Source organism: Miniopterus schreibersii (assembly GCF_964146895.1).
Source record: "Miniopterus schreibersii genome assembly, chromosome: 14".
NCBI lineage: Eukaryota > Metazoa > Chordata > Mammalia > Chiroptera > Miniopteridae > Miniopterus > Miniopterus schreibersii.
In genome coordinates, this window is record NC_138114.1 from 8,741,302 (window position 1) to 8,877,109 (window position 135,808).

At 47.2% G+C, this 135,808-nt stretch overlaps 2 protein-coding genes across 8 annotated transcripts; one reads left to right on the forward strand and one right to left on the reverse strand.

Moving 5' to 3' along the window:
- Positions 1-26,914: 26,914 nt before the first annotated feature.
- RASGEF1A (RasGEF domain family member 1A) lies at positions 26,915-83,431 on the forward strand. Of its 6 annotated transcripts, none has more exons than XM_081157703.1 (13): positions 26,915-27,021; positions 71,964-72,164; positions 73,573-73,695; positions 76,057-76,194; positions 77,024-77,245; positions 77,925-77,999; positions 78,371-78,463; positions 78,879-78,981; positions 79,059-79,138; positions 79,639-79,830; positions 80,675-80,798; positions 81,257-81,329; positions 81,631-83,430. In XM_081157703.1, the coding sequence occupies exons 2-13, from the start codon at positions 71,970-71,972 to the stop codon at positions 81,653-81,655; spliced, it is 1,443 nt and encodes a 480-aa protein (XP_081013829.1). In that variant the 5' UTR covers positions 26,915-27,021; positions 71,964-71,969; the 3' UTR covers positions 81,656-83,430. The 6 variants fall into 6 exon arrangements, with proteins under 6 accessions (XP_081013829.1, XP_081013831.1, XP_081013828.1 ...); XM_081157705.1 differs by having other exon boundaries at positions 26,916-27,021; positions 76,135-76,194; positions 81,631-83,429; XM_081157702.1 differs by lacking the exon at positions 26,915-27,021 and adding an exon at positions 54,652-54,822.
- Positions 83,432-92,333: 8,902 nt separating this feature from the next.
- CSGALNACT2 (chondroitin sulfate N-acetylgalactosaminyltransferase 2) lies at positions 92,334-108,849 on the reverse strand. 2 transcript variants are annotated; one of them, XM_081157715.1, is made up of 7 exons: positions 107,983-108,849; positions 105,639-105,855; positions 104,215-104,316; positions 100,922-101,100; positions 99,233-99,327; positions 96,626-96,707; positions 92,334-94,667 (listed from the first exon to the last, which is right to left on the reverse strand). In XM_081157715.1, exons 1-7 carry the CDS (start codon positions 108,641-108,643, stop codon positions 94,375-94,377), a joined length of 1,629 nt encoding a protein of 542 aa, XP_081013841.1. In that variant the 5' UTR covers positions 108,644-108,849; the 3' UTR covers positions 92,334-94,374. The 2 variants fall into 2 exon arrangements, with proteins under 2 accessions (XP_081013841.1, XP_081013842.1); XM_081157716.1 differs by lacking the exon at positions 99,233-99,327 and having other exon boundaries at positions 92,341-94,667.
- Positions 108,850-135,808: the final 26,959 nt, after the last annotated feature.

Consider the following 135,808-nt stretch of genomic DNA (forward strand, 5'->3'; position numbering starts at 1 on the left):
CAGCACTAGCGGGCAGAGTGTAGCGGGACATGGAGCAGCTCCACCGTCCACACCCCCTTCACCTGCCCTCCAGGCCACCATTTCCACCAAAGGCATGAGAGACCGCAGCAATGTTTATACGGCTCGCAAAGCTGCGATCTGAGCAGGCTTGGTGGGCACGTCTCATCTCTGTCTACTCTGCATTAGCTGGGGTAGCTTGAAGACCAAGGCTGGAATTACCTAATGGCTCTACGTCTTCTCTCCTCCCATCCTCACTCGAGAATCTGGCAGTTGTTGCCTAGGAGATCCAAACAGCTGGTGGTCTGGACACTGGGCATCCTCAGGCATTTCTATCTCTGAGTGGCCTCTCCATGTGGCCTTCCCTGCATAGCAGCCCCAGGAGAGCCAGTCTTCTGTCAGCTCAGACTTTCAAGGCTCATGTCCCAGGAGAGGCCAGGACAAGGCTGTGTTGCCTTGTAGGACCCAATCTCAGAGTCGCACACTGTTGGTCTAGGCAATCACTGAGTTCTGCCCAGGTTCAGGGTGAGGAGACTTGGGCCCCACCTCTGGATGGAGGCAAGTCCATGTAACACTGAAAAAAGAGCATGTGTGGCCGCCTTTGGGAAATACTGCTGCAAGAGTTCCTAAATTATTGTGCAACCTAAATCACAGTCCATTTAAGTTCTTCCTGTATCTTTCCAAAATGCCTCTTTCTCTAATACCATTCCCCTGTCTATCTTGATTGTCGAGGAAATGCTGAATTATCCTCACTTCCAAAGGCAGATTGCAACCTTTGGGTCCCAGAGGGCTGAGTTCTCATTCCAGTTCTGCCATCTGTGTGGCCTTGGGCAAGTCTCCTAATCGAACGAGCCTCAGTTTCATTATTTTTAAAGTAGGTGGTAATGACATTTATAAAGATAAAAAACAAATATTTATTGAGCTCCTAATATGTGCCAGGGCTTATTCTAGGTACTTGGATGCAGTGGTAAACGAGCGCCACCCTCATGGAGCTCCCACTCCAGGTGGCCGTGCCTGCCTCATGGGCTGTTGAGAGAATCCAACAAAACAGTGCGTGGAATGCAGGCACTCAGCCCAGCCTGGCCATGAGGACGGCCTGGAGATGCAGGTAACATTCTCTTCTTCTTCCCTTCCCCTTCATCATCATCATCATCATCATCATCACTATATTCTCCTCGACGCCCTCCCTCTTACACAGGCAAGAATAGACACGTTCCAAATGATGGTGCCCAGAAAAACCCTATGGCTGGGAAGTTGCACTTCAAGTCAAGAGTTTGAATCTTTTAGGACAAAGAAGGAGAACTGGATGGAAAAAAAAGTAAGAGCCCTTCAAGCACACCATCACTCTATATATTTACTTAAGCACAGTTAAGTCAACCATGAAATTAACAAGGAGCAGAAATCTGTGTTCCTTCCACTCAGACCTCTGTGGCTGGGCTGCAAGTTCACCACATAAACGTCTTTCATGATCACCGTGTGGTGCTAAGGGGAGTGTCCTTTCCTGGAGATAATATCTCATTAATCCTGGACAAACACTGCAGGCTTCTGCAGGAGTCCCAGTCCCAGCAATCTCTGACCTGGGAGAGTCTCCCTCCCCAGGAGAAGCCTGGGCTGGAGGCAAGCACAGCGGTAGTTTCCATGTGGCTCTGCCCCACATCCAGCTCACCCCACCCACCCGGGCTAATGCACCTGTGTTCCGCCTCTAGCCCCTGATCTCTGGGTCCACACCATCCCACCTCCACCATGTCCCTGGGACCTGCCTGAAGCCTGTCACCTGTGCATCCTGGGATAACTGGCATGGCTTCCACCTGGACACCTGAAATGGGATACGCGACACCTCCTCCAAAACAAGGCACTCACAAAATTTCATCATCACTGAAAGGCTTGGAAGGTGAGTAATGATACTGTTTTTACACTGGAACATAGACAAGAATGCAACACCACATGGTCCCTCTAGGTCTTCAGCCCATAACCCCAACACCTCAATGTGTATCGATGAAGTCACTCTCCTGCCAGGACCCGAGCTTACTGGATAAAATCATGGCTCCCAGCCCGACACTCAAGGGCCCTCCACTTGCCCATTCCTTCCCCCACATCACTTCCAGCAGCTGTACTTTAGCCACTGTCCTCGGCCCCTGCTGTTCCCAAACAGGCCTTGGCCTTTCCTGCCTCTGAAACTCGGAGCACTGATCTCCCTAACTCATTATACTAAGCATAACGGATTCCTCATCCTTAAAGGGAGACAGTCAGGAACCAACATATACCCCTGGCCCTCTGTGTGCTTAGGCCGGTCAGTACAGGTTCTTAGGGTGTGGCTGTAATAAATGGTCCCAAATCTCAGTGGTGCATGACAGCAAAGAATCGTTTCTCACTCACATCTAAAGTCCACCGCGGGCGGGCCTCGGCTGTGCTCAGCCAGGGCCTCAGAATGAAGCGGCAGAGGCGTGTGGGACCTGCAGGGCTCCCAGACGAGGGAGAAGAGCAACGGGACAGCAACACAACGGCTCCTTAGTTATGCTTGGAAGGGGCACGTGCCACTTCCACTCAGATTTCTTTGACCGTCAAGGCTGCTGTCAATGGGCGGGAAGCGTAATCTTAATAGGGAGGGGCTGTGGAAGGGACGTCAGACACTGAGCCAATCTAGCCACCTACCACAGGGCCACTCGCTGGGCGGGGCTCCTCTCATGCTAACACCTTCAGGCCTCTGCAAGGAACAGTGGGAGAGGATAGAGGTGACTGTTTTACAGATGTAGGTGGAGGTTCTGGGGTCAGGTGAGCAGCGACTCTGCGACGTCTGCAGTTCTCTGTGATGAGTCCTTGGTGTTTGCAACACCAGTTTGGAGCCCGAGTGACCTAGAGAGTCCACAGGGATTCCCAGCTCTAACCAGGTTGGGCAGAGAAACGTGCAATAACTCGGGGAGACAGCACACAGAGCGAGTAGAGGTCTCCTGGAGCCTAGTCAGACTGCTCAGGAAGGGGCAGAGATGTCCTTAGGAGGTGGCAAGAAGCCCCACAGCTGGCAATGGGGGTGGCCCAGGAGCATTTGTACAACTGGATTGGAACTGCCTCCATTTCATTGACCTTATGTGGGGGGTAACAGGTGACGAGAAGACTGCACTGCCTTTTCCTGCTTTCTTTCCCCAGATTCCCTATAGACTAAGGACTTCACTAGGCATTTGGGTTTGATGGGAGAGAAGTAGTTCATTTCATCAGTTTTGAAATACATACTTTTTAAAAAATATATTTTTATTGATTTTAGAGAGAGGAAGGGAGAGGGAGAGAGAGAGATAGAAACATCAATGATGAGAGTCATTGATGGGCTCCCTCCTGTAGGCCCCTGACTGGGGATCGAGCCCACAACTTGGGCATGAGCCCTGACCGGGAAATCAAACCTCGATCTCCTGGATCCTAGGTCTAGGCTCAACCGCTGAGCCACGCCTGTACACTTTTATATCTTAGCATTCTGGAAATCAGGGCACACCTCTCATCGGCAATCCAACTTCCTGTTGGCCAGGTGGCAGCTCTGAGGTTAACATCACTTCCTGCACAGACACTCCTGGTAGCTGACCTCTGCCCCTCAGTCTTTCTATCAACAAACCATTGAGAGACCACTGGAGGAAGTAGTGAGTCCTGTGTGGTGTCCAAAACAGTCTGCTGACACCTTCTGGTGAGATCAGGAAAATTCCAGCGTCAAACCTTGCGGAGTGGGGATCAGCAGCATGGAAGAGAATCCAGGAAAAAAAAAAATAGTGGGGTGTTGTGTTAAAAAATGTCACAGCATTTATGCTTCTGCCAGCACAGAGGATAGAATCGTGTGGAAAAACCTGGGCATCAATATCTCAGAGTCACAAAATGACACCTCTCTGTCTCTCTGTCTCTCTGTCTCTCTGTCTCTCTGTCTCTGTCTCTGTCTCTGTCTCTGTCTCTGTCTCTGTCTCTCTCTCTCTCACACACACACACACACACACACACACACACACTCATCCTCTGCCCCAGGACAAGGTATCTCCCATCCCCAGGCAGAGACTCGAGTTCTCTCCTCTTCTTCCTGCCCTGGGAGGACGTTCACGCTGGGAAGCAGCCCAGGAACCCATGTAAGCATCACCCAGACCCAGCAGCTTCACACGTATGTCTGTTCTTTGCGTCAAACTAAATCACAGCCTTTATAGTTATAATTTGTTATTTTCTAATCATACAAATAATACATGAACATGTTCTGTTATTTAGAACGATGAACCTGTTCTCTCCCATGGCCACAAACTCCCTGCTGCCAAGCCCGAGGCCCTCCCCACCGGTGGAGTGGTAACGGTTTGCAGTGTGTATTCTTCTAGACAGTTTTTTGCTTAATTTGCTTTTGCATGGTTTGGGTTTCATCTGTGAGTTAACACAAGTGGTTAAAATAAACAGTATCCTATGTTTCTGTCACATGCTTTCTCCACTTAATGCAGTCTTGGGAGAACGGGCCATATCAATGCGTGTAGGATGACCTCACTACTAAACTGCTGAACAGTGATCATTCCTTCACACTTTTCCATTTTGATAAACATTCGGGCTCTTTATTTTACTTTTTTTATAGTTGTGTTGATATTATAAACAATGCTAAATAAACATTCTTGCATAGCCTGTTTATGCGTATGTGTAAAAAGTGGATTTTTGGGGGTGTAAGGAATTATACATTTTTATTTTAGAAGATATGGCCAAATTGTCCTCCAAAACTGCTGTACCTATTTGCACTCCTATCAGCCCTAAATAGGATCAGTATTTACCGTTTTTGCCAAACTGATGAGTGAAAAAATGCATCTTGTATCTTGAGGTTGCATGTTTTCTTCATGCCTCTTGCCGGTTTGTATTCCCTTCTCTTTCATCATCATCCTCAGTCCTCTCACTGAATTTTAAATACTGATGGGTCAGGGACTCTTTGGCCTCTATCCACTGTCTCCTGTTATAGATGTGACATGTGCTGTCTCCATGCTATAACTTGTCTTTTACATTTGCATTTACTGTTCTTCATTATAGAAAAAATTTTTGTTTTTAAATCGAAGTAGTCAAACTTGTTAATCATTTATTTTACAGATTTTTTAATTTGTGTCTTAAGAATGACTTTTCTACCTCAATATATGTACTTTCACATTTTCTTCAATTATAAATGTATTTTAAAATATTTTCTTTTTAAAAAATTTATTTACCTTTACACCAACAATACACAACGGTTCGCTTTTCTCCACATCAGTGCCAACCCTTGTAATATCTTGTCATTTTTGTTTTAGTTTTAGAATTTTTATTTATTTTTTTCCTTTTTACTGAGTTTAGTAAGGTGACATTGATTAATTAAATTATATAGGTTTCAGGTGTACAATTCTATAATACATCATCTGTATACTGTATTGTGTATTCACCACCCCAAGTCAAGTCTCTGTCTATTACCATTTATCCCCCTATATGCTATTCCACCCCCCCCCTCCACTGGTAATCACCACACTGTTGTCTCTGAGGTTTCTTTGTTGTTGCTTAATCCCTTAACTTTTTTCACCCACCCCAGCAACCCCTCTCCCCCACGACAGCAGTCAGTCATTTCTCTATGAGTCTTTTTCTTTTTTGTTAGTTAGTTTCTTTTGTTCCTTAAATTCCAAAAAATGAATAAAATCCTATAGTACTTGTCTTCTTCTGACCGGCTTATTTCACTTAGCACGATGCTCATGAGGCCCATCCATGCTGCAGCAAAGGGTAAGAGTTCCTTCTTTTTACAGCTGAGTCGTATTCCACTATGTTAATGTACCACAGCTTTTTTAAATCCACTCACCTACTGGTGGGTACTTGGGCTGCTTTCAAATCTTGGCTATTGTAAATAATACTGCAGTGAACATAGGGGTGTGTATATTTTTTCAAATTAGGGTTTCAGGGTTCTTTGGATATATTTCCAGAAGTGGAATTGCTGGGTCATAAGGCAGTTCCACTTTTAATTAAAAAAAAAAAAAATCTTTATCGATTTCAGATAGAGGAAAGGAGAGGGAGAGAGAGAGAGATAGAAACACCTCTGAAATATGATTGTCTGTTGCATGCGTTAATGTCTCTGGATCTATTTAGTTTGTCAGATTGTTTTGTTCATTAGCTTCTTCTTAAAGAATACCCTTCAACTTTTCCTGTAGTGCTGGTTTGGGGTGATGAACTCCTTTAGCTTTTTCTTATCTGTGAAGCTCTTTATCTGACCTTCAGTTCTAAATGATAGCTTTGCTGGGTAGAGCAATCTTGGTTGTAGTTCCATGTTTTTCATCACTTTGAATATTTCTCGCCACTCCCTTCTGGCCTGCAAGGTTTCTGTTGAGAAATCAGCTGACAGTCATATGAGTGCTCCCCTGTAGGTAACGAACTGCTTTTCTCTTGCTGCTTTTAAGATTCTCTCTTTGTCTTTAACCTTTGGCATTTTAATTATGATGTGTCTCGCTGTGGGCCTCTTTGGGTTCCTCTTGTTTGGGACCCTGTGTGCTTCCTGGACTTGTAAGTCTATTTCTTTCCCCAGGTAGGGGAAGTTTTCTGTCATTATTTTTTCAAATAGGTTTTCAATTTCTTGCTTTCTTTCTTCTCCTTCTGTTACCCCAATAATATGAATGTTGGGCCTCTTGAAGTTGTCCCAGAGACTCCTTACACTATCTTCAAGTTTCTGGATTCTTTTTTCTTTTTGCTCTTCTGGTTGGGTGTTTTTTGTTTCCTCATGTTCCAAATTGATGATTTGATTCCCAGCATCCTCTACTCTACTGTTGATTCCTTGTAAGTTATTCTTCATTTCAGTTCGTGTAGCCTTCCTTTCAAATTGGTACTTTATTAGGTCATTGATTTTCTTGGTTATTTTCGTCATACTCTTACTAATATGGTTGAGCATCCTTATAACCATAATTCTGAACTCTGTATCTGTTAGCTTGCTTGGATCTATTTCATTTAGTTCCTCTTCTAGAGATTTCTTCTGTTCTTTCCTTTGTGACATGTTTCTTTGCCTTCTCATTTTGGCTGCTTCCCCGTGTTTGTTTCTATGTAGTAGGTAGAGCTGCTATGTCTCCTGCAATTTGTAGAGTGGCTTTGTGTAGTAGGTGTCCTGTAGGGTCCAGTGGCTCAGCCTCCCCAGTCACCTGAGCTGGGCCTTCTAGGTGCTTCTAGGTGTGGGCTGTGTGCACTGTCCTGTTGTAGTTGAGCCTTGGTTGCTGTTGGCATCACTGGGAGGAATTGACCCCCAGGCCAATCAGCTGTGAGGACCAGCTGCAGCTACAGCCAAAGAGTTGCTGTGCTGGAGATACCCCTATGTAGCAGGATTTACTTCAGTGGAGCTTTGGTGTTCACCAAGTACACCCCTTGAGTGTGTCACTCGTGGATGTTGTAGGGTTGTAATCTAGCGTTGCACTGTCTCTGGGGCCTCCCGGGAGGTGTAAAGTCAGCCTCTGCCAGTGCCTTGTCCAGGGCCACCCAGCATGAGCTACTCAGCAAACTGTAGTTGGCTGCTACTTGTGCTGGGCTTAGAGGTGTACAGGAGAGGCCAAGCCATGAACCAATGCAGGCGGCCGCTAGTGCCAGGCCTGGGGCTGCTTATCAAGCAGTATGGGGCACACTGCTGCTTGTTTGAGGAGATTTTAGGAAAGTCTTAAGCATAAGGCTGGACAGGCCACTTCCACAGAAAAGCCACTGGAAATGTCTTGGATGAGCTTGCAGGCAGGGAGGGGAAGGGCCTCAGGGAATCTAGGGGCATGGCCAAAGGTGTGAGTCAGGTGCTGGAGATTCAAATATGGCTCCTTCCTGCCGGCTGTGTGCAGGGAGGGCTCACCAAAGGAGCAATGGCCTCTGCCAGCTCTTCTGTCTGGGAGAAAGCTGCCCCTCCACCTCCTGCTCCAATCTCAGGCAAGTTAGTTCCTCCCCAAGTGTCCCAGGTTCCTTTCAAGCTGCTGCCCAGCACTGGGGCTCAGAGGGAGTGCATTTGAGTGAATCCGTGCACAGGCCTTTTAAGGGGAAAGCCTGGGACTCTCGCAGCCTCTGTGTCCCGCAGCAACAGTCCCCCGCTGGTTTTCATAGCCCGAAGTTGTGGGGACTTCCTTTCCTGGCCCTGGAACCCTGGGCTGGGGCACCTTATGTGGGGCTGGGACCCCTCACTCCTCCAGGAAACCTCCACTGCCAAGATTCCCTCCAAGTTTAACCCACAGCACCAGGTGTGGGCCTGCAGCCACTTCTCTGAGATTCAGCCTCTATCCATCTGCGTCTCCACCCCTCCTACTGGACTTGGTGCTTCTTCAGTTCCCTGGTTGTAGGGCTTCTGTTCAGCTAGATTTCAGGAGGTTCTGAGTGATGGTTGTTTTGTACTTTAGCTGTAATTTTGATGTGGTTGTGGGAGGTGGCGGGTACAGTTGCTACCTACGTTGCCATCTTGTTTCCTCCCCCCCATTTTGAGTTTATTCTTGTGAATGGTGTTAGAAGGTGGTGTAGTTGCATTTTTTGCATGTATCTCTCCAATTTTCCCCAACATCATTTACTGAATAGACTGTCTTTACCACATTGTATGTTTTTGTCTCCTTGGTTAAATATTAATTGACCATAAAGGTGTGGGGTTTTTTTGGGCTCTCTATTCGGTTCCATTGATCTTTATGTCTGTTTTTATGCCAGTACTTTGCTGTTTTGATTACTATGGACTGGCAGTATATTTTAATATCAGGTAGTGTAATAGCTCCAACATTGTTCTTTTTTCTCAAGATTGCTGAGGCTATTTGGAATCTTTTGTGGTTCCATATAAAAGTTTGAAATATGTGTTGTAGTTCTGTGAAATATGCCATTGGTCTTGAAAGGAATTGTGTTTAATCTATACATTGCTTTGGGGAATATGGACATTTTAATGATGTTAATTCTTTCTATCCATGAACATGGCATATGCTTCCATTTATTTGTATCTTCCTTAATTTCTTTTTTCAGTGCCATATAATTTTCTAAGTACAGGTCTTTTATATACTTGGTTAAATTTATTCCTAAGTATTTTATTTTTTTTGAAGCAACTGTGAATGGGATTTTTTTGTTTCCCTTTCTGATAGTTCATTATTGGTGTATAATAACAATATACAGCTGATCAGCCTGGGGGTAAAAATGCAACTGAATTCTGGATATTTATTTTGTATCCTGGCCTTTATTACATTGAGGTATGTTCCCACTTTGCTGAGAGTTTTTGTCATAAATGGCTGCTGGATTTTTCAAGTGCTTTTTCTGCATCTATTGATATGATCATGTGGTTATGTGATGTATCATGTTTATTGATTTGCAGATATTGTACCAAATTTACATCCCTGGAATAAATCCCACTTGGTTATGGTGTATGATCTTTTTAATGTATTGCTGAATCCAGTTTGCTAATATTTTGTTGAGGATTTTAGCATCTATGTTTATCAGGGATATTGGCCTATAACTTTCTTTCTCTGTAGTGTCTTTATCTGGATTTGGAATTAAGGTAATGCTGGCCTCATAAAATGAGCTTGGGAATAGTTTGAGAAGAATAAGCATTAGTTCTTCTTTGGATGTTCAGGAAAATTCACCTGTGAATCCGTCTGGCCTAGGACTTTTGTTTGCTGGGAGTGTTTTGATTTACTGCTTCAATTTTATTATTTGTAATTGGTTTGTTCAGATTTTTTGATTCTTCCTGATTCAGTATTAGAAGGTTGTATGTTTCTACAAATTTATCCATTTTGTCCAGATTGTCCAATTTGTTAGCATACAGTTGTTCATAATATTTTCTTACAATCTTTTGTATCTCTTTGATGTCAGTTGTTGCTTCTCTTTTATTTTTGATTTTGTTTGTTTGAGTCCTCCCACTTTTCTTAAATCTTGTTTATCTTTTCAAAGGACCAGCTCTTTATTTAATTGATTTTTGTATTTTTTTAGACTCTATTTCATTTATTTCTGCTCTGATCTTTATTATTGTCTTTCTTCCACTCACTTTGGGCTTTGTTTGTTGTTTGTTTTCAAGTACCTTTAAGTGTAAAGTTTGATAGTTGATTCTGGTCAAGATGGTGGAGTATTTAAATGTGGTACTCACATCCTTCCACAGCCACACCAAAAATACAACTAAACTTCAGAACAACCATCATTCAGAACCACCTGAATTCTAGCTGAGTGGAAGTCCTAAAACTAAGAATATAAAGAAGAAGACACATCAAGACTTGTAGGAGGGGAGGAGCTGGTTCCACACCCATATGTGGCAGATAAAAATCAGGCGGGATATCTCAGAGCGAAGGCTCCCAGCTTCACACCAGGCCCCCAAGCCCAGGGTTACAGTGCCAGGAAGAGAAGTCCCCATAACTTCTGGCTGTAAAAACTAGTGGGGATTGTGGCTGAGACAGAGGACTCCTGGAATCCCAAGGAGTTCCTCTTAAAGGGCCCACACAGACTTACTTGGACTTGTTCCCTCTGAGCTCCAGTGCTGTCGCAGTAGCTCAAAAGGCACCAGGGACATATAGGGAGGAACTGAACTGTCTGGGATCAGGGTAAGAGATGGAGGGGCAGCTTTAACCCAGAAAGAAGTCCTGGCAGATGCCATTGTTTATTTTCTGAGCCTTTCCCCACAGACACTGCAGGTGGTTGCCATAGCTGAATCTCCATCAACCTGGCTATCACTGTTCACCCCACTTGGTGTTTTCTTGAGACCCTTCCCCACCACCTGTGGGCTCTCCCAAGCTGTTTCCAGTGGCTTTTCCATAGAAAGAGCCTCTTTTGGCTCATACTTCAGACTTTCCAAAATCTCTCAAACAAGCAGCATTTGGCTTCAATGTGCCCATACCTCTTGCTAAGCAGCCTCAGTCCTGGGCCTGGTGGCAGCTGGCCTTTGTTCACAGCTTGGATTCTCCTGGGCACCTCCAAGCCCAGCACAAGTAGCTGCCATCTGCAGATCACTTTGTAGCTCATGCCAGGTGGCCCCAGGCACTGAACACATGCAGTAGCTGACCTTGGCCTGCACCTCCTGGGAGGTCTGAGGGCGAGTGCACCCAGTAGACAGCTTCAGACCAAGCCAAAGCACCACGCAGCCACCTCCACAAGTGACACACTCAAGGAGCAAACTCAGCAGACACCAGAATTCTGCTGAAGTAAGTACTGCTCTGTGGACTGGGCCCTTGCACATTTGATTCTCTATGGTCGTGGTCGTCACAGCCAGTCCTTGCAGCTGATCAGCCTGGTGGTAAATTCCTTTCCACTGACGTGGCAACAGCAATCAAGATTCAACTACAACTGGAGGGTGTACATGGTTTACACAGAAAGTGAGGAGGGATACACCTAGAGTGCCCAGCTCAGGTGAACAAGGAGGCTGTGCCACTGGACCCCACAGGACACCTATTACTTAGCCCCAGGAGATGTAACAGTTCTACCTAATACATAGAAACACAGGGAGGCAGCCAAAATGAGGAGACAAAGAAACATGGTCTAATAATAGAATAGAACAAAACTCCAGAAAAAGAGCTAAAGAAGATGGAGACAAGCAATCTACCAGATGCAGAGTTCAAAACACTGGTTAGCCCAGCAGTTGAGCATCGACCCAGGATCCGGGATATCACGGTTTGATTCCTGGTCAAGGCACATTCCTGGATTGAGGGCTCAATCCTCAGTCGGGGCGTGCAGGAGGCAGCCGACCAATGACCCTCTCATCATTGATGTTTCTCTCTCTTTCTCTCCCTCTTCCTTCCTCTCTCTGAAATAAATAAAGATATAATTAAAACAAACACACAAACAAACAAAACACTGGCTATAAGGATGTCCAATGAACTTAGTGGAAGAGCAGGTAAACTTAGCATGAACTTCAACAGCATAAAAAAGGACATGGAAACCATAAAAATGAACCCCTCTTTTTTCTAGAAGCATTTAGCTCTGGGTCCACCCAACCCAGGGCCCATTGTCTGCTTCTTTGAAACTAATATTTAAAAGCAAATAAATCAGAAAGATGGAGAAAACTTTCTAATCATTTGTGATCTGTTTAGATTAAAAACACTGTTGCCCTGGCTGGTGTGGCTCAGTTGGCTGAGTGTCGTTTCACGCACCAATGGTCTCCAGTTTGATTCCCGGTCAGGGCATATGCCCAGGTTGAGGGCTAGATCCCTGGTTGGGGTTCCTATGGGAGGCAGCTGATCCATATTTCTCTCTCTCTCTAAAAAAAATCAATAAAACATAATAAAAAATAAGAAGACTCTATAAAAAAGAAAAAAGGTTGTGAAGAGCAGCACCCACGTAGGAGCTTTCTTTCTATCAACATTAGAGCTTTTGAGCCAGATAAGAAATGAGTCATTTAGGGTTTAGGGGTTGGGTGAAAAAGGTGATGGGATTAAGCAAAAAAACCCAAAACACCCCACAAAGACAACAGTGTGGTGATTACTAGAGGAAGAGGAGAGTGGGGGGAGGTAGAGAGGGTCAAGGGGGGATAAATGGTGACGAAAGACTTGCCGTGGGGTGATGAACACACAATACAATCTACAGATGATGCATTATAGACTTGTATACCTGAAACTTATACAATTTTATTAACCAATGTCACCCCAATAAATTCAATAACCAAAAAAAAATTCAGTCATTTAATCTGTGAGGAGGGGCAGAAGTTGGATTTTGACAAACACATCAACCTCCAGTTGGTGGGGACACAGCTCCCTGTGTGTGGCTCTTCTCTTTTCAGTGGAGAAAGGAGTGGGGAAGGGGAGCTAGGAGGTGGGCACCAACTCTGACTGGTGCCAGGCCAGGACTTCGGGAGATAAAGGGAGCAGCCAGCACGGCTCATGCGGCCCCATGACCTTCCTCTGCAAGGACCAACCAGGCCCTTCTCCCAGGAAGGCCCAACAAGTGGCAGAGCATCAACCACACTTTCTGAGAAACGTTATTTGAGAGGCATTTAGCACTCTCAAATGAATGTTCCCATGATTCAAACTCACTCTTGGAGAGTTTTCCTGCTGCACTAGTTAAGCATGTTTTGGGAGCGGTGTGGGTGAGTGAGTATGTGCGTGTGTGTGTGTGTGTGTGTGTGATCAACTTCTCTTGGTCACTGCCACATGCTGAGCACTTTCCTTGTGTCTTCCATGTGTCACCTCCTACTTTATCTGAAGAGGGGGCCTCAGTTTACTCCACTTTACTGATGTGAAAACTGCTGCTTGCAGGGTACAAGAGATTTGCCAGTTAAAGTGACAGAGCTGGGATAGGAATCAGCTATGACCACCTCTAAGTCTTCTGGGGCCACAGTCCTCTCTGCCTCCAGTGTGGGTATCCTTAGTGCCCTCCCTCACCTCTCTGTTCAGGACACCAGCCTCTCCCTCCAAACTTTCACACTCTGTGGGCTCCAAACAGTCACCTCAACGAGAGACACCTTGGGCTTTCACAGAAGAGAATCATGTGCCCATGGAGGTCTCCATACTGACCTTCAGCAGCATAGGAGTGAAGGAAAGGGAAGTGACCATGGAGTGGCCAGGGGACGATTCCACCCCCGCCCCCAGGAGAGCAGATCCACCAGGCAGTGGCTGCTCAGTCTGCACAGTCCCCAGCTGGACATCTACTTACTGACTTAGTGTTCAGAAGGAACAGGCTCAATTCACAGGTCCCCGAGATGCAGTTGGGCAGAAGGTCATATTTATTGAACATGTTCCCTGGGCTAGACACCTTTTAGTGAGGTTCCTCCCTGGAAAGTGTTGTGAGAAAGACATGGTCATCATGCCCTCATTGAACAGACAAGTAACGGAGGCTGGGAGGTTAGCATGGTATAATTATTTGTGCATTACTGTTGGCCTTCTCGCTGGACCCTTGGCTTCAGGAGAAGAGACAATGTAAGCCCTGCACTGAGCAGTGCCATTTGTTTTCTGACTCCAAATCTACATGGCCTCTGACTATCCAGAGAAAGAGGGTTATGGGGCTTGACTGCAGTATGTTCTTTACCCAGAATCATTGCCCCAGGAATCCTCTGCCCTCGGAGCCATGCAGTACAGAGCAGAGACGCTGGCGGGGGGCAGGGTTACAGTTCTAGCTCACCACTCACTGGCCGCGACTTCCCTGCTTGTGAAATGGAGCAGCAGCAGTGCCCAGCCCGCAGGGTTGCTGTCATCACAGGTAAGGGATTAGTGTACGTGGGGTACAGGAAGTGGTGAGGCGAGCGTAGCCACTCAGGGGCAAGGAAGGAACAGTGCTGCACCCCTCAGTAATTCTGGGAACAGGGCGTTTTGATTCAGATGGAGCTTTGTCCCAACCTAACTGCTGTGTTGGAAACTGCAGCAGGAGCATGGGCGGCCTCGCCCCAGTGGGACCTTCTCCCTCTTGCAGTGGCTCCTACTGCTCTCAGGATTTTTCCATATAAAACTGAACCCATAAAGGCACTTCCATTTCCATGTCAAGGGCCCCTGGAAAGCAAAGCACCCCAGGGTCAGCAGGGTGAGCACTCAAACTAGAGAGAGAAAGCATATTCTGGCTGGGGTCAGAGCCATGAGGCAGTCTTGTTGGTCAGGCAGAACTTGCATTTAAACAAAATTTTAAAAAATTTTTTATTTCAGAGAGAGGAAGGGACATGAATAGAGAGATAGAAACATCAATGATGAGAAAGAATCATTGATTGATTGCCTCCTGCATGCCCCCTACTGGGGGTTGAGCCTGCAACCCGAGACTGTGCCCTGAGTGGGAATTAAACTGTGATCTCCTGGCTCATGGGTTGACACTCAACTACAGAGCTATGCCAGCTGGGTCGGAACTTGCATTTTTGAAGAACACATAGCATATCTCTGTCCAGGAAGATCGTTCAGCCTCCAATCCTCTCATGGCATCAGTTCACACCAAAGCTTGGCCTCTCAGCTCCTAAGTGAGTCGGTGCCTCATACGTTAGAAGGGGCAGTTAGATTATTCTGGTTGTGATGACAAGAAGGGGGTTGTCAGCTGTCTGTGGCATTTACAGGATACCTGGGCACAATCTTGCTCTCAGCCTGACCCTTCCTGGTGTTGGTAAGGGGGCCCTCCTATCCCTGCAGCCTCCTGACAGCCAGGATTTCACTGTCACACCCTGGGCGCTGTCCTTGGTACTGACCAGCACTGCACCTCCGAGCAGCCCACTGCCAAGGACCCCGAAAATCTTTGTATAAAGCTGGAATCGCCTGCAGAGTAGCAAGTTCCTGAGTCTTCATGGTACCCGAAGTCACCTGGATGTCCTCAGTCCAAGAAGCAGGTGCTGAGGCCCTGTTTGGCCTCTGAAACAGAACAGCACCCACAGCCTGCTGCTTGTATGGCAAGGGTCAGAGGCCATGGTGGCTAAGCAGACGAGATGCAGCGGAGGCACGCTCCCATTAGAGGCAGGCTTCACAGGAAGCATTGCCAAGTGAAAAATAACACTGAGCCTTCTTTATGTTGTATTTGTCTAAGTACCTGTTATAAGTGTTCCAGAAATATATGTGAAACTGCTGGAAATCTGAGAGGTCCTGACATCAGATGTCTGTCATCAAAATAGAGGGACACACTAAAACAAGTGACCCTGAGTATCCAGTGTGGCACATGTGGATAAAGTTCATTCTGTTTCTGCACAAATGACTGCTCATTGCCAGGCTTTTGCCATCCTGATGTCCTCATAACATGGCAACTTGCTCCTGAATCAGAGAAATTAAGACGGGTAAACAATGTCTGTAAATTAAACGAATATTTGGGGCTCTGGGAAACCCAAGACAGCCCCTTGGTTCTCCCCAGCTCCCTGGAATTTTTTCAGCTTTTGCATTCTTCATCCACTGTAGTACATTCAGCCTGGGCTTCATTCAACTGCCACTAGTTTAGGTATCAACATGTTCTTGTTTTTGTGCGTAGGTTTTCCGGATGAGTTGACGCTTTCTTATCACAAGGCTGACGCCCTCACAGTGGCAAAGAACTGTTAGAAAATGTTTCCCACTTGGGGTGTACCTTCCAAAATCTCTAGCAGTCGGGCACTCATTTCACTGAGCAAATCATATGAATCTTGACAGACAGCTTTGCAAACTTCTTGTAATGATCACTGACACGATTGTCCTCAATTATCAGGCAATGTTAAGAGAATTACTGGAAAAACTGGATCAGGAAAAACAAGTTTAACTTCACAGGACTAAATGAACTGATAGAAATGGTAAATTATGATGATTTTTTGTTCGAAATTGCTGATTTTTTAATCCTTTGTTTTTTAGTTAAGAGGACACTTGTCTTTCTTAAACTACCTATGACTTAGCAATTTGGTCAACTATACCTTTGTGAGCAGTATTGAAACATTTCTATTTTTCTCCCTACCCGAGTCTCCCAGAATTTGGAAACTCTTAGTAATTTTATTTTCATGCCAATATGTTTGTTTGCATAAGTTCTGTTCCCTTGCCCTGGCTGGTGTGGCTCAGTCGGTTGAGCGCCCACCCATGCACTGAGAGGTGTCCAGTTCAATTCCCGGGCAAGGCTCATGCCCAGGTTGCGGGCTTGATCCTTGGTAGGGTGTGTGCCAGAGGCAGCCGATCCATGTTTCTCTCTCTCCCTCTCTAACTTCCTCTCTCTCTAAAATCAATAAAAACTTGTGTTTTCTTTTTTTAAAGAATTTGCTCTCTTTATAACAGGACTTAATTAGAAGCTGGCTTTATTATTAAGGCTTTGACTGGAATGTCATATTTGAGAGAGACATGCATAGGCTCAGATATGATCAGAAAGCTTTAAAGAATCAAGGTTATCTTTGGAAGCCAATGAAAGCGCCTTGGGAAAACAGCCTGGTATCTCGCTAATTTGCTCACAGTGGTCTTTCCAGGTAAGGAACAAAGGTTGCTTCCTGGGAGATGCAAAGAAAGAGCTTCAGATACGTTGGGAAACTTGAGAAGAGAGGAATTAACCCCAAATCTATAGGTATTGCAGACGAAGTCCAATGCAAGTATGTGGCTTGGCTTTTTTGCCTTGAGAGGCCTTTTTAAGTTCAAGCAAAGACTCCTTATGAAGAATTCCAGCAAAGCAGATTTAAAAGAGCCTATGTAGTTAATTAATATCCTTGCTGGACTTATAAAAACAATCAGGCCCAGTTTATTGAAATGACTTATTTTGCAAATAAATTAGTCTTAAAAAATTGTTTATCTTTGGTAAAGACGGGCAATTTTAGAGAGAAAAGCTGTTTCAATAAAAACTATAATATACCTTTGTGGGTATTAGATTCTAGTGCTGTTCACTGTCCTTTGGGTTTTTAAATTTTTCTACCTATAAACTGGACTGGATGCTGAATTTTTCTAGTTTTCTTACATATTTGTCTGCAACTCTCCAAACCAACATTTCATTCTCCCATCTTTGACTTGGAGTCTTAGAGAACTAAAACTGCCCTTTTAAGGCGATTCAAGAAAAAGTTGGGCAGCGTGGTATAGATTTCAGAGAAATCACCGCAACAGCTCCTCTGTGGATAATCTTTGTGCCTATTGCAGAAAGATCACCAGAGACAAACTACTGGCCAGGAGAATCTATCCGGCTGTTGTCATTGCCTGTCTCCACTCCGCCTGAAGGTGACAGACATCCAGAAATCTACTTGACTGCCTGCGTCCAAAACTCAGAAACTGAGATTACAGTCTGCTCCAGTGATTAACCTTTGTGTTTCTTTTGTTTTCACAGAGCTGCCTCTGATGAAATACCTGATTGCTTGCACCATAGGTTTAACTTTGGGAGCCCACCGGCATCATCGCCTCCTGAAGTGAGACACGACTGTTTAACTGAACCAACCTTTTCTTGAAGACTGAGACTAATTTAATAAGACATAGAACAGTCTACCAACCCAACTTCTGGACTGTGAAACTTCCTGGCAAGTTCCAGAGGAGGAAACTGTGGGTCTAGAACAATTCACCCCAGTAGGTGCCTCTGTGGTATGCAGATTGTTTTCAGCTAAAGGCAACTTTAGCCTCAGGCTCAAGAGAAACTTCTGCCCCACACCCCTTAACTACCTAGAATAATTTGAATTAGAGGCCTTGCCCATAAAAGATAATCAGTGATAACCTTTTTGACCCACCTACATGGCAAGGCAAACTTTTATTTACTTAAAATCTGCTCTTCTTACAATCTTGCAATGACCGTTTGAAGCCCCAAGCACCTTACCCCATCCCTAGCTCAAGATGTCTTATATACACATGTTCTCTTTCTATCTCTGAACCTTTCCTGCATGTGGTGTCTCCACACATATGCGGGGTTTCCACACATATGTATGCATTAAATTTGGTTATTTTCTCTTGCTAACCTGTCTCATGTGTATTTGATTACTCGACCAGCCAGAAGAACCTGGAGGGTAAAGAAAAATTTATTTTTCACCCACACCTTCTAGGACTCTGACCCTCCTGCCTCCCTCTTATAAGGGCCCTTGTGATTATATTTACCACTCCCCCCCACAAAAAAACACCTCCCTATGTCAAATGCTCAACTAATCACATATGCAAAGCCCCTTTTATTGATTTAAAGAAATATATTCACAGACTTCAGAGATTAGGTAGGACATGGATTTTGGGGTGTGGGGGTGACATTATTCTGCCTACCACAAATCGGAACACCGCTGTTAGGAGTATGTGTTGGTATAACCACTGTAGAAAACAACTGGATATTTCCTGGTAGAGCTGAACGTATGCATTTCATGTAACCAGCAGGGGCACTTCCAGCCTAGATCTGAGAGAACTCTTGCATTTGGGCTCCAGAGCACAGGTAGTAAAACAACCAAAGGGATCTAGTCTCTGATCTCTCTGAATCTCCTTTCTGTTCCTGGTCATGCTAACTCTTGTTCTGACACACCTGGCTAATTTTTGTCCTCTGGTTCCTGGGAGGGAGCCTATAAACTCTTGGAATTCCCAAGTGACAGGAGTACCTTTGATATTTCTTCTTGACCCTCAGACCACACGAGTTTAAGCTAATGAGGTGACTCAGGATAGAGGCTAGTTATGCCAGAAAGACCAACCATGTGACTAGAGGGTTGGGGCTTTGAGTCAGATGACATTCGTCCAACTTCAGGGAGGGGAAGGGGGCTGAAGATTGAACCAGTCAGACATGGATGATTCTATCATGTCTATGTAAAGGTAAAACTCTGGACACAGAAGCTCAAGTGAACTTCCCTGTTAACAATACACTGTGCTGGGAGGGTGGTGCATCCTGACGCTGTGGGGAGGGGACATGTAAGCTTCTTGCTTAGGGCTCTCCTGGATCTTGCCCTATGAGACTTCTTGGCTGGTCCTGATTTGAGTCCTTTTTGTTATTGTAAGAGTATAGTCATGAGTACAATGCTTACCTGAGTTGAGTTGTTCTAATGAATTATCAAACTTGAGTGGGTAATGGAAATCTCCAAATTTGTAACCAGTTTTTCAGAAGCTTGGGTGGCCTGAGGACCCCTGAGCTTTGGGTTGGTGTCTGAAATAAGAGCAGTCTTGTGGGGACTGTGTCCTTAACCAATAAACTTTGTCCTAACTGTGGGTAGTTAGCACCAGAACTGCACTGCACAGACCCTTCTGTATCAGTCCTGCCTCGAGCCTGCTGCACTGACTCTTTCCTCTGCTAGGACACCTTGCCCGGATGGCACATGGCACCCCCTTCACCCCCTTCGGGTCTCAGCTTACATGTCAACTCAGTGGGCAATACCATAGAAATGCATCCTCCCACCATGGTACTTTTCATCTCTTTCTCTGATTTTGTTCCTAATTAATATTTTCACCTTTTAACATCCAATATAATGGACCCATTTTTTCCTGTGTATTGTTGTCATCCACTCCTAGGATCCCCACATGGACGGGAATTTTACCTGTTCTGATCGCTGGTCCATGCCAATGCCTAAAGTAGTGTCTGGCAAATAGTTGGTGCTCAAAAAATAATTGTTCAGCGAATAAATGAATAATAGCAAAAATATGTCAGCTCCCCAAATGTCTACTTGAAATATCGAAACACAATGGGTCTGGGCTGCCGGTGACCCCTTCAGCCAATTAAGCAGGGACAGGGTTGAATCATATATGAGCGTTTATTCCAATAATGCCGGCAGTATGGGAGAGCAGTAGGACTTGTCCACATAAAATCTGTTCTCCTTACCTCTTATAGCAGGCTGATTATATAGGAATAAGGAAGGGAGGCTGCACGCAAGGGGGAAGAGAGGGATGGCTGCAAGGTCTGTAGTCCATGTGTCTCCTTCCAGGATCTTAAAGTCCAATAGCAAGGTAGTTAATTTTCAATGGTGTTAAAACCCAGCTCCACCAGTTCCTGGGACCAGAGAACAGTCAGCGTTCCTGAGGCAATCTCCCGTAGGGGGTCAGGGTCCAGGCACAGCAACCAAATCAAAGCACACCCTGTCCTTTGTCTGTTCTCAAAATGCATTTTCTTTTCTGAGCAATGGACCCATCCAGGCCCCAAGGTGTCTCTTTTCTTTTTACAGCTCTGTTTTGTTTTGTTTTTTCCCTTGCAACACATCCTCCAGGTTCCCGGGTCTGTAAGAAAACTTCTTATCTATAGTTAGTAAGGTGAATAATTATTAAACAACTGTGGCTCTTTCCTTATTACGTGCCCTCCCCACTATCATCTGATGGTAGGCCAAGTAAACATATAGTAATACCAAACAGTCAACAAGAATAAACTACATTCATCCATATGGGTGAATCTCACATAATATTGATGATACAGGCAAGGGACAGTAGAAAGTACAGAATATGATTCTGTAGGGGTTTAAAAAACAACTTTTCCTCCCACCTTCTACCTTTTTCTAGCTGGGCTAATAATTGAAACAACATACAGTGGATTAACAGGAAGAAAATCAAATTTTAATACATGCACACGGGGAATTCACATAAGCCTGAAAATTCCAAAGACAGTGAGGCAAAATTGGGTCTAGATGACAGTTGGGACAAAGTAGAAAAGAGGGTGATAGGGTCTTAGATTTTGAAAGTGAAAATGGGCAATCCACAGGCTTTTGCTAGGCAACTCGGAAACAATGGGACATAGGTGGTGCTCTTGTTAACAGGCCCTTGCTTGGAGTCTTCCTGCCTACGCTAAGGTGATTATGCTAAGGTTCCCATCCTGAAGCAGGTTTCTCCATCTGAATCTCTTAGGCAGTAAAGGGGGAGGGTCAAAGGTTCCTTCTGGGTCTTTTGTTTATTAATAACCAGCTTAAAATCAATTTCCCAAAAGGCAGTTTTTGGGTGGCAAAGCTTTGGTCCCCTTCAATTCCATTTTAAAAAGTTTTAAAACAGGCATATATCTAGGAAGGAAAGTTTAAGTTAGAGGCATGGGAATAAATATTAGTGTAACCAACTCCACTGTTCTTTTAACGTTGATTCTGTAAATGATGAGTTGTAAGTTCACATGTAACTATGGATAAACAGCCTGTTTGCTTACAGGATTCTATGAGCTAACCTCAAAGGAAGCCAAGTCCATCCTTCAGGCATTTGGGCTTCAGGGGATTTGCTCACCTTCGACTCATGAAGACAGCACCCAGCACCCTCAAAACAGAGTCCACAACCCCCTGCAGTTTCCTTTGTTCTGCCTTTCCCTTCCTCACTCATAAAAACCCCTGCCTGCGCTGAAAACGTGTGGACAAAAAAGGGGCCACATACGAAAACTGACAGCTCAGGGGAGGCCTGCATGGTCGGCCTTATGAACTCAGGGACCAAAAGTAACCACATAGGATGGTCTGAAATGAAAACGTTCTAGCTAAAAGTGGCTATGGTGGGTAGTCACGTCCTAGGCCAGTATCTTCCCTGACAAAGGTCAATCTTTAGCTTAACTGAGCCTGTCTATTGTCTTTTTGCATCTATGATAACATACCTTCGGAATGTCAGAGTAATTTCCTTTTTTCCAGACCCCTCACTGCACCAGAGCAGAGACCTTGAAATCCCTCATAGTTATTGTTATTGTATTAATTGTTAGCTGCTAACTATCCTGTACCCACCTATGTAAAAGAAGTGTGTGTCTCTTTGTTTTACGTTTTATCCAATCCCAGAGATTTCCCCACTTTGCTTTCTCTCGCCTCCCTAATCTATCACCAGTGGATTTCATGTAACCCACTTACGTCTCCCCCTTTGATTCTGATGTATAAAATAAGTGGTAAAACTGCTATTTTCCGGAGCATTTTCTCAACCCATTGAGATTTTGCTTCCCAGTAATTGTCATCTGTTTGGCTCAAATAAACTCATAAAAATTCTTACAGGTTTGTGCGTTTATTACGTCGACAGATGTTAAAATGAGCTCTGTGATGACATGCTGCTGCTGTTTGAATAAACTGAATTTTCCTTCCATTGGCTTCTGTCTCTTGATTATTGGCTTTCAAGAGGCAGCAGCCGAACCTGGCTTTGGCATCTTCAGGATAATGGTTACCTCTGTGAGGGAGGTGGTAGGGAGAGGGTACACCGGGCACGCCGTTGGAGAACACCAGGGGGCTTCTCACGTGTGTCAGCGCCCTATTCCTTAAGCTCAGTCCTGGCTCCATGGGGATTCTCGATGTGATTATTCTTGAAACTGCACATACTTCACACACTCTTCTGTATGTGTGACTTATCTCACAGTTTAAGAAAAGGGGCAAGAGAACCATCAGAGAATGACTGAGTAGTGTTGAGTTCTCAGTTCCACTGGTAAGTTTATTGAGAGTTTACAGATGGATAGCAGGGCTGTAAGACCCCCCAGCGGCACTTAGATACCCGAGGGCATATCTGTAGAAGGCAGAGTTGAGTTGGGTTTGTCTGTCACTGGAGTTTCCAGGTGGGGACACAACGGTAAGAGAAGCAAGGAAATCTAGGGTATTGGCAAGGGAACAACTGAAAACCTGTTCTATGGAAACAAGGCTAAAAGGGGAGGCAAGTGGAGGCAGGAGGGAGAAAGCTGAAATCCTGGGCGACCTGGTTTAGGCAGGAATCAGATCCGAGTATCTAGTGCAGTCTAAACTGGACTCCATGGGAGGAAAACGCTGTAAGCCGGTGCAATTGTTGTGATGAAAGGTCTTTTTATTTTTTCAAGTGTTTGAAATACATTTTTATTCTGATTCTAAATGAAAAGAATGGGAACCATAGTAACCCAAGATTTCACTGCTGAATATTGTGATGTGACTGCAGGAGTCTTATATCTGAAATGCAATAAGGAAACAGAGGTCTTAAGGAGGGGGGGGCATTTGAGGCAAAGCAATGTCTGGGTGTGACAGGAACAGCGAGTGGCTGAATTGTCATGGACATACAAGTTTTAGTTCTCATGGCCTGCAGAACTCCCTCTACCCCAAAGCCAGGCCAAATAAAGGAACACACACAGCACTGCCAGCGTCCTGCTAGGCAGATGCCCTCAGGAGGCACTCTTCAACATGGGTAAGGTGGATGGCAGGAGTGCTTGGGGCAAAAGGGTTGTGCACTCCTCCCTCTCCTCTGACCCAAGCACGTTTGGCTCCATCGGCAGCACATGTCCAGTTGCAAACACTTCTTATCACCATGAGCATGACCATCCTGGTCTAAGCCACCATCATCCATCATCTCACTATTGCAACAGGCCTTTAACTGCCCCCTGCACGTCCGCTGAGCACCGTGGGGACTTCATCTTCCTGGAAACAGTGGCAATGCTATATCACTGGCAGTAATGAATCAATCCTGATTCTGTCCCTCACCCCCAAAAACAGATATAGCAAAAAAGAGGGAAAAGCAAAAACCTGTGGACAACAGCTGAACAGAAAGAGATGACAAGGTAGCCACAGACACCCCTTAGTTATACTGGAGATTAAAAATTATTTTAAAATTTACGTACAGTAAAATTCACTCTTTTTGGTATACAGCTACTTTAAGTTTTGAGAACTGCATAGGATTATGTGACCATCTCCACAAATCAAGACACAGATACATTTTCACAGCCCCTAAAATGTCCCCCATGCAAGAACTAACTGTTCCCTCCCCCCACCCCACCAACCCCTGGGCACCGCTGGTCTGTTCTCCATCTCTACGGTTCTGCCTTTTCTAGAATGTCATATAAATGGAATCATACAGTTTTGATCATTTTGACGGCTTCTTTCACTTTACATAATGCTTTTGAGAGTCATCCATGTTGTTGCCGAGTAGGGTTCAACTGTCTGGATGCACCACAGTCTATTAATTCACTCAATGACGGACTTTTGGGTTGTTTCTGGTTTGTCTCAGGAACTGACAGAATATGAGATACAATTCAGTACAACGGAGACTTGGACTTGATTAACCAATCTGACCTAACTGATACATACATAGTACTCACTGTTTTCAAGGGCACACTCGACATTTACCAAAACAGAACATATTCTGGGCTATAAAGAATGTGTGAGCAGGCTTCAGAGAATTGAAATCAGTCACAGTGTATATCCCCTGACTGTTGTATAATTAAATTGGAATCAATAACAGGATCATAACTAGAAGACCCTCTAATATTTGGAAACTAAGGAACACCCTTCCATATAACCCACAGGCCAAAAGAGAAGTCAAAATGGAAATTTAAAAATATTTTGAGCTAAATGAGAAAAATGCACTTTAAATTTGAGAGACAGTAAAATAGTGCTTAAAAGGAAATTTATAGCTTTAAATGTACATAGAAGGTTGAAAGCCAGTGAGTGTAGCTTCCAATTTAAGAAACTGAAAAAAAGCCCTGGACGGCTTTGCTCAGTGGTTAGAGCGTCGGCCTGTGGACTGAAGGGCCCAGGGTTCAATCCTGGCCAATGGCACGTACTTCCGTTGCAGGCTCGATCCCTGGTCCTGGTTGGGGCTTGTGCGGGAGGCAAGCAGTTGATGTGTTCCTCTCACATCGATGTTTCTCTTTCTCTCTCTCCCCCCCTTCCACTCTCTAGAGGAAAAGCAATGAAAAAATATCCTCAGGTGAGAATTAAAAAAAAGAAACTGAAAAACAATAATAATAAATATCCCCCCAAAGTAGAAACAATAAAACTAAGGGCAGATATCAATGAAATTGAAGAGACAATAGTAAAAACTCAGCATAGTTGAAAGTTGCTTCTTGGACAAGAATTCTCAAAATTGACAAAACCCTGGCAAGATTGATGAAGTGCAGAAAGAGGAAACACAAGATCCCCAATATCAGAGTGAAAGGTGGGACATCACTACAGATTCTACAGACGTCTGAGGGATCACACAAGCATGTTATGGACAACTTGTCAGGAAATAGAAAATTTAGACAAAAAGGAAAATAGCTAAAAATCACAATTTACCAAAAGTGACATAGGAAGAAGTGGATAATCTCATGGTCCTGTATCTAGTAAACACTAGGAGTCTGTAATCTAAGACCCTCCCACGGTGAGATCAAGCTGCAGATGGTTACTCATATTCTCACTGAAAATCAATCACGCACACATGTTTGACTTGTGTTCTATCACCTATGCATATTATACTTATAAAAACTTACACAGCTTGGCTTAAATAATATAGGGAGAGGTGGGCGGGGTATAGATGAAACAAAATTGGCCATATATTGGCAACTGTTGAAGTGGGGCCATTGGGTTTATTACATCTTCTTAGATGCTCCTTTTGTAAATGTTCAAAATTTTCCATAATCAAATGTTTCTGTTAAAAAAAAAAAGTCAGACCCTAACATTACTCCGTAAAACCCTCCCCCAGCTTTGCAACACCCTCTGAATCAGAGCGCAGTGGGCCAATGGCCCGCCGGGCTCCTCTTGATCTGCTCCCCTGGCAGCTCCTGGAGTCTCACTCTCTATCACACTCTCGCTCATTTCCACACCACTCTGGCCTCCCCCCTATTGCTTGCACATGCCCAAGGCATGCTCCCATCGCAGGGCCTTTGCATTTGCTGTTCCCTTTGCCTCAAATATTCACGCTTCAAATTCAGTGTGGCCTGCCTCAGTCACCCTTTCAGCAAAGGCTTTCCTGACCACCCAAAATGAAATTAATTCCACCAGCGGCGCTCTCTATCCCCTCTCCCTGCTTTTCTGTAGAGCATCTGCATCATTTGACATATGAAATATTTTCTTGTGCTTTTATTGCCAGCTTCCCACAAGAACGCCAACTTCGTTCGGCCAGACAGGGACATTCACACCAGTGTCCCAGCGCCCAGACCTGGCACCGGCGGGTGTGTGTATATATATATAGTAGGTGTTCAGTAAACACGTACCGAGGGAATGAATGAATAAGAAAGGTCCTCAGCCTCTCCAGGGGGCGCTGTGGGGCACCTCCCCGTCTTCCACCCAGACACCCCCACCCTGTAGGCTTCCTGGCCCCGGACCCGTTTCACACCCGTCTGAGTCTGGGCTGCCTGCAAGGGTCGCTCCTGACCCCTGGGGCTGTTGCCGGAGGACAGGGACGTCCTTCAGAAACACAGGAGGCTCCACTGGGGCCAGAAGACCTGGATCCTCCTCTTAGTCTTTTTGGAAAATGGGGATTATGGGATCTCTCTCGGTGGCTTTGGACCCTTGCTCTTTGGACCAGCTCTGAGATGCTGCAGGGTCACCTCACCTCCCTGCCCACCTGTTTTCTCACCTGTCCAGTGGGTACAAAACCAACACCTAACTTACAGGGCGGCTGGATGGTCAAAAGGAAGAACCGAAGGGACCAGGGTTTGCCTACGGAAGCGCGTTCGCCCGGTCTGAGGCCACTGATAGAAATTTAGGCTGCTCGCGGGGGTCCCCAGAAGACCTTCTACATCAGGTGGCCGCGTCACCGCCGGGTTGCTCGCTGCCGAGTACTTTAAACACGAAAGCCTGGCGGCCCCCTCCGGCCCTCCCTCTGCGACCCCGCCCCGCCGCCGCGCGTCCCGGCCCCGCGCTCCGCTTCCCGCGGCCCTCGGTCCCGCACTTCCTCCCCGCCGCGCCGCCCGCGCCCTCCCCCCCGCCGCAGCCACCCACCCACGCTCCTTGCCCGCCGGGGCCGGCGCCGTGACCCCCTCCGCGCTCGCTCGCTCCCCCGCGCTCCCCGCGCCAGCTGCGGAGGGAGCCGATCTGCCCGCAGCTGGCGCAGCGCGGGGGCGGCGGGTGGGCGGGAGCCCGGGCGCGGAGCATGAGCCGCCGGCGCCGGCCGCGCGCCGCTCGGGGCCCGACTGCGGCGCGGGGGCTGCGCGGGAGCTACGCCGGCCCGGACCCAGGTAGGCAGCGGCCGCGGGCCTCCGCCTCTCCCTCCGGCGGGCCGTCCCCTCCGGGCGCGGGCCCAGGGTTCCGCCTGGCGCGGCCGTCGTGGGGCCGGGGCGTGGGCTGCGGCGCGGTTTTGGGGACGCGGGTGGAGAAGGGCGGGCTGGAGCTCAGCGCGGGATTGCCGAGAACTCCACCCCCGGGTGGCTGCGCCGGGATCCCAGCCCCGCGACCCTGCCAGGCGCCGGCGGTCCGACCTGGGCGTGGCGGAGCGCACGCGGCCGGCGGGCGCGGGCACCGGTGGCAGGTCCGCTGTCCCGGCCCCGCGAGGAGGAGGGGGCTGGGGAATCTGTGGAGCTCTGCGCTGCGCAGTTGGAAGTTTCCATTTGCTTGTCCGCCTTCTGGGCCCCCGCGATGTCATCTCACTCCCTTGCTGTTTGGCGAGGAATTGGGGGTGAGCTCAGCATTTGAGGGGAGCCGGCCCGGGCCAGGGCGGGATGGCCCTCTGCGCCGTGGGCAGGGTCATTTGAAGGACCGTGCTCTCTTTGCTCCAGGCCTTGCTGGGAGCAGGGCCTGGGCCAGGTGCAGCTTGTTCTGGTTGCTTGTGTGATTGGGGAGGGGGCTCCTGCAGTCCAGCGAGTGACACTCAGCAGGCCCTTGCCCCTTGCATCTCGGGCAACTTCTGAGGGGAGGGCAGAAGCTGGTGGACATTCATGGGGATGCGTCCTGTCCCCTGGGAGCGGCGTGGGTGCTGAGATGTGGTGGTTGCAGGGCTCACTGCTTCTCTGCTTAGAGCTGGGAGTCCCCTCTGGTCCACCCTCCCTCCCTGAGCCTTGTCATTCTTTTCTCACCCTCTGGAGCAAGGGAAGGGCCCAGATAGCCACTTGTCCCAGGAGCACAAGACATAGAGTCAGGTTGGCATGCAGGAGAACCTCACAGAGGCAGTAGCCTGTTCTGCCCCTCAGGGTCTCCCACCTCCCTCTGGACAGCCTTGCCCAGCCCAGCCCAGCCCAGCCCCCTGGGTCCAGGCTCTCTTCCTGCCTGGAAAGGAGGCCAAGAGAGCAAGCACAGCTCCTGTCACAAGCAGGGAACTAGGGAGTCAGAAGGCACAGGTCTTGACACTGCAGGCCCCTCTGAGACTCAGTTTCCCCATCTGTAGAATGACACCATGATTTCAGTGACAGGAGGGAAGTCCCCTCTCTGACATACAGGGACACTGCAGTGGGACTTCAGGACCCCAGCGCAGAACAGGAGGAGAGGATCCTGAGCAGAGGAAGCGAGGACTTTGACTTGGGGCACTAGATGGGTTCTCTGTCCCTCCAGCCCTTTTCTGTTCTTTGAGATGTGGGTTATAATGACCTAGCAGCCTGGGCCTGGGTGGCGGTAGAACCCGAAGCCTTCTGAGAAGGGTGGAGCAGTTCAAACCGCTTGCTGACGCTCTCCCAGGGCAGTTGTGTACCCCTGCAAATGGCCACAGGGTTTGGGAGCACAAGCAGGTGTCCTCACGGATGCCCTGGTGCCTGAAAGCTAGCCAGCAAGTTTGTTTTTCTGGAATTGCCAGCCTCATGGCTTCCTTCCACCTGGAAAATCATAGAAATGAACAGTTCACAGAGAGCAGAGGATTTCTTTGGTGTAACTTAGCAACTGCAATCGAGGAGGGGGGAGAAAAGCCGGGACCACCAGCAATATGTTGGGCAGGCCTGAGTGGGGAGGGTGGCTCTAGCACAAGTGGCCCCCAGGCAGGTGAGGAACAGACCTACTGCTCTGTCCCCTGGCCCTCCGGAGGAGAGTGCGCTGCAGCCAGATGCTCAGGCGTGGTCTGGGATCCCCTGGGCACACCTGTCTCCCCTGTAGAGTAATGAGCAGGATGAACAGGATTGTGACAGCTTTGGGTTACTGTCGGTTTTGAGCCACAGAACCCCATTCTCGAGCCACATGTGTCACAGAAGCCAAAGTTATCAAATAGATCAATGGAGGGGCAGGGCTAGAAGCTGGGCCTTTACAGTCCAACCATTGCCCTGGGGTGGGGGTGTGGCTGGTGTAGGATGCACATCTCTCCCCCAGAAGAGGGCCCCTGGCCCTCCCCACAGGGCCTGCTGGGGGTGGGTCCCAGGGCCTCGTGGAAGGGACAGAGATGCAGATCAGGGCCTGTCCAGGTGGTCGTGACTCAGTTTGGCTGCCAGTCCTGGCCCATCCTCCCGGGCCCCTGCTGGGACTCCTCCTCCCTCCCCCTTCCCTCCTGGGCCATCTGCTGCAGCCCTGGTCGCTAGGGCTGGTTTTCTTAGCGCTGAGATCTGCCTCCGGTGCCTCCTACCCACTCCAGGCTGCCGTTTGTTCCTTTGCCCCCCGGTGCCCACCTCCATCTGATGAGTGTGTACTTAGCAACGTGTTGCAGGCAGTCTGAGGAGGGGAGGGGAGGGGAGGGGAGGGCTGGGGAGGGAGGCCATCATCATGAGGGCTCAGGTGGCACCGGCAGGGAAACTGCCATGGCGGGGTGGGTTCTGATACCCACCAGTCACATGTCGCGGGGGCCTCTGACCCGAGGGGGTCTGAGGAAGACCTTCTGCTCTCTTTCCGTAGTGCATGCCCTTCTTGCCTCCTTCTGGGCACAGAGGGCTGTGTAAACACATGTATGTGTCAGGGAGTGAAAGCAAAGGATGCCCTGGCCTGGCCCAGAGGAGGCTGCCTCTGTGGATCCATTCAGAATGTCCCTGCACTGGGGACACAGGAAGTGCCAGTCTAACAAAGCTGGAACCAGATTTGGGAAGGTCAGCAGAGGTCAGCCTGGCAGTGGCGTGGCAGGAACCACGGAAGGGAGACCCCCACAGTGACCTGGCCACTCAGCGCAGGAGGGCCAGGGTCAGGGTGGACGATAAGGCTCCAGGGGCAGGGAGGGCCATGGGAATGGGTTTCCTGGGATGAGCCTCAGGCCCTGAAAAGAGGCTTGTGAGAGGTGTCACCAAGAGTGTGCAAGTGTCAGCATCCATCTGATGCCGGCCAGGGCCAGGGTGGGGCAGGGGTGTGAGTGCCGCCTGTCCCCTTGCTGTCCCTGCTGGGGGTAGGCAGTGTGATGACCTCAGGCGTCTGAAGGCTCTAAAGACCCGTATTTCCTGAGAACCACACAGGTGCCAGTGGTCCTGCCCTGGGAAGCTCCTCCTCACCGTGCTTGTTCGGCGGGGGCTCGCCGGGGCAGTGCAGTGGTGCCGGATGTGGCCAGCACACGAGAGAAGAGCCTCTCGTCTCCCCACCGTGAGCACCTGCACTGGGCCAGGGCCAGGCGGAGCCTGTGCTGCCAGGGTGGCGGCAGGAGTTCCCATCCTGCGTGTCCCTTCTGAGCGGCTGTGGGGTTCTATGGGTGTAGGGTGAGTTCAGGGAGCAGTGGGCTCCCTGACCAGCTCAAGGAGGAGGGGCCCAAGGCTGGGCCTCTGTGAGTCTCCCTGACTCTTTAGAGGAGAGCACCCATTTCTCCTGTGGGACACACATGGTGAGCCCCTGAGTCAGGAGCCACCATGGGGCACAGTGTGGGGCCCTCAGGGGGCACTTTGTTCCATTTGTCCAGCTCTTGCATCACCCAGGGTGTTGCTGCCCTAGTTGACAGGTGGTTACTTGTGTAAAGCTTCCCCCAGCTTGAACACAACAAGCGCTTCTCAGCTGTCCCCCTCTCCAGCTATTTTCCACCCTCCTGTCTTCCCCTGCGCAGTGGACGTGGAAGCCAAGTTCTCTCCTTGCTCACTCCACATCCTCGCTTCCCACTCCAAGCTGGGTGGCCCCCTTCACTCCAGGGAGGTGGTCTTTAGAGGCTTGGGGATATCTGCAGGCGTTCACTGCCCCTGCTCCCAGGTATGCGTCACCTGGGCCTCGGTGTCCCCTGGCCTCCCTGCAGCAGGTTCTGCAGGCTCCCTCTCCTCTCCTAGGGCACTCTGTTCCCATTCCCCAGGAACTGGACCTGTACCCTCCCCTTCACAGCTTCTGTTCCTTCCTTGATACTGATCCCTTTCCAACTCATATCAGCCCTCCTGACCTCTGGGTTCTGTCAACACTGAAGCTAGTGCCTGCTGGGTGCCTCCCAGGTGACCACAGGCAGCCTGTCCACTGTCATCATTCCCTGAACCTCTCCTGCCCGCTGCTCCCCATCTGAGCAGGTGGGACAGCTGGGGTCTCCCTGTGCCTGTGCCAGGCCCCCCTCGCATGAACTGTTATCAGCCAGTCTGGCCCGCCACCGCAGACCTCTCCTCTACCTCCTCTGCCTGTCCCTGCCCACAGCCACCTCCACAGGTCGGGGTGCCCTGCCCTGGCCTGGGCAGGTGCAGCAGCCGCCTTCCCCTGCAGCCCTTTCACACCACAGCCAGTAACCTTTTTAACCTTCTCGCTCTGAAGATGCTCGGCCCTTCTGCTTCCATGCAGGTCCCCTCCCCCCACCTAGTTGGCTCCCAGCCTTCCTGGGTGCCTTTCTGCATGGGCATGTGTGCCAGGCGCCTGGGGCCTCTGCTGTGTGCTGCCCCGTGTAGTTGTCAGTCTGTGACCCCTTGCAGTCATGTCTACACCTGGCTTGTTATCCCCAATTGGACCCTGAGCTCAGAAATGGTGGCTGCCCTGCAGACTCAGCAGACATTTGTGGAATGTGTGTGAAAGTCTGCGAGCAGTTGTGTGTAGTGGGGCAGAGAGGTGCAGAGTTGTGCCTGGGAGCCTGTGGGGAGGGTGGGGGCCAGGAGGTGAGGGCTGGTGGGGTGCCGGGCCTGGGCCACACTGCTATCCCCATTCTGGGAGAGGAGAGGGGGAGTAGACCCACAAACTCTGGGACAAGCAAGGGGGAGGTTTCTGGGGACCTAGACCTGTTCAGGAAGGCGTCTGGGGGTGGGGCTGGGAGGCCAGGCTCCTGCCTGTTGTCACCACCACTTCCATCTATCCTAGTGTCACCCTCAGATGCTACCTTGAAGAGAGTTCTCCCTAGATCCGGTTGCCATAGCAACTCTGTTAACAAAGAGGAGCTGGTGGTGGAGGAGCCTGTCTCTCCCAGAAGCTGAGGGGGCTGGGCGAGGCTGCGTCCTGGCGGTTATTAGCCCAGCCTGCTTGCCCACCCCCGCCAAAGCTGCTCACCGCCTCGGCCCTTCTCCTGACCCGGTTTGCCAGTGAGGCTGAGACTCTGGTACCAGACTCTCCTGACGTGACTGTCAGGAAGCCTCAATTCCATCTGGGTATGGCCTGGATCCCAGCCACAGCTGGGTCACCAGGAGGGCCCAGGGCGGCCCCCAACTTGGGGTGTGGGGGTGTGTGCTCATCTATGGCACTGGGCACTTCCTACGGTGAGGAGCCCCCTCTTGTCACTGTAGAAACCCAGCTCAGAGGCCCAGACTTCTCCTGCCTGAAACTTCCCCTGTGCCCAAGCCCCTCCTGCTGTGAACTCTGAACCAGCCCTCTCGGGGCCCGGCCTCCTCTGAGCCTGTGGTCCTGATGAAATGGGGTGACACGCAGGGCTGTGGGAGAGTGAGGAACTGGGCAGCCCCACGGCCAGCCGTGCTGACTGCGGAGGGTGGGCCCTGGTTGCTAGGACCCAGGTTTCTGCCCTTCAGCTGAGGGTTGGGGAAGAAGGGTGGGAGGCTGGGTGTGCGGACCAGGGGAGGCTAGGGGATTAGGGCTGGATGGATTAGGGCTGGATGTTTAGGGCTGCATGGGGTTGGAGGCTCACATAGGAGAAGCTTGTGGAGTTCCTGGTGGAGTCTCCACAGTTCTCAGGAGTTAATCGTGCAGAGCAGCCTGTGTCAGTGATTCATTTTATTATTGTTATTAGTAGTGGGTAGCCCCTGCTGGCCGGATGAGGCCGTTAGCAGGAGAACATTCAGTCTGGCCATGGGGAGAGCCCATGTCCTATCTACGCTGCCCATCCAAGGCCAGGGCCCTTCCTGCTAGGCCCCTCCATTCTCTGGTCCAATGGCCTGGAGCCCAGCTCATCCCCACTAAGGTGATATGGCTGGTGTCCCTGGGAGTGCTTGCTGCTGAGGGTGACCTTCGGCACCGGACCCTGGGTCACTGCTGGCTCAGCACAGTGGGCGTTCTCAAGGACCTAGGAGGGAGGGTTGACCGTGAGCAGGATCGTGCAGGTGCGAGCTGTTCCTCTGGGAAGGGCCAGGGCAGCTAGAACCAGTTTCACAAGTGGGCCTCCTGCAGAGGGCGGGGCCTGGAGGGGAACTGCCCACAACACGTGCCTCGCCCCCAGTGGCTAAGGAGCTCAGGCGAACAAGCAGAACACTGCAGTCAGTGAGGGAACTTTGGTGAAAATTGCCTGCAGACGAGCTGGGAAAACACCTGAAGGTTTGTCACAGAAACACTGCGATTCAGGCCATGTTTTCTGCCCATAATGCAGTTATGATAGAAATTAATTACAAAACATAGTTTTAAAACATCTAATATTTGGAAAATTTAAAACACGTATAAATATTTATTGGATCAAAGGACAAATCATAATGGGTATTAGATGACACTGGAATAAAACAAAACTATAATGAGGGACACTGGTAGGACACAGCCATAGCGGCTCTGCAGATGTGTTGCTGGGTGGTTCTGTCTGGACAGCCCAGTTCTTTGAGAAGTTTATGTCCAGGTGCCTCCTCCTTAGCCCTGGCAGTGGGAAAGGGGCCGGGAATCAGGCACCTTGGAAAGAGGTTAGAGGCAAGGAATGGTGGGCAAGACTCCTGAGGACTGCAGGGGGTCCTTAGGGGTGTGTGGAATCCCCTGGCTTCTCCTTGCGGTCAGCCAGGCCAAGTCTGAGGGAGCTGCCCTGCCCATGATCTTGCAGAGACCAGGGGTTTTAAAGCATGCTCCCTGGCCAAGGTGGCCACCAGGATGTGGCCCCAGGTCACAGCCATTCACAGCCCCGGAGGGAAGGACTCCAGGCATGTCCAGAGTTTGGGCCTGAAGAGCTGCTGTTAAATGAGGAGACAGGATACTGTTAGAGGAAGAAAAGAGGAGGGATTTCCATCAAATGACTCGTGCCAGGAAAGGCTCAAGATTGCAGAGTGGAGTGAGGAAAGAGCAGCAGGCAGTGTGGCGGTGGCCAGAGCCCTTGGACCACCTTGTCCATGCTCAGGATATTGGCATGCTGTGCGTTTGTGTGTGTGTGTGTGTACGTTCACACACAAGCACCCGGGAGGGGTCCCTGAACAGCCCTCTGCCCCAAAGTTTCTGCTGTACGATTCAATAAAACGTGACTTAATTTAATGCCCCAAATGTATGTTTTTTATGCTGGCATCATTATACCAATTTTGCTGATGAGCCTCCTGGGTCTGAAGGGAAGGGTAGAGGTAGAATTTTTCCTCTGTGCCAAGGAGCACTTTGGAGAGTGGGTAACATGCTTCTTTGGTGCCCCCCTTGATCTTCCTGTGTCCTTCTTGTTGCCTGGACCCTGCCCATATCCAGGACCTGGGCTGACTCTCACCATGGCCTTTCCTGCCTTTGACCGTGACCTCCCCTGTCCCCTGTGCCTCCCGGAACTCACCCCTCCCCTGAGATGGACTCAGGCAAAGCCATTGAAGAACCAGAAGCACCTGGAGAGATGTCTGATCATCCATTCTCTGAGGTGCAGGTGGAACCTGCGTGCCAGGCCCAGAGCGATCAGGGCAGGAGGGAGTGTGTGTGTGTGTGGGGCTTCAGTGTAGAACAGTGATCAGGGCAGGAGGAGGGAGTGGGGGGCTTTGGTTTAGAACAGTGATCAGGGCAGGAGGAGGGAGTGGGGGGCTTTGGTTTAGAACAGTGATCAGGGCAGGAGGAGGGAGTGGGGGGCTTTGGTTTAGAACAGTGATCAGGGCAGGAGGAGGGAGTGGGGGACTTTGGTTTAGAACAGTGATTAGAGCAGAGCTGGAAGGCAGAGCTTGAGTGAGGCCCGAAGGAAGGAGGGAGCAAGAAACCACAGTGAGATATGGCGGCAGGGGGCTCCCTGCAGAAGGAACAGCGAGCCCCATGCCCTGGGAGGGACAATGCTGGCGTGTCTGGGAATGCCAAGAGGGCCGGGGCCAGGGTGGGCAACAACGGTGGGCCGCTGCTGATGTGTCACCCTGGGGCGGGCCACCGGACTGTGACTGGCTGGGGTCTCACAGCACCTCACGGCTCATCCCTGTCCACGTGTGGACGGCTCCGACAGGTGCACCTCACCTACCACACAGCTGTGCCCTGGGGCTGCTGCCTGGGAGGAGGGTTGAGATGGGAGGAATGGCACTGGGTTTGGGGCGCCCTGGAAGGCACGAGAGGCGTGGCCTGTGCGTGGCCATGCGGGAAGGCCACTCGGGGTGCTCCACTCACCTTAACATTTTTTCTCATCCCCCCTCTCTCCCCCTCCCCCTCCTTAATTTACAAACCCTGGTGTATTTATTTTAATAGCATTCAGAAAGTAGAAGGGGTCCACGTAGAGCATTCCTCCCCATCCCCGTGTCTCCTCCCGGCCCCTCCCCGTGCAGCCCTGCGGCTGTGCCTGATGCCCCCTCACGGCTCCGGCCCACACGCCCGAGCGGTGCGTTAGTCCCATTCTGCACGTGCAGTGTGTCGCGGGCTGCGCACCTGGCTGTGGTCCCCTTCACAGCACCCCTTGGCGCCCAGTCTCCCTGTACGTGGAGCAGCCTTGCTGTTTTTGACACCTGCGTGGTCCCCCACTGGTGAATGTTTCTTAATCCATTCATCCAGACACCGAAAGCTGGCCATTCAGACCCTCTTTTTATCGGCAGTGCTTCAGTGAGCATCCTTGCACATGTGTCATTTTGCACACGTGTGAGCATATTGACAGGATAAAGCCTTAGGAATAGAATCGCAGGGTGAACTGGAGGTGCATTTTTCATTTTGATAGCCTTTGCCTAACTGTCCTCCATAGCCATGTTAACTTACTCCTGTTGTCGAAGTGTGTGAGCACCTGTTTCTCCACCCCCTTGTCTTGGCCTAATTGATGGGTGAGAAATGGTCTTTCCTTGCAGTTTTGTTAGCATTTTTCTTACTAAGAATGAGATCGAGTGCATTTCCATATGCATAAGAGCCACCTGTATTTTCTTTTCTGTGAACTGGCGTTAGTATTATCAACACTCTTTCTGTTGGGTTTGTGGTATTTTTCTTACTGATTCACAGAAGTGCTCTATAAATTAAGGAAACTGATACTTTGGAGTATGAGTAGCACATTTCCCCACCTAATTTATTGTGTGTTCATTTTGTTTGTTGTGGGTTTTGCATAAAGAATTTTAAAAATTTATGTAGCCAGAACCATGATTCTTTTTATGGTTTTGTAATATACTAGGTTTGAACCTTGCGAAATTACTGTCTCTGTAGGTCAGAAATGATTGCCTTCCAGTAACTTCATGGGGTTTTTCTGCTCAGGAGCTATAAGGAAATCCTCCTGTTTGTTCTCATAGGCTTCTGGTTTCATTTTTCAGATGTGAACATTTGATCCATCTGGTAGGGCTCCAGCTTCATTTTTTCCAGATGGCCGCCCATTTGTCCAACACCACTCATTAAATAACTACCATTTTCTCCACTGGTTTGAAATATTACCTTACCCGGTACTGAGCCCCCATGTGTTGGAGGTGGTTTCTAGATTTTCTTATTTGCTTCCTTGCGCTGACTGTATATTCATGTGCTGATGCCCTGTTTTAAATTTAATTGTTATTTTGAACATGTTCAACTAGAGACTGTAATAACGGGCCCCGTATCTCACTCTGCGGGTTCAGCAGCTCAGACGTCGCCCGCTTGCTTCACTGGATCATTTCTCTCCCTCCCTCCCTCCCTCTTTCCTTCCTTTTCCTTTGCTCTTGTTCTCCTTTTGGCTGAAGTATTGACACCAAATCCGTGACCTCTGTAGCTTGCGCCCGCGTCCCCGGCGTGGATCTCTAAAACAAACAGGCCGCTTTCTAACAAAACCACACCATCATTACCACCCGTTACAAAGTTAGCAGCCATTCCTCGCTATCACCTGACACCCGGTACATCCTCGGTTTTCCTTGTCTTGAAAACACCTTTTTACAGTTGGTTTGTAAAGTTGGTAACCAAATTAAGTCCATATGCGGCATCTGGTTTTTATTTTCCTCAAGCCTCTTTAACCTGAAGCAGCCCCTCCCTCTCCCACTACCGTTTTTTAGGCCATCGGCTGTTGAAGACCCTTGGCGAGTTGTCCGTAGAAAGTCCTGTTTTCGAGACTTGTGTGTCTGCTTCCTCACGATGTCATTGAACTAGTTCCTCCACTCCCAGGGTTTCCTCTAAATCAGTGCTGCCCTGTGCGTGGCGTGGCCGCAGGCGCCTGCCCGTCAGGTCTGGTGCAGCGGGTGGGAACGTGGGGGATAGACCCTCACTCCCTGGCATCATTCATTCCTCCTCCTGACAGTTCCAACCTTTGATAACCACTGTCCAAGTCAAGTGTGGCATCAAGGGTTTTCTTCCTACTTTTGTCATTTCTTCCACATGCATCTGAGGAATTCTTCTGTAAAGAATGCTTCCTCACCCACCAGGGCTGTTTGCTTCCCTGAAATCATTTTATTAAACAAAGCAGGATAAGTACTTACTTCTTCCCTTTGCCAACATGTGGCTCCCTCTGATCTTTGTCATTTGTACTTGTCTCCATAACTCGGCAGCTGTCCCCAACCACACGCCTTTTCACCAGGTGGCCTTTACCATTTTCCCAGGGACAGCTCCACATGTGCTGCAGCGTTCCCTTATCTGCTGGGACATTGAGGCCTTGCTAACTGTGCTAGTATTTACTGTGGTTATTATGGCCACTGACCAGTTCCTGGTCATGACATCACATCCATGGGGGTGGCCAGCCCAACCTGGCTTTCCCACCTACCCTAACCTGTTGGGGAAGCACCTTCCAGCAGCTGAGGCTTCCCCCAGAACCCTGGGTCTTATAGCAAAAATACCTGTGCACCTGGGAGGCTGGTGAAGAAGATGCATGGCGGGACCTGCCTGGGGTGTGGGGGGCAGTGCATTCCAGCTGTCTGTCCTTTCTCCCCCATGGATGTCATGGGTGTGAGCCATCTGTGCATTAGGAAGGACAGAAGGGAGGGAATTGAGGCTCCAATAGGCCCGTGATTGATTGAAACCAAAGAGGTGCATGGTTGAGAGCATTAGGGGTGTCAGACAGGTGGCACCTCCATGAGGTGGCAGATTCACAGCTGTAGGAGACGTTGGACTCAGAACACTGGGGAGGCAGGGCACACATGGGGTGCAGACAGGAGCTGGGTATTCACAGTAAAGGGCCCAAGGAGGTGGAAACCTGTGATGAAGGGTCTGGGCACTGGTCTAATGCAGCCTCTCCAGACACAGGCGGAGGCCTGTGGGGGACAGGGCAATGAGGGAGGGTCAGCCTGGCAGGGCCCTGGGCTCTGGACCCCAGTTCAGCACCCTGCCCCATCCATGCTGACTTTTGAGAGTATGAGCTCTGCCCCTGTCCTGCTGTGCCTCCTTCAGGGTGTGATGAAGTCCCTTGTGGGTGGGTTGATGCTGGGGTGGGTCTCGGACTCATTGACCAGAAGAACCCACTAGGGGCAGAATGCACACCTAGAAGGGGAGGCCCTTTGCAGCCCAGCCTCGACTGCACCGTCTGCTCCAGCGAAGTGCCTGGCTCAGAGTGGGGGCACTGTCAGCGATGGTTTAGTGGTGCCTGAGCGAGGGGTTCCAAGTGTTCAGGCAGCCTCCTCCCCCTGCCCTCCCCTGCCCTCCCCTGCCCTCCCCTGCCCTCCCCTGCCCTCCCCTCCCCTCCCCTCCCCCAGGCACCCACGGAGTCTGTTGAATGCGTGAACCGGCAGATGCTACCTGCTTCACAATGCGTGTGTTGAGGCCACAAATGTTGCCAAACAAGTGGCTGCCTGGCGTGCTACATGTGTGATTCTACACTGTGGGGGGAGGGGTCTGGAGGTGTGGGACCAATGACTGGGGTTCTGCTTGGTGGGGGGCCCGGGAGTGTCCCCTTAGGTGAAATGTTGAGGAGAGCAGCAGAGTGATGGATGAGGCCCCAGAGGCAGGAGGAAGTGCGTTTCTTGAAGCTCCCAGGACCTGTCCGAGTGCGTGTGGCGGTGTTGGAGGGGTGCAGCCAGCCAAGGCTTCCTGAAGGCCGGTGTTCCTCCCAGCGGCGTGGCCGTCCCCTTGAGCCACCTGTTTCCTAGCCCTGACCCCGAGGCAGCCTTGGCTGGTCAGGAAGGGCTCTGGGCTGTGCACAGTGCCTTCGTTCTCGTGCTTCCTGTGATTTTACATCAGTGAACCTCAGAGTGGGATCCCAGGACCAGCAGCATCAGCACCCCTGGGGCCTTGTTAGAAATGCAGATTCTCAGGCCCCACCACAGACCTCCTGAATCAGAAACTCTGGGGAGGAGCCACAGTGTGTTTTAATACACCCTCCAGGGGATTCTATTGCCCCATAGTCTGAGAACCACTTCTCAAGACCAAGCAGCCCAGCCCAGGGGTTCAGGACTGGACAAGAATAAGGCCCGTTCTTTTGGTTCTGGAACCTTCCTAGACCACAGCCTGCATTTCTGAGCCCACTGAGCCCTGCTGAGTGCCAAGCCTGCTCCCAGATGCTGATCCACCAGGGTCGGCCAGAACGTTGAGTCGAGCTGGGACTTGGATGCTTACTACGCTTGGCCTGGGTATCTGACCACCAGTGGGGCCACAGTGCAGGGACCTTTGAGTTCAACATAAAGCAGGAGCTTTTCTTTTCATCACATTTACTTTGGTTCCTGGAGAGCTGCCCAGTGGCTTTCAGCGACTCTCAGCATCAGTCACAGAATTATGGGGCAGAAATCTCCCCCAGACTGGGTGACTGCACCCTTGGGATGGCCCCTAGGGGCTGTGGTCCCTGCCTTTACCTCAAACCCTCTAGGGGAGGTTGGTGGCTGGCCTAGGGCCAGGAATGGGGAGCTCACTTCCCGGACCACACACACTTACTCAGACAATCACTCGGGTGTCACCGAACCCAGTTAGTCAGAGCATAGATGAGTTAGAGTTCCCGTAATTGGCACTCGGGCTGGGACCTCGGAAGGGTTTCCAGGGCACTGGGGGCCGACTCTCTTGCTGCCATCTCTCTCCCTGCCTGGAGCAGAACATGAGTGGCTGCGTTAGAGGGAGACTGCAGCTGGGAGGCCTTTGAAGGGACCCTCTGACAGAGGATCTGACGTTGAGTGGGATGAGAGGTGAGCGCTTCAGAGGGGCTTTCATGTGAGGTCTTTTCATTCCCACAGAGCCCCTGAGAAAAGGCTCTCCTCCAGTCCACAGGAGCACAGAGTGGGCTCAGAGAGGTGAGAAACCCGACGAGTTGTGCAGCAGTGAGGGTCAGAACCAGGACTCCGACCCTGTCTGGTGTCCCCAGGGTCTGACACTGAAGTCCTGGCAAAGCGCCATGTCCCTGGGCCAAGGCCTGCCTGGTCCTTAATGAACCTTGGCCCAGACTGGCCCTGCCCTGTGGCTGCCCTGACTGGAGCTGGGCGCAGCCTCTGTCCTGCTCTACCTGCCCCGCCCCCACCGCCTGTAACTGTGCCCCATCCAGCCCATACCTCCCACAAGTCACCACACCCTGGACTATGCCTCTTGACCCCCCCTTCCTCCCCACAGCTGGGCCACTCGCCTTCACCGTGCCCCTCCCGTCGGGGAGCATAATGCCACAGAGTCTAATGGGAGGAAGCTCAAACCCAGACCAGCAGTGACCTTTGGGGCCTTTTCCATGAGCCAGAGGAAGAGGGACAGGAAGCCTCTGCAGGGCCCCTGCAGGCCCTCCTCCCTCCCTCAGCCCTGCACATGGCTGGGGGACCCCGGAGACAAGCTGGTAGGCTTGCCCTCTTGCCACCTAGGTGCCAACATGGCTGTGGGCATGGAGCTCATCCAGGGCAGCCAGCAATGCCCCATGGGGTCAGGTGCTTGGGGGTGTGGGTAGAGGACGTTGTGATGGTGATGCCCAGGATTACATGGGCTTGCTCCATGTGGGGCATGGCGGGCACCCCTCCTGCACTCACTCATCCAGCCTCTTCATAACCCTACGAGGCAGGGCTGCTCCATCCCCATTTTACAGATGAGGAAACTGGAGGGGTTAAGGTGCTGGCCAGGAGGTGCAGAGGAGAAAGCGGTGCTGAGCCAGAGGCTCACCCCGCCCCACTTACAGCACCAGGCTCCAGGTGCCCCTGAGGTAGGAGTCTGGGCATTGCTTTTGACTTTGATCCTGACCAGTGTCCTGTGTCTTGGACAGACTGCTTTATATCTCAGACCTCAGTTTGCACTCCTGTGAAATGGGCAAGCAGCACTCCTCCCAGGAGTTACTGTGACAAGTAAATGACAAAGTTGTGATGTTTTAATCCTGGACATTCAGTCCTCAAGGGCACACTGAGCACCCACGAGTGGGATTGCAGGACTCAGGAGGCTCCATGAGGAGCAGCCCCGGCGCCCAGGAGCTTATAGTCTAAGAGAAGATGAGGAAGACAGGTCCTCCCAAACTTTCCTTGGCCTTTGGGCAAATTGGACAAAGGTTCAGCCGGGGACTGCAGCGGCTCTGGAGCCAGCTGTCCCCCCTCAGCCTGCACTGCTGTCCAGGACATCCCTGGAGGGGTCCAGGCTCAGGGTGGTGAGGAAAGGGTGGTGGCAGTGGGCAAGGGCAGGTGGGTAACTGGGGAAGTAAGGACATCAAAATGAGCCAAAGCGGGAGGGGTGGCCCTGGCCGGTGTGGCTCAGTTGGTTGAGCGCCGTCCCAGGCACCGTGGTCGCTGGTTCGATTTCCGGATTCCGGGTCCGGGCACATGCCCGGGGTTGTACAGCTGATCGAGGTTTCTCTCTCTCTCCCCCTCTCCCTTCCCCTCTCTCTAAAGTCGGTAAAAACACATTAAAAAAAGCGAGAGGGGTGGTGGTGCAGGCAGGGGTGGGCTCCTGGGAGGGGCCTGTGGCAGGTCAGTGACATTGGGAGGGTTTCCTGCGTTCCCATTTACTTCCCTCTGTGTCATTCCCACCTCAGCCAAGCCAGAGGGCCAGGGCTGGGCTGGGCAGGGCAGGGCTTTCCTCTGCCTGGGACTTCCCAGGAGGGCGCTGGAAACCCCAGTGACCTCTTGGTTTCCTCTCCAAATGCCTGGGAATTTGGCAGTCTGTGCCCAGGAGGAAAGTCCCCAACTTTCCCTGCTGTGCTTTATGGCCAGGGCTGCTGGGTCACAGCAGCCTCTGGTGGCACTGGGAATGGCCATGGGGGTCAGAGGCTCACTCTCCCATCTGTATGGGGCAGTGCTACCAGCCTCACCAGGGGGTCTCATGTGGTCAGACCCCAAAGGGGACATGCCAGGTGTCACTCGTATCCTTGCTTCTAGGCACGAAGAGGCTGCCTCTTGTGGTCCCTTCCTTTAGCCATGATTTTGGGGTTTCTAGGGAGAACCTCCACTTGAAGCTCACCCCATAGTGCCCTTGAGCTACAGTAATGGTTCCAGACTTGCTTTACCAAAAAACACTCTGCTTAGTAAACACAGCCTTATGGAGGGGCAATGCCAGGCTGCCCACTGAGCAGGGTCACCTGCTGGACCTCCAAGCACCACATCCACTCCTGCCGCTTAGGCTCAAGGGACTCCTTGTTGTGGCAATGGTGTGATTGGGCATGAAGGCGTCAGTCTGAGGCCCTCTGAGAAGCAGAAGCCAGTGAGACTAGACTAGAGGTACAAGAGAGAGAGGGAGCTGGACCGCTGCAGTGAGCCCTTAGATGGAGGGGATGGCGAGCCCGGATTCCAGACTGCAGCCTGAGGAAGTCCGGGCTGGGCCCTGAGCCCAAAGGAAAGGGGCCTCTTAGGGCTGTCTACCCTGGGCAGGAGCGGCAGGAGGCTGGGAGAGCCCCAGCGCTCTCCATGGGAGCAGCCTAAGGAAGTGTGGCCTCAGCATGCACCATGGCAGATCCATGGAGGGAGCTGCTGGGGACCATGAGCATGCAGGGTGTCTAGGACCCTTCACAACTATCTGGGTGCCATTGCTGTGGTTGAGAACACCAACACCGGGGTTTGCAATAAGTTTGCATTGCTCTGCATGACACCCAGGCACTACCAACTGAGAGTGAAGGGCCCACCCGGGAAGTGCCACAGAGAGAAGGCTCCAGGTCTGTGCATCCTGGCAGGGAATGGGGCCAGGGAGCAGCCACTGCGGGGGCTGTTCGGGGGGAGGGCTCAGAGCCACTGGCCGAAATGGGGAATCCCATCCAGGTGAGTCTGGGCCTTTACAGCCAAGTCACCATGTTTCCTTCTCCTTGAAGCAGTGGAAACCATTGAAATGTTTTAAGAAGTTGGGGCAGGCCCCCATCTATAGAGTGGTTAGCAGATGGGAGGGGCTGGGGGGTGGCAGTAAACCTGGCCTTGGGGATGTCAGTGCCACTCCCTGGGGGAGAGGGGATGGCTACTTGGACTAGGGCATATCCGTGGGGATGGACAGACAGACATGGTCAGATATGGGAAATGCAGAGCAGGCTAAACTGCCTGGGCAGGGCAGTGAGGGCCCGAGTGTCAGGGAGGGGTCTTTGCAGCTCTTCTAGGCCCTCAGCTGTAGTGTCCTGCTCATTACATGGATGCAGCTTCTCAAGTCTGTCTCTCTCTCTTACAATTGCTTCTTTTAAGATTCTTTTGTTGACTCATGGACACAGACAGCATTATGGTGATCACCAGAGGGAAGGGGGTGGGGGAGGTAGAAGACGGTAAAGGGGATAAATGGTGATGGAAGGGGACTGTACGTCGGGTGCTGAACACACAACACACAATACAATATACAAGATGATATGTTGTAGAACTGTATACCTGAAACCTGTGTAATTTGATTAACCAATGTCACCCCAATACATTCAATAAAAAGAGATTTCTTTGTTGCTTCAAGTATCTCCTTCCTCTGGGGTTGGTTCTTCCCTTGGCCATGTGGCCGGTTTCTTTCCTGCTGTCCATTCTTCTCTCGCCTGTTCCTGCCTCCTGTCCATTTTAAGGAGGGGTTCTGGGGGCCGGGTGAGTGCCCCTCTACCCTACAGACTACCCCGCAGCGTCTCTTCCCTGCCTGGAATTCCCAGGCAGACCGTGGGCAGGGAGCTGGGATGCATCGGCACTTGGCTGTAAGGCAGATTTTGGTGGAGGGGCCTGGCCGCCAGCTGCGCCATCCCTCCCCTTAGTGCTGGGACTCAGTGGGCTTTACCCCGGGCACCTGGCTGCACACCGGAGGCTTACTTAGAGGGGTGCCCTCTACGGGGTGTCTGCCCTGCCTCCCAGCCCAGTAATGACCTGCACTTGTCCTGTGTTGGGAGGACAGGTGAGCCCTCCGGGGGGGGGGGGACCTCCACATGGTCTTTTCTGTGTGCCAGCTTCTCCCCTGAAAGGTGGGGTTTCCTCTGTGGCTTTGTCTGTCCACCCTCAGCCATCTGCCTTCCGTTTGCCAGAAGTGTGAGTCACCTTGTCCACTGGTGACCCACCCTCTTCCACAGTTTTTCCTCTGTGCTCTTCATCTCGTGGAGGTTGGGAAGGTGAAAAGCAAGTGCATGTGCTCAGTCACCATCCTAAGCTGGAAGGCAGAGGATTTCTTCCTAAAGTGCTCTTATAAATCCATAGGTTTTGCTTCCTTTCTTTGGGCCTAAAGTTGCAACAGCCGCCTTACTTTCTCTCAAACCCACATCTGAGCATTGAGCAAACCCCTGTCTCTGCCTCAGGAAAGTCCAGAATCTGCCATGTCTCGTTCCTGCACTGCTGCTTCCAAAGTCAGCCCACCTTCCCTAGCACGTGGATTTTTGTGGGAGCTTCTAACTGGCTTCCTGATTCAAACCTGCCCCCCAGTGTGGTCTCCATAAATCAGTCAGAGTGGTTTAAATTAGATTGTGTCATCCTCTCAGATCTCCAGTGGGAAGTAAAGAGTGTGTGGATGTAGGAAAGAGGCAGGCAACACTGCAGAACGCGGACTCCAGGGTCTCAAGAGGAGCCTGTGCTGGGGTGTATCTGTGATGTGATCTTATTTGAAAATTGGGTCTTTGCAGAGGCCATAATGGTGGGCCTTAAATCCAGTGACTGGTGTCCTGATAAAGAGAAGCAGACAATAGAAGCATGGAGAGAAGAAGGTCATGTGACCACGAAGGCAGAGACTCACGCCATGCATCTGTAGGCCAAGGAATGCTGAGTATTGCCCGACCTCCAAATGCTAGGAAGAGGCGAGGAAGGATTCTTACTAGAACCTCAGAGGGAACATGGCCCTGCTGACACCTTAATTTCAGACTTCTAGCTCCCCAGACTATGAGAGAGTATGTTTTTGTTGTTTTAGGCCTCTCAGATTGTGGTAGGTTGTATGGTAATCCTAGGAAACGAATGCACTCCCTTTTATCCTGGCCTACAAGGCCCTGCAGGGTTTGCTCCCATCTCTTACCACCCTCACTCCACCCCAGCAACACTGGCCTTGGACAGGCCTTTTTCTTGAACAGGCCACATATGATTCTGCCCCAGGGCCTTTGCACTTGACATTCTCTTGGATCTACATGGAAACTTCATTCAGGTGTGGCTGAGAAGTCATCTACAGAGGGGGCCTTCCCTGCCTGCCTGGTTTTACCAGTAAGGCCCCTGCCTCCCCTGTTGACTCCTGGTGCTCCCTGACTGCTCTAGTTGTCTTCACAGCACTTACTCTCAGCTGGAATCTAGTTACTTCTTTGGTATTTGTGTCTTCCCTCTACCATGTAAGCCTCATGAGGGCCAGGACTTTGTCTGTTGTATTCACTACCATATCTCTAGTGCCTAGAATGGTGCAAGGCACAGTTGAATACAGGGGCAGACTCCAAACGGGTAATTCAAGGGAAAAATGCCTTTTTCCCCCACCTCAGTCTTGCTCATAATTAAAGAAATACAAATTGTCTGCAATGAGATCTTTATCACCTTGCTGTGAATGTGAGGGGAATTGGGTGCTGGCCTGGGAATGAAACTTGGGCTATCTCTTTAGTCTTTTTAAAATTGAAATATATAATTTATGTAACATAAAATTCACCCATTTAAAGTGACTAATTCAGAGTTTTTTTTTAGCATAGTCACAGGGCTATAGAACCATCACCATTATCTAATTCCAGTACATTTTAATTACCCCCAAAGAAACCCCTATACCCATTAGCAGCAGTTCCCCTTCCCCCACTTGCTAGCCCTTGGTGACCACTATCTATTTTATGACTGTGGATTTGCCCCTTCTGGACATCTCATGTCATACAGCATGTGGACTTTTGTGTCTGGTATCTTTTGCTTACCATGATGTTCTCAAGGTTCATACCTGAAGCATGAGCATCATTCCTTTTTATTGCCGTGTACTATTTCACTGTATGGACATACCACATGCTTATCTATTCATCAGTGGATGGACCTTAGGTTGTTTACACTTCGTGGCTAGTATGCGTTATCCTGCTATGAACATTTGTATGCAAGTTTTTATCTGGGCGTGAGCTTTCAAATATCTTGGCTATATATCTAGGACTGTAATTGTTGGTAATTCTTTGGTAACTATGTTTAAAATCTTAAGGAACTTCCAGACTGTTTGCCAAAGCAACCGCACAACTGTATGTTGTCAGCAGCATTGTACTGGAGTCCAGCTCCTCAACAGCTTCATTAACATTTGCTGTTACTCACTTTTTTTATTATAGCCATCTTAGTAGGTGTGAAGCAGTGTTTCATGTGGCTTTGATTTGCATTTTCCTAATAACTAATGATGCTGAGAAACTTCTTATGTGCTTATTTGTCATTTGAACATTTCTTTAGAGAAATGTCTATTCCAATTCTTTGCCCAATTTTAATTTGTCTTCTATTATTGATTTGTAAGAGTTCTTTATATGATATTACAACCTTATCATATATATGGTATACATATATTTTCTCCCATTTTGGAGGTTGCCTTTCTGTTTAAAAAAAAATATCTTTATTGATTTCAGAGAAAGGAAGGGAGAGGGGGAGAGAGAGAGATAGAAACCTCAATGATGAGAGTCACTGATCGGCTGCCTCCTGCATACCCTCTACTGGGGATGGAGCCCACAACCTGGGCATGTGCCCTGACCGGGAATTGAACCACGGTCTCCTGGGTCATAGGTGAATGTTCAACCACTGAGCCATGTGGGCTGGGCTGGAGGTTGCCTTTCAATATCTTTATAGTGTCCTTTGAAGCACAAATGTTTTTAATTATAATGAAGTCCAAGTTATCTCTTTTCTCTTTGGTTGCTTGTGCTTTTGGTGTCATATCTAAGAAAACAATGCCTAATCTGAGGTCCCAGAGATACACACCTGTGTTTTCTTCTAAGCGTTTTATGGTTTTAGCTTGGTCTTGGATCCATTTGGAGTTAATTTTTGTACATGGTGTGAGGTAGGGGTTCAACTTCATTCTTTTGCATATGGCTATTCACCAGTATCATTTGTTGGAAATATTATGTTTTCCCCCATGAATTATCTTGCCACCCTTGTTGAAAATCAATTATAGATGTGTAGGTTTGTTCCTGGCCTCTCAGTCCTATTCCCTTGGTCTATATGTCTATTCTTGTGCCACTATCATACAGACTTCATTACTGCAGCTTTGTAGTAGGTTTTGAAATGGAGAAAGTGTGTCTTCCAATTTTTTAAAAAAAAGATTGCTCTAGTTATTCTAGGTCCTTTGTATTTCCATGTGAATTTTAAGAACAACTTGTAAATTTCTGCAAAAAATAAAAAAAAAGCACCTAGAATTTTGATAGTGATCATATTGAATCTGAAGATCAGTTTGGGGAGTACTGCCATGTTAACAACATTGTCTTCCAATCTATGAACATGGGATGCCCTCCTATTCCTTTAAGACTAAATTAATCTCTTCCAACTTTGTTTTGTAGGTTTAAGTGTACAAGTCTTGTATTTCTTTTTTTAACTTTAATCCTAAGAATTTTTATTCTTTTTGATGCTGTTGTGAATGGAATTGTTTTCTTAATTTTATTTTCAGATTGTTCCAGTATATAGAATTACAACTGAACTTTGTATATTGATCCTGTATTCTGCAGTCTTGCTGAACTTATTTATTAGTTCTAATAGTTTGTGTTAGGATTTTGGTTAGGATTTTCTATGTACAAGATTATGTCATCTGGAAAGAGAGGCTGTTTTACTTCTTCCTTACAATGTGATATCTTTTATACCTTATATATCGCCTAGTTGCCCTGGTTAGAGCTTCCAGTGCAATGGTGAGTAGAAGTTGAGATCTTTTTTTTAAATGCAGATGTTTACAGCTGTAAGTTTCATCTAAGCACTGTGTTACCTGGATTCCATAAGTTTTGGTATATTGTACCTTCATTTTCATTTATATTTAGCGCTTTAAAATTCCCCCTGTGATTTTCTTCTTTTTCCTGTGGTTATTTAGGAGTGTGTTATGTAATTTTCATATACATGGTAGTAGAGCAAAAGTAGTTTTACAGCTGTGAGTACACAAAATACAGAATTTATTCTTGTATTTATTAGTTATTGTATTATTTTCCATATGAACAACTGTAAACCTACTTTTGCCCACCCCTGTATTTGTGAATTTCCAAGATTTCTTTCTGTTACTGACTTCAGCTATTCCATTGTGGCCACAGAACATACTTTGTATAATTTCAGCTATTTTAAATTTATTAAGACTTAGCATATAGTCTGCCTTGGAGAATGTTTCATGTGCGCTTGAGGAGAAATGTATTCTTTAGTTTGTTAAGTGTTCTATTCATGTCTGTTAGGTCTAGTTGGTTTATAGTATTGATCAAGCCTTCTGTAGCCTTACTGATCTGTCTAGTTGTTTTATCCATTATTGAAAGTGGGGTATTGAAATCTCCAACTATTTTTGTTGAATTGTCTATTTTCTCCTTAATTCTATCAGATTTTGCTTCTTAAATTTTGGGGCTCTGTTATTAGGTGCATACATTTTAAATTGTTATAGCCTCTTGATTGACTCTTTTATCATTATAAAATGTCCTTTGTTTCTAGTAATAATTTTTTTCTTAAAGTCTGTTTTGTCTGATGAAGTTTATGTTATCTGATATTAAAGTCTATTCTGTTTGATAGAGCCATTCCAGGTCTCTTTTGGTTACTGTTTACATGAGATATCTTCTCTATTCTTTCACTTTCAACCTGTTTGACTTTGAATCTAAAGTATGCCCCTTGTAGAAAGCATGTAGATGGAATCATGCTTTTAAATCTATTTGCCAACCTCTGACTTTAATTGTAGTATTTAACACATTTACACTTGATGCAGTTACTGATAAAATAAGTTTACTATTTTTCATGTTATATCATTTTTGTTCTTCTGTTCCTTCATTATTGCCTTCTTTTATGTTGAATGGATATTTTTTAGTACCATTTAAATTCCCTTGCCATTTCTTTTACTATGTATTTTTGAGTTGTTTTCCTAGTTGTTGCAGGTTACCATTAACATCTTAATTCATAACAGTATTGTTCAGATTAATACCAACTTAATTTCAGTAGCGTATAAATACTTTGCTCCTCTGTAGCTCTGTTACCTCCTCTCTCCGTTGTGCTGTTATTGTCATAAAATTTACATTTTTATACCTTGTGTTCTCATCAGCACATATTTATAATTATTGCTTCATGCAGTTATGTTTTGACTTAGATGGGAGAAAAATAAGAATTACAGGCACAAATTTATTTAAATTGTCATTTATGTTTACCTATATAGTTACTTTTACTGGTGCTCTTTGTTGTTGTTTTTTTAAATGTGGATTTGAGTTCCTGGCTAGTGTCCTTTCATTTCAACCAGAAGGGTTGAGCTCTTTAGGAGTAATTTTAGGATAAATATCCTAGTGACGAGTTCTCTGTTTTTATGTATCTGTTCAATTTCTCCTTTGTTTTTGAAGAATAGTTTTGCTGCATGAAGAATTGGTGGCTGAAATCTTTTCTTTCAGTACTTTGTATGTAATCCCACGGCTTCCTACCCTCTGTGGTCTCAGATAGAAAATATACTTGGAGCTTGTTGAGCTTTTCAGATGTGTAGATTAAAGTTTTTCATCAAATTTGGAAAGTTTCAGCCATTAATGCTTCAGATATTCTTACTGATCCTGTCTCTCTTCTGTTTCTGACTCCCATTATACATATGTTGGTGTGCTCTGTTTATTTTTCTTCATTGTTTTTAGTTTCTGTTCCTCAGACTAGATGACATCAATTGACCTATCTTTAAATTCACTGGTTATTTCTTCTTGTTCAAATCTGCTGTCGAGTTCCCCTAGTTAAATTTTTATTTTAGTTATTGTTGTTTTCAACACCAGAATTTCTGTTTTTTAAAAAATAATTTGTACCCCTTTATTGATATTCTCTATTTAGTGAAGCATTGTTTTTCTACTTTCCTTTAATATTAAACATGGTTTCCTTAAATGTTTACAGTTTTACTGAGATATAATTGATATGTAACATTGTATATGTTTAAGGTGTACAACATGACTTGATATATGTATATATTGTGAAACGATTACTACAGTAAGTTTAATTCACATTTCTCATTTCACATAGATGTGATTTTTCCCATGTAATGAGAACTTTTAATATTTACTATCTTGACAACTTTTACATATACTATAGAGTATTGTTAACTATAGTCATCATGTTATACATTACATCCTCAGAACTTACCTTACTGGGAGCTTGTACTTTTTGACCACTTTCACCCAATTCTCCCAACCCCTTTCTCCCACCACACCTCCTGCTTCTGGCAACTCAAAATCTAATCTTTGTTTCTATGAGTTTAGTTTTTTTGAGATTCCACGTAGATGTAAGATCATACAGTTTTTGTCTTTCTACGTCTGACTTATTTTACTTAGCATAACACCCTCAAGAGCCATCCATTTGTCACAAATGGCAGGATTTCCTTCTTTTGTGTGTGTGTGTGTGGCTGAATGTATTCCAGAGTGTGTGTGTGTGTGAGTGACATTATCACATTTTCTCTATCCATTCATCCGTGGATGGATATTTAAGTTGTTTCCATGTCTTGGCTATTGTAAATAATGCTGCAGTGAATATAGGGTGCAGATATCTCTTCAATATAGTGACTTTTGTTTCTTTTGGATATATACCCAGAAATGGGATTGCTGGATCATATGGTAGTTCTATTTTTAATTTCTTGAGAAAACTCCATACTGTTTTTATAGTGTCTGTACCAATTTACATTCCCATCAACTGTGCACAAGGGTTCCCTTTTTCCACATCATCAATCTTCAATAACATTTGATTTCTCTTGTCTTTTTGAGGAAGCCATTTTGACAGCTGTGAGGTGATATTTCAGTGTGGTTTTGATTTGCATTTCCCTGAGGATTAGGAATGTTGAGCACCTTATCATGTACCTGTTGGCCATTTGCATATCTTCTTTGGAAAAAATGTCTGTTCACGTCCTTTGCCCATTTTTTCATTGGATTATTTGTTTTTTGCTGTTGAGTTATATGAGTTCCTTATATGGTTTGGATATTAACCCCTCATCAGATGTGTGCTTTGCAAATATTTTCACTCATTCCATAAGTTTTCTTACTTAATTTCTTTGAATATACTTAAAATAGCTGATTAAAAGTTTTGTTCAGTAAGTCAAATTTACTTCCTAAGGGTCAGTTGTGATTGCTTTTTTGCTTGTGAGTCATATCTTGTTTTTTTTTATGCCTCTTAATTTTTTTGTTAAAACTGGACATTTAAAATGCGGCAACTCTGGAAGTTAGATCCTCCCTCCTCTTCAGGGTTTGTGGTTGATGTTTTTGATGTTTTACTTTTCAGAATTAATTCTGCAAAGTCTGTATTCTTTTGTTGTGTGTAGCCACTGTAGTTTCTGCTTCATTATCTTAGCTGTCATTTAATAATTGGTCAGAGATTTTCCTAAATGCTTGGAATCAATAAGTCTCCCGGTCTCTGCCCAGAGGCTCTGTGTGCGTGGTGGAACACACCCCCTCTCAGTGGGGTAGTTGGGAACTCTGCCTTAGTCTTCATTTCCTGTCTGCACAGAGCCTCGAAGCCAGCCAGAGTGAGAGCTAAGGATCTACTCAGGGCTTACGTAAGCATGTGCACATGCCTGGGCATACAACACGTGTGGCCTTCTGGATTTCAGGAATACACTGCAACTTTTTCAAGCCCCTATGACATCTCTTTACTGAGCTTTGTCTTTTAAGCTTTTTAATTAGTTTATTGTTTGCTCCAACTGTTATCTACTGCCACAGGCAGCTGTGAAGTTAAATGCCTGTAATTGTTCTGACAATCAATCCTGGAGAATAGGCTTTTTGTACTAGGTAAACTCTGAGTCAGGTCAAATACAGACGTTCTTGCAAATGGGATCTTCCAGGAAACTAGTGGAAATAATGACAATTTTCTGGGAATGAGACCTTGAAAGAACTTCAGCCCTATTCAACTCCCCACAGTGGCTCCCTGGCTTTTCATGACAAGTTTGGAGTTTTATTCTTCAAGGCACTGGGAGCTAATGGGGGGTGGGGGAGGGAGGGACAGACACTAGGGAAAGTTAACGCACCACAAAGCTTATGATTCTTACTGAGATTCAGTTGGGTTTTTTGGTCAATAAATGCTCCCTAATTTACTTCAATCCCCGGATTAATTTCCAAAGATCTAAAAAAAAAAAAAAAAGATTCTGATCAGATTTGCTAGTTTTCTTGTTGCTTTTATGGGACAAGAGAGGGTGTTTGGAGGTGCTTACTCGACTATGGCACTGACATCTGGCCATGCTCTGAGAGCACGTCTGTGATCTCTCTTCCAACTTAAAATGCACATAGTATTTGATCCAACACATCCAATTTCAGGAGTTTATTCTTCAAATATGGTCATATGTTTGACTAAAGACAAGAGAGTTCCTTGAAGAATATTTGTGGTCACCATATCACACCTGAGTGCCTTTGGCTAGGGCACTTATCATGCCTGTGACAGCCCAGCCACCCAGCAAAATGCGCTGCAGCTGTTATAGAATGTGAGGAGTTGCCCAGAGAAAAGAGCAAATTGAGAACAGTGTGTGAGGAGTGAACCCTTTAGATCACAAAAGGAAGCCTATATACACATATAAATAATTTCACGAACACAGAGAAATTTTGGAAGGTTGCACACAAGAAACTTAATAGTGGATATGTCTGGGGAGGGGCTGGAGCCTGGGGTGGGAGGGAACATACTTTACTTTGTATATACTCTTTTGTATTGTTGAGTATTTTCTCATGAGCATATATTGCATTTTCAATTTTATAATGGGTAAAATAAACAATCGAAGCAGGCACATAAATGTGTAAATGTACGGATGAGCCCTGCACAGGTAGGTCCGGTCTCCCTCTCTTCCCTGGGGCCCTGGTTCTAGCTGGGAGAAAGAACTTCTTCACAGGCCATTGCCACCACTCAGGGGTGGCAGTGGGGGTTTAAGCTGCCCACAGGGACTCCCTGAGACAATAGTGTGGACACCTTAGGGACCAGATGTCCTGCAAGGTTGTGGGACAGGGCTGAGTATGGCAGGGTGCCTGGCAGGCTTCTCCAGGGCAAGATCCTAGGGCTCACCCTTTTTGGTGTTCTGGAACCATCTGAAGGGGTGGGGTGGCTATGCAGGCCCAGGGCCCAAGTGCCCAGACTGGTCCTGGCAATGTCTCAGGTCACCTGCCGAGGCCACTAGAGCTTTGTAATCCTCTAGCTGGCCTCAGATGAGAAGCAGACGCAGCAGGGGGAGAAGGAGAGTATGAAAGTTTAGGGGCTGACATGCCAGCAGCCTGCAGCCTAGGCCATTTCTTTCTTTTTTTTTTTTTAATGCTCACCCAAGGATATTTTTTAAAATTGATTTTAGAGAGAGAGAGGAAGGGATAGGGAGAGAAAGAGAAACATCAATTGGTTGCCTCCTGCACGTGCCCCAACCAGGGATCGAACTCGCAACCTAGGTGTGTGCCCTGACCAGAAATCGAACCTGAAACCTTTTTGGTGTACAGGACGATGCTCCGACCAGCTGAGCCACCCGGCCAGGGCAGCCCTGGCCATTTCTGCCTGGTGTCCCCTCTCCCCCCCTGCCCACCTACAGCGGCTGTACAAGGCCGTGGTTAAAACTGCAGGTCCTCAAGCAGTGAGAGCTGATTTCCAGTCCTAGTAGAGAAAGTGGGGTGGGGACAGACTCCAAGAGAAGGCAGCTGTCTCCAAGCTCCTGCACCGTGCATGCCAGGGAATGGGCCCAGCACAGCCCCCGTCCTCAAGACAGAAATACCTGTCCATCAAGACTCCGCCTGGTGGTCAGCCTTGTGGCTGGAGAGACCGCCCGCAAAGAAGAAGGGGAGCCAGGAGGCGGGACAGCTGTCTCCTAAAGCTCCTGGGCAAAGGGTGGGCGCCCTGGACCCGCCTGGACACTGAAAGGGTGTCCTGTGCCCCTGCCCTAGGGCTTGCTCCTGAGCTCTCCTGGGCTTGACTCAGCTGCTCTCTGGGCATCCCCCTTTCCTCCCTGTTACAAGGAGGTGGGTCCCCCCAGAATCTCACCCCCGCTTTCTCTCCCAACTCAGGCTCTGGGCGCTCCAGCTGCAGATCTCCCAGAGAGGGCGCTGTTCGGTCGGTCCATCTTTTTCATACAAATTCTCGGAGCCTGGGCCGGGGGCCACCGCGGGAACACGGCGGAGGGGGCGGCCTGTCACCTGACAGGATTCCTTCCCAGCGTCGGGGCTCCTGGGGGTGGAATGACGCCTCGCTGTGTCATGTGCCAGCGCCGCCCCACGCCGTGTCTCAGATTAGTCCTCCCACAAAAGCAGCTGTGTCCCCGTGTTCACTCAAGGAAATGGAAGGACAGAGCGGTGTGGAGTGAGCACCCCGTCAGGGGACGCATGCAAGCCAAACGCTGGTCAGGCGCCTGTCGTAGCTCTGTAGTGGACCTTACGAGAAAGTGAGGGCGAGGTGAGGTAGGGGCGGGGAAGAGAGGCTCCAGGAAGGAGATGGGGGTGTAGGGGCCCTCGGGGAGCGGGGTCTCACCAGCACGGCCGCCCAATCCCGCGCACAGCCCGGACCCGCAGCGCCCCTCCGCCGGGCACAGCCCGCGCGGCACCCCAGCACCCGCTCCCGCCGCGGGCGCGACACTGACGCCACGGCCCGCGCCCAGTGCCCGCGCCTCCCCGCGCCCTCCGCGCTGTGCCCAGTGCCCGCGCCTCCCCGCGCCCTCCGCGCTGTGCCCAGTGCCCGCGCCTCCCCGCGCCCTCCGCGCTGCGCCCACGGCCCGCGCCCAGTGCCCGCGCCTCCCCGCGCCCTCCGCGCTGCGCCCACGGCCCGCGCCCAGTGCCCGCGCCTCCCCGCGCCCTCCGCGCTGCGCCCACGGCCCGCGCCCAGTGCCCGCGCCTCCCCGGCGCCCTCCGTGCTGCGCCCACGGCCCGCGCCCAGTGCCCGCGCCTCCCCGGCGCCCTCTGTGCTGCGCCCGGCCCGGGCCCATCCCACCCCCAGGACCCGCCTGCCCCGACCCAGGCTCCGCCCGGTTCCCGGCCGGTTCTCCAGCCCTGCGGCCCCGCCGTGTCCCCGCGCCGGCCCCGCCCCACAGGACGCCGCGAGCGGCAGGGACGCGCGAGGGGAAGCGGGGCGCGGAGCGGCAGCCAGCATGTTTCTGGAGTCCCAGGTAGGGCTGCGGGGCGCCCGGCGGTGGCCATGGGCAGGCGCCCGGGCAGCCCCCGGCTGCAGCAGCGCCGCGGTGTGGGGGTTTCTGCGCCGCCGGGGAGGGGTGCCGGCCCCCGGGGAGGGAGCGCGACCAGGAGGCGGTCTGGCCCAGCGGGAGCCTGCCCTTGGTAACCGCCCCACCGGGCACCTGCTGCCAGGTGGGCGGTGCCCAAGGCTCAGAACGGTGGGGTGGCCGGAGCTGCCACTGCCCTTCCAGACCTGAGGTCTGCTGATGCCAACGAAGGGCAATGCTTAGGGCACCAGCAAACCTGGCAGAGCCCCCTGTGGGGTGAGCAGGGCCGGGGAGGGCAGGAGACAGCAGTGCCAGAGCAGGTGCTCAAGAGGATGGCTGGCTGCCCGGGACTGGCACAGTCAGGCTTGTAAACGCCAAGATGACCCATGTGCGTTCTCGGAGGCCAGGGGCCCAGAGTCACCCGTTTGCCCTGGAGGAGGTGCAGGGGGAGGGGGAGGTATGTGGTGAAGGGGGCACGTGGGCGAGAGTGAGCGTAAGTGAAACTTCCAGCGTGTTTATATAAGGGGTGTGTGTGGAAGAGAGGGAGAGGCGGGTACGGGGGCAGGATTCTGCCTGGGGGCCCATGAATGCCTGAGTATTTCAGGGGAGTGGAGCTCCAGGGTAGAGCTTCCAAGAGTGTGGGCTTCAGGATGAGGGGTGGCTTCCTCTCTACTGCAAGGGAGCCTAAGGACCTGTCCTGAATTAATCCTGAGCACGAGGCAGTGTTGCATGTCTATGGCTGCTTATTGAAACCCCCCCTTCGAGATGGGAACGGCGGTGGGACCCAGGTGCACTGTGCTCCCACAGTTCCAGTCCCCCTCAGCAGGGAGCTGAGAGCGCAGAGGGGCACCAGAGGAGAGCCTCACCAGGACCGGTAATGACAATCCTGCCCAGCCCGGCAAGCAGGGGTCCAACAGCTTGGTGCCCAGAGTACTGACCATCAGTGTGGGGAGCTGTTTGCACCCTGGGTGGGGTGGTCGAGGAAGACCTCAGAATGTGTGACCTGCGCATGAGGACCTGATGAAGGGGAGTGAGGGAGATGCGCGATTCTGGGAGCAGAGGGGCACACCAGGAAAAGCCACCTGTGTGGCCAGGGGCCAGACTGGAGGTGGGGTGTCAGGAGCAGAGCAGGGGAGAGGACATTGGAGCCAGCGCAGTGGTACAGGGTGGCGGGTCCTGGAGGCGGCAACAAGGCCAACTCTATCTACCTGCTGCCAGGTGACATTGCCCCGGGGAGAGTCTCAGGTTGTGGAGAGTCTGTCCTGGAGTGCTAATTTGGAGCCTGAGCTTACTCTTCCCTGCTTGTTCCTCCCTGTGGGCCCCTTGCTGCCTCCGGGCCACACTGCCTACACCTGTACCTGCTAGCTAAGGACAGCCTGGCCCCGGGCCCAGCTGCCCGAGCACCATGCTCCCATCTTGCTGGGCTTCCTGCAAGGAGGGGGGAGGCCGTTCATGTGAGCTTCACCTGGAGAGGGAAAGTGAGCTGAGGGAGCCGCTGCGTCTGGTACGACTTGGCGGCTGTGTGCCTTGGGGCTGGCTGAGGTGCGGGAGCACAAGGGACAGCACCACCTGCAGGTGGCATCCTGACCAAGCACAAGGACCTCAGTGGTGCAGCCTTCCAGGGCTGAACAGTTTGGGAGGCCCCCTTTTGGGGAGAGAATCACACTTTGGCTTTGGGATGGGTAGGATTTGACTTGGGCCTACGACAGAGCTAGAGTACCGTGGGAGCTGCCTGCACCCTCCATACCTCTGGGCTCTTTGGGCTTTACCCTTCAGGGTAGCTGCTGGTGAGTGACCACAGGAGGGCTGGGTCTGTTAGGACAGGGGTGTCGGCCTGGAGATGTGTGATATTGCCCTGCTTTTCCTTCTAACCCACTGGAAAACTCCTGGTCATCCTTGGAATCCCATCTCAAAAATTACCTCCTCCAGGAATCCCCTCCTGATTTCTCCTTTCAGCATTAGTTCTCCCACCCTCGTGCCTCCTCAGCACCCAGCAAAGAGCCCAAACCCAAGTTACACTGCACTGTGGTGGTACATCTGTCTCCCCTGGCAGACACAGGTCCATGGGTTCTTCTATTTTCAATTGTGAGGCACAGGTCAGCAGGGCCTTATAGATGTTTGTTGACTGAATAAGTGAGGGAAGGGAGGAAAGAACAAACCTGTGGTCAGTAAACAGTCTGTGGAGACTGCCTAGTTCTGCCTTCTTATTTTACACATGGGGAAACTAAGGCCCACAGGGGCCGCAGCTTGCCTGAGTTCAGCCCGGAGGCCAGGGGTCAGAGCTGGCTCCCAGACCAGGACACCTCCACTGTGCCAGGTTCTGTGCTGCTGGGTCCTTGTGGGTCGCAGGATGAGAGGGCGCCCAGAGGCAGGCAGACTGAGGGGCACTGGGTGAGTGGTTGGGTGGGAGTGTATAGACCACAGCCAGGGGCCTCCACTGTGATCCTTCGCTTCTCGGCCGTCTGGAGCCCTGCAGCTCCCAAAGGCCCTGCCCCTGTGGCCTCACAGTCGAGGGTTTTCTCTGGACAACCCAGTGCCCTGCATCTCAACCTCCAGTGTGACCTGCTCATACCAGCCTGCCCAGCTGGGATCAAGCCCAAGGCGTTTCCCAAAAGTCAGTGTGGCTGCTCTAGCAGTGCCCCCTGCCTTCCAGTGTGAGGTAGAGGATCTGGGAGGCAGCTCACAGGTCTCATTTAACCCTCCTGAGGTCCCTGCTCCTATGACAGGAGGAAGCCAAGGCTTTGAGATCTAAGCTTGCAGCAGCACCAGGAGCAGGGGAGCCCACAGTCATTCCCCTTGGGGCACCGGGCTATGAGCACCGTCCTTAGAAGAGGGACAACAAGTTCCTAAAGGAGGCTGGAAACCGGCACTGCCCAGCCCAGAGGGTGGAATGTGCAGTGTCATGGGCCAGGAAAGAGGGCTGCGGGCTGGGTGGCAGGCCTGGATGACAGAGCAGGACCACTGGGGAGAACATGTCCCTGGCCAATGGCTGGGAGACCTGCAGAGCCAGGAGGACCCAGGGCCCACTGCATGCAGGCAACTGCTCACACCCCCCCATCGCTCACTGCCGCTGGAGTGAGCCTTACAGTTTCTGCTCCCCGTGGACTGAGTGGGGATGTCTGTGGGGATGGGAACACCTGTACCCAGGGGAGATAGGTAGGTAAGCTATTTATTTTTAAAAAATGTATGCTAGGTAATTGATAATTGAACTCTCTTATTAGTTGGAACAGATTTTCAGTTTGGCTTCCTGGAAAATCCAAGAAATTAATCATATTACCGCACATAAGATATATTCAACTTCTCCATTTCTAATGTATCTTTTATTTATTTTCTAAAAGGTGCACAGCAACATTAAATAATTACAGTTGTCTTGGCTTCCTTTTCATCTTAATGAGAAGGCCTCTAATGTTTTACTGTTAAGTGTAAATTTGGCCTTAAATTTCAAGTAGAGATTCTGCGTCATGACTACTGTGCTCCATTCATACGTTAATTGCCAAGAGTGTACACCAGGAATGGATATTCCTTTTCATCAGAAGCTTTCCTGTATTCAGCAAAATCATCACGTTCCTTTCCTCCATGGACCTATTAATGTGTTGACTTACTAGCTTTTCTAAGCAAAATCATCCTGTGTTCCTGGACTGAATCCCAGGGGTCAGGCTCGATTGGGCTTTAAAAGAGCTCAGGTTCATTCTGCTGATTTGACGCGTAGGGTATTTTTCAACTATATTCATCGGTAGACAATTTATATACACTTTCTTTTTTTATTATGTATTGGTGTGGGGCGTACAGCTTAGTGGTTAGACAGTCATATGCTTTACATAGTGCTCCCCTCGGTATGGTTCCCAGCTGGCACCAGACCTAGTTATCACAATATTATTGACGATATTTTCTATACTGTACTTATTGCCCCATGTATACGTACTTTTCTATTAGGGGACATATTTGTCACATTTATAAGTCATGTTAGCTTCATAAAATGAATAGGAAAAGTTTTCAATATGAATTGTGTAGTTGAACTAGTTTAAATATCATATAAAATTATTGTATTCTCCAAGGCTTGAAATAATTCATTTTAGAAACTGACTCAGCTATGGCTTGCTTTTATTTTTCCCTGAGGTTTAGTTGGCTGTCAACTTACTTAATTCATACTATGGTTATTGGTCTTTTTGGGCTCTAAACTTTTTTAGTCTATTTTGGTTATATTTTGTAGATAAAATCCCAGTGCAAAATGCTTTCCATCTTTTAGCACAGACTTACACAGTGTATTCTTTTAAGGTTTCTCCTCCATACCTTCATCTCTAATAGCTGTATGTTTGCATTTTCTCTCCTTTCCAGCTCCCTCCCTCCTCTGGCATTCTCCTTCCTTTCTTCCATCTTTTTGTTGATTAGAATTGCCAGAGGTTTAATTTTTAATTTGCGTTTTCAAAGAAAATCAGTTCTTGAGTTTAATTAGCAAGTCCTACTGTTCTTTCTTTCATTAGATCCACTAATTGATCTCTTAGTAATTCCTTTCTCCTGTTTGCTGTATGTCTGTTTTGTTTAGAAGCTCTTTTCAGCTTTTTGAATCAAAAGCTTAATTTGTTTTCATTTGTTTCTTGATCATTTAAAATATATTGAATTCTATGAATTTTTCTCTGATTACGGCTTTGGCCATATCAAATTTCATGAAGAGTTTTCTTATAAGGGTTATTTTTCTGATGTGTCTATAATTGGAGTTTGATAGTTTTTAACTGGAACATAACTTAGAGAAGTTTTTTATCAAATGGGTGAATTTTTTGGTTCACCGTTTGTTTATTAGATTCAGCGGCGTGTCCGTCTCACGCTGTCACCTGTAAGTTTCTGCCTAGGACTCTGTTGGGCTTCCCTGGTGCTGTGATGTGTAAATGACGCGGATGAGCCTCTGGTAGAAGGATGTGCCATGCTGTGTTTAGGGCATGGTGTTTTCTGCATTTGTCTCTTCGTGTTTCCATCCCTCCTTTGGAGAGAAGGCACTGCAGTATTTCCATTCCGTCCAACAGTGTCTCCTTGGGCATCTACCACATGTCAGGAAGTAGAAAGTTCTAGTTGTCCTTCGGGCTGCCTCCCTGGCCATGCGGCGGAGCTCCCTGCATTGTGCTCAGGCGTGGGGCCCACTCCTGGGCACAGCAGGCAGGTGTGTTCTGGGAATTTGCCTTTCACTTTCTGCCCTGGCAAGAAAGAACTAGCCTTCGGGCAGGAGGCCCAGCTGCTTCCCTGGCTCCACCCTGTCTGACCAACCGTGTGCCTTCAGGCTGTCCTTGGCTTCCTGGGCAATAAGGCCTTGCAGGGCGCTATGTGAGATGGCCAGTAGGTAGATGACAGTCTCTATGACTGTCACTCATGGGCAGTGAGAGTGCTGTGCTGTTTCAGGAAGGCCGCTTAGGGGCACATGCATGGCCTGCCTTCTGACCCTGGCCAGGCCTTGTCCATCTCGCAGGGGCCCCCGCAGCTCACGCAGGCCTTCGCCTTGCTTCCCTCTGCCCTGCTCCTGAGCCTGCACAGACAGTCCTGGGTTTGGATCAGATCGTGATGGTCACACTCACCAGGGTTCAGACCCAGCTACCCTGCTTTGGAGCTTTAAGACCGAGGGTTGATGGCTTAAGCCCTTTGGGCCTTCGTTCCTTCATCTGAAAAATGGGACTGCGGCTGCTGTGCCAGCAGCAGGTGCTGCAGTGTGAGGGGAAGTCCACTGCCTGGGGTGGGGGGGTGATGGAGGCCCTGTGCCGGCGGCACTCCTGGGGCTGGGAGGGTTCTGGCCACCTGGTTATAAGCCTCCAGGGCCAGGGCACACAGCATGTGCAGGAAAGCTGCTTGCTCACACAGAGTGGCACCAGGGTGGGAGACATTTCTGTTGGAGGGTCAAGACACATTTCCTGGTCCTGTTTCCGAGAGAGAACGTGGCCTCTGGACAAGGCCATGGCTCCCTGGGCCCAGCAGGGAGCTGGGTGCCCCCTTGTCCCACTCCTTTGTTTGACACCAGATACGTCTGCTCCTGAAGCACAATGGGGTCCCGGGGACACCACTCTGGGCATTTGCCAGGAGGGTGAAAATTCAAGTGAAGGAAATGGAATTTTGTTTGTTTGTTTGTTTTTACATTTAAATGTTAAATTTAATTTTAACATTTAACAAATTTTTAAGTGTGCAACATGTATTGTTGACTACAGGCACAGTGTTGTGTAGCAGATTTTTAAACACAAAGGGAAAGTATTGCTCAGCCTAATTAGATGTCATTTAAAAATAAAGAGCTGTGTGGTCTTTCGGTTCCTCCCCAGGCAGCCTGGGGTGGGGGTGGAGGCCTGAGCCCTGGCCTGTCCCCCTCCCCACCTGCTCGTCCAGAGGGGCCCAGCCTCCCTGTCCTCAAGGACTCTTGGCTCTGACCCAGTCCCTTCACCGTCTCACTCGCTCACTCACGACAATGCTGCTGCTTTGCTGGGAGTTGGGTGAGATGCTCCCTCCTGGAACTCCTGCGGCTGTGCCAGACTCCTTAGCAGCAGTCTCAGGTGGATGCCCCATGTCCGAAGGGGACCCAAGAGGAGCAGTTTCAGCTGAGGTGGGGATCTGCACCCAGCCCCATCTCCACCTCAGAGGCACCTGGAGAGGACCCCATAGAAACAACAGGCCTGGCCCCCAAGTTTGTCGGTTCGCACACTCCCTGTCCAAGCCTGCGCCCGGCTCAGCCTCCAGGAGTTTCAGCCACCCACCCACCTACCCACCCAGCCCTGGGTGACTCTAGTGGACGCTGATGGCATTGGTTCAAGAGGGAAGGAGGCCAGCAGGGAAGGGGGAGAGGGGACCCCGGGTGCCCTCCCCAGCCTCAGGGCACTGAGTGGGAAGCCAGCGTGCCCTGTGGGAAAGGGCGGGGACTCTCTGAAATCCTACTTGCTTGTCCTTGGTCTCTCCGGGCTCAATAATTGGATGGTTATTGGTGGACAGTGACATTCCCCTGAGCAGCCGCAGAAGAAGCTGAGTGGACAAAAATGTATGAAAGAAGGAGGGAAAAGGGAGATGAAAAACTCCGGACTCGGCAGAATTTGCATTTAGGAGTGTGAGGAGGAGATGGAAGGTTCCTCAGTCAGTGCAAACAGCATGTGGAGCTAGGGAGGAATTCAGAAGGAAAAACGCGAATCATGCATCTGTAACAAAGCTTTAATGACCAGGCTCTGCCCCTGTCCAGGGCCAGGCCTTTGCAGAGGAGGTGCTGGCGAGGTGCTGCCCGGCTCTGGTTCCCATGGCAGCGGCCCCCTGGCTGGAGTCTGGCTTGCAGCCCAGAGAGCATGCGAGGGCGAGCACGGCCACCCTCATGGCGTCTGTGACTATGACTTCTTGAGGCTTGGTTTATATGAAAACGTCGCCGCTCACCCTCCGGCCCCCAGTGCCCTCTGGCCCGGAAGGATGCCGAGATGGGAGCTGCAGGGATGGGGCCAGCGTGTCCCCCCAAGGACTTCCCTGTTGGAAAGTCCAAAGGGGCGCAGCGTGAGGAGGGTGAGAACTGAAGAGGCCTACCCACTGAGGTGGATCACCCCTGCCATCCCCACCCTAGCACTGGCCAAGCAGCCACCCCTAGGCCAGATCCACTCTGGGCCCCATGTGCCAGGGCAGGCAGTGCAACCAGGCCATGGATCTGCCTGCCTGGAAGCAGGAGGCAGCTTCTCCCCATTTTCTCCCTGTCTGTGGAGGGGCACATTGGCTGTGCTGGGCGTGGGGTGGCAGGAGGGGTCCCAGAGGTGGGATCAGGGAGAGGGGCAGCACCAGCCCCCGTAATCTGTGTCTAGGAAGGCAGCAGGTAACCTTGAAGATAAGTGCCCACTGGTGTCCTACAGTTCTGATGTCACCCAAACCAGCAGGTCATAAGCATGTCCTTAGCATGGTGGCCTCATTCCTTGTTCACTGCCACCTGTGAAATAGGTGCTGGAGGTGCAGAGGAAGGTGCTGGCTCCTGCTCACGGGGTGCCCAGGCCTTACTCCCGGCCCGCCAGGCCCCCAGCTCATGCTCGCAGCCAGACCCTGAGTATCTATGGCGTGTGGCCCCGGCAGGCAGGACCAGGGCTTTCTGGGGCTTAGGGAAGAAACATTTCAACTCAAAGTTAGGAAGAACTGAGAGCTGGACTTGGGGAGGGGAAGGAGAGCCCCCAGCAGGGAGCTTCCTGCTTGGACCCTTCTGTTGTTGGGATTGGGCCCTTCCATCCCTGGGAATAGAGGAGCCAGAGGTGGAGGGCCTCAGAGCTGAGGGAGGTGGGTCTCCAGTGTCCTGGGAGCCCACCTGAGCTGGAGGGCAGACAGGCCTGGGGCCCCCTGGGGCAGATGCAAGGTCTGGCTTGCAGGGTTCTGCTTCCAGAACCTCTTGCACCCACTAGACTGTCTGGCCCCAGAGTGGGGAGGGGACTTATTCCCACTGAGAGCAGTGGGGAAAGGAAGGAGGAGGCAGGTTGCGCTTGAGGTGGGCAGCCCTGTGCCCCTCCAGCCTGAGGGTCCAGCTGCTGCCCTTAGCGACCCTGGGCGCTCACGCAAATGGGAGTGTGCCCCCCTCATCCCCCAGTGCCCTGCAGTGCAAATGGGACCACAGAGGCCGTGGTGAAGCGACCGTCCACTGCTGGCCTGCTGGCTTTTGCTGCATTTTCTGGAATTTCTGGTCTGTGAACCCAGTTGGGAAACACCAGGATCGGGGGACAGAAGACTAAGTGAGATGATGGGGAGCTAAGGCACTGCAGCTGCCTCTGTCCCCGGACCTGTCCTGCTCGAGGCGTGCGTGAAGCCTGGTTCTTGCCACGTGCTGTGGAGGGAGGAGGCCCAAGACACAGCCTGCACCTCGCAGCACAGAAAATACAGGCAAAACATGCTGCAGTGTCCAGCCTCAGTCCAGACCCAGAGGCCTCCCAGAACCTCGCCTCTCCCCCCACAATGGGTGGCCGAGCCAGTGGGTGTCGTGGGCCCCTAGGCTCACCAGCTGAATGTCCAGCTTTCTACTCCCTCTCCCCAAGCAGGCTGACTCTTAGTTATAATTTAGTCACAGGTTCCGGGGAGTGGGGGCCACCTTCAGCATCCTGATGGCTCTGGCCAGGCAGGGGTAGTCCTCGCCCACTCTCCCCCTTCAGGTGTGTGACTACAGTGGATCCAAAGGGTAGGCCCAAATCCTCACTATTGCAGTGGGCCACCTCACGTTTACCAAAAGGTTTTGCATTTGCTCTAAGAATCCTGAAAATGTGGTGGGGTTAGGACCATACATTTAAACAAGCATTTCATTTAGAAATTCACTTGACTTGCAACATCTTGCTTACAGCTCCCTGTTGTGTAAATTGAGGGCCCTCTTGGCTAACCGCTGTCCCCAGACTGCCCCCAAGGGGGGTCACCTGCCAGATCCTGACCCCAGGAGCCGCCTGGATGTGACCTGAATCCAGGGGCTAGGATAGATTAGGGGCAGCCTGGCACAGATCCATGTTTGGCAGGGTTGACACAGAGAATTAGGAAATAGATTTTGGAGTGAGTGAGCAGCGGGAAGTACTCCAGGGGAGACTCCAGAGAGGAAATGAGGTGGAGGGCTCCCAGGTCTTGGGGTCTAATGCCCTGGCACCAGCCCTTCCCTTACAGTGTTATTCCTTTCCCAGCAGCCTCCTCATGTCTGCTTAGATCTCACCTCCTCTGGAAGGCCAGTGTCTTCATCTTCTTTCAGAGCGCTGATCCCCTTCTAACGCATAAAATCAGGCCTTATCCTGTCGTTCTCCTGCATGCCAGCCACAGCCTGCTCCTGCAGGTCTCAGTAGGACCGAGGGCCCTATTTTCTTCATTGCTGTATCTCCAGTGTCTAGGCAGGTCCTGCTGACATTGGTGAGTTAACGAATGAATGAATGGGCAAGGAGTAGGGCTCTGTGAGCACCCCAGTTCTTGCCACACCCCCGTGCACATGACTTCAGAGAACCAGTCGGTCTTCAGAAGGATGATGGGACAGGAGGCCCAGTCTCGGCTGCCCCAGGGTCCCTGGCAGAGCTGGGCTCCCATGTCACTGGCCTGGTCCAACTAGCCAGCGTGGTTCTCGCCCCAGGGTGTCTACTAACTGCGATGTGGCCCCTGCCATGCTCCCATCAAGGCTGGAGTTTTTTGGAACCAGGATGAAACTCAGCTCCACTAAAGCATCCATTCTGAAATCCCTGCCACAGTCTGCCCTCTCGATTAAGTGGCCCCCAGGGTTGGGGCACAGGGCTGGCACCCTGCTCCCTCCAGGAGCACTGTCTCTGTCTCTCCCAGCTAACAGGAGGGAGACTGGCAATCTGTGTAATTTTCTGTTGCTAATTGTGATGCCCCGCAGCTTGCTGAGCTAAAAATAGTCTCTGTTTTGTTGAGCAGGTTAAAAAATAGAAGCCAGTGTGTGTGTGTGTGTGTGTGTGTGTGTGTGTGTGAGTATGTGTGTATGTGTGTGTGTGCTGCCTCAGAAAGAAGCACCCTGTGCACAGCCTGGCAGGGGCAGAGCTGCTGGCGCCCCTCCTCCACCTTTGGGAAGATTCCTGGGGTCTCCAGCAGGATGGGGCCTGAGGGCCATTCTCGTCTGTTTTCCAGGAAGCTGGGGTTCTTAACGTGGCATCCACGGCTGAGCTTCTTGGCGTCCATGGCTGAGCCTCTGGGAGCCCCTTTGTTCCTGGAATCATGCAGAATGCCCCAGGGATGAGTGCACAGGGTGAGGGCCTCTGCCTTTACCTGATGTTTAGAGGGTCATGCCAGGCCGAGGACACTGGCGAGGGGAAATGACAGTCCTGAGAAGGAGCAGGGCGATGAGGCAGGCAGGCCTGGGCAGACCTGTCGCCACTGCTGCCTGAGCAAACGTGTGCCAGCCCTCACCTGGGAAGTGGGCATCTCTGCACTGCCCTGGGTTAGAGGGGTTGCCTTGAGTGAGATGAGACAACGCCCAGCACACACTGGGCTCCAGCTCTTGAGGGTGAACATTTAAAGGCTAGTCGAAGGAAAGCTTGGCTCTGCTTCTGTTTCTCAGTAATTTCCAGACTTGCAGGCTCTAGGATCTGGAAGGGGTCCTAGAATTCTGACTGCCCTGGGAACTTGCCCCAGAGATCCTCCTTCACAGTTGAGTGGAGGCCTGACACGTTCCTGGCCAGCTATGCAGGAGACTGTCCCCTTCCCGGGCTGTCATCCACTGTTGGCTACAGCAGAGTGGGCTGTGTCTGAGCTGGCCGGTTATCACAGGTGCGCCTTCCAGTGTTCCTCCTTTAGTCCCTCTGGGCTGAGAAATATGCTTCGTGCAGATACCCTGGGTGATGGCAGGGGGTGGGGAGAGAGGGGTGAATGCCCCTTGAGCCCTGCGTCCCTTTCCCAGAATGTGCCCTGGAGGGCAGAACTGGTGTTGGGAGCAGGCAGTGACCCTTCCCATGTGGCTCCTGAAGGATGAGGCCCCTGTCCCACCTGGCGCCCCATCTCTTTCTGCCTCTCCCCTCCCAGCCCTCCTGCTCCTGTGGGATGAAGCAGCGTGCTGAAGCCCACAGGTCCTGCTCCTGGGCAGGGACCCTCGCTCCTGAGGGCTGGAAGGCAGGAGATGAGGGCTCCCTGTGAGAGCAGACCCTGGGCGGGGGACACCCCAGGGAGGTGTGCAGGGCTGCCCCGAACAGCTGTGAGCACTACTCTGCACACAGACACTGCCGTCATTGGCTGTTTTTTAGCGTCACCGTCATTTGTATCCTTACCTAGGTACTGTTTGTGACTCGGGTGTGGGAGTCTGTATGAGACTGCTGGGCAGTGCCAGGCCTGCCCAGACCTTGTTGGGCCTTTTGGGTACAGGGAGCAGGAAAAGCATTGGGGAAAGATGTAACCCTTACCCAGGGGGACAAGTGTGAGTGCCTGTAAAGAGACGTGACGATGTAGCGACAAACACTTTTGGGTGCGCTCAGCAGTCTCTGGGTGCCATCTGTGTGCGCGCGTGCTGTCATAGTGAGGTCTGTGGCCGGGCCCAGAAAGATTTGGGTCTCTGCCACAGCTGTGGCTCCCTGGGACCAGAGGCTCCTGGGGTGATGGGGTGGGGTTCTCGGGTCTCCGAAGATCATCTCAGGCACAACCTGAGTTTGTGAGTAGATGGACAGTGCCCCAGGTCACAAAAGGTGTGCACATGTGGGTGTGCAGAGGTGCCCACCAGGGCGGTGTCCAGCTTTGGAACCTTCCTCTCTACTTTGCTGCGTGATGGAGGGGCATGGATCCCTCATGGCCCTAGTTTGCTGAGCCCACGTTAGAAAGCACTGTAGCAGCGAGTGCCCTCAAATCTCTAGCTAAAGTCTCGAAGGGGCTGCAAAAGGGAATTTCATTCATAATCTTCTGCAAAAATTCCTAAAACCCTCTTTTTCCATCTCTCCCAGGATCTTTCACTGCACTGGGGCCGCCTAAGATCTCTCCTCTTACTCTCTTGAAAGGCTCAGAAGTCTCCCAGACCCAGGCTGCCCCCACTGAGCTTCCCTCTTCTCCCCCTGGGTCCTGAGTTCAGGCAGCTTCCATGCTCTCCATGCTTTGGGGCAATGTGCTCCTTAGCAGGCGTACGCATGTGTGCACTACACGTGTGCATGTGCTGTGTATGTGTGCGCTTTGTGTATATGTGAGTATCATGCATGTGTGCAGTATGTGTGCTCTGCATGTGTGTATGCTGTGTATGTGTGCATGCTGTGTGCTGTGCATGTGTGTGTGCTATGTGTGCACCGTGTGTGCACTGTGTGTGCTGTGCCTGTGTGCACATCATACATGTATGTGTGCTGTGTATGTGTGTGCATTGTTGTGCTGTGTCTGTGCTGAACCTGTGTGTGCACACTCTGTACGTGTGTGCTTGTGTGCCCCGTGCTTGTGTGTGTGCACTGTGTGTATGTTCATGTGTGCATGATGTAGGGCAGATGCAAATGCTCAGAAGCTGAGTCCCCACAAAGGGCTTCTGACCTGAGTTGCAGTGACTCAGAGCTCCAGACTGTACTGTTGGAAAGGACCTAGGGCTCGAGGACCACGTTGAAGCAGCCCCTCAGCCAGGCTGAGTGGAACCTGGAGAATGGCGTTTATATCTGTACTGACGTGCCACTGAATACACGCTGTGTGTATACCTGTCTGGGCTGGAAGCCGTGCTCCATGCCTTCTCCTCCTGCCTGGCTCAGCCACCCACCACGGGCAGCTGAGTGGGGACTGAATCCCACACTGGCTCCCCCTGGCTCTTGGCCTCCCTAGCCCTGGGGTGGGACCCCCTGCAGGCTGGACCCAGAATGGCTTTGCCCTTTGGGGGGTCCCTCAGGGACTGTGAGTTAGTGGAATGATAGAGGGCCCCTCCCCCAGCCTCCATGGTGGGAGAGGCCAGTGACTCAAAGCGCCAACTCTGATGAAGCAGCTGGGGGTCAGGAGGTCCAATGACCAAGGATACCACCCTTGGGGCCTTTTTGAAACCAGGACTATGTAGTCTTGGGGAAGTGGCCCCACAGCACGTGGGTCTTGGGTGAAGTGCTGGGGCTCAGGTGCCCCTGGCTGAGGGTGCTGAGGTGTCTGGGGAGCCCACCTTTATTATTTCATCTCACAAATAACAAATGTAAATTTCAACAAATTATTATTCAAGCAAATAATAAATTTCATCCCAGTGAGCATCATGGGCCAGGCTCAAGCTGGCCAGGAGTGTGTGAAGGACATTTCCAGCCTCATGTATCAAATAGGCTAAGGATTAACCCAGGGAGGCTTCCTGGAGGTAGTGACACCTGGACTGGACTTGGATACCCTAGGATATCCTCTGCCAAATTCCTTCCCACTGAGCTTCTGTTTCAACATTTAAAAAATGCAGGGTTGCTCAAGTCAGTGGTTCTCTGCCTAAACGGCGTTGGAACCCCGGGAGGGCCTGACAATGTGCATTCTCGCGTGCTGAGTGGTGTGTGCTGTGAGCCCGAGCTCCCATCCTGGAGTGAAGCGGCACTGAGTGTGGGCCATGGACATTCTAATCCTGCCTTGTCTTGGGGACTTGGCTTGAGCTCTTCCTGTCCTTGCAAAGGATTTCCAGAGGATTCTAAGGCGCCCTCTAAGTGTTTGGCCAGGAGGCTCAGTTTATGTGCTTTGGGAGGGAGTTTGTTCTGCTTGTGCCCTCCTTGGAGGGCAGCAGCCTGGGGCCCTCTCATGGCAGTAAAATACTCATGGCTACGGCTTGCTCTGCACAGTGGAGAAACTGAGGCCAGAATGGCTCTGAGGCTCACCGCAGCTGGGTCGGAGAGCAGGCTAGGGCTAGGGGCAGTGGCATCAATGGCAAGGTCAGCCCTGAGGGCCAAGGGAGCCTGAGGAGGGTGTGTGCACTTTCTACCCTCCTAGGCCGGAGGAGACAGCCCTGCCCTGGGAGAGGGAGGGCTCCTGGTCACCTGGGGAGGCAGGTGCCCAGGCAGTGGCACCAGCTTGCCAGTGACCGGAGAGGGCACAGCCTGGTCATGGCCCCACCTCGGCAGGAAGGCCAGGCTCCTCCACTCCCACCTCAGCCCACCTGCCCTCCAAGGTGGTGCTGTCTGAGCAAGGGGGTGGGTGGGGGGTCAGCCCACACCAGGCCTCAGGCTGGCAAATCTTCATAGAGCCCGTTCCAGGTGTGGCTGGCTGCCTTAGGCAGTGAGGAGGCTGGGGTCCCAAGGGCTGCTGACTCCCTCAGGCCTCCTGAGAGCTTCCAGCGGAGGCCCTGCTGCAGCGTGAGGTGGGGACCCTCTGCTCCCATCACACAGGGCCAGACCTCTGTGGGCAGCCCCCGCACGGGAGCCCCCAGGCCCAGACTGCTGCCCGACATCTATGTGTAATGGGCATCTCAAATCCAACATGTCCAGAAGCATGTTCCAGATCTCTCCTCAGACCCCACCCTCATGCTTTCCCCACGCTGGTTAGTCACTCAGGCCAGAGACCATTCTGTACAGTGTCTGAAGTCAACCCTGCTCCCTTCCCCCTCTGCTGTTACTGGCAGCGTTGGTGGCGAAATTGGACCTGGGTTCTTGAGTTCAGCAAAGAAAGGTTTCAGAGCCAAGAACTCAAACATAGGTGAAATTTATTTAAAAAGTTACAAAGGTAGTAGAAGGGCCCTTGGAGCTGAGGAGAGAGAAAGGCAGAGGTAATTCACGCGGGGGTAAGAGGGGGGGAAGGGAAAGGCGCAGGAGCCTGGGAGGGAGAGCCCACGCTGGGTCCTTCGTCTATGAGGGTTTTAAAGGCTAGGAGTTTAGGGGAGGTCTTAGGGGAGAATCTCAATAGTTAGTCACCAGCTTTATGCTGGTGCGCCAAAATGAGATTTATTCCCGACTTCATCAGTCCTTGGGTGTGGTTGGCAAATGGCACTAATTGGATTTTTGCCCGAGTAGGGTGATTTAAGTAAGCTATTTACTCTCTGGTTGGGAAGGAGAAGTGCAAACCATTTGCTCCTAAGTGTCCTTGGTTAGGCAAGATAGGATTTTGTGATTTACTAGGTGGCTGTAAGCTGCTTGGCCTTTTAACTCTGTCTCAGTTTCCCTATTCCACTTGTCCTGGCTTAGTAGCCTGTCTCACTACCACCTGACCTGAGCAATTTCTCCCTGGGTTATGGCAAAACCCACCAACTGGTTTTCAGATCCCTCTGCTGCTGGGTCTCCACATGGCAACTGAGGTGACCTTCACCCTGGGTCAGGTCACTCCTGGGCTCAGAGCTCTCACACCTCCTGTGTTCCTCAGAGAAAGGCCCCTGGGGGTGTGCATGGTCTGGCCTGTCACTCCTCAGACCACTCGCCCTGCTCAACCCCTCCACCCACGTACACTGGCCTCAGGGTCTTTGCACCTGCTCTCCCTATGCCTAGAAGTTGCTTGCTTATCCTAGGAAGCTGCACAGCTGACGCCCTCAGGCTGTTCCAATGCCACCTACCCCCCACCTCACATGTTCAAGTTCTCCTCCTGGCATTGTATTTCTCCATAGGATTCTTTTCCTGCGAGTGGGATATAATCCCAGGAGGCAGGTCCTCCGTGTGTCCTGGGGCCTAGAATGAGGTGTGGTGTCCATGGAGCAGATGCTGAAGAAACATCTATTGACACCCAGTGGCTGCAGGCCCACCCACATAAGCTGATGTCTAATGGCACACTGCTCACCAGGAGGACCTGGAGGGGGACCTGGAGGAGGACCTGGAGGGGGACCTGGAGGAGGACCTGGAGGAGGGCCAGGAGGGGGATCTGGAGGAGGGCCAGGAGGGGGACCTGGAGGAGGACCTGGAGGGGGATCTGGAGGAGGACCTGGAGGGGGACCTGGAGGAGGACCTGGAGGGGTACCTGGAGGAGGGTCAGGAGGGGGATCTGGAGGAGGACCTGGAGGGGGACCTGGAGGAGGGCCAGGAGGGGGACCTGGAGGGGCTCCTTTGATGCCTCACGGCCTTGTCCTCTCTCCCAGGAAGCTATGCCCCAGACGTCTATCATCTGCTCCAGCGTACTTGGGCCCAGCTGTAGTGGACAGGTGCAGCCTGGCATGGGGGAGCGAGGAGGCAGGGCCAGTGGCTCCGGGGACCTCATCTTCCAGGATGGACGCCTCATCTCTGGGTCCCTGGAGGCATTGATGGAGCACCTGGTCCCCACAGTGGACTATTACCCTGATGTAAGTGCCAGGGCCTGGAGAAAGGTTGGCGGGGTGGGGGGTGGGCGTTGGGTCCTGGGCTTTAGGGGAAGCTGCTTCTGGGACAGGGAGGGAGCATCATGGGAGGGGTGTGGTGGGCTGGGGGCGTGTATGTTACTTCTCTGGCCTCTAGGAAGGTGGAAGACAGCCCTGGTGGCACAAGCAAGTGACACAGGTTCTGGGCAGGGCCCTGGGAGAGGAAGGGGAATCTAAAGGGCCAGCCCAGTTCCTTGGAGTCCTGATGAGGCCCTACTGCACTTGTCCAGTTCCTGAATGAAGAGGGGACAGCTCTGCCATGCCCGCCAGCATTGGGACCCCAGGGCACATGCCTAGACCAGCAGGGCCAGCTTTCACCTACATTCCAGATCCCCCCTCCTCACCTCAAGATGAGATAGTACATCCTTGGAGCAGAGAGAAAGAATTCCCTTGTCTGTGTGGCTTCCCTCTGCCTCTGATAGAGTAGGGCATTGGGCCTGACTGCCCCTTTTGAGAGCCAAGCTGCCCTGACCTTTCTGGTGACCACTTTGTCCCCAGGTCAGAGTTGGGGTCCCTGGCCCCTGTGAGTCAGACACGGCCTAGAGAAAGTGGGGGAGGAATTGCCCCCCTGGCCCTGCAGCTTTTATCTGATGGTGCTGGAGACAACGAAGCTTCTGGGGAGTTTTGGGCCACCCAACATGTCAGGACACCTCTCTGCCTCCTGGGGCTCTTGTCTACTCTTCCTGTCCTTCCTTCCACTCCATAAACCCCGGGAAGGGCCTGGCTGGAGCTGCCCCCTCCCCCCCTTCAGTCCAGATCATGAGGAGTCCTCAGAGCCTGCACTGCAGAGACCGGTGGTGAGGGCGTGTGGTTGTAGAACAGGGGCCTTGTGTGGGAGCTGGGCACAAAGCCCACAGCTGGCTAGTGATTGCCCAGGGGCTGGTGACAGTCCCTATGGAGAGAGCGCCACCCCACAGCCAGGGCCAGGGGGCTAGGCCAGTGAGGATGAGAAGAGGCAGGTTTGGAGACAGGCCCAGGGAGCACAGTGGGCTGGGCAGCAGGCTCGCCCAGGCCTGCAGAGTCCTGCCAACATCCAGGGCTGGGCTAGCGCCCATCCCGGGGTAGGACAGAAGATGGGGAGAAGCCCCACAGAGCAAGACTGCTGGGAGCTGAACTCATTGGGGAGGCTCCTCAAGCCACTGTGATGTGGGGTTGATCTGTGCCCTGTGCAGGGGGAGAGAAGGGGGCATCCAAGGTGCAGTAAACGGTGGCCGCTGCACAAACCACGCAGAACCACGCTGTGGCCCGGTGACGCTGGGCGTGGGAGCAGCAGGGCCGAGGGGAGCAGCAGGCCTGGGGCCCACGCCAGGCCTGACCCCCGCTTTGCTCTCTCTCTTTTTTTTCTTTTCTTCAGAGAACGTACATCTTTACGTTTCTCTTGAGCTCCCGGGTCTTCATGCCCCCTCATGACCTGCTGGCCCGAGTGGGGCAGATCTACCTGGAGCAGAGGCAGCAGCTGGAGGCCGGGTCCGAGAAGGTAAGGCGGGCCGAGCCCACGCTCCTGTCTCTGTGCCCCTGGCTGCCCCCCTTCCTGCCCCAAGGGGACACGCTCAGAGTCAGCGGGCGGACAGGGCCTGGCTGAGCCTGCCCGAGGCCTTCCCTGATGGGGCAGGTTGGCTGTCTCTGGGGCGTGGCTCACCAGCCGGGATGCTGGAATAACTGCTGGGGCATTCACCCCCCCTCCCGAAGAAGGACCCCAGCGGACAGCCCAGCAGCCCTCCTGATCGGGCCAGGACCCCCGAGAAGGCCTGGGTCACTGCCTCATGGTGTTTTCAGAGACTCAGGCAGGGCTGTTTGCCACTGCTGTCCCTTCTGACTGAGCCAGGCTTTGGGCAGTCAGGATGGTCAAGAACCACAGCTCGATTCTGAGGCCTTGGGCCTTAGGGTGAGGTTTTAGAAGCCCAGGGCCTGGTGCAGAAGAGGTGGTGGGCGTGCTGTGAAAGAGCTGGCGGGCCTCCCGCAGGCTGCGGCAGAGCTGGCCTGTCCCGTTTACTGATGACCTTTCCTTCCACAAGGCCAAGCCTGGAGGGTTTGCAGCAAGGGCATGTGGATGTCTGTGCCTCCCCAGAGTCTCCTCTTCAGAGGGGCTGTCCCCAGGCGTTGTGGGGCAAGAACGGGACAGACACTGACCGAGGCCTGGAGGCCAGGCAAGGCTCCTGAGGGGACAGGGTGAGTGGGGAGGCTGAGGGTCAGCATGGGGACAGGCTGAGAGGAGTCAGGCTGAGCCTGCCAGCCTGTGCCCATGGAAACATGCTCGGTAGGGCCGCTGAGGAGGGCTCTGGCTCCTGCTGAGTGTGGGCATGGTCGCCATCTAAAGGAAGTGACTGGCCAGAACCCGTGGCTGTGTGATCACAGGGCCCAACGGGAGAGGCTCTGCCAGACGTGGGAAACCATCACTAAGGGACCTGCTGGGGGCTTGGGGACAGCAGAGTCAGGCGAGTTGGAGGCAGCAGAGGGGGCTCAGGAAGATGCGGGACTGGGAGCTGGGTCCTCGGGGAGCCTGGTCCTGAGGGCAGTTGTGGCCACCCGGTGGGTGGAATGGTCCATGTTGGGCAGGCAGGGGCAGGTGATCATGGACAAGAAGAAGCGGTGGTGGCACAGGGGCAGCGGGGGTGGTAGTGGTAATGGTGGTGGTGGGTACCTGTGGGCATTTCAGGGGGATTCTTCAGCCAAGCGTTCAGCACTCCCTTTTCTCCTCTCCAGGAGACACAGCGGGGGTGCCGGGACCACCTCTAATAACAGAGAATGGGGAGGAGGCTGCCTCCATGGGGCTGTGTTCCTTCCCAGCACTTGCTAACCTGCTTTAACTGAGAAGGGGCAGGCAGGAGCCACTCATGTGTTCTTAATGAGTTGGCTTGGTTTTCATTGCACTCTTGTTTATGGGTAACTTCTTACTACAGCAAATGAAACTCGTTTTCTATGCCATGGTAGTGTTGGGTAGGTTTTTTGAAAATGAATTTACTTAAGTGACTTAAGGGTGTCAACTGATGGTCATTGGCAACAATTCAGTGCCAACAAGAATCTCTAATTTGGGGAGTGGTGAAGAAGGAAAGTTTATTCGGTGCAAACAGCTCAATTATGCTACAGCACAGCTGTGGGAGCAGCACAGCAGTGGGACAGCTGGATAGCCTTACAGCTCAGTTCGGAGCAGCACAGCTGTGAGGCAGCTCTGGGGTGCCCTGGCCAGTGCCGTGGTGTTGCAGCTCCAGCCAGGGAAATGCAGTCTTCAGTGGAAAGGGGAAGTAGGCCCCCCAAGCAAGAGGGGAGCTCACTTATATAGAGAGAAGTCCCTGCCCTGAGTCAGTGATTAGTCTGTCCTCATGCAAATGAGGACTCCAAATCTTCACAGTTTGATTGCTCCAAAAAGCACTGTCCTTATTGGTCAGAATGGAGCTGCTCTGACTGGTGCTAATGGAGATTTAGCTGCACAGCTCTGATTGGATGGGGCAAGTGTCAGTCTGATTGGTGGAAGTACAGGTCCAGGAGCTCCTTTATGGGGGCTGGCTCAGATGGCAGGATCACAGTGCAGGCAGGCAGTTCAGGGCAGGCTTCTCTCTGACGTGTGGCTTGCGTGAGAGGTCCCTATTTAGAAATAGCTGCTTGGCTGTTTTTTTTAAAATTTGAGCCCAGTTTGCCACTAGGAGTCTTTCTTGGTAGGTGTCTCCTTTCTCAGGGTCCACAAGGGTAATATGAAATAAAGCAAGTCTGACAAAACTGCAGGAGGACTGGCTGGGGGTTGTCCCTGCCCCAGCATGGTGATCCTGGGGGTGGGTACACCACTCGTCTTCTTGTTGCTCACTCTGGTGGCCAGGCCTCACCCTGTGCCCCACCACCCCAGGCCATGCTGAAGTCCTTCTCAGCCAAGGTTGTGCAGCTGCTAAAGGAGTGGACAGAGGCCTTCCCCTGTGACTTCCAGGATGAGAAGGCCATGGCGGAGCTGAAGGCCATCACCCACCGGATCATGCAGTGTGATGAGGTGAGGCCTCCCTCAGCTCCGATGGAGCTCCTTGGAGAGAGAGAGAGAGAGAGAGAGAGAGAGAGAGTGTGTGTGTGTGTGTGTGTGTGTGTATGGATGTGTGTGGGAAGGGGGATTCCTTAGGAACAGCTCTGTATATGGTCCCCTCCCCTGCCACTCTCTCATGAGGACTTCCGAGTGCCTCCACTCAGTCATTTCCCCTCCTTGGCCTGCAAAGGGCCAGACTTGCCCTCAGCATGTGCAGACCTTGAGCAATGAACAGAATCACCCTGAGAACATGGAATGAGCCCAGGCCCACCTCTCTCCTGGGCTTTGGGTGGTTGGAGTAGGGGCTAGTGAGAAGGGTAAGAGCCTGTCTACCTTTCCTGGCTCCCAGCCTGCTCTTGCCTTCAGTGGAGACGGGAACCCAGAGAGCTGAGAGGGAGCCTGGGCTGGCTTTGCCTTGACGATGAAGGTGCTCTGTGTGCTCGGCAGCTCCTGTCTGCCCAGAGGGCTCAGAAAGCCCGGGGAGAGCTTTGGGAGGGACCAGGGCTGCTCCTGCCCAGGGAGAGAGGCTCCTGGCCCCAGAGGAAGCCCTTCTGAGGCCTCAGTCTTCTTGCTGTGGGACACCCCTGTGAAGGAGCTCAGCTGGCCGTCTTTGCCTCCAGTAAAGTTACACTTTTTAGACCCTGAAGCCTAGCTCTGGCCCTGCTCATGGCAGGTTTGGGTCGGGCATGTGGGCTCCAAGTCAGGCATGTCCCTGGAGATGAGGTGGGTCCCTCCTGAGATGCGGTTGTGGTAGTCTTGCCACCAGCCCCACTGGCACCTTCACTGCTCCCTGACCCCACAGGAGAATGGCACAGTGAAGAAGGCCATTGCCCAGATGACTCAGAGCCTGCTGCTGTCCCTGGCTGCCCGGAGCCAGCTTCAGGAGCTCCGGGAGAAGCTCCGCTCGCCAGCTGTGGACAAAGGGTCCATCCTCAAGGCCAAGCCAGCGACCTCTCAGAAGGACATCCTGGGTGTGTGCTGCGACCCCCTGGTGCTGGCCCAGCAGCTGACTCACATTGAGCTGGTCAGTGCTGCAGGTTCCCGCCCAGGGCGGGGCTGGGCATGTTTACTCCTGCTCCTCCAGAGCCTCTGAGCCCCCGCCTCTGCCTCAGTATCAGCATTGCAGGGCTTCCCTCGCTGGGCAGGCTGGGCCCTGACCACTGCCTCTGGCTGGTGTGTGTCCACCTAAATAGCAGGTTCTCTGTGCCTGGTTCCCGGATCCCCAGGAGCACAGCAGCCCTGTGTCAATGGGAGGGGACAGGGTGGTAAGGACTAAAGTAGCCCCAGGATGGAAGACCAGCCTGGGAGGAGGTGAGGGGCTTTGAGGCCAAGAGCCAGTTCCCTTACCCTGTCACCTCATCTTGCCTATGCCCTGGGCTGGGAAGGTCCCCTGTACATGGCACCCACTGCCCTGAGGCCTGCACCTCACTCCCTTGTAGTCCTACTCCCTCCGCTCCAGAGGGGAGCCTCCCAGACCCTGGGGTGCTTTTGGGGGCCTGGGCATGGCCTGCCCACTGGCTGGGGGCTCTGATCAAGAAGGAGCCATTGCCCACGCCTGCAGACTAGGCCTCCTGCTGCTCTGAATACGTCCTGTACCTTGTGTGGGGCCTCAAGGACAGCAGGCTGATCACTCCTCCTGTGCTGTCTCCCCACCCTACCCCACCCCACCCCACCCCACCCCACCCCACCCCACCCCACCCCAGGAGAGGGTCAGCAGCATCCACCCCCAGGACCTGATGCAGATCATCAGCCACATGGACTCTCGGGACAAGCACAGGGTGAGGGGCTGTGGCCTGTGGGTGGGCCTGACACCTATATCCCATGCAGGGTGGGTAGAGACCCCACCCAGCACTCCTGAGCCCCTCTGGAGTGTCTGACCCCATGGATCTGGGTCTGGCCTCCTTGCACCTGCTCCAGGGGGTCAGCAGATGGCCACACAGGGTGATGCATGTTGGGAGGGGGCTCAGTATTCCCAGGGGCTCGGGCAGCCAGTCTGGCGTCCAAGGCTAGCCTTGGGTATCGTGGAGACTCAGCATCGCTTTCAGTTTCCTCCTCTGGACAAGGTCCCTGCCCCTCCATTTTGGGGCAGGGCTGGGCAGCACCCGCCACAGCGTCCTTGGCTTCCTGTGACCTGCTGTGTCCTCCCCAGTGCCGAGGGGACCCGACCAAGACCTACAGCCTGGAGGCCTACGACAACTGGTTCAACTGCCTCAGCATGCTGGTGGCCACCGAGGTGTGCCGGGTGAGCACTGCACAGCGGCACAGGCAGGGTGACGGTCCCCTCCCCAACCCTGCAGTGCTGCCCGAGACACCCTCAGATGCCCCTGCCCCTCAGATGGTGCAACTTTGAAAGTGGAGATAGGAAGCCTCCATTGCCACCCCACCATGCCCAACAGTGACGCCTTAAATTATGACCAAGACCCATCCATGGAGTGCACCCTGTGCCCAGCACAGTCTGTGAGCTCACTCAGGGTCCTCAGTCCTCTGCCCATCCTCCTGCCCTCTGCCCACAGCGGTGTTTCCTGCCTCTGCAGCCCACCGGCATCCCCCCACCCCGGTCTGACAGCTCTGTGGGCCCTGGCGCAGCTCCACCCAGGTGCCCTTGGGGGTGGTGGGGAGGTGCCCGCGGGCTGGGCTGAGGCTGGGCTGCCCTCCAGGTGGTAAAGAAGAAGCAGCGGACCCGCGTGCTGGAGTTCTTCATCGACGTGGCCCGGGAGTGCTTCAACATCGGCAACTTCAACTCCATGATGGCCATCATCTGTGAGTGCCTGGGCCTGGGCTCCCCCCGGCTTCCCGTCCCCCGTCCCCGCCCTGACCCTTCCTGCTGTCCCCTGCAGCTGGCATGAACCTCAGCCCTGTGGCTCGGCTGAAGAAGACATGGTCCAAAGTGAAGACGGCCAAGTTTGATGTCCTGGAGGTAGGCGCCCATCCCCACCCGGCGTGGGCCTGAGGAGGGTGGGCCTCCCATCGCACTCGCCCCCTGGCTCAGGGCCTGCTCCCACAGTGCCGGCTGGTGTTGGGCTGTCCAGCCTGCCTGACCTGGCCATGCTGGGGACCCGGTCGCTTGCGCTGTCCTCGGCCCTGACTTCAGTCAGATCTGACCTAAAGTGAGTTCTGGGGAGTAGTTGGTAAAAAAATTGACAAGAATGGGCCCATGAGTCCTGCGTTGGTTGATGCTAAGCGGAGATGGGCCTTTTCCTGGCCAGCGTTCCCTGGCACTGGTCCACCTGGGTGGCTGGGTGCTGACAGGCGAGTTCACTTGAAGTGCTCAGCTGGGCTCCCCTGGGCTCCCCTCCTGGAAGGAAGGCCTTTTCTGGGTGACAGTCCAAGTTGCCCAGAGGGGAAGGGCCTGCCCGTCAGCTGACTGCTCTGTGAAGGCGCAGAAGGAGCGCGCCTACCATGTGCACCCTCCCACAGCACCACATGGACCCATCCAGCAACTTCTGCAACTACCGCACAGCCCTGCAGGGGGCCACGCAGAGGTCCCAGACAGCCAACAGCAGCCGAGAGAAGATTGTGATTCCCGTGTTCAACCTTTTCGTTAAGGACATCTATTTCCTGCACAAGATCCACACCAACCACCTGCCCAATGGGCACGTTAACTTCAAGGTGAGCCCAGACCCACTGTGGTCCAAAGGAGGGGGCCGGGCTGTGCCAGTACAGGGCAGGGCAGACCTCCGGCCTCGCGCCTGGGCAGGCGGGGCCCACCTGTGCCGCTTGTGCAAGGCCCTGGCCCTGTGTCCGAAGGGCTTTTAGGACTGACAGTTCCCAGGCAGGTCACACTGTTTGACCTTGAGGTGTGAAGTCAGCCCCACCCTTCTGGGTGGATGACCTGGTTACAGGGCTTCGAGCCACAGGGAACCTCCATTCAATACCCAGGACACTGGTCCCAGCACTGACCCCACCAGGGAGATGGAGAAGGGGCCACCCCTGGGGGTTTGGGAATCAGGAGGCTTCAGGCAAGAGGGATTCGGGCAGGGAGGAGGGGCAGCGGAATTCCAGATGGAGCGAAGACCTGTCTGGCCAAGGGCAGGAAGATGGGACAAAGGTGCTGGGGGAGGACTGGGGGAGCTGGGTTGTCCAGGGCTCACCTCACACAGGTAGGGAGTGGGGGGGTTATGGATTCCCACACAGACCTCAGAGAGTGAGATTGTAACACGGTCAGGTTGCTGGTGCTGTGCTGGTCGTGGCTGGGACGCTTCCCTCAGCTCAGGGTCCAAGATGGGGCCCTGTTGGGGTCCCCGAACAGGGGAGGCACGGATCCTGCTGCCAGCCTGATGGCCCAGGTAGAGGGCAGGACAGTGTGTCCTCTGGGTCACCTGCTGGCTCAGATGATGCACAGCATTTCCATGGCCACCATCTCCTCTTGCTGGGACCAGGGAGGTGAGCAGCAAACTGACCCGACCAAGATTTCTAGCTCAAGGTGACAAGTGAACATCGTTTACCCCTTCAGAAATTTTGGGAGATCTCCAGACAGATCCACGAGTTCATGACATGGACACAGGTAGAATGTCCCTTTGAAAAGGACAAGAAGATTCAGAGTTACCTGCTCACAGCGCCCATCTACAGTGAGGAAGGTGAGGCTGCGTCTGCGGGGCAGCAGCCCCCCCAGAACATGTTCCCCTGACTCCCCTCATCCAGGGCCCTGTGCACTCTCCGGGTCACCGCGGGGGTGGCCCGATCATTATTCCCCTGCCCCAGGGGAAGCTCAGCTCACTGGGTGAGTTCCTGAGGGAGGGTGGGTCCTAGGCAGAGGGCAGATGAAAGGTAAGGACAAAAGGAGGCCACAGGAGGGCGTGGGGGAGTGTCCGCCAGAGCTGCAGATCCAGGCAACCCCTGAGTCCCCAGCAGGTAGCTGGGAGCGCGAGGCCTCGTGGGCCAGAACCTCCCAGCAGAGCCCGGCCAGGGCCCCGCGCCCTTGGTGCAGCTCCTTCCTTCCTAGCGGGCCGCACCCCGCGAGGGGAGCTTGGGGAGGGACAGGGGCCCAGGGCGGGCTGGCTCGCGGGCTGGGCTCTGAGCGCTCCCTGTCTCTCAGCCCTCTTCATCGCCTCCTTCGAAAGCGAGGGTCCCGAGAACCACATGGAGAAGGACAGCTGGAAGACCCTGAGGTAGGGGCGCTAAGGGGCTGTCCTGTGAGCCCCAGGGCCAGCCCCACGCAAGGGGAGAGGCTGGGGATGGGCATCACAGATCCACCTTTCTGAAGGGCAGCGGGGGGCACCTCCACGCAGCTGGGGAAAGGGAGGCATCCCCAGGGCAGGGGGCTGAGGACCTGGGGCCTGAATGTCCCCTCCTCCTCCCCTCAGTGGCCGGCTCCTGGGGTCCAGGCCCCCCTGATCCTCAGGCCTGCCCTCTGCTTGCTCAGGGGAAGGGCCTGCCAGCACCTGACCATTGTGCCCATCCCACCTTTAGGACCACTCTCCTTAACAGAGCCTGAAGGCGTGGATTCCACCTGAAGGCGTGGATGCGGCCTGAAGACATGGACTCGGCCCCAAGGCGTGGACTCGGCCCCAAGGCGTGGATGCGGCCCGCGGACAGGGCCATGGGATGAAGCACACGCGTGAACCAAGCTTTAACCTTGATGTGGGTGGAGATGAGGTGGCCTCACTGGTTGGGGTCCTTTTTGTATATAACTTTTATGGAAAAAAAAGGTAATTATTTCATGCATCAAAGCTTTTTGTTTATTTTAAATGACAGGGCAGTGCCCTGGTTCAGGGAGGGGTGGGAAAGAGTGTCATGGGAGATGGCGTCCATGATAGTATCTCGGTCTAATGAAACGTAGATTTTTATTTTCTACTTTTGATTATATTCACACCTTATGAAAAAATATTTAAAAGTAACACACCCAACCAAAACCAATGTGAGCCCTGCCTGCTTGGACCCTTCCAGCCATTGTCTCTGATGTCAGGGCTGGTGCCTTAGAGGGTCCTGGAGGGCTGTCCCCGCTCTGCTCCGGCCGCTGTGGACTGCAGGCGCCTGCCCGCAAAGCCACCCCAGCTGCAGGTTCCAACAGGCCTTGGGAGGCCAGGAGGTCTGTCTGCACTCTCCTGGAAGCAAGCCTTCGAGTGTGGGATTTCCAAAGTTTACATTTCCTTTCCTTTATCAGGGATGTCTGGGGTCGGGAGGGGCAGGGGGACACCTGGCAGCATATTTTTCTGTTGGAACATGTCTGGCAAATCTTTCTTCAACTACATTGTAGGAAAAATAGAAAGTCTAAAATAACGAAAGGTGGGGGAGTTGTGGAATTGTCAGTTTTCCAGGTGTAACTGGAAGACACACTTAGCTGTAATGAGGAGCATACTAAACAGACTTGAGGATGGGGACATTTAAGCCATTTTTGAAACCCAACCACAAAGTGGAAAGAAGCAACTCATAAACCCGTATTCCAGTGGACAGCCTCCGCCTGCCCTCTAGGTGGGGGCTCCCCTAGTGGGATTCGAAACACGGAAAATTAGCCCAGTAACTGCTGGAGCCCTCGCACACACAGCTGCCCAACATCTGGAGGTAGTTCCCACGCCCAGACGCAAGGAGCACACTCCAGTTCTGACTTCCTGGCTGTGGGATGGTGACCTCGCTGCTCCCTCGAGTGGCGGTGGGCCCTCCACGCGGACTCGATCTTCCTCGCAGTCGGGTTTGTTTGTGAGTAGTCGGGAGCTCCGCACCCTTGTCCCTCTACATGCCCGGCTTCTGCAGGAGCCTCAGCCCAGAGGCCTGTTGGCTGCTAATTCCCAGCTCCCAGGAGAGCCTGGAGATGTGCAGGCGAGGCCCCAGGAAGGAGGTGGCTCTGTGGTCACTGCTGATGTCACCTTTAACCTGGGTGGAGCAAGACTATTTACACTGTATTGTCACAGTGATTTTGCACTTTTCAGACGTTCTAGATAGTACATATTGTATATTGATAGTACATATTGCTTTGTTTATGTATTTGAGATAAAGGCTTAAACTTGAGAGTATATATTTGGAATACAACGTTGGAACATTTTCTGTACGTGTGTGAAGCTCTCATGTAGCACTTCACGGGTCCTCAGTTTGCGTGCCCTCTGGGCGCACTGTCCCTTTTCCATTTCACTTTCCCCGTTGGGTACATCTCCTAACTATGATGTTCTGGTGTTTTGAGATGAACTGTGAGCATAAAGCTGTACTGTAACACAGCATGTCAGCTGTTGGTGTGACTGGACATACTTGCATCAATAAAAGAACACGTCTCTCCCCTCGTGTGCCTGTTCTCTGTGCAGCGGGCGAGCCGGGCAGCTCTGCTGTGGGCAGACACAGGCCTGAGGGCCCTCGGCGGCCTTTCAGACAGGAGCCAGCAGCTCTCATCTGCACAACACATTCTGACAAAGGGCTTTTCACATAAACAGTGCGGGCGGAACAGAAGTCATACAGGTGGCGTGTTCCTGTTCTGCTTTCCTCAAAGAAAGACCCAAAGGATGCCAGCAGCTGCTTGTATTACATGGCCATGGAAGTCTCGGAGACCTAACTCAACACGACTGCAAAGGCTCCCCTACTGCAGGGCTCATCAGAGCCTTCAGTGTCCGTGGCCACTGTGGTCTCTTCTGGGCCGGGGAAGCTGGGGGCACCTGCTGGCATCTCTCTAAAGAACAGTTTGCACAACGCGGCCCTAGAAGGGCCTCTTTCTGTTGCAATGAGTCGCATCAAGAGCACTTAAGGAAAGGGATTTGCTAAGGGGCACATGAGAGCTGTGGAGATGAAGAGAGACTAGAATGAAAGCTGGACTCCCACCTGCTTCTCCCCGTCCCGTCCCACCGCCACCCTGTTTACGGTGCCCAGGCCCCGTGAGGGTCACTGGTCATACCTCACCAAACCTGCTCCTTAGAGCTAACTCGGCCCCTTTTAGATGAGTTCAGTGTCTGTCGCGCCCACTAACTACGCTGCCCCGCAGCCCCCTCTGCAGTGAGGGGTGCTCTGTGTCTGCACTGCGCAGCCCAGGAGCTGTCAGTTACACACAGGTACTGAGCACTGAGATGCAGCCAGCTGCCTGAGGGTGAAAGTTTAAATAGCTAGTGGTCACTGTATGGACAGAGGCTGCCTCCTTCCCGAAGTGCCTCCTGGAGGGGACAGCACATAGTAGGTGCTCAGGTGTTCGTGGAGCAACCAAGGACACCTGTGAGGAAGAGTTTTGAGTAAACAGTATCACTCTTTAGGTCTGTAAATTCAGTGGCACCCTTGATTTCTTGACAAAGTTAATTTTGGAAGTTTCTACCTATCTCATCTGATAAGGGGCGGCACATTTTTGGTCTGTGTCTTGAACATGGAGCTCGAGCTGGGAGTGAACTTTGAGCTCGCTGGGCTGGCTGGCGCTCTGCCATCACCCACAGGGCAGTCCCTCCAGGGCAGCGCTTCTCAGGTGTGGCTCCTGGACCCACAGCAGCAGCTTGGGAACTTGTCTGGAATTTGTGCTCAGGGCCCCACTGCACACCTGCTGAGTGGGAAACGGAGAGCCAGGCAAGAGTGAGAGCCTCCGGAGGGGAGGTTCTGCGGGAATTGGCTCCTGCTCACCTCACAGCCCCCTCCCAGGAACCCTCTCTCAGCCAGCCAGCCAAACACACCCACTAGCACACGTCCCTAACACAGGTGCCAGACCACTCACATTCGTGTTCCTGGAGCCTCCTTCCGTCTTCCTGGTGGGGGGCACGCTCTGCCCTGCCAGCCCTGCCCCTCCTTCCACATCACTCTGCTGGCACCTGTCTCATGCATGAGTCTCAGCTTCTCCTGTGTAGGAGCCACCTGTGTGGCTCCTGTCACATGATGACTGAAGCCACTTCTCACTTCACACATGTGTCAGGCACAAATCTATGTTACAGATCAGACGTGAAGGGAAGCTAAGCTAAGGATCTACTGTGAGAGAACTAAGGTTATCTGTGAAATATACACCTACTACACCTGTAAGTAAACTGCATGCCGATTCCTTAGGGAGGAGACAGGTTAAGTGTAGGAAGATTTGCGCTCTAGTCTAGTTCCCAGTGGTGCCCTTGGACAAGCTGTTTACATCGTTGTTTCCGTCTTCTCATGATGAAAATGGACTTATGACACTCTGCATCTCATGGGGTGCTGTACTGCTACATGGCAGGAAGTATGGCACCTGGTTGCTTAGAGGCAGTCAGCTAGCTGGGCCCCCGCAGTGGCACCTCTGCGGCACTGAATGCTGCTCCTACTGCAGAGAGCACTCTTCTGGGAAAAGTGAAGCCGAGGACTACAAGTGCCCTTCTCACAAACAGCTGAAGCCCTGGCCAATACAAACATTCTAATGCTACCAGTCATTAAATGTTAAATTTAACCAGTATATAAACATTTCCACAAACCTGGGATTCAATACTACTTTCTAAATGAAAAACCTACTACCCACCCACAGGCCGGTAACCTTAGGTTATGCCAACACAATTTCTATCCTAATTCCCCAAAGGAAATCCTACCTAGAGGAAGGTGAAGAGGTGCCAAACACCCACCAAGATCTACCCAGAGAGGCCTGGGCATAGATCCGCAGCCACGCTGAGGAAATGGTGTCGTCAAGAATTTGAGTCACGCACCTGTCCATTTCCAGCAGTGTGGAAGACTGCGTGCTTGCCTGCTGCAATCAATGAACAAAATTTTGCGAAATTTAAAAAGCCCAAGCAAAGGCAGGAACCCAGGTGGGTTAGGGAAGCTCTGAAGCCGGCTTTTGCCCTGAGGACAGAGAAGAAAGTTCAGGGCCTGCTTCAGAGGAAGGGTCAGATAGGAGGCCGTTGTCCATAGGGCTGGCGCCCCTCTGCATAACAGTGAGTTTGAACTAAAATATTTCACCCCCAACCCCACCCAGAGGGTTAAAAATGGCCTGTTTTGAATGTCAGTGTGAAGGAAGCCGAGGGCAATTTTACCCAATAGTTTGTAACCACATCAGTGAATTTCATTAAGTTTTGCAGCACAAATCATGCTGGTCAAAAAAAACTTTAAGCCAAGAATTTGGTTTAATATGGCCCTGAAATGCCACTGCCCCTAAGTGACCCAGGGGAAGCAAACATTCTGACCTATATTCTAGTTTAAAAACTGTCTCCCCTGAGCTGTGTCTAATCTGTTAAGCCCACAGGTTGAATTAAAAAAATTCATTTTCATTTCTGGAAGAACCAAATAGAGGTTCTTTCCCAAATCCATTTGGGCACAATTCTGAAGAAATTACAGGAATGTAACACAGAGATAAAGAGTGGGGAAAGTGAAACAGGTTAAGACACAGAGGATACAAGTTTAAAATATGCTGTCTGGGTTATAGGAAGGCGAGAATGAGGCAGACAATGGAAATGTAACAGCTGAGGGTCTTAGCAGATCTTGACTAAAAAATTCTAAAAGATAAATTTGACTCCTACTGCATACTGTACACAAAAATTATTTCCAGATGTATCATAGAAATAAACTGTTTAAAAAGGCAACTTAAAAATGGCAAAACTTTTAATAAGCATTTCACAGAAGATGATAAATGGCCAGTAAGCATATGAAAAGATGCCTAACATCATTCCCTTGACAATAAACTAAAACCAAATGAGATAACTGTATCCAGGGGTTGGCAAAAGTAGGTTTATAGTTGTGAGTACATGAAGCACAGTTTATTCTTGTATTATTATTTATTATTATATTATTTTCCAGATGAACTGAAAACCTACTTTTGCTCACCTCTGTATACCCAACAGAAATTTAAAAAGTCTAAATTAAAAACACTGAAAATATTGTGCTGGGAAGATGTAAAGCAACTGGCTCTCTTGGATGGGGCTCGCAGGGGCCGGCTGTTTAAAAGGACTGGAAAACCTGCCAGCCTTTGGCAAGGCTAATTTAAAAAGAGGCACAAATAAACAGTATCAGGAATGAAACAGAGGAGGTCACTACAGATCCTGTAGATATTATACAGATAAGAGGATACTGCAAACAACTTTTTATATTTCATCTAAATTTCCAAATTTATTAGGGTAAATTCCTAGAAAATTTCACCTTACCCACAATAACTCAATCAAAACTGACTTTAGCCTGGCTGGGCATGGTTCAGCGGTTGAGCATCAACCTGGGATCCAGGCAAATCGGGGTTTGATTCCTGGTCAGGGCACATGCCCCGGTTGCAGGCTCCATCCCCAGTGGGGGGCGTGCAGGAGGCAGCTGATCAATGACTCTCTCATCATTGATGTTTCTATCTCTCTCCCTCCCTCTTCTTTCCTCTCTCTGAAATCAATAAAGATAATATTTAAAACAAAACAAAACAAAAAACCTGACTTTAGAAGAACTAGGAAATCTGAATAGTTCTACAGTCCTTAAATAAATTGAACCAATGATCAGAAATCTTTCCATATAGAAAAGTTCATGTCCAGGTGGCATTCAGGAAGTTCTGGAAAATATTCAAGAAAGAAATGATTCCAGTCTTACAAAACTTTTCTAGGGGCAGAAGAAGAAGGAACACCTGAGACTTATTTCATCCGCTAGCGTGTTAGCTCAACAAGGATGAGAAGGGAAGTCTGAGGCACTCCCACTCATGAACACATGAAACACACACACACACACCCATGCACACAGCAACAGATACACGGATGTGCACGTGTGTTCATGTGTGCAAATACACAGATATGCACATGGTGTGTGTGCGCATGTATGTGAATACACAGATATGTACATGGTGTGTATGTGAATACACAGATATGCACATGGTGTGTGTGCGTGCATGTGTGTGGATACACAGATATGCACATGTATGTGTGCTTGTGTGTGTGTTTGTAAACTGGACCCAGCAATGCGTAATAAAGATAGCACATCATGACATTGTAGTTTACCCCAGGAATGCAAGGGTACTTCAGAAAACTGATGAACTCATTTCATCAATTTAACATATTAAAGATAGAAAAGAAATCATATGATCATCTTAATAAAGTAAAAGTATTTGATAAATGCTCTCAAGCATGATAAAAACTCGCCAAGCAGTGACAAACCCTAATTAGCATAATAAGACACACAAAAAAGATAAAAACTGAAGACAGAAACAAAATTTTCACTACTCACAGATATATGTGATTATAAATCAGAAAAAATGCAAAAGAAACTAGAAATACATTTTAGAAGTAAGTGTTTTTGGCAAAGTTGCTCGACACAAAAACCAACTTTTTCTCTAAACACCAGCAACAGACAATAAAAATATAGTTATAATGGCATCAAAAATGCAAAATATCTAGGAAAATCTAAAAAGAATACTTGTTTAAGTCCACTGTATGAAAAGTATAAAACTTAACCAAAAACAATAAAGACCTAAACAGATGGCTCATGTTCAAGGATTGGAAGACTCTGTAGCACATAGATGTGAATTTCCCCCAAGTGACCTTATAGATTCAATGAGATTTCAATCAAATTCATAAGTTTTTGTGAAAATTAACAAGCTTATTCTAAAACTTATATGAAAGTACCAAGGCTTCAAATAGACAATCTTTAAGAACACGGCACGTGGACTAGCTCTCAGAGATTAATGACTTGTATAAGGTTACAGTAAGTTACGCTGCGATGAAATGGCATGGTGACAGAAAGCCTAAGGAACAGACGAGAGCCCAACCACACCTGTGAATGTATGGATATCTGATGGATGGAGTGGTTTTGCAGATTAGTGGGTAAAACATGAACCTTATAGTAAGGTGATGCTGGAAAAAAGTAAAATGCAATCATTACCTCACATAAATTTACAAAAGTCACTTCTACTTAGGTTAAAGATCTAATTGGGAGAAGCAAAGCTATGTTACAGGTATTCAGAAGATAATATTTATTTGCAAAGATATATGCACCCCTATGTTCACTGAAAGACTGCCATTTGTGAAAACATGGATGGACTTTGAGGATATTATGCTAAGTGAAATCAGTTAGAAAAAGCTAATGAACCATATGATTTCACTCATAGATGGGATATAAAACTAAAATTCAGACACAGACAACAGCATGGTGGTTACCAGAGGGAAGGGGGGTGGGGGGTCTAGTAAAGGGTAAAGGGGGCCAAATATATGGTGATGGAAGATGATCTGACTTTGGGTGGTGGGCACACAATGCAGTATACAGACCATGTGTCACAGGAATGTACACTTGAAACCTATGTAACTTATCAACCAATGTTCCCCAATACATTTAATTAAAATAAAATAAAATGTATTTTGGTTCATATTTCTTCTGCACCATCTGGGACTAGATTCAGCAGCAGGTGGCAGAATCAGACAAGTTTCGCCTCTTTCTCGTTTCCCCCGGGGGAGGCTGAGTGAGGAATGGGGCAGGAGGCCAGGAGGGCTGCTCTGGGAAGCTGAGGAGTGGGGAATGGTGCAACCCCCACACACACTGCGTCATAAAGTCCCACTTCCTTGGTGAAAAAAAAAGAAGAGAATACAGAACAACAGCTTTAAGGTATCCTTCCCTTTGAGGTCATAAATCAATAATAAAAAGTAGAATACATAAAGGAAGAATAGTCACAGTAAAGTTCATTTTTATTCATTAAAAAGTGTCATCAAGAATGGGAAAAGGCAAACCAAATCCTGGGAGAGGATATTTGCAAACATGTAACCAACAAGAATTGGTATCCGGATTATGTGAAAAATTCCTATGAACTGATAAAAATGGGCAAAAAGACTAGAAATGCAAATTATAACTATAATTCATGCCTAAAACCTGCTAGGTTAGCCAGAATTAACAAGCCTGACAAAATTAAGTATTGCCAAGAGTGCGAAGTGAACTCTCACCCAGTGCTGGCTGTGGTCAGTGTACCTGGGAAAGAAAGCTGCATGGGCACACAATGAATGACCCAGCATCATCCCTCCTGGAAGTTCTTGCACACTGTGTGTAAGAGACACACAAAGCAGTATTTATGACAACAGTTTGTAATAGCAAAAGCAAACAACAAACTACAGACAACTCAAATATCTATAAACAGTAAAATTAAATATTGTAATATACAGTTACATGCCACTTAGTGACGGAACACATTCTGAGAAATGCGTTGTTGGGCAATTTCACCCTTGTGTGAACAACACAGAGTGCACTTACACAAACCTACATGGTACGGCCTGCTACACACTTAGGCCAGATGGTCTAGCCTATTCCCGCTAGGCTACAACCTGTACAGCATGTTACTGTACTGAATACTAGGCAATTACAACACAATGGTAAGTGTTTGTATATCCAAACATAGATAAACAGAAAAGGTACAGTAAAAACATGGTATAAAAGATAAAATGGCATCCCCGTGAATGGAGCTGGCAGGACTGGAAGCTACTCTAGGTGAGTCAGTGAGCGAGGGTGAGTTACTGTGAAGGCCGAGGACGTCACTGTCCACTACTGTAGATTTTACAAACACTGTACTTTTAGGCTACACTACATTTATAAAACAACACAAGATTAAACCAAGCACAAGAGAAAATGTGCAATCAAGAGAAGGGGTAACCATGAGATGGACGAGGCCACTGCCAGAGTAATACCACACACAAACTTATTGTAAGTAGGCACAGACTCTAAAATAATGATTCAAAACTAGTAGTAAATGCATAAGCCAGGAACACAGCTGTTTATTATCAAGTATATGTACTGATAATACTGTACCGTGCTGTATGCGCTGTACCTTACAGGGCTGAAAGCACAGGTTTGCTGACACCGGCATCCCCGCAAACACGTGAGTACCGCATTGTGCTACAACTTCTGTCCTCAGGACGACAATATAAGCTCCGCTATTCTTGTTCACGGTTGCACTCAGTGTCTAGAACAGTGCTAATTAAGCATATAGTGGGGTTTCAATAAACATTTTGGTTTAAAAGGCAATGGTGTGCTCCTTAGTCCTAAAGACAATGATTCTGATGTTTCAGTATCATAAGGTGACAGGAATTTGTTAGTTCCATTATGATCTTACGGGAACCCTGTCATATACAACGGTTACACAGCACATGATCGTATTCATACAGTGGAATACTAGTCAGTAATAAAATAATTTTGAGATTAACATGGGTGAACCTCAAAAACATAATACTGAATGAAAGTTGCAAATACATAATGAAATAATATGTATATAAATTCAAAAGCAGGCATAACTGCCTGGCTGGGTGGCTCAGTTGGTTGGAGCATCAACCCGTACACCAAAAGGGTTGCAGGCACATATCTAAGTTGTGGGTTCAATCCCTGGTTGGGGCACATAAGGGAGGCAACCAATTGATATTTCTCTCTTACATCGATGTTTCTCTCTCACACAGATGTTTCTCTCTCTCTCTTTCTCCCCCTTCCTCTCTCTCTCAAATCAATCAATAAACGTGTCCTTGGTGAGGATTAAAAAAAAAGAGGCAAAACTAAACAGTCCCTTGGGTAGAGATACATAAACAGTTGGGAAAACTAAGACTACAAGTCGCCCTGGCTGGTGTGGGACAGTGGTTAGAGTGTCAGCCTACGCACCGAGGGGCTGAGGTTTCGATTCCCGGTCAAGGGCATGTACCTGGGTTGCCGGTTTGATCCAGTTGGGATGTGTGCAGGCGGCAGCCAATTGATGTCCCTCTTTCACACTGATGTTTCCCTCTCTCTCTCTCTGTCCTTCCCTCCTTTCCACTCTCTCTAAAAATCAATGGAAAAAATATCCTCAAGTGAGGATTAACAAAAAAAGAAAAAGAGAAGAACAAATGAAAAGTTACCACAAAAAATCAGGATGGTGATTATTATGGAGTGAGGCTGTGATTAAGAAGGGGCACACGGAAGGCCTTTCACTGGCAATGCTCTATGTCCTAATCTGGGTAGCTGGTGCCCTGGTGTTTGCTTTAGTATTTTTAGTTTTTTTGAATCCTTACCTGAGGATATTTTTTCCATTGCTTTTCAGAGAGAGTGGAAGGGAGAAAGAGAGAGAAACATCGATGTGAGAGAGACACATTGGTTGGTTGCCTCCCACTCGCGAGATTGAGCCTGCAACCAAGGTACATGCCCTTGGCCAGAATCGAACCTGGGACGCTTCAGTTCACAGGCTGACGTTCTAATCACGGAACCAAACCAGCCAGGATGCTTTAGTATTCTTTAAAGTACACAATTACATGTTATATACATTTCTGTACTTATGATGTTTTACAACATAAATAAATTAATTTATCACATTTTAATTTGATTTTTGGTAATAAAATACTTTATTGGTACCGTTTAATGTCAAAAACATAATAATGTTTCCATTGCTTAGCTTCCATCTTTAAATTAAAAGCTAAAGAAAAAACCAGAAGATAAAATCATTTGATTCTATCAAAAAAACAAGCTGAAACTTACCTTTGCAAATAATTAGGTTCCCTCACTTTTCAATGGTCTTCATAATAAATACTTGTATAAAAAGGAGACAAAAGCCTGAATAATTTTTCACAAGACATTTTATACATCATAAAAAAAACTCAAGCCTAAGTGCTACCCCAACTTAAAATTTTAAGAATTAGTAAAAGTTATTATAAAATTGAATTCATGTAGCACCAAGAAATTTGGAATTTATAATATTTCAGATGATATGATTTACTGAGCCAAAAAAGTAATGATTTTTCTTCTGTGATTTTTCAGAGGTTTATATACAAATAGAAAGAATACAACATAGGTCCCTTTCTAAAAGCCAAAGGTTAAAAAATCTATGCATGCCTTTCACCATAGCTCCAATTTCTGGATCTAGCAATTGACCCTATGGTAAAAGATCCACGTGTGATAAATAACAGTATAGTCCTATCTGAATATAATTTCTTATTCATCTTGTCTCATTAATATAATTTATACTTCAAAACATCATTCTCTCTGCAAGTTATATATATCTCTAAAATATTCTGTAATTCAGATTTCCATTCATACCGCCTTCCCTCTCTTCCCCTTTTCTCAAATCAGTGTAATCTTATGGTATACCTCATTAAATTGCTTTTTTCTCTCTTCAATGAAACTGTCAACTCAAAGTATTACAATAATGCAAATACATATGTAGCATATATTAACATATTAGGAAAAAAAGGACAGTAAATACATATGGACCCATGCTAAATGAGACAAAACAAAACAAAAACATACAACAAGCACCATGCTATGCTCATCTATTCTGAACCACCCACCACAAAAGGCCCCACAGAGCCCAGGCTCATGTAACTGATGCTCCCAGACACTACTGTCCTGTACTCCAACACAAGCAATTGTCTGTTAAGGCGTTTCCATGTTGAGTTCAGTTAGTTCAAAACAGCTTACAGCAACTTTGATTTTTAATCCTGAACATGATGACAAAGTAATAACACTATATTTTTAATCAAGTCATAGATTTTCATCCAAGTATTTCCCACTACTACCCACTTGTTTAAAAACAGACACTGAGGGGACTAAGCAACATGAAGTTAAGGGGTTTTTACTTCTGTCTTCTCGTGATCGGTTGGGGATTTCAGGTGTGTCATGTAATTATCCTCTGCTTCACTAAAAAAGGATTCTTCAAGCAATGAAAAAGATCTTCATTTAAAAACCAAACAAGTGCCCTGGCCGGGTGGCCCAAGTGGTTGGAGCATCATCCCCTACACCAAAAGGTTGAGGGTTCAATTCCTGGTCAGGGCACATACCTAGGTTGTGGGTTGAATCCCCAGTCAGAGTGTGTACGGGAGGCAACCAGTTGATGTTTCTCTCTCACATAGATGTTTCTCTCTCTCCCCCTCCCCCCTTCTTCTCTTTCTAAAATCAATAAAAAATAAAAAACTAAAAACCAAGCAAGCTGACTCAGTGGTCGGCAGGTGAAGAACCCTTGTCCACATACTCCACCTGCTATGCTCCATCTCTGTGGGAATGGGATGCTCCTTACCTGCCATCGTCACAACACACTCCATCCCTTAGCCGAGATGCAACCAGGACACATCAGAATATGGGTGCAGATACAAACTAACTCAAAACTACTTTGGGACCAAACACCAAATTTCAAGTTATGAGTGATTCCATAGTGCAGTATTTTCACAAAACAGGCTTTGCATTGAAACAGTTGCTTTTTCTTCTCCTATGAAGTTAAACTGCTAAGGTAATGTCAGAGAGAGCACAGGAGATAAGCATGTCTTCTCTGAAAGAGGCACTGCATCTGGCACTGAAATTAAGGCTAATAAATAGTGCTGGTTTGTGGTTCAGCGCTGGTTTGAGTTTCAGACTAACGTGTTGATGGTGACGTTAACCGACAGCTTCGCTGTTTGTCCTGTATGCCTGTTTGCGGAGATGTGTCTCTATCTCTTCCCTGAAGACCAGCATTCCCATGTGCGAATGAGAGGCTTCATTCATGGCTTTGGACTGGATGCACATGCGGTACTGCTCGGGGGTCAACTCGTCAGCACAGCGTTTCTCATGCCACAGGTGGAAAAGACCAGGAACCGGAGTCCGAATCACAATCAAGTCACCATGTAAGTATTTTCGATAAAGATGAACATCTTCTCCACCCCAACCTTTAACTTCCATGTCAAATCCACCTGTAGGATCAAAATCAACACTGTAGGTAACTGCCTGGTAGCCAGAACACAGTCCAAGTGACAATGATTTAAACATTTCACTTCACGTGAGATGGCATGGTATAGCCCACAGACACCTCAGGTTGAGGACTGACGTCCTGGTTTGGAAGTTCAGTTACCAGATGACATCTAGAGCTCAAAGTCTGTTGTTGAGCATCAAAATGAAATTAAATATGCATTTGACACTGCTTTGTAAACTTCAAAGATCTACAGAAAGTCTTTAGAAAGTAAAGGAGAAGGAAATATAAATCACCCATAATCTTAACACTACTAACATTTTATTCAGTTTTTTTTCTATCTTTTGAGATGCAAGTTTTTCTGGGTCAAATAAAACTTACCAGAGAGGAAAATAGAAGAAATGGCTAAGCTGGAGATACAAATTTGAGAATGAGCACACAGATGATTTAAAGCCACAACGAATGGATTAAATGACTGGTTGGTTTATAAGGAAAGCAGAGTCTAGGTCTAAATGCTAAGAGATATCAACTTCTAGAGGTTAAATAGGCAGAGAAAGATAAGTCTGCAAAAGAGACTGAGAAATGGCCCCAGAGGAGGGAGAAAATTGTCTTGAATGTGCAGCTGCTCAGTTAAGAACATAAAAAGAACCAAGTAGACCTGGTAACAAATGTCACTTATAACCTCAAGTAAAACAATTATGATGGAATGATGGGGCAGAGGGCTAACTAAAGGGGGAATTAAAGTTGAGACTAGTTTGTGCTGAACAAAAAACTTTTTTTTTTAAAACCTCACCTGAGGATATTTTTTTTCATTGCTTTTCAGAAAGAATGGAAGGGGGGGAGAGAGAATGAAACATCGATGTGAGAGAGACACACTGACTGGTTGCCTCCTGCACGTGCCTGGACCAGGGGCGGGGGAGCAAACCTGCAACTGAGGTATGTGCACTTGACCAGGAATTGAACCCGCGACCCTTTGGTGTGCGGGCTAGCACTCTAACCACTAAGAACACCGGTCAAGGGCACATACCTGGGTTGCGAGTTCGCTCGCTCCCTGCGTCCTGGAGGGGCACCTGTGGGAAGCAACCAGTGGATGTGTCTCTCTCACATCGATGTTTTTTTCTCTCTCTCTCTCCCTCCCTCCCTCTACTCTTTCTGAAAAGCAATGAAAAAAATATCCTCAGGTGAGGATTAACCAAAAAAAAAAAAAAAAGAAAAAAAAGAAAAAAGAAAGATGGCATCTGCAGTGTGTAAGTGACTTAAGAACAGGGACCCTGTCAGCTGTCCCTTCAGTTCTCCTCCTGGAGCCACAAAACCCATTCCTTCCTCACAGGATTCTCATCAGTTCTGCCTTCCTTCTGAGCCCAGGGTGAGTGGCTGCTAACAAGATTTTGTATGCTGACTTTTTAAGAGGGTGCCTGGATCTCTAGCAGACTTCTGTCTCTCCCTGCTGATTTTCACAGCCAGATGTTATATGGGTGCTTTTTTCACATAACATCTGGTGGACTGGGCTGGGGAACCCAGTGTGGGGTTGAGATCCCATGTTCCCAAAGGGGAACCTTTGCAGCTGTTTATCCCTCAGGAATCTCAGCCACCACCAATGGAATCAGGCCAACCCTTTTCATGTCTCCACCCTTCATGCCAATATCTATGGGGCCAACGCTCTAACCACTGAGTCAAACTGGCTAGGGCCACACAGATATTTTTGAAAACTAGTGTTTTGATTTTAAAGAAACAATAATATATTACACTTTTATTTTATCTTTATGACCTCATTTTTGCTATTCAAAGACAGTAATTATAAGCTCACATTGCCTTTCCTATCTCCAGACTCCTCTTTTCAGCTATTCTCAGACATTCATAATTTAATAGGAAAATACTCAAATCCGAGACCTTTTAGAAAATTGCCATAAGATAATACTGTAAATATATAAAGTCCTATCCTTAAATGTAAGGTATACTTACCAATGGTGAGGAAATCTGATCGATACTGACAAGTCATTCCAAAGCCAAAATCTCGCCAAAAGCCAGAATCCTTTTTGTGAACCTTAAGTTAGAGAAAGATAAATAAATTTAGTCCCTTAAGGACTAGAAAAAGTTTTAATCAACAGTAAAAAAAATTAATACTTTCCAAATAATTTTTCCTGTCATTTATATGACTGATAATAAAAACATGTATTTGTATTATTAAATCTTTATAAAACCAAAAAATATACAGGGTGGGGAAAAATCAGGTTTACAGTTGTTTGCATGGAAAATAATACATTAATAAATAATAATACAAGAATAAACTCTGTGTTTCCCATACTCACAGGTGTAAACCTACTCTTTCCCCACCCTGTATAATAATCCCCATAAGCAAGGACTCTGGCCACTTTCAATATATTTGAATTCAAGCCCTGTACAAGGTGCAAGCTCAGGTTACTAATAATCAGTGTGGTGCCTTGACCTCAGGGGCCTTACATTCAATCTAGGAGCACAATAGTTGTACATATTGTAATACACTGTGATCATTTCTACAGAGTGGACCTTATTTAGTGCCTACCCAGCACCCACTCCCCTACTCCTTTGATTGTGTAGAGTTTTGGCCCCATGCAACCCATGGGCTTTACGCAAGCTCCCAAGAGGTGACAAAGTCCCTGCCTCTTTCACGGCACTGGTTTTTCCCAAGTGTTTGGCTGGTCTTAGTTAACTGCTACTCACTTTTGTTACAAAAATTGTTCAAAACCCATGGCTGTTAGCTATGATTATAGGGGTCTATCTCCATTAATAGTGGGAGAGGGTCTGAACATGGTCTAGGGCACAACCTATCAACAGCAGCTCATCCTTGCATTCTGGGGCTCCCTAGCCTCCCTGCAACTCAATATTCCAGGACCTGCCCTACCTTTCTGGCTCCAGGGGCTATACATACTGCCTCGGCTGCAGGTCAATCTCTGTGATGCCTGCTGCTTAGCATACCCCTGGAGAAGCAAGCATATATATTCCACTGTGTCCTCCTGAACATGCTCCAGATTGTTCTCTCCTCCATTAATCCTATATCCACTACTGCCACTTTACAGAAATTTCTCAAACTTTAGACTATTAATGGTAATTCTCTAATTTTCCAATACTCATATGCCTTTTTCTTCTTAATTCATTTTTACAAAAGGTTTAGGATGTCAGATAAAGCAGATGTGGGTGCCTGATTTGCCATTTTGATCCCATTTGTATCAATATTCCTAAGTAATACTGGCCTACAGATAAGGTAGAGGGGTGTGTGTGTGTGTGTACATGTTTGCCAGGTACTGGCATGAAGATAATGCTGGTCTCATAAAATATATTCAGTAGATCATATGGCATTAATATTACCTGTTCTTTGAAAACTTGGCAAAACTCACTAGTAAAACATCGTGTCTATGCACCTACAGGTTACTTTTTGGATAACTGTTCTAACATTTTTAAGCAGCAATCTCAGTTTCCTCAGATTCCATCTCTTTTATTTATAAATACTAACAGCAGCTTTTAGAAAATACTAACATAAACTTAGCTCATATTAATGGTTTATAAATTCTCAAGTCTTTTATTTAGAATTTTTAAAACATCATATAAAATTGATTTTTCTCAATGTTTTCTTATTATAAATTCCAATGTTATATTTTCCTTTTTACCTTGAATTTATCTACTTTATGATTAAAAAGTTTTTTTGCATGTAATGAATACCTTCCTATATTTGTCAAACTATTATTTTTGGTTCATTAATTTCTGCCTTTATCTTTTTTTCCTCTGAGTTATTCAAGTTTTTAACATCTTAAATTGTTTGCTTATTTGTTTCCATTTTTTTCTTAATGTTAACAATAAAAAATTAGACTAAATGCAATATAGTATCCTGGACTGTATCCTAGAACAGAAAAGGGACATTAGTAGAAAAACTGGTGAAACCCTAATAAATTCCATAGTGTAGTTAGCAGTAACTTACCAATATTAATTTCTTAATTTTGACAAATGTACCACGGTTACATAAAATGTTAAAATTAGGGGAAACTGGATGAAGTCTAGGAACGCTTTATACTGTCTTTCCACCTTTTCTGTAAATCTGAATAATTCTAACATAGTAAGTTATTTAAAATTAAAAATAACTTATGTAAGTATAACTGCTATGTTGATGTAAGTATAAGTTCTGACATGTGACATTCCCATGCAATGGCCTTCTAAGTAATTTCCTGTAGTATGTCATTCCTTCTTAGTTATCTAGTAGTTTTAATTTCTAGTTAATGAAGTTTTTAAAACTAAAATTTATTTTCAGTATTACTATAAATATGTTGGCAGAAATAACTGTACAATTTTCATATTCTGAAACATGAAGTTTTCTCTGTGGCCTAAACTTTTCTTTTTTCCTCCAGAATGACAAAATTCTAAAACAATAAATGTGAAAGTGTTTTATGGGGGTCTGGGGGGGAGTAAAGAGAGACTCTGAAAATGTGTTTATAGTAACTACAGGGTTTTTTTTGAAATTCTGTTTTCTACCTGTGAAACAAATACAAAGGAACCTAGAAAGGATCTTTGTGGCCCTTCATAATACATCGAGAGTCTTACCAGCTGCTGCTCCACAGGAGGGGGTACATTCTGACTGGCATACACAATGGCAGGGTTGTAAAGACTGAACACCACAGGGTAAAACACCTTCTTACCTATAAATTAAAATATATGTTTACATCACACAGAGAAGTCATAAAATGAAGGACTGGTCTGTATTACAAGATCTACTATTTTGTTAGTCTTCCTTTGATCCCATATAACGATTTTATTGTATCAATATTGTATTTTATCAATATTCAGGCTACTGAACATGCTACTGATTTGATAAACATGATGATGATTTTATAAACAGTAGGCCAGGCCATAGAACTACAGCCTTGAAAAGCAACAGAGAAAAAAACAGACTAAAGGGTGCTCCATACATTTATTCCCTTGAATTTAGGGAGATACGCAAAGGTATTGTCTCAGTTATTCATTAGGTGAGCCATTTATTACTCATTATTTCATCTAATTAGCAAGAATAGATACAGGTTAACCTTGGCAATCACCAAGAAACTGAGAGACTTACGTTAAATCCACCTTTCAAAATGAACCATAGAAATAGTAAATACAAAGAGTACTGTAAATAGATATACAGAGAATTAAAACATAGAACTGCAGATAGATTTGAACAAGATTTGAAAAAGTTGGAAAGATAAGAATAAAAAATACCTGATGTAATAGCCCTTGCAGAAAGCCTTGTCATTATCATTCAACTTGACAGAACTGAAGGGACCTTAAAGGCCAACTAGCCCACCTCCCTCAACAGGGAACCCCTTGCTAAGACTGGCCTCAATAACATATGATAATGTAAAGTGCTCAGTAATTGTCAAGGATCCTGTAAGTAAGGCAGTAGCCTTTTAATTACAAGATTTCTAGCAGATGCTCATCTCACCTTCCTCAAAACCCACTTAGGGATGAGGAGCTCAGTTTCCCAGAGGCAAATCTATTTCTGGATATAAAAATATTTCTTTCACATTGAGCAAATATCTCCTTCAACTTCTACATTTTGAACTTCATGCTGTCTGGTGTAACAGAAGTAAACCTAACCCTTACTTACTCACCAGACTCTGAGCGAGTTCCTGACAATTATCCCACCAAACTAATTAATAAGGTAGTAATAATTTGCAGGATATAAATAGTTCTACATTTAAAAAACCACTATGAGATTTTTTTAAATATAGAAAACCTTTTCATTTAAAGATTTAAATCACATTTAAAAGATTAAAAAACATTTAAAATAGATTTGATTTATAAGAATGTCATTTGCTCATACATTTTCAAAAAATATCTATAACGTAAAGCAAAATATAGTAAATCATCCCAAATGCATAGTCTGGAGACCAAGCACTATCTGTATGGAGACGTCTGCATGTGTGAACGCCTGAGGTAAAGTACTTCTGACACTCACGTATCCACACAGTAGGTGTGGCTCCTTTTCTGATAGGTGCTGCTTCCTCCTTGTTAATTTCAAGACTTTTTATTTCTTTGCATTTGTTTATTTGCATTCAAAGGCAGACATTAGAATTTGGCCATAAGAGAACAGGGGTATGAACTTCAGAGGGGCAAATTTTCACTTTTTGACTTAATATTCCAGTTAAATTATGCCTAATATAACTTTAATGAAACATAATTAATGATTCAAAATATGGGACATGCTAACATTGTTCTAAATCCTACACTCAGCTCATCTAACATTTTACGCACCTGGCTCAGCATTTAAGCGGCAGCTGTGAAGGAATTCGGCTGAGAAGTAGATGTCAACGTCACAGAAGAACATCAAGACCTCGCCCTTGTCCCAAGCTCGGGCGCCCACATTCAGTCCTCGCCCACGGTTGAATTCTTCATTCAGTGGGACCAGGGTGTAATTGTGAAAATTAGACTCACTATGGGGAAGCACATATAACAAACAATAAGTCGCACTTACAGCGTAACAACTCTCTCCTTCATTACAACTTACAAATAGGTTTTACACTTCAGATAATATTGTGTTGGTTCTGCATTCCTGCAGGGAAAGGAAATCATCAGCTTCATGTGTATAATCATCATCAGGGACATGTATTCACTAAATGCCCACATGTGAGGCAGCATGATGGGGGCGTGAAGTTTATAAATGTTGAGGGGCCCCTGCCCTTCTGAATCTTAAAAACCTATTGCAGAAGATAAGAAATGTACACATTGGAAAACAGCCATAATGTCTGGTAACAACACATTCCACATGAATGAGACACACACAGGTGCTCTTCTACGGAGTTCTTCAGATCTTTGCTCAAATGTCCTCCTAAAGAGGCAACCCTCATACGATACACGAAGTAGCTCCAACCTCCTCTCTTTCATTTCTATCCCCTTGCCCAGCTTTGCTTTTCTCAGTCCCACCAGACATGTTTGAGTGTCTCCCCCACTGGAATGTAAGCTCCATGGGAGCAGGGATTCTGTTTTGTTCATTACTATGGACACGGTGTTACTCATAGAGTAGGAGTTCAGCAAATATTTGCTGAACAAATGAATTAACAGCAGTTCTGAGAAACAAAGACTGCTTCTGTCTGGAGTAGTCAGTGAAGATGTAAGAATTGGAATTTAAGTTGTGCCTTGGTTAAAATCCTGAATTCAGTGGCAAGTGTAAAGGTTGTTCCAATTAATTATTTTCAAAGGCAATGAGGTAAGAACATATAAAGCATTTTAAAGAACAGGGATCAGACAAATCAAATTGGCAAAGAGGGATCCTAGAATGAGAACAATGAGAGAAAATCAGAAAGGGTCAGACTGAGGAGTACTTTTCATGAGAAGTTAAAGATCTTGGTCAGTGTCCTAAAGGCAAGGAAGAGTCAGGGCTTTTCCATCAGGGCAGTGGTTCTCGTTGTGAAGTCCCTGAACGCAAAGCATCAGCTTCCCCTGCACACATGTTAGAAATGCAAATTCTCGGGTCCCACCCCAGACTTCTGGATCAGATGCTAGGGGTGGAGCTGAGTGTCTGCGCCTTAATAAGCCCTCCAGGTGACTGATACTAAAGTTGGAGAACTACTATACTAGAGTATAGTAGAATAAAAAAAGGAACCTTTTAGAAAGATTACTCTTACAATACTATAGACTGGGAAATGAAGAGATGGAAGCCAAGGCTCAGTGTATGGAGTGGACTCCAAGTGCTCTGAGTGCCCATGCTCCCCTTCTTATGGGATATATATCTCCCCCTTCTTTTGGGGAAACTGCTGATCACCACCTCACACTCCTAGCAGCATGAGAGGAACTAATCATTGAGCACCCCATCCAAAGCAACTTCCTAGGAGTGGGGACCAGACTCAAGCTGGGCTAATGACAATACCCCCACCTCGCCATAGTGATTGGCTCAAGAGTGGGCAATAGTTCCTCCCTGGGATTTTCTCAGCTGGATGTGGGAGAAGGCTCTTTCCTATCTGACCACAAAGCTGAGGAGTGAGCCCAGAGCAGCCAACAGCCATATACCTCACATACGGAAGAAGACAATCTGCAAGAGGAGAATGAAGTCAAGATGCAAAGAAAAGCAGACAAGAGGACAAGAGCACATGGACAGTGTTCCAGGCTCTGGTCCCCGCCCCTAAGACATCAAAGTGGATTTGGTTTTCTCCTCCAAATTGGTTGTAATGACCCCTTTAGTTTTGCGAGTTATCCAAGATTCTTTAATAACACTCATTTTCCTTAAGTACGCTCAAAATAGGCTTCCATCATTTACCACGGAGGAGTCTTGATTAATGCAAGGGCGGCTTCAGGAATGCCAATGTGAGTGCTTGGCACTTAGCAGGCGACCTGAAAATGGTAAGGAGGGAAGAGAAGAGGGAAAAAATGAAGGGGGAGGGAACGACCTAGGAGAGATCCTGGGCAGTAAGCAGGAAATGACTAATCAGAGGTAGAGAATGACTGAAAGGTGCTGACTCACAGACATCAAGAGCAGAGCATCAGGGGAATGGTCTTAGTCTGAACTGAAAGAGGGCCACCAGGAGGAGAAGACAATGTTTGTTTCTTACACGTCAATGCTGTGAGAGAGCCCTTAGAAGCAGGGACAACAATTCCCTCTTCCATGCCCAGTACTATTCCTACCACCCCAGTTAGGCTCCCAAGCAGGGTACCTAGAACACAGCTGGTGGGAGCCAATGAACGCTAGTGGAATGACTGAAGAAAAATGGCCAGCCAAGTCTGGACCCTTAGGGAACGTCCACACTAGCAGAAAGGCGAGAAGCAAGCAAAGGATACAGAACTGGGTGGTGAGAAAAGAAAATCAACGTATCTTACACATAACATATTTACATTTACAATTATCAGAGGAACGGTTCAAGAAGGATGTACTTGTCAAGTGTCAAATGCAAAAAAGTGATAGTAGAGGATGACAGGGAAAAAGCTGAATGTGGCAAATAGGCCCTTAGAGATGAAAAAGCTGAGAAGCTACGGAATTAGTAACAGACTTTTAAGGAATTACTAACTCACTCATTCAAACCTCTGAGCACCTACTATGTGCCAGGTACTATATGAATTGTTTGGTTAGAGAACTACTGTCTTGTGAGGTTTAGCTATGAAAGGACAGAAACCTATAAGTACCTACTGGATATTGTAGAGTCCGGTGGAAGTGTCTTAAGGATAAGGGGAGACCTTACAGGGTGAGAAGAAGGGACTTGGGGAAATGAAAAGATAGGTGACAAGAGACAAGTTCAAGAGATGATATCAAAGTGAAGGGACTAGATTTAGAAAAAGGGAAATAGTTCAACAAGAGGAAATAAAGAAGTAATAAATGGAGGCAAACATACAGAAAATGAGCAGGCTGTGGAGTTAGAGCACCCTGATCATGCCAGGCTGTCTGCTAGGAGGTTAAGTAAAGATGTCATTTAGAGTCGCATGAGTGAGCCTAGCGGTGAAATGAGGAACTTATCAGTACACTCACATGCTCAGCCAACTTTTAAACATAGCTATTCCAAATTAACTCATTAGATAGCTGAGATTCTCACTCTTCTAATGGTAACGTATCAAGGACCCACCTTGTGACAGACTCTAGGATGGACTTGACTTTAGACAGTCCTTCTTTACCAAAATACACCACTGTGAGATGAATCCTCTTGTCCTGATGAATACATACATCCCTAACAGAATTGAAAAATAAAGTTCATTCAAGAAAACATACGAGGCTCTACTCATTCCAAAAGCAATCACATGAAGTTTTAAAAAGAAAATGAACGAGGTATTACTAATTTAAAACAAAATCACATAAGTTTTAAGTAAATATAAAAGTGGCAATATTGTTGATTAAAGGCATCATAGGGAATGAATAACAACGTATATGTCTAATCCTTGGAGAGCCATGGAAACAGTCTAACAGTGTTGCCAAATTTCAAAACATTTTGGGAACTTTGCTTTGGTATTGCTTTCAGAAGCAAAATACAAGCTACTCAAAGAAATAAGGCCAATTAATTCAGAACCAAATAAATAAATATTCATCTTCTGATTTGAGAATTACTTTGTCTTCAAACCGGCTAGTACCAGAAATTACACCTATCATTGAGGAATAAATATTTGCCATGAATAAGGTTATTTAGTGTAAGAATAATGTAGCATCTGAAGGCAATTCCAAGAAAGGCAATAAAAAATGATTTAGGAAATCAGACCTCAAGTGAGCTATTTCAAACATGCAAAACTCATTTGGAAGCATGACTTCTAGATATTCTGCTACAGAAGAGTGTTAACTAACTTTTAAATCCAACAATTTCAATACAAGAAAAAAGACAGGTTACAAACATCAAACTAGCATATTATTTAAAACATGGCAATTTTTAAAACAAAAAAGCAAAACTCTCCTCAAATAGTTATTCTAATATGTAGTTGTTTTCTTTAACACTTCAGCATTTTAAAATATCCAAATTTAATGGCAAAAAAATTCTTTTAAAAATTGTTAGTCTCTGCTTTCCAAGATGGAATAACTTTCTGCCATTTTTAGTTAAATGTTTGTATTTCTAAAATTTAGTTCAACTTTAAAATTCAAATTGCTCTTAAGGGAATTTTCTGGGGAGATAGCAATGTTCTATATCTTGATTAGGGAGGTAGCTACAAGAGTGTACATGTCAAAAGTCATGAAACCCATATTCCTAAAATATGTGGATTTTATTGTATGTAAATTATGCCTCAATAGTTATTTTAAAAAATTCAACTTGTCCTAACATGAATTCACACACATTTATAAAGGTCATCAAGTTTAGTTGTCACCCTCAATTTACTTCATAGTTCAAATAGTGAAAAACACAGTAAGTTTTAAGAAATAAGAGAATATCAAAAAGTAAAGTTCCCTAGAGCCTATAAAATTATCCTGTAATTTTAAGTAATCATACTCAGTGAAGATAAATGAGTAAATGTGCACGAAGTGAATTTTTTTCAGGCATGCTTAGCCAAATCATTAAGCCCTGAGAGTTACCTGAAGTTCTGCATGAACTGCACAAATGCTTCAGTTCTTTCAGCAAGTGGTACGATTATATTAATAATTGATCTAGTAATGTCAATCATCTCGCTCTTCACTTTCATGAGAGGTCCAAAAGGGCGGAACAGGGTCACATGTCTGTATTCCATAAGGTCTGCTTTCTTAAAAAAGAGTTCATACTGGGTGCCCTTATCTCTCTCGGTGCGGTAATAACCTGAGGAAAGAGTTAGGGACAAGGATGTCTCCATGTCAAAGTTTATAAATTCAATGTGAATACTGATTTTACTCAAAGATCAAAAGCATAAAACCAGATCTGTAGGGTTTTTATCTGTTTGTGAAAATATTTATCCCAACTATTTATCCCCACAACTATTTCTTTATAAAAGAAATTTAAAAAAAGTTCACTGCTCTGCTGTATTATGATTCAATCCATACCATGCGCTTCAAATGACATTTATTCCTTTTTACATATGATTTTTTAAATAGTAGAGCCTATTAACACAGTAACCATCCTATGAAAATAAATTACTTCTGGCAATATTAAAATCTAGACCTGAAAGTCAAAACTTTTATTGCTTGGTTCAGCTCAACAAAAATGAATTGAATGCCTCTGTGTCAATCACTGGTGGTATAAAGAGGGCTACAGGTCTTCTTTGAGTAAGGGTCAGTTTAATGAGGGAGACAGCGCAATAAGAAATGATAATATAGTGATACACACGTGTGCACACATACACACATACACTGAATACAGTGAAGTCAGACAAAGAAAAATTAGCAGAGATTTAAACATGGTGACTTGGATGCCTCAGGGTGAAGACCAGGGAAGCTACTGGGCTGATTTTAAGTGTGACACAGAGAAGAAAGGTTAGACTCACAGATGTGTAAGTCACTGTCAATATCTCAGAATAAATGGAGAATGAGACAGACCTGGTCCCACTCCTCCTGAGGCTGACAGACAAGCGAGAATTAAAAATCAGGAAAAGAGCAATCCTGTATCACAAGAACTATGAGGGGACACAGACGGGCTACAAGAGCACACAGGCAGTACTGTTATCTTAGACTTGCAGGTTGGAGATGATCTTCCAGAAGTGTCATCTAAGCTGAAGTCTGGAAAGAGGAATAGGAGTTGCTCAATTGTAATTATTTTTTGGTGAGGGGAGGTAGCATAGTGGAGAAAAAATGAGGGACAAGATATGTTCCATGCAGAGAAAAATCTTGTAAGTGGCAGAATCCAAGGAGAGTTATAAGCAGAATATAAAACGGGCATCAGTTCCTTTCTTTTCAGGCAAATGTGAAGACATTTTACATGTTATGTAGTTATTTTACTTCCTCAGCAGCTTTCAATTCTGCTATAAGCTACAAACATAGAGTGAAAAGAAAAAAGCTGAGCTTGCAGGAAAATTAGAAGAGTTTTGAGAGGAACAACCCTTGAAAATGGCAGGAAGTGACAGCAGAAAAAAGAGGTGGATACAGGGAACAGACAGTTCAAATGCCAGAAAAGCACAATGCTCTCTCTGATGGCCTCCAAAGTCCCCAAGGTATTGCTTTACAGTATAGCAAGTGACATCCATGATGATTCAGGGTCAAAAACACTACACATGGTATACTGTTTAGAGTCAAGCAAAGAGAACTTTTAAGAAAGATTTATATCTAAAGTGGTTTTAACCCTGCAATTAAATATCCAGCAGAGGATATTAGGATAGAGATGGGTGGGGATCTGTAATTATTCCTGTTTATATTAATCAACAAATATCTCTAATTCATAGCAGTGTTTCTCAACTTTTGAGTCATGTCCTATCTTGATATATAAAAATCCCATGCCCCTTTTGCATCTGTATTAGGAAAATACTTTTCCAAATGCCAAATATGTGTTTTAAAACTATGTATGCCCCTTGATGTTCTCACGTGTGCTTTTCTCCTCCCTCCAAAACAGAGAATAACCACTAATCTACATGCTTAGTTTCCATTACTTTATCAAATGGTTTTAAAACCTTGAGCCTTAGTTCATATATTTTTTAAAAACATAAGAAAGGAACAACAAGACCAGATAAGAGAGGAATGCAAATACCTATACACGTAAATACAGAAACAGCCCTAGGAGCTTTCAACTTGGGTAGCAGTCTTCTATATAAGCTTAGATTTATTCTATTTTCCTGGTTCTCATTCTCTACTTTATTACAGTCACGTGATAACTTTTTTCAAAAAGCCACTTCAAACTCTTGGTGGAATGAAGTGGGTAAACACTTAATGTTGTAGCACTGTGGAAAATGACTTGCCGGCATACAACAGCAGCATTTTGCCATATTAACATAACTACGGACCAATACATTTTTCACATTACCTTCTATGAAGTCATTTTCATTAAACATCAGTTTCTCTCCAAGGGGACCATCCTCATCTTCCTGTTCATCATCTTCATCAGGATTATTAATGACCTCCAAGCCAGCTTCAATAACTTCTACCAATTCATCTCGCTTATCTTTTCTAACTGGCTTTTCCTCAGGATGGCGAGTGAGACCCATTTCCAATTGGAATACCTTCATTAAGGTAAAACTTTCAAAGGGAATGACCCCATACTCACTAGGTAGTCTGGCTCCTATGCTAACTTCAGCTTTGTCAATCTGGGAATGAAGAAACTCTAACAGATCACTAGGTGCTTGTTCTTTGTGGCCTTGGTAACCTATGCCATTAGCCCCAACATTCTTTCTCTCTTGTAATGATCTCATCTTCTCACTCATTTCTTGTAATTCTTGTTTCAGTTGGGCAATTTGGCGTTTCAGACTGGTTGCCCTGGTTTGATAATGTTCTTCTTGCTCCTGCAATAGGGCCTGATAATACTCTTTACCATAATTTTCTCCAATGACTCCAGGAAGAGATGCGTTTCCATCCGTCTGGGGGGCACATTCCAGAAGATATAAAAACAGTACCAAACTGCAGAGTAAAGCAAGACCCAACAGCAGCCAGTGGGTCCGGGTCTGAAGAATGAATCCTCTTCTAGGCATTCTTATTAATGTGGCTTTGCCCAATGAGGTAAGTTCTTTGATAGTTCATGCCTTTAGTAAAAGGTTATCCAAAAATTAAAAACCAAATCAGGATTTCCATAAAAGGTACCAAAATGAATTTTTTTGTAGCTTAAAAAATTTCTTCCTTCAGCAGTTAAGACTACTTGCAGAAATGAGAAATTATGCATGCTTCCTGTATTGTTACCATGATATCCAGAATGAAGAAATCTGATCTACAGAATCAGATAAAATTCCATTATATGGTGGTGACCTTTCTGAAAGAAACAGATCAGAATCAATCAGAATTTTGTTTCCTTAAGTACATCAACTGTTGGCAGCCTCAGTAAACTTATGTGACCACTATATCTTGAGCACCATGAGAGGTGCTAATACAATTCAAAATATTCAGTAAGTTGAGGAAGAAATTATTAAGAAAAATATTACAAAGCACTAAAATATGACACATAATACTCCTAAGCCAGTATGTATACACATCCATAATCTCCTGAATGAATTAAACATTAAAATTATGTTTAGCATAGTTTGTGTTATATAGATTTTACTATTCTCTAATCATTTGGAAATTATATTGCTTATAGCTCTGTATTAACATAATATTTCAATCAACACACCATTTCCCTCCTATTGCATATTACAATTTTGGAATTGAGTTTCTATCAATTGTTTTTGTTATATTAATAATAGCTTACTAGAGAAATGTATGTTTTTCCAGTTTATTCAATTCAAGAATTTTACTGCATTAATTTTTATGGCTCAAATCAGTCAATCTAAGAGCTTTAAAATTAAGTGGAGGGAAAACAATTTCAAAAGGTCACAGACATCTGGAAAACACATTAGGAAACATTTTTACATCCAAAATCCTCCAGTAGATTATTTGAGCATTAGATCACATAATTCTTTCAGAACTCCTACACGTCTGGAAAGGCTTAGAGTCTATATAAAGGAAAAACATGAACATTTTAATATGATTTTTACAAGGGAAAAAATTAAAAACCTTTTATAAATTCACAAAATTACACGGTACTATTCATACCACAACCAGTTGTGTGAGTTCTCCCATGTTTCTTTCTAAATTAAGGATTCTTAACTGTAGAAATAGAGATGGTTAAACTTAGCAGTCAGGAGACAGGGGAGGCCTCTGCCCCAGAGAGAATTTCCATTCTAATGAAGTGTTTGTCAAGAAGGATATGTAATAGTACAGTAGGCTTTTAACAGATGGTCTCTGCCAATGCAGCAGAACCTGTGGAAGAGGATTACCAGGGAAAATGAGTCCTAGTCATTTTCTTACTGATTAGGAAAGTCTGGATACCTTCTGTGAAAAATGCTACACTGTGTTTTTTTTTGTGTGGAACATATCTGTATAAAATGTAGGATAGATTCAAACTTCTTATGGCTAGTAAACCACAAACCTTAGCCATTTATTACTTTAGTTAGCCAAATGATAACCAAGTATCTTGAAAAATTTAATTCACCACTGAAACAGCAGTGTATATCACATAAAGTTTTATGTTACAATTATATACATATGTATATTTATGAGATCTTCACATAAAATGTATTTATAAATGGGCTGAGTTTTACTATGACAGCATCTATTTCACAGATTGTAAATCTTGTTGTATGTAAATGACGTAGAAAAAAGATAGAAAAAAAATTCGGTATTAATTATCTAGGGAGCACATGAGATCTTACATCCTGGCACATGCTGTGAGTTTGGATCAAATGAACTCTCATAAAAATTCTCTACAGGTCTGGACATTTCTTACATTGACATTTACTTGGCACAGTGTGACAGGATTCCGAAGAAGCCCACCCAGGGCCAACCTGTGGCCCTAGACCTGGTACTAGGTAAAGCAAGGGCGCCTTGTGTCCCACAGGCTCCCTGCTTTGTAGCAAGTGAACCTGGGTGAATCCTGGGCCTCCTTGCTTTAAGTAGCAGGCCATGACTTTATGTGAGTTGTTTTTAGAAAATCCTTGAGGTGGATAATGGTTGAGATAACCTAGGGAAAGGGAAAAAAGTGGGTTGCCGCTTTTAATTTCAGCTTTTTAATTGGATTGCTTACTGAGTCTGAACAAAATCTCTGCTAATTAAATACGAGGCTGGGCTCTCTTTAACTCCAAAAGAGAAAGGACACTTGCCTTCCCAACCCAACAACAGTTGTTTCAGACCCCTGAATTGAGAGTGGCGGAGATGGGAGCCAGAAGTTGTCCAGTGAGGTGGTACAGCTAATCCCAGAGAAGCATGCCGGAGCCCCAGGAGGACAGAGCACCCTGGAATGGGTTTGCCTGGAGAGAGGGACCTGAAAGAGGTGCTGTGCCTTGGAGAGCACTTCAATTCTTGCTGCATTCAGTATGCTCCTGCTGGCCCCTGTTTGGGTATTATTAAGTGAGGAAGAATCTTTGTGTGGTTTCCAGAGACAAAATTTCCTCTAGGGTATAAAGCAGTCCTATAAAGATATCCACTACAATTAGCTCATCTGGAGACATGCATGTAAGGGTTGGTTTTCCCTAGAACTTGGTTCACACTCTACAGATCTCAAAATTAGCATGGGAAAGCATGCTGCCCAGGCCAACAAGGCCCACCACAGCCAGCCTCCCATTTATAACTAAGATGACCAAAAGGAAAATCCTTTGATACATTTAAAATATTTTTTGCATGTACAAATAGAAAAAGCTGGCTATAAAAGTAGGCAGAATGAAAGAAAATCATATTTAATTGGTCTCTTGAAGCTTCAAAAAGATTTAGATAAATGGATTACCTATGATGTTGTTTAGGTATCAACCCAATTTTTTGTGGTATTAAAAACAGCTGTCATTTTGAAAGAGGGAAGGTCATTTGGAACTTGACTTTTCAAGCACAGATATGAATTGTAAATGCTTCCTAAACAGAATTTAGATCCAACTGTTCTCTCTTTGTCCCTGTCTGTATGTGTCTATATATATGTATGTTGTAAATGTGAGATAATTTTCTACCTTGGGATAGTATTGTTAAAATTAATTTAAAGTCAAGGACTTGCAAGAATTGGGTATTCTAAAATTCTCAGAAATATAGAAACTCAAATGCTTTTCAAGTACACATGTTCTAAGATTAATCCTTAGTAAATAAAAGCTTGCTTAAGTTTGTTGCTTTAAGTAAAACAGTCATGTCTTTACTTTGCCTGGGTTTTACAAAAATAAGTCATTGTTAATAACTGACTTTCATATCTATGAAAAATGTTTCCAGAGATTATAAAATATCAGCTAAAGAATGCTTTCCATTTGAAATTGAGGTTTTAAGGGTTAAAATCTCAATATATGAAGAAATAACATTGCAGTGTTCCAGAAGGGCCCCTGGAACATGTCAAAAGACTTGTCTTTTGTGTTAAATTGCATGGGAATATCAGAGGTAAAAATATGAAGAGTTAGGGCTATGGAAAACCCAACATGGTTGCTTGGTTCTTTTCTGCTCCCTGGCCCCCCATTTTCCAGTTTTTGCTTTCCTTCATGCATCACAGTGCATTTAAGCTGATCTGAGATGAAGAAACTTATGAGAAGACATTACTGAAAGGAGACAACTTACACTATTGCCAAGGTTTGATAGAGTCACTTCAAGACAATGCCTAGTTGGTAACTGCATCCCTTTCACAGTGAACTCCCAGGAGACAAAGGCTTTAGATTTTGATTACTGGAAAGAGCATCAAATAAAAGACACTCTCCAACTTTACTGGAAGGGACTTTATTAGGCACCTAACCACAAATGGACATCTACCCCATCTCTGATACTTGTCTCCACCTAGAATGGTCATCAAAGCCCTCTAGGGTGAGAAGCTGCCGACACCAGAAGTAGTCAGCTCTCCCAAGACAAGACCTATATACCTATGGATTGATACTGAACTCAGAATCTATTTTGTTTGGCTGTCATAATAATAGTTATTTGTTCTTAGGGTTTTTCTATATAGTCCAACTGTTTATGATTACTGAACATGTATAAGATAACTGTTAATACTCTTCATGGCTTATGTAACTGTTATACTAGATGCCAAATACAGAAAAATGAGACAGAAGGCAAAGTTTGGATCATGACAATTCACAGGACAGAAATGATCCAGAGTGGTTTTTGTGCAATGAAGGCCGTAAGACCTGACTGTCTTCCATTTACCTGCCCTTTTCCCTTTTTGGGGAAAAACTCTGCCTCAATTTGGATCCCATGGTTCCAGTAATGTCCCATCCCCAATGGTCAACAATACAAGGTTGATACTGAGACTTCCAAGGACTGAGCCTTCCTAGAGCTATAAGAACACACTATCTGGCCAAAAAGTCAGTCATCAATGCATTCTTCATGGCGACTTATGACCAAAAGGGGGAACTGTGGATGAAAAAAAGGGGTTCTATAGAAAGTAATCTCACATAGTGATCTGATCATAAATCCCTCACTGGGCAAGTTATGGTGAATTAGTCATGCCCCAGGCCTATAAGTTCTTTAGTGAAAGGTTTTAAGCCAGCCCTATCCATTGTTCTTGTGCTTGCAATATCAGAAGTAATGTCCCTTGAAAGGTGTATCTACCCTCAAGAGAGCACGTAGTCTTGTTAAGTAACTTGTAAATCAATCCCCTCCCTGCTTTCTCCAATCTTCTGAAAGTCCCCTTTTTAATTTCAAATGCATAAAAGAAGCTGCAAAACTGCTATTCTCCAAAGCATTTGAGATCTTTCTCCTTGGCGTATGTCAATTTGGCTCAAATAAACTCTTATAAAAATTCAAAAAAAGAAACTAATTTAAAAATAAGGATGCAAAGTTATTATTAGTTCCATGCCTCAAAACCCTAATTCTTGGCATAAGAATCCACTCAAATTTTATTAATTAAAAAATAAAACTCTGTGGTATGTCTTTTAAATATTTATAAGTTATTACTATCCCATTTATTATGGAAAAGAAAGACTAAAACTAAAAATATGGAAACATAATCCTGTATAAATTATTAATAAAGTTATACATATTTAAATATACCATACTCAAACTGTTTTGAAGTAAAAGTTGATAAAAGAACATAACCTAAGTTCTTTTATCTTTTATTAATCTGGTACTTCATAGTTTTTTTCTTTACATAGACAATGTATTTTAAACTGTGAGATATAGCCTGTTAATGGGTCATACCAAAAGTTTATTTTTCAATGAAATAAAACAGGAAATATCAGTGTATATCACATATAGCAGTAAGATTTGTGTTGCAATTATACATATATATACACATATATATATGATCTCCACAGAATATGTATTTATAAGTAAGTTTTGGTTCAAATATCCTGAAAACGAATGGTTTAATTTTTATACATTTTTCTGCTGTTATACCTTGATTGCCATCATTCTCTATAATGTGTTGATATCATAAATAAGGTTCATTTGTAGCACAGATTTGATCCCAAGCAACCTTCTAAGCATAAACAGCAGATAGTTAGGTGTTCTGAGGAAAGAATGGGATAGACTGTGGAAATAAAAAAATAAGCTGTTAAAGATATGTAATACAAAATCAAAGATCTCAGAGTTGCCAAAAACCTTAGAGGTCATCAATTCTTACTCTCTAAAACAGATTAAAGAGTCTTTCTCTTAAAGCCAAGATGGAGCAACAGGGACCAGATTTACTCTCACACTTGAAACAACCAAAATCAACCAACCAACCAACCAACCAACCAAAAAACCCCAAAGCATTAAACAATGGTTTTCAAGATACTGAATATTGGTAATAAAAGACAGTGATTCCTGGAGAAACAAGAAACAAACAATTGCCCAGCTTACTGCCTTAGTCTCCAGGCCACAGACAGGTTGCAGAGCCTAAACAGAGCCCAGCAGACTCCTTAAGTTGATCAGATGGAGCTGACAGTCTGAGTAGAGCAAGGCATACAATCTGAGAGGAGAAAGCTGCACAGAGAGAGAACCCCAGAGATCTGAAGACGATATTCTTGGGGAATTCAGCAGAGCGCTGATAATGCTGGCATATGAAGAAGCTGATGCTAAAGAAAGAACCACACAAAAAATTAGAAGACATAGAACTCAGCACTCATACAGGGCCAGGAATAGTGCACATTCCTGCCAGACAGACTGCAAAAAACCCAAAATTCATGGGGAAATGGGTAGTGTACTCAAAAAGGTCTTGCCTCAGTAGTAGAAAATAATTAGCTCTAGACTAAACATGGCTCTTGTCCTCAACAAATCTTTTTTTAAAACCATTTTAAGTTTTCAATTACAGTTGATATACATTATTATATTAGTTTCAGGTGTACACACCAGTAATTAGACATTACATAACTTACTAAGTGATCCTGAAAAATCTCACATCCATCTGACACCATAGTTATTAGAATATTGTCGACTATATTCCCTATGCTGTACTTTACATCTCCATGACTATTCTGTAACAACCAATTTGTAGTTTTAAATCCCTTCACCTTTTTCACCCATCCCCCAACCCCCCTTCTATCTGGCATCCATCAAAAATGTTCTCTGTATCTGAGTCTGTTTCAGCTCTGCTTGTTTTTGTTTTTTAGATTCAATTGTTGATAGATATGTATTTATTGCCATTTTACTGTTCACATTTTATCTTTTTTCCTTTTTTCTTCTTAAAGAAGACCCTTTAACATTTCAGATAATACTAGTTTGGTGGTGGTGAACTTCTTTAGCTTTTTCTTGTCTTGGAAACTCTTTATCTGTCCTTCAATTCTAAATGATAGCTTTGTGAGTAATCTTCCTTGTAGGTCCTTGCTTTTCATCACTTTGAATATTTCTTGCCAATCCCTTTTTGGCGTGCGAACTTTCTGTTGAGAAATCAGCTGACAGTCTTATGGGAGCTCCCTTATAGGTAACTAACTGCTTTTCTCTTCTGCTTTTAAAATTCTCCTTGTCTTTAATCTTTGCCATTTTGATTATATGTCTTGGTGTAGGCCTCTTTGGGTTCATCCTGTTTGAGACTCTGTGCTTCCTGAACTTGTATGTCTATTTCCTTCACCAAGTTAGAGAAGTTTTCTGTCATTATTTTTTCAAATAGGTTATCAATTTCTGCTCTCTCTTCCCCTTCTGGCACCTTCATGATGCAAAGATTTGTTGAAGTTGTCCCACAGACTCCTTACACTATCCTCATTTTTTTGAATTCTTTTTTCTTTTTGCTGCTCTGATTGGGTGTTTTTTGCTTCCTTATATTCCAAATTGCATCCTTATATTCTTGGCTTCATCTACTCTACTGTTGATTCCCTATAAAATATTCTTTTTTTAAAAAAATATGCCTTTATTGATTTCAGAGAGAGGAAAGGAGAGGGAGAGAGAGAGAAATATCAATGATGAGTCATTGATTGCTGCCTCCTGCATGCCCCCTACTGGGGATCGAGTCTGCAACCCAGGCATGTGCCCTGACTGGGAATCGAACTGCAATCTCTTGGATCATGGTGGATGCTCAACCACTGAGCCATGCTGGCCAGGCCCTATTTCAGTTAGTGTAACCTTCATTTCTGACTGGTTCTTTCTGTTTGTTTGTTTCCATGTCCTTTTTAATGCTACTGAAGTTCTCACTAAATTCACTGACTATCCTTATAACCAGTGTTTTGAACTCTGCATCTAGTAGGTTGTCTGTCTCCATTTTGTTTAGTTCTTTTTATGGAGTTTTGCTCTGTTCTTTCATTTGGGACATGTTTCTTTGTCTCCTCATTTTGGCAGCCTCCCTGTGTTTGTTTTTATGTATTACATAGAGCTGCTACCTCTCCCAGGCTTGGTAGAGTGGCCTTATGTAATAGAAGTGTTCTGCAGGGTCTAGTGGCGCAGCCTCCCCAATCACTCAAACTGTGCCTCCCCTCCCCCATGTGGGCTGTGTACACCTTTGTTTTGTAGTGGAGTCTTGACTGCTGTTTGCATGTCAATGGGAAGGATTTACCCCCCCAGGCCGATCAGCTGTAAGGACTGGCTATAACTACCAACAACAGATCTCTGACCTCTATGCAGGTGCCCACCCCACAGAGCAGTACTTACTTCAGCAGGGTTCTGGTGCCTGCTGAGTCTGTTTCTTGAGTGTCTTGCTTGTGGAGGTGGTTGGGTGGTGATGCTCTGACATGGTCTGAAACTCTACTGGGTACCCTGGCTCTAGGGCCTCCCGAGAGGTGCAGGCCAAGGTCAGACACTGCTTGTGTTCTTCCCTGGGGTCACGTGGCATGAGCTACAATGCATTCTGCAGATGGCTGCTACTTGTGGTGGGCTTGGAGGTGCCAAGATGAGGCCAAGCTGTGAACCAAGGCCTGCTGCTGCTAGTGCTGGGCCTAGGGCAACTTAGCAAGAAGTACAGGCCACGCTGATGCTAGATACTGTTTGTTTGCAAGATTTTAGGAAAATCTTAAGCATGAGCCAAGACAGGCTATTCGTTTGGAAAAGCCACTGGAAACAGCTTGGGGGAGCCTGAAAACTGGATTAGGTAGAGCCTCAGGGAATCACCTGGGTGGGGCAAACAGTGTGAGTCAAGCTGATTAAGTCTCAGATGTGGTACTCACCTGTAGGCTCTGTTGGGAGGGGGGGGGCAGGGCTCATCAAAGAGACAATGGCCTCTGTCAGCACTTCTGTCTGGGAGAAAGCTGCACCCCCAGCTCTTGCCCTGATGCTGGACAATTCAGTTCCTTCCCGTATGTCTCTGGTGCCTTTCAAGCTGCTGGAACTCAGAGGGAGTGAGTATGAATATGTCCATTAGTGGGCCCTTTAAGAGGAACTGCTTGGGACTCCAGCAGCCCTCGGTCTCCCTTAGTCTCAATCCCCTGTTTTTTACAGCCAGAAGTTATGGGAACTTCTCCTCCTGGCACTGGAACCCTGGGATGGGAGGCCTGGTGTGGGGCTGGGATGCCCTTTCTCTTTAGCGGGGACCTCTGCAGCAAGACATCCCTCCCAATTTTTATATGATACACAGGGTGTAGGAACAGCTCATTCTGCATCTCTGCTCCTCCTACCAGTCTTGATGTGGCTTCTTCTTTTATTCTGTAATTGTAGGACTTTCATTCAGTCAGATTTCAGACGATTCTGAATGATGTCTGTTCTCTAGTTTAGTTATATTTTTTATATGGTTGTGGGAGGAGGTGAGCACCACATTTACCTATGCCACCATTTTGACTAGAAATCCCTTCCTAACAAATCTTAAAAGCAAGACCCCAAAAGACCGAACTGTTTCTAAGTAACTACACAATAAGCATCAAAACTACTTATAGGAATATAAAAATATCCAGCATCCAGCAAAATGAAATTCACAATGTCTGACATCCAAACAAAAATGACCAGGCAGACAAATAAAAATAGAAATACAACCTATAAGGAGAAAAAAATCAATGATTGAAATAGACCTAGAATTGATATAGAAGCTGGAATTCATAGAAAATGACATTAAAACAGTTATATAAGTGTATTTAAAATTATGTTCATCTTAAAAAACTAAGTAGAGACACAAATGGCATAAAAAAGAATTCAAATTCAATTTCAGGAGATAAAAACTTCAATGTCTAAGAAGAAAAATACACTAGATGAGATTAACAGTAGATTAGATATTTCAGAACAAAAATTTGACAGAATTTTTATAAGACTAAGTAGCAAAGAGTCTTTAGGAGAAACAGAAAAAAGTAGATCTTAGGGAGGCCTGGGCAAGCTCAAAAGCTGAAATACACTCCTGAACACTAGAGCCATCCTTGTCTTTTCAGATCCTCGTATGTCTTCTTATTCACAACATTCTTCATACTGTTCCTCAGGCTGCCATCATTCTGATGCCTTCTGCAATTTCAGCTTGGCCCACGAAGAGACAGCATCTTCAATCTGTGAAACAGTAGCAAAGTGGGCAGTGTTTGGGATACCCAAACACCTCATGCCATTCAGCAAAGTGCCACTGGAAGGCCTTGGGACCTCAGTAGGTGTAGTTTCCATAAATCTGGCAGTTGTAGTTGATATTTAGGCCATGAAGCTTATATAACCAGTAGAAAATGGGTCTGTTATCCCAGCCAAGCGGCAGGTTTTTGGGGTTGTTAATGGTCTCGTTCTCTTCATCTTCACTTTCACTCCCACTGATCTGCTTTTCCTCTTCTCCGTCTTATCCTGTCCTTGCCTGTTTGCATTGGACATATTTGTAGATCTGGGCTTAGAGGAAAGCAACATCTTTGCACAACAAAATATTAATGAACTGAAGACACAGCAGTAGAAATTATGCAAAATGTAAAAGGAAAAAAAGAATAAAAACCAAAAAGAACACCCAATAAGCTGTGTGACAACTTCAAGCAGCCTAATATATACGTAATTAGTTCCCAAAGAAAGGGGACAGGGCTAGAAGAACTATTCAAAGAAATAAGGCTAAAACTGATCCATGAAGCGCAAATACAAGAGTTATAAAGAAAACTAAAGTAAGGCACATGATAATCTATTGCTCAAATCCTATGATAAATAGAAAATCTTACAAGTGGCCGGAGGAAAAACACACATCACATACAAGAAACAAAGACAGTGGAGCAATACCTTTAAGAAGTGAAAGGTAAAATATGTCAACTTAGACTTACATAGTCAGAAAAAGGATCTTTCAACAGCAAAGGCAAAATACTTTTTTATACTTTAAAAGAATTTGTCACCATCAGACCTGCACTACAAGTTCTTCAGACAGAAGGAAAATGATCCCAGATGGAATTATGGATCTACACAAAGTAATAAAGAACACTAGAGATATTAACTACATAGATAAATATAAGATTTTTGTTTTTATTTAAATCTCTTTAAAATATATCTTAATAAAATGAAAAATCTCCTAGAAAAATATGAACTACTAAAACTGACCAAGAAGAATAGTAAATATGAATAGACCTATAATGAGAATGAATTAGCAATAAAAACACTACTCACAGCCTTGGCAGGGTGGCTCAGTTGGTTGGAACGCTGTCCCATACACCAAAAGGTTGAAGGTTTGATCCCGGGTTAGGGTGCGTGCAGGAAGCAACTGATGAGTGTTTCTCTCATTTTGATGTCCCCCCCCCTCCTCTCTCCCTCCCTCTCTTAGAGTCAATAAAAATATATATCCTTGGGTGAGGATTACATGCACGCACACAGACACACAGACACACAGACAGAGACACAGACACAGAGACACACACACACACACACACACACACACACACACACACACACACAAATTGATAGGAGGAAGGGCACATAGCAAAAATAGAACCACACTTGTTTAATGATTATTCACCCTACTAACTATAGATAAGTGGTTTTCTTATAGACCCTGGGAAACTGGAGGATGTGCTGCAAGGAGAAAAATAGGGCTGTAAAAAGTTAAGAGATGTCTCAGAATCCAGATAGGTCCATTAGTCAGAAAAGAAAATACATTTTGGGAACAGAGAAAAGACAGGACATGCTTTGATTTGGTTGCTGTGCCTGGACCCTGACCCTCTCTGGGAGTTTCCCCCAGGAATGCTGACCATTCTCTGGTCCCAGGAATGGGCTGAGCTGGGTCTTAACATCATAGAAAATTACCTTGTTATTGGGACTTCAAGATCCCGGAAGGAGACACACAGGCCACGGACCCTGCAGCCCTTATCTTGCCCTCCCTCCCCCTTGCATGTAGCCTTTCTTCCTTACTCATATATAACCAGCCAGCTAGTAGGGGAAGGTAGAGCAGAATTTATAGGATCACCCGCTGCTCTCCCATACTGCCGGCATTATTGGAATAAATGCTCATATATGATTCAACCTTGCCTCTGCTTAATTTGGCTCAAGTAGTGACAGGCGGCCCGGACCCGTTTTGTGTCTGGTTTCAAAACCACTACTCACAAAGAAAATTCCAGGCTGAGATGATTTAACTAGTGAATTCTTCCAAGCATTTGAAAGAATACCAATTCTTCAGAAATTCTTCCCCCAAAAAAGAACAGAAGGAAACACTTACCCAACTTATTCTATGAGGCCAATATTACTAAAATCAAAACCAAATAAAGACATCAAAAGAAAACTACCAATATTCCTTATGAATATAAACACAACAATCCTCAACAAAATATTAGCACACTGAATCTGTCAACAGATAAAAAGAATTATATACCACGATCAAGTGAGATTTATTCCAAGAATGCAAGGTTGTCTTACCATCTGAAAAGCAACTAATGCAACATACCATATAAATAGAACAAAGGACAAAATCCACATGATCATGTCAATAGACACAGAAAAAGTATTGGACAAAATCCAATGCTCCTTCTTGATAAAATCACTCCACTAACCAAGAATAGAAGGAAACTTCCTCGACCTGAGAAAGGGAATATACTAAAAACTCACAGCTAACTTCATACTCAGTGGTGACAGTTCCTAATGTCAGGAATAAGACAAGAATACCTGCTCTTGTCACTTCCATTTAACACTGTACTGAAGGAGGTTGTAGCCAGGACAATTACACAAGAAAATAAAATAAAAGATATTCAGATTGGAAAGGAAGAAGTAAAACAATTTCTACTTGCAAATGATATCATCTTGTATATCGACAGTACTAAGGAATTCACTAAAAATCTACTATAACTAATAAGTAAGTTCAGTAAGGTTATAGGATATAAGATCTATATACAAAAATCAATTGTATTAACTGTATTTCCATATGCAAGCAATTAACAATCTGAAAAAAAAATTCTACTTACACCAAAAATAAAATGCTTAGTAATATTCACAAAAGAAATACAAACCCTGGTCAGTTTGGCTCAGTGGTTAAGAGTGTTGGCTTGCAGATTGAAGGATCGTGGGTTCAATTTCCGGTCAAGGGCACGTACCTGGGTTTTGATTTTTTTTAGAGAAAGAGGAAGGAAGAGGGAGAGAGAAAGAAACATCGATGAGAGCAAGAAACATGGATCAGCCGCCTCCTGCATGCCCCCTACTGGGGATCGAGCCTGCAACCTGGGCATGTGCCCTGACTGGGAATCATACCGACGACCTTTTAGTGCATTAGAAAATGCTCAAACAATCGAGCCACAACTGGCCAGGGCTCATAGCAATATTTTTGCCCATATATCTCCTTGGGCAAGGAAAACAAAGGAAAAAATAAACAAATGAGACTAAATCAAACTAAATAACTTTTGCACAGCAAAAGAAACCATCAACAAAATGAGAAGACAACCCACTGAATGGGAGAACATATTTGCCAATGATGCATCTGATAAAAAGTTAATATCCAAAATATATAAAGAATTTATACAACTCAACAACAGGAAGACAAACAACTCAATTAAAAAATGGGCAAAGGACCAGAATAGACACTTCTCCAAAGAGGACATACAGAGGGCCAATAGCCATAAGAAAAGAAGCACAATGTCACTAATCATCAGAGAGATGCAAATTAAAACCATAATGAGATATCACCTCACACCTGCCAGAATGGTCCCCATCAATAAATCAACGAACAACAAGTGTTAGCAAGGATGTGGAATAAAAGAACACTTTTGTGCTGTTAGTGAGACTGCAAATTGGTGCAGCCACTATAGAAAACAGTGTGGAGATTCCTCAAAAAGTTAAAAATTGGACTACCTTATGATCCAGCAATTCCACTTCTAGGTATTTATCCAAATAAATTAAAAAAACAAACAAACCTAATTTGAAAAGATATATGCACCCTTATGTTCACTGCAGCATTATTTACAACAGTCAAGATACAGAAACAACCTAAGTGTTCATTAATAGAAGACTGGATAAAGAAAAAGCGGTACATATATACAATGGAATATTACTCAGCCATTTAGTGAATGAAATCTTACCATTTGAGACAATATGGATGGACCTAGAAGGTATTATGCTAAGTGAAGTACGTCAGACAGAGAAAGACAAATACCATATGATTTCACTTATTTGTGGAATCTGAAAAACAAAATGAACAAAACAGAAAGAGACTTATAGATAGGGAGAGTAAAATGATGGCTGCCAGATGGGAGAGGGGTTTGGGGGCTGGGTGAAAAGGTAAAGGGATTAAGAAGTACAATTGGCAGTTGTAAAACAGTCACGAGGATATAAAGTATAGCATAAGGAATATAGTCAATAATATTGTAATAGCTATGTAGGGCTCCAGGTGGGTACTAGACTTATCAGGAGGAACACTTCATAAGTTATGTAAATGTCTAACCACTATGATGTACACCAGAAAATAATATAATGGTGAATGTCAAGTGTAATTGAAAAAAAAAAGTATGTAAAGACAAGTCACAGACCTGTAGAAAATATGTGCAAAGCATATATCTCATAAAGGACTTGTATTCAGAATATATTATAAAAAGTATCAAAATACAATTATAACAAAACAAACACAACTCAATAAAAATTGACAAAAGATCTGAACACTTAAAATAAGCACATGAAAAAAAAAAGCTCGTTGTTAGTCATTAGGGAAATGCAAATTCAAACCACAATGAGATACCACTACACAGAAGGCTAAGTTTAGACTGGCTAAAATTAAGGACTGATGTGCTAGTGACAATGTAGAGGAACTAGAACTTTCACAAACTGCTGGCGGGAATGTAAGATGTTTTCACAGTTTCTTCATAAGTTAAACATAAACCTACCATATGACCAAGCCACTCCATTCCTAGATATTTATGCAAGATAAATAAAAGCATACGTCCATACAAAGACTCATACACAAATGTTCAGAGCAGCTTTATAAATACCCGAAACTAGAAGCAACTCAAATGTCTGTCAATAGGTGAATGGAGGGAGGGAGACAGATAGAAACATCAATGATGAGAGAGTCATTGATTGGCTGCCTCCTGCATGCCCCTAACTGGGGATCGGGCCGCAACCCGGGCATGTGCCCTGACTGGGAATCGAACCCTGATTGCCTGGATCCTAGGTCGACGCTCAACTGCTGAGCCACGCCTGGCTGGGCCAGATATAGTTTTAGTAGTTAGTGTCAAAGAGGCATGTGTAAGAAAATAATTGTGAAGATTTGCTAACTACGTTTGGATTTAAAAGCAAAACTAAGTATCCCCCCAAAGTAGAATCATATTACTATAAAGGTCTTGCTACATCTTTTCTATTTGATTGTGATTTTGAAACAATAGAAAAGTGTTAAAGATAGTTCATAATACGACCTTTAAGCAGTTTCTACTCAGTCTTCTGATTCTAAAATTTTATGGTCCTACTAATACATCTCTCATACATCATTTCCAGGATACTTATACCGCAGTGTGCCAAACTAACTTCTGATATAAAATAACCTACTGTCTTCTGCAAAACATAAATAATCCATTTGAATCCACTTATTTTTAAAGTTCTATTCTGTATAATCTTCCTAGATTTTCTGTATACAATAATTATTATTAAAGTTTCCAAAAACTGAATTTACAGTTTTGAGTTCACTTTTTACACAACAAAAACAGTCACAAAATTATTTGGAAATTATGACTGCTGTCAGAAAAAAACCAAAAAAACTAAAACATTATGAAGTATAAATATTTGTGAAGGAGGGAATTGGATTTTATTTCTTGAGCAATTGATGAGTATTAAAAATGATACATGGGTTATTTAGCATGTCAATGAATCAATGGTTTGTAAGTATTTAGAAATAAAAGTATGATCATCAGAAGGCAGCGCCTCATTCAACAAGTATTTTCAGTACCTATTGTGTGTCAGGCACTAACTGGAAAATGTCATTTATCATAAACAAAATTCCGGTATACATAGAGGTCTGTTTCTGTCCTCTAACCAGTGGTTAGCAAACATTTTAGGTAAGAAGTCAGACAGTAAACATCATAACCAGTCAGTTCTGTCTTGTAGCACAAAAGCTACAATGTGTAAATGAATGAGCATAGTTGTGGTCAATGGACACTGAAATTTGGACTTCATATAATTTTCATGTCACAAAGTATTCTTTTCTTTTTTCCCCAAGCACTTAAAAATGTAAAAACCACTCTTAAGTAACAGGTCATATTAAAATAAGTGGCCAGCCAGATTTGGCAACCCCATTGCTCTAAATTCTTACATTTTTTATACTTTCCCCATTTATATTTCTCAAATTCCCCCAAATGAATACATGTGATTAAAAGGTTACACATGATATAAGGGCATAGAGTGAAACGTCTCCCTTCTATCCCAGAGACACAGTTCCCCTCTTGTTTTTGTGTATCCTTCCAAATCTACTGCTGCCACTATTACACATTTCAGCATAAATAGCTTTATATATACACAACTGTCCACACATGTTATTTCATCTATAGGATAAATACCTGGAGATGGAACTGCTAGGTTATATTTCCTTCAAGAGTTTATTCTAACATGTAATTGGTTGGTATCTATAGCTTCTCCCTTGCTCAGGATAAGCCTTCCAAAATGCCTTTACCTATTTCTCACCTTTCTAACCAACTTCAAAATCAGGTTGAATGTTTGTTCCAAACTATATATAGACTCTCGGTCTTTTCCATTCATAAACTCAAATACTTCTACTCAGAGAAATTTCCTTGTTTTCTTCCTCCATTCCTTTGACAGTATTTTGGTTCCATTCTATTATAAAGTAGGAATGGGAAGTCTGGCATCTATTGTGAGTTGCAAGGGGAGGAGAATGGGGGGGAAGCTGTTAACACAGCCAGAACCCCTAATCGGTGCCACACCGTTCCACAAGCTCTCTGAAAAGGTATATCCTGGTCACCCTCACTGCACAGAGGAGAAACAGAGGCCAGAGAGGGAAGGGTTGATTTAGATTTGCCAATACTTGGTCTCCTAACTGATACATCTTTCTGTTTGGCTTTGGCTGCCCAAGACGCTGCCTGGATATTCCTACCCCCATGATCTCTATTTTCTCTGTGGTTACTTCTCCTCTTCCAATTTCTCTTACCTCCGGGAACTCCTATGAGATATAAAACGGCTCTCCTAGATCTATTTTTGATGTCATGGCTATTTCTTCCTATTTTCTATATTTTAAAACTTAAGAACCGACTGCTTATTTTCAGGGCAGACTGTATGAGTCCAAAAGGATGCTATCCTTCTAAATCTGAGCATACCAATATTTATCGTAAAGTTTCTTCTCTTTCTTACATTAACTCCACTGTTTCAGGTCTAGTTCTTATATTTGCTCAGTCTGAGGCATCTCTTAGATGTCACCAGTTTCCCACAAATGCTTAGTGATTGTTGTCTGTTCCCATGGTAAATGTATCTTAGTACCCTAGAAATCACTGTACTCCTGTAGCGAATTCACATTTGTAACTAGCCCTATAATTCAATTACATATTTCTACCCATGCTTGTGTAGGACGACAATAACAATGTAATAAGTTCTTTGATGTGCAGTCATGATTCTTCAATCCATTTTCAGTCCTATCTCTTTGGTGTTTCATTTCCCCTAACAACCGTTGACTTGAGTAACACAGCTCTTACCTAAGAGTTATACAAGCTTCGGGACAGATCGCCGGCTCTAACAGACTTCTCTAACAGTTAAAGACGTAGTAACAGTCTGGGGGAAGATCATCACAGACATGCAATCCAAGGAGCAAATAATAATAATAATAATAATATGATAATGAGTCACTTAAGTTTCAAAATCATAATAGTTATGCCTTTTACCAATCTTGAAATATTATAGAAGTTAAAATAAGAAATTGTATTTTTTAAAAAAGAAAGTGTCCATGTTAAACGTAATTTTCTGCCTGTCTTATGAGTCAGCCTTTCCACAGCTGACAGAAACACGTACGGATGTTCGCCAAGACATTCACAAGAATGTCCACAGCAGTCTTCAAAACACAGAGTATACAAAAATTGGAAACACAAATATAACGTCCGACAACAAAGGAGTAGTCATATAATCATACAAATGAATACTGCAGAGCTAAAAAAAAAATAAAAAATGAAGTGCTGTTACCCGAAACATCATGGGTGAGCCTCACAGTGAGGAGCCGAGCATGCTGTACAGTCCCATGGACAGGAAGCCCCAGGCAGACAAGACTAACGGACGCAGACAGAAGCCCAAACGCTGATGACGGGCAAGGGCATCGCTGACTTGGAAGGAGCAGAGGGAAATTCTTGGGATGATAGAAATGTTGAGTTCATTTGTATTTTACACCTCAATAAAAAAAGATAAGAAAAAATAAAGTAATTTCCAAACTGGCTGGAACTAGAACTGTGCTTCTGTATGTCAAGGCTCTGAGCCATCAATACTGCAGGTCCAACATCCCCTTTTACACTGCTTGACTCACACGATAACTTGAAACAGTATCAAAACAATGACGCAAAAGGAACGTTAATATTCTCAGTCTTAAAATACTTGGGTCCCACTTCCATGCCCGAAAGCACTATTTTAATGCGACATGAAAGGCGACCCTAACTCCGCCGGCTGGGACCCGGCTCCTGGGCGCCTGCGAGGACGGCCGCCGTCGGCCCCGCACACAGAGCTCGCGGCGGGCCGAGGGGCGGAGGCTTCATTTATAACCGAATCTTCATTCTGCCCATAACGCCGCCGCAAATAAAAGCATCACTCTCGCGTTTACAAATCATTCCTCGGCCAGCCGCTCAAGAACAGGGGGGGTTTCAAGACGAACTCTGACAGCCGGCGGCCCGCTCCCCGCAGCCGCCGCGGCCCCTCAGCTCCTACCCGAGCGCGCACCTCAGGCGCCGGCTGCTGGCGGACGCCGGGGCTGCGGTGACAACGCTCGGGTGAAGAGAAAGCGATAAAATTAAACCAGCAAGTCAACGCCGGCAGCAGCGTCCTCAAGGGAAACTCATCCTGCTCCGAAAACCCGCGGCTCTGCCTGACACCAGGGAAGACTGCGGCGGGCTCGTCCGTGAGGTGACCCACGGGGGTGACCCGACCCGGGCAGAGACTCAGCCCCCGCGCCGCGCCCGGCCGGAGCCGTCGGAGCCGCAGGCGGGCCAGGCCGGGGGACCGGGTACTCACCGCGCTCACCAGCCGCGCGCGCCGCCGCCCCGCCCGCCCTCCGGCCCGCCGCCTCCGCGCAGCACAGCCGGGCGACGTCCTGCCCGCCGGGGGGCCGCGCCGCGGCGCACACACCGCCACTTCCGGCATGCGTGAGGAAATGAGGCCGCCGCCGTGGCGCGCGCTCGGCCCGCCCCGCCCCCTCGCCACAGCCCCGCCCATGCCCTGCAGGCCCCGCCCACTCCCCGTCCGCGCCCAATGCCTGCATACAAAGCTCATCGATTATCTCTTAAAAATTCGTGTTGTGCGTGTGTGTGTGCAAATTCAGGAATGATCTGTGAGGCAAAGAGAGTGCCCGAAGCCGGAAACTGCTCCTGCCCGAGCAATCGACAGCAGGGGCAGGAGTTTCAGCTCAGGCCCGACCGCGGGCTCTGCCCGAGAGAGGGATTCGCCCAGGGTGGCGGCGCTGTCCTGCCGGGTCCTGCTCCGGGAGCCCAAGGGGCGACGAGTGCCTGCCTGCGTGGGCACCGAGCCAAGGGCCGACAAGTCGCCAGAGGTGCCTGAGCATCCTCGGGGCCGGGCTGCCCTGGGCCGCCAGCGACCTTCAGGCTCCTCACTCCACTTCTTTGAACCTGAGTTTCCTTACGCGTGAAATGAGAAAGTCGAGACAGACATTCTGGGAAATGGCTTCTTGGTATCACATTGTATGAGTTTAGTGAGGGGGAAAAAAGGCCCTGCATTCAACAGCTTGTTCCCGGGCCATGCCCCCGGCGCTCTGCTCGGCCGAGCAGGTGGGAGGGTGCCCGGCAGCAGCACCCTGCCTGGGTCTGGGTGCACAGGCGGCGCTGAGAAGGCTCTGGGTCCGCCTCCCGCCGCTCCGCTTTTGTTACTAAGTTGCCTTGGTAGGCTATCCGAGCTTAGGCTCTCTTACACCTGTTTCCTCAGCTGTCTTGTGGAGACAGTAACAATAGCATGCGAGTCTTAAGATTGTTGTGGGGATTAGACACAGTTTTGCATTTGGATGGTTCGGTGCTGTGGCCGGCAGCAGGAGCTCGCTGTCATCACTAAGTGCATTAAGTTAGAGCAGAAGGCCAAGGTGACCGTGGGATGCGTCCAGGAGAAGTGGCATTCCAGCAGTGGAGGATTTGTTCCTAAAAACCCTTCCCCCGACCTGGCCCAAGAGTAAAGAATTCACCTAGTCATAGACTCCACGGCTCTGTGAGCTCCTGAAGGACTACACCTTTTTCATCTCGCGGTACTTTGCGCATAGTACATGGTCAATACATATGAATCGAATTAAAACAAGAACATGCAAAAATCCCTCCCTTGTCTAGAATCTTTGCCACTTGACCAGCTCCGCGAGCAGACAACATGCCTGATTGAATTTGCTGCCTGTCATAAATAAGCTTTCTGTCTGGTTTCTGGTTATGCTCTAGTACAGAGATCAGCCTTATTCAAGTCTCCTGCCATCTCAGAGGAGTAGGTTATAGTCTTCAATTTACAGTGGAGAAAACAGGAACTCAGCAAGGGAATTTCAGAGGCTCTCCCAGCACAGTGCCTGGCATGAAATGGAAGCAGCAGGGTTCATGTTAGTTGTCATTTCTTTTAAATTGTTATTTGAATCCTCCATTAGAATAGTTTTCAAAATAATTGAGGTTCCATCAATGAATTTAAATTGTTAGCTTATTATTATTTTGACTGCCAAATCAAATACTAAATGTACGTAGATAATCTGAATTTGGAGAGAAGATAATGCATAATTCAAATTTTATGGTGGATAATGGATGATATACTGGGGCTTATAAATTACTAGCTCCCTTGGGGAAAACACTAAAGTACTATTGTGGTATGATTAATATCAGAAGAATGTAGTTTTTCTAAAAAAACAAAAACAAAATAAAAAAAACCCCACCACTAACATATCCCCCCCAAATCTCCAGTCTGAGGCTTAACAAACACACACACACTATACAGCTTTTCCACACTCCCATAGCCTGCCTTTGTGTCGCCCCCAATAAGTGACGGGGGGCTGACTCCATTGCTACAGCAAACCTGTTTTCATTTCCGTGTTCTTCCTTTCTTTACATAGCTTTCCTGGTGACCCCATCAAGACACGGTTGGCACTACTTGTTGCCCCAAACCAAAGCCTTCGATCAGGTGCAGTATCCACAGAGGGCTCCTTGTGCCTTGCTGTTCTTGGCTCCTCAAGTCCGCAAGGACATGGTAAGTTGGTACTGGGTCTTACCTCCACTCTCTGTGTGTTGAATTCCTTGGCTATTTATTCTCAGTTTAGTACTTAGGTTTTGTTACTGATTCCCATTTGTTCGGCATCTTTGATGGAACCAGACCATTCCTTGTGTGCTCTTTGCTGTCTTCTTTGTTGCTGTTTTGTGTGTTGTCTGAAAGTGCTGTTTGCCATTAGAAGGAGAATCATAGGGTAGAACACAGGCACAGACGCCAGAACACTGTTGCTGGAGCCGGCCTCACACACCTTGTGAGTTTGGGGTTCTCACCAGGCCAGCGTCCACTAGGACAAACTTTGCTGTGGAGTCACCAGTAAAACCGGACGAGGTTCTTCCACCTGGATTTTGTGTCTGAGAGGTGTTCAAGCATTATATTCCCACTCACTGTTGCAGCTCTCATGGTGTTGTCTAAGGAAAACTCCTCCTCCAGGAAAACCTGCTTCTTATTTACGCTCTTTACAATCCCAATTTTTGCACCTATTTCTCCGAATGGCATAACTTCACCGAGAATTTTTGAGACTTCAGTAACCACTTTAAGGACCATTCAGCTTGAACAGGTTGTTCATTTGAGAGAGACATTAGAAAAGAAAGGGAAAAAGATTCCTCAGACCCAGTGGCAGCACTTTTGATTGATATTCAGAGGGCTCCAAAGAACATTCTGATTCAAAAACTGTTTGACTAAAAGGTTCTTTGGCTAAAGCTAACTTGACATACTTGAGTAACAACAAACTTATGCTCCTAGGAAAACACCCCTCTGCTTGTCCTCCAGTTGCCTTCCTATAGACCCGGCTCTCCCTCTTCCCCTCAGTCTTCTGAGCTCTTTCCTACCACACCTCTATCCACTCCTCCCTCCTCTTTCCCTTGTCCTGACCCCTTACCTTTCCACGAGAATTCTCCTAAGAGCCCAAATTCCATGTGCCTCTGAAGGTCCTTTCCTCTTATGAACCAGGTATGTAGGCAACTGTAGAATTTAAACCTTGGATTCAAACTGAATTAAGAGCTGCAATTATGGATTTTCTCAAACCCAGACAAGACCAGCCAGCTATTCATATAATTATTTAGAACATTTTGGAATGTATGTGACCCAGGATTATCTGACCTACATCGACTTGTACATATGTTGATTAAAACTGCAGGTGCTAAATCCTGAATGGAAAGACTTACCTAAAAAGGAACATACAGAATCCTTCTTTCCACAGTAAAGGAGAAAGTCCATAAAAAGGTTCAAAATGTTGGGTGAAGTCTTCCACAAGCCATACCTAAAACATTTGCAATAAAAACAGATGACTCATAATGCAAACAGAGAAAAGATGAATCTACAGAAGACTCTGGGATAGGCTAGAAAACACATTGTGTCAACTGATGATAGTTGCCACCAATTCAGTGCCAACAAGAATTCCCAATTTGGGGGTGCAGCGAGGAAGGAAACTTTATTCAGTGCAAAACAGCTCAACTGTTACACAGCAAGGCTGTGAAAATAGCACAGCTGTGAGGCAGCCCTGGGGCCAGGTGGTCTTGGGACCAGGCCTCTCTCTGGCTAGACAGCTCTGCTCTGGGCCTTGCATGTCTCTTTGGCACTGTGCTGTTCTGCTCCGTTGGCTCTGAGGAGACATCTCTGGTGTTTCAGCTCAACGAGGGAAACAGTCTTCTGTGGAAAGGAAGAGTGCACTCCCAGAGCCACAGGGGAGCTGGTTTATGTAGCCAGAAGTCCGGGGCCTTGCTCCTGGATTCACCTGTCCTCATGCAAATGAGGACGCCAAATCCTCAAAGTTTGATGGTCCCAAAAGACACTTTTCTAATTGGTCAGAATGGAGTTTCTCTGATTGGCTGGTGAAGATGTGGGGGTGGGGGGAGAATATAGCTGCCCAGCTCTGATTGGATGGGGACAGCCTCAGTCCTATTGGTTGACATAGGATTCCAGGAGCTCCTTCATAAGCACGGCTCAGATGGCAGGATCACAATGCAGGCAGGCAGGTCAGTGCAGAGGCTGGTGGTTCTGTGCAGGCCTGTTAAGTGCAGCTTGCATGAAAGGCCTCTGTGTAGAAATGGCTGCTTGGCTCTGTTTGTTGAAATTGGAGCCCAGTTAGTCACCAGGAACCCTTCTTAGTATCTTTTTTCTCAGGGTCCACAATGGCAACATTGGGGAGTTTAAAAAGTTGCACTCTCACCTCATTTTCTTAATGAAGTTAAACCTGAAATTGGAGACCAAATTCAAAAACAGAAATTAGAATGGGAAATAGCCCCTTAACCCAAACTACAATACCTGACAGACATTTTAAAAGCGCTTAAGACCAAAAACAAGACAGGACACAAAATAAACTTGTGGCCCTGCAGATCAACAGTAAGATGGTTTACTCCCAACAAACCACCTCCTGACAAGGACACTTGTAAGTATTGCAAACAGAAAGGACACTTGCAAAAAGATGGTCCCATCTTATGAGACAAAGAAAAATCCCTTAATTCAAATTAATGAGGGTGCTCCAAGGAAGAGAAAGCACCTGATATCCTGCCGTACCCTTAAATACTCAAGGTGAATTAATCATAAATGTAGATGGTGTGTTAGTTTCCCAGGGCTGCTGTAACAAATTACCACGAACTGGACGGCACAAAACTACAGACCCATATTCTCTCATAGCTCTCTTCTAGATTCTGGTGGTTACCAGCAATCCTTGGCGTTCTTTGGCTTGTAGGTGCATGGCTCCAATCTCAACCTCCATCTTCCCGTGGTATTCTCCCGAGTTATCTTTGTGTCTAAATTTTCCTCTTCTTCTGAGGACACCACCCTAACCCAGTCTGACCTCATCTTGACTGCATCCACAAAGACCCTATTTTCAAATAAGGCCAAATTCACAGGTTCTGAGGATGAGGACTGGAACATATATTTTGGGGGGGTCACAGTTCTACCCACTATATATGCCACCTCATGAATTTCTGGTAGATACAAGCACTACTCTTTTTGCATTAAACCCTGCCATCTTTGCTCAACTTCTTTTTTGGAGCGAACGTAAACAGACATGGGTGGTAAGCATTTTAAATAACCCACAGATATTCTCTATTTTCCTTCCCTTAACTGTAAGCCTGGAGCGTTGACTGAAAAACACTCCTTTTTGTTCTGTGACACTCTCCTGCAACTTTAACAAGGAGAGACTGACTTTGCAATTTTAAATGAACACCGGAGTACTTGGGGCTATTTGTGAGATTCCTGGGGACTCCTCTAGTCATAAGCAAGTTGATTCTGCTCTGAATATCTCTCTGTTTTCTCCATTATATCCCGGATAAGTATTTGGCACTGACGTGGGAAAAATAATTGGAGCAGAACCTGTTAAAATTCAGATGGAGCCCACCTACCATTATGCAAACTTCCCCAATATCCCTTGAAACCAGAAGTAAGAGAAGGGGTAGTATTGATAGTTGAAGCCTCAGGTCCGGAGGTCTTCTCAGGCCCGTCCTGGCAGTAAAGAAACCAAGTAGACGGGGACATGCACTTACGACCGAAGGGCCACCAACAAAATTGTTATTCCTCACTTTCTCAGCCTCAGATACCGTCCTGCAAGCCACCTGCTGACGCCACTTGCTGCAGTGAATCTTCGTTCAAGTTTTCCCAGTGTGCTTACAGAGCAGGACAGTCGGTAACTGTGTGCGTGCGTATGTATGGTAAAATATACATAAAATTTATCGCTTTAACCTTTTTTTAACCAGTTCAGTGGCATTAAGTACACTCACACTGTTGTGCAACCAACACCAATATCCATCTTTAGAAATTTTTCGTCATCCCAACTGAAACTCTGTACCCGTTAAACAGGAATTTCCCACTTTCCCTTCCCCCAGCCCTGGCAACCACCACTCAACGTTTGTCTCTGTGAATTCACTACTTTAAGTACTTCATATAAGTGAAATCATACAGTATTTGCCTCTGTGTCTGGTTTATTTCACTTAGCATGTTTTCAAAGGTCATATATGTTGCAGCATGTCAGAATTTCATTCTTTTTTCAGGCTGAATAATGACAGTCCACAGCTGTTTGCTTTCATCTGGGGAGGACAACAGTCCTCCTGGATAGTCCTGCCCTAGGGGTTGACAAGCTCCTTGCTATTTTCCTGAGGTCTTTAAGTAAGATTCAAATAATTAAAATTTCCCTTGTGATTCAGTTCTGACACGATTTGTAGATCTACTTTGCTGAGAGAAAAAGGATTCCATTTATTCTCACCCTTAGCAGAATATGGACATAAAGTTTCAAAAGATTAAATTCCAGTTTTGCCAAAACACAGTCCTTTATTTAGGGCATGGCTCTTTTAAAGGGGAAACACTCTCTTCTGATGGACTAGAAACTATCCAAATCTATCCCAGACCCCTCACAAAGCTACATTTAAGAGGAATTTGAGGTTTAACTAAATAGTGCAGACAGTGGGTGCCCATTTTTTCTGTGATTGTGCCACCCCTTTATGAATTTAAAAAAAAATTAATTTTTTGATTAAAGTTGACATTCAATATTATTTCATATTAATTTTAAGTGTACAAGCATAGTGGTTAGACATGATATAATTTACTAAGTGAGCCCGCTGATAATTCTAGTCCCCAGCTGGGAACATAGGTAGTTATTACAATGTTACTGACTGTACTCCCTGTGCTACACTGTATACCCCCTTGGCTATTTCGGAACTACCAATTCATACTTCTCAGTCTCCTCACCTTCTGACCCGTCCCCCAACCCTCCTCCCATCCGGTAAGCATCAGTCTGTTCTGGGTCTATGAGTGTGTTTCGGTTTTGTTTACTCCTTTATTTCGTTCTTTAGATTCCCCTTAAGTGAAACCTATGGCATTTGTCTTTCTCTGACACTTCATTTAGCATAATACCATTTAGGGTCTATCCATGTTGTCATAAATGGTAAGAATTTTTTTTCTCCTTTTGTTAAGCCATTGATTTTTTTTAAGAGAGTATAGGAGGGAGGGAGGGAGGGAAGGAGAGAGAGAGAGAGAGAGAGAAAGATCCATGTGAGACAGACACATAGACTGGCTGCCTCCCATATGCACCCTGACCAGGGCCAGAGATCAAACCTGTAACCTAGGTACGTGCCCTTGACCAAACCCCCAACCCTTCAGTATGCGGGCGGACTCTCTAACCACTGAACCACACTGGCCAGGGCTCATTCTTTTTTTTAATTTTTATGGCCGAGTATATCCAATTGCCTATTGATGGGCACTTGGGCTGCTTCCATATCTGGGCTACTGTAAATAATGCTGCAATGAACATAGGGGTGCATATATCTTTTCAAATTAGTATCTTGGATTTGTTCAGATAAAATCCCAGGAGTGAAATAGCTGGGTCACATGGTAGCTCTATTTTTAATTTGTTGCGGTAACTCCATACTGTTTCCATAATGGCTGCATCAATTTGCATTCCCACCGACAGTGCACGGGGGTCCCCTTTTCTCCACATCCTTGCCAACACTTGTTTGTTGGTTTATTGATGTTAGCCATTCTGAGAGGTGTGAGGTGTTATCTCACTGTGGTTTTAATTTGCATCTCTCTGATGATTAGTGACATTGTGCAGCTTTTCATATGACTATTGGCCATCTGTATGTCCTCTTTGGAGAAGTGCCTATTCAGGTCCTCTGCCCATATTCTAACAATTGCTTGCTTTTTTTGGTGTTAAATTGTATCAGTTTATTATAAATTTTGCACATTAACACTTTATTGGATATACTGTTGGTAAATAACATCTCCCATTCTGTAGGGTGTCTTTTAGTTTTGTTGGTGGTTTCCTTGGCTGTGCAAAAGCTTTTTAGTTTGATGTAGACCCATTTCTTTATTTTTTCTTTTGTTTCCCTTGCCTGAGGAGATATATCAAAAAAAATATTACTAAGAGCAATGTCAGAGGTTTTACTGCCCATGTTTCCTTTCTTCTAGAAATTTATGCTTTCAGGTCTTACATTTAAATCTTTAATCCATCTGGAGTTTATTTTTGTATATGGTGTAAGAAGGTGGTTCAGTTTCATTTTTTGCATGTGCCTGTCCAATTTTCCCAGCACCATCTATTGAAGAGACTGTCTTTA

Coding starts and splice junctions, on each gene's coding strand:
- RASGEF1A (XM_081157707.1), top strand. Junction 72,165..73,572: donor CAGTGGACTATTACCCTGAT/GTAAGTGCCAGG, acceptor TCTTTTCTTCAG/AGAACGTACATCTTTACGTT. Junction 78,982..79,058: donor CTCCATGATGGCCATCATCT/GTGAGTGCCTGG, acceptor TGTCCCCTGCAG/CTGGCATGAACCTCAGCCCT.
- CSGALNACT2 (XM_081157715.1), bottom strand. CDS start 108,643: ATGCCTAGAAGAGGATTCATTCTTCAGACCCGGACCCACTGGCTGCTG. Junction 105,856..107,982: donor TGAAAATGACTTCATAGAAG/GTAATGTGAAAA, acceptor CTCTTTCCTCAG/GTTATTACCGCACCGAGAGA. Junction 101,101..104,214: donor ATCCTAGAGTCTGTCACAAG/GTGGGTCCTTGA, acceptor GCTTCCCCATAG/TGAGTCTAATTTTCACAATT.